The 144,179-nt window shown below is 39.4% G+C and overlaps 3 protein-coding genes and 1 pseudogene across 3 annotated transcripts; 1 reads left to right on the forward strand and 3 right to left on the reverse strand.

The window, feature by feature from the left end:
• Positions 1–8,389: 8,389 nt before the first annotated feature.
• On the reverse strand, positions 8,390–32,705 carry C3H5orf15 (chromosome 3 C5orf15 homolog). The gene is made up of 3 exons (XM_036751113.1): positions 32,487–32,705; positions 17,750–18,273; positions 8,390–10,876 (listed from the first exon to the last, which is right to left on the reverse strand). Exons 1-3 carry the CDS (start codon positions 32,641–32,643, stop codon positions 10,745–10,747), a joined length of 813 nt encoding a protein of 270 aa, XP_036607008.1. The 5' UTR covers positions 32,644–32,705; the 3' UTR covers positions 8,390–10,744.
• Positions 32,706–43,636: 10,931 nt separating this feature from the next.
• Positions 43,637–76,217, reverse strand: VDAC1 (voltage dependent anion channel 1). Its single transcript, XM_036750420.1, has 9 exons — positions 76,027–76,217; positions 61,018–61,087; positions 59,856–59,905; positions 57,545–57,697; positions 57,395–57,447; positions 51,308–51,535; positions 47,678–47,828; positions 46,605–46,662; positions 43,637–44,666 (listed from the first exon to the last, which is right to left on the reverse strand). Exons 2-9 carry the CDS (start codon positions 61,082–61,084, stop codon positions 44,575–44,577), a joined length of 852 nt encoding a protein of 283 aa, XP_036606315.1. The 5' UTR covers positions 61,085–61,087; positions 76,027–76,217; the 3' UTR covers positions 43,637–44,574.
• Positions 76,218–80,677: 4,460 nt separating this feature from the next.
• LOC118841974 lies at positions 80,678–118,271 on the forward strand (annotated as a pseudogene).
• Positions 118,272–123,947: 5,676 nt separating this feature from the next.
• Positions 123,948–124,935, reverse strand: LOC118844962 (WD repeat and SOCS box-containing protein 2-like). Its single transcript, XM_036752985.1, has 2 exons — positions 124,729–124,935; positions 123,948–124,292 (listed from the first exon to the last, which is right to left on the reverse strand). Exons 1-2 carry the CDS (start codon positions 124,933–124,935, stop codon positions 123,948–123,950), a joined length of 552 nt encoding a protein of 183 aa, XP_036608880.1.
• Positions 124,936–144,179: the final 19,244 nt, after the last annotated feature.

Here is a 144,179-nt window from a genome sequence, read left to right on the forward strand (position 1 = left end):
ATATGCATATGTAGGATACAATCTTGGGGTTGTTGCAAAGCTTGGGAGTGGACCCTGCAAGGAAAAAAAAGCAAGCACTCTTTTTTTTTTCTTTGAACATTCCATGTCTGACACTGAAACACTGGCTTTGTTTCTCCTCTTTAGGGAAGAAGAAGGACCCTTTCTCCCTACTTCCCTACCTCAAAAAGCCCTGCTTCCTCAACCACTCTGAAGCCCCAACTTCATTTTGGAAGAAAGTAGCACAGTTGCTTACTACCAACAACTCTTCTAGCCTCTCATAGTGAAGAGGTTTAAGTAAAAATGAATATGGTAAGGGAACTATAGGTTTCTAGGGGTGCTCGAGACCCCAAAATACCTACACGCCGGGTCCTGCCGAAAGAATTCGACTCAAGCCTTCTCAGCCAAGGGAAAGGAGAAAGTTTATTCGGGATTCACCATAATGGGTTGTCTTAAGAAATCCCACCCTTTGTGACGCCTGTTTTCACAAGCGGGCCAGGTACTGAGCTAGATTGAATCTGAGCTGAGCTAGATTGAACCTGAGCGCCTTCATGGAGGCAAGATGGAGATTATATACACAAAGACTGTAGGAGGGATTGAGGGGTGGTCTGGGGTGACTAGAGGAGGGCTTTAGGGAGGGTCTTGAGGAGATGTCTAAGGAGGAGTCTAAAGAGGACCAGATGAGGTCAGAGTCCAGGAACCAAGAGAATGGGATTAAGGATGGGAAGTAGCTGAAGGCATGGATATCTATAGTAACAATAGAGGGCAAGGTTTAGGTAGACATTTGGGCCTAATGATAATGTGAGGCTATAGTCTCTGGGGAAGGCCAGATCTAGTTGGAAGATTCAAGAACAGTTCAAGGGGGTTCCCAGAGACTGTGCCCTCATCAATAGGTGCTCCCTACTCCCAGAACCATCTTCCTACCCTGTTTCAGGTCTTCCTGATACATTTTAGAGATTTTAAATTTACTTTTCCATAGTTATAGCACAGTATACAGGAATGTTGTATTGCAAAATATAACAGACTCTCCATATAGAAGGTGGCCTTGCCACCAACACTCACTGACAGCACAGCACACGTCTGCTCTCTCTCAGCATTGCCTGTGACACCCTTTCCTTTTCCTCTCAGCAAGCTCCTCTCACCACATGTGACTTAGGCTTTCTGCGACATAAGCATGTCACATGGCCTATTAATGGGTGGAAAAGATCTTCAAATTTTTATTGGAAAATTTAACAATTGGATCTCTGGTTAGCTAACTCCAACACAACCCTGAACTGAGCTAACCTAAAAGCAAATTGAGGTGAGTGAGTGAATGAGTCAATGAGTGAGTGGCCACCTAACCCAATTGTCCACTGAATCAACAGGGCCTACCTAACACAGGCATCTTGCCACCTATCCTGCCACTGAAAACTTACCTTTCTCCCATATTCCTCCTAATTCCTACAACCTCTAATCAATGTTAAGCGTTGCTACCAGAAAAGGTTTGTTCACAATCCCTGTTGATACCTCAGACCAAAACTCCCTGGCTTGGTCCCCTTTTCCCAATATGTATTATATCCCCCTGGTAGAGCTTCTTGAAGGCATGGACAGTTTCGTTTTTGTACCGTATCCCCAGCACCTACCACCGTGACTAGTACACAGACATTTAATGTTTTTTCACCCACAGAGCTGGAAACATACTAGAGCAGAATGTTATATACATTATTAGAAGGGAGTCACTGTATCAGGTGTTTTGTTTAATTGCTTTTCTTTATTACAAGGCGAAGGTACAATGGGGGAGGGCAGGTTCGTTCCCCAGAAATAATTGTACCATGAAGACAAAAGGCCAGCAACAAGAAAGGAGGGAGAAAGGCAAGAAGGAAATGGGAGAGGGAGGGAAGAAAAGAGGAAGGAAAGAAAAGTGGAAGAATGAAGAGAGGAAGGGAAGCAGAGAAGGGAGAAAGAGATGGAGGAAGGAAGTAAAAGGGGATGGAAGGAGTCAAGGATTGAGAGAGGAAGGAAAGAAGGAAGGAAGGAAGGGGAAGGAAGGAAAGGAGGAAGAAAGGAAGAAGGAAGGAAGGAAAGAGGAAGGAAGGGCAGAGGGAAATGAAGAAAGGGCAGGAGAGAGAGGAAGGAAGGAAGAAGGAAGGAAGGAAGGGAGGGAGGAAGGGAGGAAGGAAGAAGGAAGGAAGAGCAGAGGGAAAAGAAGAAAGGGAAGGAGAGAGAGGAAGGAAGAAAGGAAGAAGGAAGGAAGTAAGGAAGGAAAAAGGGAGGGAGGAAGGGAGGGAGGGAGGAAGGAAGCAAGGAAAAAGATAAACAAATGAGGGAAACTGGGATTTCTGAATTAGTTTACACGTTGCACAGAACTGGTCAATAAGGTGACAGAGTAATAATAGAACTTGAGCTTTAGTGGTCCATATGTTCAGTCATTTACTTCATTTAATAAGTATACCTTTTGAATGTTGGACAAAGATCGGTAAGGTTTGGTGCCTGCTCTTTCAGAGCTTATGACCTAGTACTAGGCTTAAAAAAAAAAAATTTCCTAGATGAACCAACTACACCAGAGTCTATTCCTTCCCCCTTTCCTCCACAACAGAATCTTAAGAATGTGACATAGAATTACAGGAAAAACAAGGCTCCTACCAGAATTTATTGAGCTTGTGGCATATCCTATGGGGGTAGGAGATACTAAGCCATAAAAGACACCATTTGGACCTATGTTCAAATCCCAGCCCTGCTGCTTATAATCTGTATGGTCATGGGAGTCATTTCATCGGGCCTCAGTTTCCCCATTTGTCAAATGGGACTGAATTACATAAAATCTGAGCTCACTTCCAGCTCTGACACTGAGATCCTTGCCTAACACGTTGCTACAGATAGAATACATCACACATTCTTTTTGTATCTCCCTAATTGACTCACCATCTACACTCACCACAGTGGCTTTTTTTTTCCAAATCTTTTCACCCCTCCTCAAATCTCCCACAGCTCTTCCTCCCAGCTGAAAACCTTGCCTCATATGTCACTGAAAAATATTGAGGCCATTTGCCTAGAGCTCCGTCTTCTTCCCTCCTCCTCATCTCACATCACTAAGATGCCTTCTCCTGCTTTCTTTCACTCTGTCTCACGTAAAGGGGTTCTTTTTGCCAAGACTAACCCCTCTATATGTACAAGTGATCCTATTCCATCCTGTCTTGTCCAGCCTTTCATTGCATCCATTATCCCTACTCTCTGTTATCTTTAATCTTTCCCTGTCCACTAGCTTCTTCACAATTGCCTACAAATATACCATATCTTTACCATCGTTAGAAACCCCTCACTTGATCCATCCTTCCCTGCTAGCCATCATCCTACATCCCTCCTCTCTTTTGTGGTCAAACTCCTTGAGGAAGTTGTCTGTGATTGTTGAATCCACTTCCTTCCTCTCCTTCTCTTTTTAGCTCTTTGTAGTCTGGCTTCCAACGTCACCATTTAATTGAAACTGCTCTCTCTCAATGATCCCTTAATTGCCAAATCTAATGGACTCTTCGACCTTCTTGACCTTTCTGAAGGCTTTGACAGTTGATTACCCTCTTCTCCTTCACTCTAAGTTTTTGCGACACTGCTCTCTCCTAGTTCCCTCCTTACTTATATGATTGTTCCTTCTTAGTCTGCTTTGCTGGATCTTCATTCAGGTCATCTCTGACTGTAAATGCCCCCGGGCTCTGTCCCAGGCCGATTTCTCTTCTCTCTCTTTTTTTTCCCTCCCTCCAGTGATCTTCACCCGTATGTTCTACATCCGATAGGCTTTAGCCTCCTTCTGGTTCCTTAAAATTGCTCAGATTCACCACATTGATGCTGTCTTCATTGTCATGCTCTCCCTTTACCCCATATATCCAATCAGTTTCCAAGTCTTATCATTTATGCCCCCCTCTCACATATGTCCCCCTCTCTCCACTAAGAGCCACCACTTTAGTTCAAGCCCTTATCATCTTTTTCCTGAACCATCACAATAAGTTACTGGTTGATCTCGTCTCTCATATCTCCTCTCTCCAAGTTACCAAAGTGATTTTCCTACAGCACAGGTTACTTCCCTTCCCAAACTCCAGTGGCTCCCTATTAGACCTAGGATCAAATATAATTTCATTTTTATCTCATTCTTTTTAGATTTCTATTTTTTGTTTGTATATGTTGTAATATATAGTTATTAATACAATAGGCATATGTAATATAATTTATATACTACTTTAATGGTATCTAGATGGGAAGATTATGTTTGAGGATGCTTCCTTTTCAAGTTAAAGCCTTTTTATTAGGTTTTTTAAGCCTCCTAGAAAATACTTTTTAAAAAATCAGCTGCTCTTCAGGAGCCTTTCCATCCCTGGCCAAGAATCCATCATTTCCACATATCGAGTGGTGGTCCAGAAAGGGAATAAGCATTTATTAAGCACCTACTATGTGCCAGGCACTGTACTAAGCACTTTATAAATATCCCATCCTGACAATCTTAGGAGATAAGGGAGATATCAGTCTTAGGAAATATCCCCATTTTATAGTTCAGGAAACTCAGGCAGAAATTATGTGTCTTGAAAGGGTCACACGGCAAGTTTCTGAGTCTGGATTTGAACTCAGGACATCTTGACTCCAGGCCCAGTGTTCTATCTACCTAGTTGTCTCAATCCAAAATTTTCTTTTCAATGTCTTAACCAATTTACTTCTCAAAACTGCTTCACTCTTTCGAAGCCCTTTTCTTTAATCAGTAGCAGTGATGGAAAGAGATTCTATGCCCATAAGGTCATTAGTTTCTTACTCAAAATGTCATTCACGTTCCTTGGCAATTATGTCTAAGTTTTCTGGCTATATCGCTCATACCCATATAATTTACCAGCAACGGGCAGTAGTCATCAGGCTTGACAAGGTTTAAGGGGTTTTCTGTCACACCCTGGATATATGTCCCTGGAAGACAGCAGATCTATTATTATTATCATCAGGTCCATTGGATCCCTTACAATCCAGTTTCTGATTCTATGATTCTATTGAGTTTGCTCTCAAAGGTTGCCAATGGTCTTATAGTTATTAAATCTGTATTCTTTTTGACTTTTCCACAACTTTCTATACTATTAAATACATACTCTACCACTTATGTTCTCCTTCTTTCACTTCCATTACAGTGCTCTTCTTGTGTGAATACTCCTTTTAAATCTTTGCCGGGTCAATATCCACCTCCTACTGTTCTAAACATGAATATCCCCAAGACTGTGCAACCCTTTTGTTTTCCTTCCTTCTTTATATTCTCTCCCTTGGTGATCTCATCTGTTCCCTTGGGTTAAATTATCACCTGTAAGCAGATGACTCCCAGATTTATATACCCATTCTCAATCTTTAATTCACCCTGTACCAATGCTCCATTGAACTCAACTTGTGTCTCCAAGTGTCTGCTGAATCCACCTGGATGTCCCAAACTGATTCATCTCCCCTAAACCCCTACCTCAGTTTCCCAATTTTTCCCAGTTTCCTATTTTTTTTATGCCACCATTCCCCTTGGTTGCTAAGGTTCCTATCACAGTTATCCTTTGGCTCTACTTTCTCCTTCACCCCATGGATATAATCAATTGCCTAGGCCTGTCAATTCTATTTCCATTAATCTCCTCCTTTCTACTCACATTAACACTACCTTAATTTGACCAGCTCGGTGACACAGTGGATAGTGTGTCTGGCCTATTGAACTCTTCCTGAGTTCAATTCTGGCCTCAGATACTTACTATGTGACCCTAAACAAATCACTTAACACTGTTTGCCTCAGTTTCCTCATCTGTAAAATGAGCCAGAGAAGGAAATGGCAAACCACTCTAGTACCTTTGTCAAGAAAACTCCAGATGGGGTCACCAAAAGTTGGACATGACTGAAATGACTAGATGACAACGAAAAGCTCCTGCTCTACCTCTTGACTGAATTAATAACCTCCTAACTCAGTTCTCTGCCTCCAGTGCCTTCCACCCCCTACTCCAATCTATCCATTACACAGCTATCAAGATCATGCTCTTATGTCACTTCCTCACTCAAAAATAGTCAAGCTCCATATTGCCTCCAGAATAAGATATATGATGGGCTTTTAAGGCCCACCACAACTCTACCTGGCTTGAACCTTCCTTCAGCTTTATTCCACATTACTCCCTTTCATATTAGCTTTCCCCTTAGTCACAATACTCTCTCCCACCTCTCTGAAATCCCTCCCTGTGGCTGGGAATGCACTCACCTCCTCTCAACCTTTCTGAATCCCTCTCTTCCTTTATGGCATGATGCTCTTCATTTAGCCCACCCTAATGTCCACTCCACAGATGCACACACTTTTACACTCCTCAAATCCTTTTGTGCCCAGTCATTCCCTGACTTGCATTACCCTGTATTATGCTATATTGTGTTATCAGTAAGGTAAAAGATATTTTTAGCAGTAAAATTTATCTTCCCAGCTTGAAACTGAAGAGGCAGAATTTCCATCCTCCTCTAACCATTTGCATACTCCTCCCCTTAATATAGGTACCCCATGTCCTCCTAGCCAGGGACTTCCTTCACTGGGCCTCTGGACCTGGAACCAGGATTGAGCTGAGCTGAGAATCATCTGCATCTTTTCCTAAAGAGATTTCAATATCCTTCAGTAAGATAATAGCTGCTTGCTTTTAAATCTGCTGTCTGAACAAAGACTGCATCTCATGTCTGAGCTAGGGACCCACCGTTCAACCGCTTGAATAAATCCACATCAAAATTTATATCTGGGTCTTGCTCGCTTTTTTCGGCACAACACCACCTTGATTTTTAGGGGTGGCTTCTTTTCTATTCCTGCCCTAGCAGGAAACCAGGACAGCCTGAGCCAAGAAACAAAAGCGGGGGAGAGACTGGGAATAGGAGGGGCCTGGAGTAAAGATGAGGACATTGAGGTCAAGAAATAGATTAGTAAGGCAGAAGGGATATTTTAGGGTCTTTGGGAGTCTGAAGTCAGGGGAAAGGGGGCAATTGGGGGAGTTAGAAGCCAAGAGGGAGTACTCTGGGGCTGGTTAGGCTCTGAGGCAAGAGGCAAGAGGCAAGAGGCAAGTGTGAGGTAAGGATTGGAATTGTGAGAAAAGAGCCATGGAGTCAACTACTTAAGTTGCTTCCAAAAGGGGTTCATTAAGCAGAATACCTGCACCTGTGCAGGAATGCCTTTTCTGCTTTTGTCCAAAGTCCATCTTCATATAACATGCAAAGATAGTAACCCTTTGCCACCACAAAAAGAGCTGCCATATTTTTGTACATATGAGTCCTTTTCCTTTTTTTTTTTTCTCTTTGGGATACAGATCTAGAAGTGGTATTCCTGGATCAAAGGGTATGCAGTTTTATAGCCCTTTGGGGATAGTTCCAAATTTCTCTCCAAATTTAGAATGGTTGGATCAGTTCACAACTCCACCAACGATGTATTAGTGTTCCAATTTTCCCACATCTTCTGCAATATTTATCATTTTCTTGTTTTGTCATATTAGCCAATCTGATAGGCGTGACGTGGTACCTCAGAGTTGTTTTAATTTGCATTTCTCTAATCAATATGATTTAGAGCATTTCTTCATATGACTACAGATAGCTTTAATTCCTTCCTCTGAAAACTGCCTGTTCATATCCTTTGACCATTTATCAATTGGGGAATGACTATTCTTATAAATTTGGCTCAGTTCCCATCAATTGGGGAATGGCTGAACAAGTTGCGGCATATGAATATAATGGAATACGACTGTGCTATCTATATGAAATGATAAGCAGGCAGATTTATGAAAAACCTGGAAACACTTGCATGAACTGATGCTGAGTGAAGTGAGCAGAACCAGGAGAACATTGTACACAGTAACAGCAACACTGTACAATGACTAACTTTGACAGACATAGCTCTTAGCTATGCAAAGACCTAAGACAATTCCAAAAGACTCATGATGGAAAATGCTATCCACATCCAGAGAAAGAACTATGGAGTCTGCATGCTGACGAAGCATATTGTTTTCTCTTTTTGTTGTTTTTTTATTTCTTGTGGTTTTTCTCTTTTGCTCTGATTCTTCTTTCACAATGACTAATGTGGAAATATGTTTAATATGATTGTACATGTATAGCCTATATCAGATTGCATGCTGTCCTGAGGGGAGGAAGGAGAAAAATTTAGAACTCAAAATCTTATAAAAGTGAATGCTGAGAACTAAAAATAAATAAATAATTTTTAATGGAAAAAAAAAAAAAAGATACCTTGCCTGGACAGAAAGTTTAAAACAAACACTATTGTCTCACTAAGGAATTTTGAGGTTCAACACAGTTGAACTTTGAGGAAACACCACAGACAGTCCTCAACTTGTAACTAACTACCTTCTTTTGACCTATGACTGCCTTTCCACAAAAAAAGGGAAAAAATCCAAAATACAAAGTTATAACAAAACTAGAATTTTATTTGCACTGCTGATACACCAGGCCTCTCAGCACCACTGCCCAATGATTTTCAGCACTTCCTCTGATATCTGCTTCACTTTCTGCTGGACAGCTGTTTTTTCTGTAGGTCTTCTTTGTAAGCCTTCTCAAGCAGGCACCTGATCTGGGCCTGCAAATGAGGACAGAGGAGGAACTGGAAAGGGGAGGAATAATAACTTACATGGTCAAGAGAAATTTGAGTGCTCATTTCTAACTTAAGAACTGCCATTAATTTAGATAACATATGGTTCAGACTGCCACAATACAGAGTACAGGTTTTGCTCCATGTAATGGCCTAGTAGAAATGCACCAATTTTGACTGCCTCAATTCAATAAAGATTAATTGAGTAGCTGCAGAGTCTTCCTCTCGTGTCAGTCTGCTCTTCCTTTCTTCCCACCTCACTCCACTTCAGGGTTGCTTATTGACTATCTGGCCTTCTTCATCTAGTGAAACTTGTAGACCCTGCTTATAACTTTTTGCTTTCCCTTAACTCATATTTGGCTCAGTTATCATGTGTGCTCCTGGGCTGAAAGAAAGGAACCTGAGAAGTCAAGCAGGAATAGTCCCCCGCTTTGTGCCGAAGAAACTATGAAGTTGTGAAGCAGAAATTCCTACACTGACTTACAGACACTTCTCCACAAGTGTCTGAAGCAATAACAACAAACTCATTCAGCAGGCCAAATACCTGCTATTATTAGAAAGAATAAAATATTCTGTAATAAATTCAGTCTAAAGCCAAGTCACCGAGCTGTTGTTCTTCTCCAGATTATCTGAGACACTATGACTAATATTATTTAGGAGTTTAACTTACTTGTTAGCACACTTTACAAAGTTTGGTTAACAGTAAAGTGTTTTAAAAAGTTATCTGACCTGGTTATGTATAACTAAATTATTGCTTCCTAACAGCAACATAAGTATATGCTGAAATGCTACACATGATACAAGTTATTGTGACATCATAGATTTATATTCTTACTATTTATTTTAAAAAATTCAAAATATTAAATGATGCAAGTTCAAATATGATAAAAATTACTGCAAGAAAATAGTTCTGATATATGACATTTGTGCTTCACTTTCTCAGTACTAGGAGAGTAAAGTGTTCAACTGAAGGAAGTAAGCTGAATTGCTTCATCTGAGTAGATAGAGAGCCCACCTACTAATTATTCCCATGCTTAATAAATTTAAACTATATTTGAGGACATCCTCCCACCCAAAAAAATCATACAATGATTCTTATGAGTCACCTTCAGTTCAAATCACTTCTCTTTACATAGTGATCAATTTTGATCATCGCTAAAAGGTGTGCAAAAAGAAAATCAATCATTTTCTTAATCTGTGAACAAGATAACACACTAAAAAAAAAAGGTCAGTGTACCCACAAAAATCTATGTGACTTAATTCAGGTATAAACTGAATATGACAGACAGGAGTAGATGCAGTCTAATACAATATGCCTTAAGATTTACCCCAACTACCTCCCACTTCATTCTTATCATAAAATAACTACCTAATAGGTACAACATTTTTCATGGCAAGCCATTCCTTGCCTCTGAACTACCAACCTTGGAACCCTGGAAGACAAGGACTTCCAATCATTTGGTAACTCATATATTTTACATTTGACCCAAAACTTCTAATTTTAGGTTTAATTCAATAACACAAAGGATAAATTACATTTCCTTAACACTTAAATGAAGAAGTTGCAATCATAAAGTCTGTCATGCCAGAAATTTCAATATATTTGATGCATCATTAACTTGAAATTTTGGACCATAAGAGCACTCCCAATTGTCTAAGAGTACTGTGGAAGTCCTCTAAGATATATCTAAAGTACTTTTCCTGAAGAAAAGTTCTATTTAAATGCAAGGCATTATATCTATGCTCATTTATATTAGTTGGATAGCACAAAGAAATTTGTGCTTTAAAAAAAGCTCAATATTTGGCTACAAGACTGCTGCAGTGATGCTAGACTATTTAAAATTTACATAAATATTTTGAGGGACTTAAAAACTAGCTTCACTGACACTTTCAGAGGGTACACGATAAATAAACCTAAAAAAACAGGGTACACAAGATAATATATTTAGCTCCACATTTTCAACATCAGATTTAAATTCAGCTGAAAAAATAATAAAGATTATAATAAAGATAAAAAATTATACACATCCCTTATCTCCAAACTACCATGACAAAATGAGAGGTCAACCTCTCATTTACGTACCAACTGTTTATGGCAAATATCTGCATAATATGATATAAAAAGTCAGACAAAGAAAATGGCTAAATAAGTAACCTCAGATCACAGTACTTTCAAAATATATAATCATTAGTAATCTTCAGAGAAGGCATTGCCTCATTAACATTCTGATCTAGTCGATGATATTCCACAGTTTTGGAGCAAAGACCATCACGCCATTTTCTGCTCTGAACCATTAGGAAGATCTGAAATAAAACAAAATTATTAAATGAGCAGATGAAATAGAAGCAGAAAGTAGAGCTTTGAATAATTAACAAAACCTCTGTTCCTCCAATAATAAAATAGTATTTTCTATTTTTTTTTAAAGATTAGAGTATAATATTTTAATGTGACCTGCCTAAAAATTTTTTTATAAATGAATACATACTGAATAGTAGTAAATAGCCAGAAACAAAACTTGAAATCTTTCTGCTCTACAGCTAAGAAAATTATGTTTTTCTATAACTGTATTTTAAACTTAAAAGACAGTTCTTATTGCACTAATCAACTAAAATACTAGTTATATGAAACGCTTAGAAAAAAACACATTTGCCTTTCTTCAGTGCTTTTTTTATTAACTAGTACTCTGGAAGATGGGGAATTTTTTCTGCCCTTTATTCCTCCCACCTCACCCCCTAAACAGATACAGTATTTGTATGGGAATGAAAGAGAAGGAAGGGAAAACAGAAAGAATTTAACTTTATTAAAGACAAAACAAATTAGTGTTTGAATTTTCTATATTGTATTTTGAAAATCTTAAAAGTTCACCCTCATGGAACTGCAAGGAGTCCAGATGTTCTAAACATACTGATCACCACATACTGTGTACAACACCTTTGCCCTCATATATATACCCCAATATGTCATTTAACATATGGGAGAGTTCAGCTCAACACGTGGTAAATTTAAAGGCAAAAACTTGGGAAGGTATCTCAGAGAAATTTCCCAGGGAAAGTTTCCCCCCTTCATATCAAATAATAAAAGTAAAAAGTCTCCAAATTCAGAGAGTTTAGAAGGTAAGAAGAGAAGTACATACATCAAGTGTAAAAGACTCTCTTAAGGAGTTTAGCCACGAAGGGCAGGAAAGATATGAGACATTGGCTAGAAAAGATAGCTAAATCAAGTGAGGGTTTCTTAAGGATGAGAGACATATGGGAGTATTTGTAGGTAGAAAGGAAGCAACAGAATGGGGATGGTAGAAGAGGAAATTTGCTTGGATAAGACAGAACGGATTGGGATCATTTAAGTATATTTGCCTTGACATGAAGAAGGGCTACTTCTTCATGTGAGACTGGGTTGAAGGAGGAGACAGTTAAGGGAAGGCAACTGATTCAATGGCTGGGGGTGGGGAGGAGGATCTGGGTGCTTTCATCAGAGGGCTTAGTTTCAACTCACACTCTGAGGGAGAGTAGTTGGTTAGCCAGGAAGCATGGAGAGAGTTCAAAGCAAGAGTGAAATGACACTAAAGAGATAAGTGATAAGGAAATAGACAAAAAATAGGATTGGACCCCATGGACTAGGGCTATGGAACAATTTCTCCTCTACCCTATTCCTCCATCAAAAAATAACTAATTCTACATAATTCAAGAGATAAAATGTAAGAGAGAAGTAGAAGGAAAACAACACTTCTTAGAAAAGGCCACTGCAAGTAATAACACTGACATGGAAGGTAACAACAGATTTATCTGAGCTAGGAAAGGGAAAGATTAAATTAACAAAAGAGAGGGTAAACAATAATAATAAAAGTATATCCAAGGAGTTTGGAATTAGTTAGGATAATGGGAGACAGGGAAGTTGAGGGAAGGATACCCAATTCCAATTATTATAAACAAAACAAATGCAAGAGACTAATTGCTAACCTAAAAGGGAAGGCAAATTTCTAGTATGTATGTATGTATGTATATATGTATGTATGTATGTATATATGTGTATGTGTATATTTATGAAAATAGTTTATTTTAAAAATTCACACACTTAGTAATTATAACCCTAAATGTCAAATTATCATTTAATTCCACAATGAGAAGAAAAAGACACAAAAAATGGATAAAAAAATCAAAATCCACTATGTGCTGAAAATATATATGTGTGTGTATGTATGTGTGTGTGTGTGTGTCTGTATATACACATATATACAGTACACATTTTGTGTATACATTTTAATCACTTGTCTGTGTATATATTTTTAGACATTTGAAGCACTTTGTAAATATCTACATTTGTATGTATACACATAACCCTAAATTTCATGTATACACACATAAACGTAGATATTTACAGTGCTTCATATAACTTAAAAAAAGCAAGAATTGCAATCATGATTTCAAATAAAGCATTAATAAAAATTAATAAAGTCAAGAGAGAAAAACAAGAAAATTATACTTAAAAATACCATAGACAATGAAAAAAGTAACAACATTAATTTACATGCACCCAAAGCATAGACTCAATTTTTAAAAGAAAAGCTGGGCACATTGCAAAAAAACACTGATAGAAGACTTTAACATTCCTCTCTTACAGTTAGACAAAACTAAAGGATAAACAAGAACGTAACTAGAGAGCTCAGTGACTTAAATGGCACATGATAACTTTAAACAGGAATATTAAATTATAGACATATTTGGAGCATCCCAAAAATCTTAGTGCACTTTTAAGCTATTAAAATGTATTAAGCTGGGGGTGGAGCCAAGATGGTGGCTGGAAAGCAGGGACTTGCATGAGCTCCCTGTCAGGTCCCTCCAAAACCCTATAAAAAATGGCTCTGAACCAATTCTAGAACTGCAGAACCCACAAAACAGCAGAGGGAAGCAGGGCTCCAGCCCAGGACAGCCTGAATGGTCTCTGGGCAAGGTCTATCCCACACGGAGCTGGAAGTGGAGCAGAGTGGAGCAGAGCCTAGCACGAGCGGCACGGACCAACCAGACCAGGAGTCAGGTGGAGCGGGCCCTAGCTCCCTGAATCAATGAGCTGTAGCAGTTACCAGACTTCTCAACCCACAAACACCAAAGACAGTGGAGAAGGTTAGTGGGAAAAGCTGCAGTGACAGAAGGAAGGAGTTCACTGTTCAGCCACCACCCCAGGGGCAGAGGAGGTGGGGCAGCTACAGAGCTACAGCTGCAGTTACTTCTGGCCCCAGGTCCACCTGGTGGGAGGAATTAAGTGGCAGATGAGAGCAGGAGTGCAGAGACTGCTTAAGATTTGTGTCAGGTCCAGGCTGGCGGTTCTTGGGGAAGGAGGAGTGCTGGTGTGGCAGAGCTGGCTGTATAGAAATAGCTCTGAAATCAACAGCGCATCCCCTCAAGCTTGGAATAAAGTACTCTTTGCTCTACAAGCAGTCATACCCTGACGAAAAACTCAAGGGTCAAGTAAGTTGGCTGGGAACATGGCCAGGCAGCGAAAATGCACTCAGATTCAGGCTCAGACTTTGGAATCTTTCTTTGGTGACAAGGAAGACCAAAACATACAGCCAGAAGAAGTCAACAAAGTCAAAGAGCCTACACCAAAAGCCTCCAAGAAAAACATGAACTGGTCTCAGGCTATGGAAGAGCTCAAAAAGGAGTTGGAAAAGCAAGTTAGAGAAGTAGAGGAAAAATTGGGAAGAGAAATGAGAGTGATACAAGAAAACCATGAAAAACAAGTCAAGGACTTGCTAAAGGAGACCCAAAAAAATACTGAAAAAAATACTGAAGAAAATAACACCTTAAAAAATAGACTAACTCAAATGGCAAAAGAGCTCCAAAAAGCCAATGAGGAGAAGAATGCCTTGAAAGGCAGAATTACCCAAATGGAAAAGGAGGTCCAAAAGATCACTGAAGAAAATACTACCTTAAAAATTAGATTGGAGCAAGTAGAAGCTAGTGACTTGATGAGAAATCAAGATATTATAAAACAGAACCAAAGGAATGAAACAATGGAAGACAATGTGAAATATCTCATTGGAAAAACCACTGACCTGGAAAATAGATCCAGGAGAGATAATTTAAAAATGATTGGACTACCTGAAAGCCATGATCAAAAAAAGAGCCTAGATATCATCTTTCAAGAAATTATCAAGGAGAACTGCCCTGATAGTCTAGAGCCACAGGGCAAAATAGAAATTGAAAGAATCCACAGATCGCCTCCTCAAAAAAATCCCAAAAAGAAAACTCCTAGGAATATTGTCGCCAAATTCCAGAGCCCCCAGGTCAAGGAGAAAATACTGCAAGCAGCCAGAAAGAAACAATTTGAGTATTGTGGAAAAACAATCAGGATAACACAGGATCTAGCAGCTTCCACATTAAGGGACTGAAGGGCTTGGAATACGATATTCCAGAGGTCAATGGAGCTAGGATTAAAACCAAGAATCACCTACCCAGCAAAACTGAGTATCATGCTCCAAGGCAAAATATGGATTTTCAATAAAATAGAGGACTTTCAAGCTTTCTCAGTGAAAAGACCAGAACCAAATAGAAAATTTGACTTTCAAACACAAGAATCAAGAGACGCATGAAAAGATAAACAAGAAAGAGAAATCATAAGGGACTTACTAAAGTTGAACTGTTTTGTTTACATTCCTACATGGAAAGATGATGTGTGTGATTCATGAGACCTCAGTATCATAGTAGCTGAAGGGAATATGCATATATATATGTGTGTATGTATATATATATATATATATATATATATATATATATATATATACATACATATGTGTGTTTATGCATGTATATATGTAGGTGTATGGATATATATGTATATACATATATATAGACAGAGGGCACAGGGTGAGTTGAATATGAAGGGATGATATCTAAAAAAATAAAATAAAATTAAGGGATAAGAGAGGAGTATATTGAGAGAGGGAGAAAGGGAGAGATAGAATGGGGTAAATTGTCTCGTATAAAAGTGGCAAGAAAGGGCGGTTCTGTGGGAAGGGAAGAGGGGGCAGGTGAGGAGGAATGAGTGGGTCTTGCTCTCCTCAGATTTGACCTGAGTGGGGAGTGCCATGCACACTCAACTGGGTGTCTTGCCCCACAGCAAAGAAGGAGGAAGAAGATAAAAGGAGGGGGATGATAGAAGGGAGGGCAGACAGGGGGAGGAGGCAATCAAAAACAAACACTTCCGAAAAGGGACAGGGTCAAGGGAGAAAATTCAATGGAGGGGGATAGGTTGGGAAGGAGCAAAACATAGTTAATCTTTCACAACATGAGTACTGTGGAGGAGTTTTACATGGTGACGCGCATGTGGTCTATGCTGAATTGCTTGCCTTCTTAGGGAGGGTGGGTGGGGAGGGAAGAGGGGAGAGAATTTGGAGCTCAGGGTTTTAAAAACAGACATTCAAAAACAAACAAAAAAAAGTTTTTGCATGCAACTAGGAAATAAGATACACAGGCAAGGGGGCGTAGAAATTATCTTGCCCTACAAGAGAAGAAGGGAAAGGGGGATGGGAGGGGAGTGGGGTGACAGATGGGAGGACTGAATGGGGAACGGGGCAACCAGAATATATGCCATCTTGGAGTGGGTGGGATGGTAGAAATGGGGGGAAAATTTGTAATTCAAACTCTTGTGAAAATCAATGCTGAAAACTAAATATATTAAATAAATTTTTTTAAAAAATTTTAAAAAAAAAGAATAAAGTGAAAAAAGTATGCTTTGAAAAAAAAATGTATTAAGCTTTAATAGCTTAAAACTGCATTAAGAATTTCTGGGACACCCAGCTTATGAGCATCCCAAAGATCTTCACAGTATGCTAAAGCAAAAAGAAATCATACACAAAAATAAAAAAGAAGACATAGTAAATGATCTTTTACAGGCAAAAAGACAGCATAGCATAGTGAATAAAGAGCTGGTCTCAAAGCCAGGAAGACCAGGGTTCAAGTTTTACTTCTGACACATTCTGGCTGTGTAACTCTGGGCAAATTACTTAACCTCTCCGTGCTCTAAACAACTCTAATAGAAGGAGTTTCCTCATCTGGGAATTCCTTATACCAACGAAATCATAGATCCAGTTCCTAGTCTCCTTACAAGCATAACCCAATTAAATAAGCAATGAAAAGTAAATATAAAAAAAAGTTCTAGGGCACAGTTAAGTCTTCAAAGGAAATTTTGTAATTCTGAAAACTTACATTAACATAACAGAAAAATTATAGTGAATCAATGCACTTAAAAATACCAGAATAAACAAATTAGCAATCTTAAAACAAGAACGAAAGAAGAAATCTTAAAAAGAAGAGAAAATAAGAGTAAAGAACTGATAAGCAAAACTAAAAGCTCTTACTTTAGACTATCAAAAATCAATAAGCCACTTGACAACTTGATAAAAAAAAAGAGAAAGCAAAGTGATTACTAAAATAGAAAGGAATAAGAATTCACAATAGAAATTTCAAAAAATTATCAGAAACTACTGACACAATTATATGCCAGTAATATTGGAAATTTGAAGGAAATTAATGAGAGCTGCAAAAATATAAGATACAAAAACAAAACAAGAAATAGATATTTTAAACAACCCATTCTTCAAAAAAGAAATCAAACAATCCATGAAGTGCCAAAGTAAATTTAAAGGCAAAAAATGTTAAATACTTTTTAAGAAAATAAATTCTAAAGCACAAGACGTACTCAGTTTATAAAGACAATATTATTTAAAAATCTACTTAATTTGCTCTTTAAGGATCCAATTTAACCCTCAATCAGAAGTACACATTTGTTACCATTGGCCTATGAGGGTTTAATACACACACATACAAGACTGCAATCCAGATATGTAGATTGCTGATTAGATACCCTCAAATTTCACCTTGAAATTAACCTGGTTCTCACTTGCAAAATGTTACCATGGAGAGTAGTCATGTTTCCTGGCGTTACTATTTCATTTTCTGACTAAAATTAGTTTAGTCAGAAAATAGTTATAATTTCAAATCCTCTTTTGTGGAGATATACCAAAGTATTAATCATATGAACTATAAGTCTGTTCAGAAAAAAAACTTTATATAGGCCACAAGGGCCAAAACACAAGTAACTAACTCGATATTCAACAGTATTTGGAAAAAAATTTGATTCTGACATACAGTGCTAGAGATGAAGAAAATTCTCATACTCACCTTTCTTTTGTTATGATATGTGATATAAACAATAGCAATCAAGAGAGCAAAAATAATGAGATGAAAAAAGAAATGGCTGTCTTCCTCTTCTATATTTGACGATGGAGACTTAAAGGATTTTGTCTCATGAAAATTGTTCAGATTAACAGTCTGTTCAAATCCTGCATAACCTGTATTTTCTTGCATTTGCTCATCAGTATCATCTCTGGTATTGGGAGTCCAGTCATAGTCTTGTTCTCCATAATCCCCATTGTCCAAAGCATCCTTGGCTACAGATGGAGAACTGTTCAGCGTAAGAAGCTCCTCTTCCTCTATTCTAGTATCTTCAGTAACATCGACTTCCATTTGGGGCATGGTAGTAGGTGACGGAGACACTACAGATGTGGTCACTTCATTTTTTTCTGAACTGGACACGAGGGCTGGGGCACTGGTGGTGAAAACATTGAGTCTGGTGTGGTTAGACCTAGGTTCCACAGTACTTGAGGATTGTTTCACAGTCACTGGTGGTGTTGGATTCTCTTGAGCTGAAACAAATGAAAAATAAGGAACATTAAACTGTACAATCTACTTTCGTATGCACAAGACTGAAAGCATTACTTATTTATATTTCTCATAGACTTCTTGTTACATTATTCATTTTACTAAATTGCTATAGTTTTAACTGTCCAGCCTCCACTACAGTCCTATTCTGATACCTCTTACTTGCCTGGAGGAGAGAAATTAAAATCATTAAATCACATATCCTTGAAGTTGTAAAGTTAATTGACCAGAACTAGTTAATAAGGCTCTAAAGATTCTCTGAACAGCCAACAGGAAGCTAACTTTTTTTAGTGTTATGCTGCTGCTTTTTTTACATCACTGCTATTTTCCAGTAGTCTACCTCCTCCTCCACAATAAAACTCTTCTAACAAGGAAGTAAAGCAAAACAAGTTGACATACTAGACATGCCTTGACAAGACTTACTCTACTGCTATAATCTACCATCTCTCCTATCAAGATAGAGGCATGTTTTTTTTTTTATTTTATTGCCAGTCCTTTGTAGTCAGGATTGGTCAATGTACTGGCATGAGTCTTTTACTATTATTTTCCTTTACATTACTGTTACATTCCTTTAAATTACATTATTTCCTTTACATTGCGCATACGAGTTTCTCTGAAATCTTCATATTCAACTTTTCTTACAGTGCAGTATTCCATTACATTCACATACCCAGTTTGTTCAGCTTTCCCCCAATCAAGAGGTACCCAAACTTGTTTCCAATTTCTTGCTACCACAAAAAGTTTAGGTAGTTATTAGAAACCATTATCCAAAGTATAATAATTGCTTTGTCAGATACCAATGCACGTATCAGTGGCTTCTAAGAGAGAAAAACTAAATCTCCAAAGATGTAGGACAGGATGACCCCAACCTGCCCTGACATCTATAAACATAGCAAAAGACATGTTCATTCTGCCAAAATGGGAGGGAGGGAAGAGGGCTCAAATAAACCCTGACACAACTTTCAAAAGGAGACTAATACCTGTCCGAAAGCAAGGTAATCAACCGTTTCCATTAAGAGAACCCCTTTTGAACAAAATTTCGTAGACCCACAGAACAGTTGTGCAATTATCTCTTCTTAACTGAGCAAACAATAAGCCACTGTGAATTTGGTTAGTTGTAAATGAGTTTGTGGTTTATTAATCACAAAAAAATTATAATATATGTTAAGATATTTGGGCTACAGAAGATATGCTTGCTTAGATACTCCACTGAGTCATTTTAATGAGCTGTCTGGTGTTATTTTGCAGTTTTTATAGATGAGACATTTTATTAAAGCAATGAACATTTTAAATTTATATCTGGTTCTACATATGCATTTATGGATCCTCTTGAAAGCTCTTAAGTCCCAAAGTTGGGGCACACTAATCTAAAGGTTTACTCTGTTTATGGAAGCAAGACCTAAGGATACATGACAGATATTAAAAGTGGCATCACTAACAAGTGAGAGAAGCAAGGAAAAAAATATCTTTTATATCTATAGAAAGAGTACATGACTAAACAGGGGGTAGAAAAAAGGATCACAGAAGATAAAATGGACCATTTTGATTATGCAAAATTAAAAAAGTTTTTATTTTGGAGAGGCTTAGGGGAAAATAGGCATACTATTGATGTTGGTGGAGCTGTGAGCTAGTCCAGCCATTCTGGAAAGCAGTTTGGAATTATGCCCAGAAAGCTGCTAAACTGTGTAATAACCTTTGACCCAGTGATACCACTACTAGGCCTATAGCCCCAAAAAGATCAAAGAAAGAGGAAAAGCAAATATATATATTAAAATATTTATAGTAGCTTTTTTGTGGTGGCAGAGAACTGGAAACTAAGAAGGTACCCTTCAACTGGGGAATGGCTGAACAAATTACGCTGTATGAATATAATGCAATATTATTGTACAGTAAGAAATGATGAAAGGGATGATTTCAAAGAAACCTGAGAATACCTGTATAAACTGATGCAGAATAAAGTGAGAAAGACTTTTATAAACTTACGCATGGTGAAGTGAGTAGAAGCTGAACAATTCACATAATAGCATTGTAAAGAAAAACTCTGTAACACTTAAGAACTCTGATCAAGGCAATGACCAACCACGATTCAAAGGATCAATATGACATATCACCCATCTCCTGCTACAGAGGTGATAGACTCATAGTATGATATAGATATATAAATATATATATACATATACACGTATCTACATATTTATACATATACACTCACATGTGTGCATATATATATACACATACATGTGTGCATATGCATGTACAATTACATAGTCAATGCGGGGATTTGTTTTTGTATATACATCTCTCTCTGAGAAGGAGGCAGGGGTGTACTGGAATAAGCTCGGACTGGTTTACTGATTGCTAAATTTTCAGTGTAAGCATTTATAACTCAGAAAGGCAATCTCTACAAATCAAGGTATGATTATTTTGTAGACTGTTTAAACTTAAGTGTTAATGTAGATTAAATTTAAAAGTGCGTGTACCTGTACATTCCCTCCCCCACAAAGAAAAACAATTACCAACCCACTCCAGGAAAGAGAAGACTGCCAAAGCAAAGGAGCAAGGTCCCATAAACAAAACATATCCTCCAAATGAAAGATAGGTCCTATCAAAGTATAATAGTAAAGTAAATATAGTAAATAATAGTAAATAGAATAAAAAAAATAGTAAAGTACTACATTTTTATCCAATAAATCATAAACCTCAGAATTTTTCACCATAAGTAAAATGGGGTACTTGCCCCACTGTACTTCACAGAAAATTTACTATTAACCATGCCACACTTGGAAATCATAAACCTGAAGTCTGGCAACATAAAGTGAAGCAATCAAAAGTTATATCACTTAAGGTTTACTCAAGTACAGTGCTAATGAGGCTAAGATTTTAAGTTGTATTACAGATCATTAGAGCTAAAAGGGACCTTAACAATCATCTAATGCAAACCTTTTGTCCCCCATATTTTATTCCACATTCTGGGTAAGGAGATATGAGAATGACAGAACAGCAATCCAACTTTGCCACTAAGAAATTAAAACCTACGTCTAAGTGACAGTAGTTCAGTAATATTATCCTAAGCCAAAAAGTATTACCTGACCACTTAGACTTGGCATTGCACTTTGTTTTTAAACAGATGCACCTTCCAAGTAATGTATATCTTTGCTACTAGATGGTGATCCCTGTGAGAAGTTAAACTTTATGTCTCCTCTAACACCTACAAGAGTGTGCTACAAGAGTAGGCATTTAATATGGCAGATGAATGTTGTTGGGGAAAGGGGAAAAAAAGTCACGCAATCTCCTCTAGAACTTCCCCAGAAGAGACCAAAGTGACAAAAGGACAATTACGATGCAATCAAGCACAATTACATTCCAAGGCAATTACTATCAAAGGGACTACACATAAATATTACAATTCTTTTAGGTTTTTTCCTCTATTTGTAGATACTGTAGTTATAAGACAAAAACCACAGCACATGCTATATTTACACATACTACCCTTTTCCTTCACCAAAGTACCATCTTGAACGGGCATATACTGATGCACAGCTATATTGGGGCTGGGAGTTTTGAAAATAAGGGGGACTCAAAGCTGAACAGCTCTGATACCACTTTATAGCATGGAGGTTACCCAGTGAAGTTAACCAGTGAAGCATGAGCTCTGGCAGGTCACACCACACTAGAAAGTCTTTGAGTATGGTCAAAGGACAAACTTTATGTATACTGTCTAATGAATAGTCTAACAAAGTGGGTTCACTACTAAAGGGTTGTCTGCCAAGTAATGGTAGTCATAAAACCACAGCAAGGAGCTACAATCTGCATTGTGGTAGGAGCTGCTGGAAAATCACAGGTATTTAGAATTCATGTTATATCTTTATTATCTTTCAAGGTAGGCACATTTAAAATGTTGCCCTGTCATTTTTTATCATATGGTATTGGGTATAAGTATTTAAGTCTACCATCACTTTTTAGCAGCCCTGAAAAAAGTAAGCGGCATATGTTTAGGTACCCATTCTCATCTAAGCTACAAAAAGTCCAACTCAGGGTTCAGAATATGGTTATGATTTTCATTAGAATTTCTGTTCCCTGGGACAGCTAGATGGTGCAGTGAGTAGAGCACCAGCCCTGGAGTCAGCAGGACCTGAGTTCAAATCCAGCCTCAGACACTTGACACACTTACTAGCTGTGTGACCTTGGGCACGTCACTTAACCCCAATTGCCCTGCCTTCCCCCCTCAAAAAATAAAATAAGTTTTAAAAAAAATTTAAGTTCCCTGAGGACAAAGACTGCTCCTTTTTCTTTCTTTTTGTCTTTGCATACCCAAATCCTAGCACTATGCCATGTACACAGGAAGTGCTTAGTGAGTTTTTTCTTTGAATTCACTGGCAATGTTAGCCCCTGTCCTAGCCTGCCCTCCATGATACTGATGACACAAATTAAGCCAAAACTATTGTTAGTTCCCTGTAGTGTTACGAGCATGCAAAATACCTGTCATCTTCTTCTCCCAATACCTCACCCCAAGACTCAGGGGGAACATTTTCAATATGAAAGCTGTCGGACTGTTTGTCTTGCAGCAAAAAGATTAGGTTTGTTCTATTTGGCCCCAGAAGACAGAACCAGAAACAATGAGTCGAAGTTGCAGAGCCAAATACAGGCCAGATGTCAGGGAATACTTTCTAACAATTATAGTTAACCAGTAGGTAGAATGGGAGGTAGTAGGTTCCCCTTCTCTTTCAAAAAAAAAAAAAGCTAAAATTCTATTTATTAGTTTAGGACACAATCATGTACCTACATAAAATTTGTGGTCAAATTTTCAACAGTTATCAATTTATAGTTTACTGTGGGAATCACTGGAATTCTATACGTTCAAAGTTATGAACTCTACAACTCAAAATCTGGAAATTAAACAACCAACTAAATATCTATACTAAATTGCTTTATGCTTCAAGGATATATAATTTCATTGGTGTGACAATCAACTGCCCCAACCAATGCAGATCTGAAACCCTCTATGACTTGGGTAAACAGTCCATAAAAGTTGCTGAAGCTGGAAAGTCCAAACTAATGATGTGCCTCTCTGAACTTAGCTAGTCTGGTCTGGCAAAACAAACATGTAGCCTATTACCAGACCCATATTCAAAGCCTGTTCAACTCAGTAAGACTTGCCAGGATTTACTAAATAACTGTAAAGTAATATATCAAATATCATATTGAATCAAGTCATTCATAGCCTTTCACAAAGAATACTAATAGTCTAATTGATAGGTCTTTGTTTATGTAAACATTCAAGTTTGTGTGTCAGTTGGTTAAAAGTCTGCTTCAGATAGTAAAAACAAAGCTCAGATCTCAATTGGATTCAACAGTATGGAATTGTTGAGTAAAGTTATTTATATTAAAATTGTTAAAATCATCACTGCTGGGAGGAGCCAAGATGGCAGAGAAAAAGTAGGTTCTCACTTGAGCTCTCCCCAAAACCCTCCAAAAGCTTTTAAAATAATGCCTCAAAACAAATTCAAGAGTGGCAGAACCCACAAAAGGGCAGGGAGAAAGAAGAGCTCAGTCTGGCACAGGCCACACCCCCAGCAAACCAGCAGTAGCATTGGAGGTGACTGAATCAGTGACAGCAGTTGAGTTTCCAGATCTCTCAGTCCACAAGTGTAAAAGGGGTCAAACAACTAGTCAAAAGATTAGAGGGCTCCCTTTGCTAGCAACAGGGGCATGATTCTGTTGCTTTGCCCATACTTGGATCTGGGTTATAGTCCTGGGTCTCAGTCCCAGGGCAAGAAGGAGCACTAGCACAACAGAACTTGTGTACAACAGGCAAGCCGGGACCCTGGTCTCAGTTCCAGGGTAGAAAGAGTACCTGTAGTCAACCACAGACCACAGCACAGGCCAGGAGAGTGGTAAACACAGCTCTCCATAGATCATACCATCTTAGAAGAACTGAAAACTTACAGGTCCCCAGAATTATTGCTGAAAAAAGCTGCACAAAAAATCTAAAACTTGGGACAGTGCCCCCTCCACTCCAGACGCAGAGCCTCACTTTAGCATAGAGTTATAGGCTGAAAAATAGGCTGGAAATGATACTAATAAGAGTAAGGGTGTATTTAATCCTCAGGTGACTTGAAACAATGTTATGCACTTGTACCCCCGCCTTCAGAATTTTGTATCATTGATCACAGCAGAATGTAAGCTCCTTGGAGACAATGACTATCTCCCTTTGGTATTTGTATCCCCAACACCTAGCACATGCCTGGCACATAGTATATGCTTAATAAATGCTTGCTGATTGACTGACAAAAAAAAAAAAGAAATAGGCTGGGAAAATGAGCAAACAGCAAAAAAAGATCCTGACTATAGAAAGTTACTATGGTAACAGGGAAGAATAAAACACAAACTCAGAAGAAGACAACAAAGTCAAAATTGACACATCTAAAACCTCAAAGAGAAATATGAATTGGTCTCAGACCATAGCAGAGCTCAAAAAGGATTTTTAAAATGAAATAAGAGAGGCAGAGGAAAAATTAGGAAAAGAAATGAGAGTGAAGCAAAAAAATCATGAAAAAAAGTCAGTATCTTGGTAAAGGAGGCACAAAAAAAAATACTGAAGAAAATACCTTAAAAAACAGGATACACCAAATGGTAAAAAGAAGCACAAAAATCCAATGAAATGCCTTGAAAAGCAGAATTGGCCAAATGGAAAAATAGGTATAAATATTCACTGAAGAACTCCTCAAAAAGCCAAATTAGCCAAATAGAAAAGGTACACAAGCTCATTGGAGAAAATAATTGCTTAAAAATTAGAATTGGGCAAGTAGAAGCTAATGACTTCATGAGACATCAAGAAACAATAAAATAAAATCAAAGGAATGAAAAAATAGAAGAAACTGAGAAATATTTCACTGGAAAAACAAGTGACCTGGAAAATACATCCAAAAGAGATAATTAAAGAATTATTGGACTACCTGAAAGCCATGATCAAAAAAAAGAGCCTAGACATCATCTTTCAAGAAATTATCAATGAAAATGGCTCTGATATCTTGGATTCTGAGGGTAACACAGAAATTGAAAGGATCCACCAATCACCTGCTGAAAGAGATCCCCAAATGACAACTCCCAAGAATATTATAGCCAAATTCCGGAGCTCCCAGGTCAAGAAGAAAATCTGCAAGCATCTAAAAAGAAAAATTCAAATATCATGGAGCAACAGTCAGGATAACAAAAGATTTAGCAGTTTCTACATTAATGGATTGGAGGACATTCCAAAAGGCAAAGGAGCTAAGGATTACAACCAAGAATCACCTACCCAGCAAAACTTCAGGGGGGAAAAATGGGATATTCAATTAAATGGAGGACTTTCAAACATTCCTTATGAAAAAACCAGAGCTGATAGAAAATCTGCCTTTCAAATATAAGACTCAACAGAAACATAAAAAGGTAAACAGAAAAGAGAAATCATAAATTACTCAATAAGGTTAAACTGTTTACACTCCTACATGGGAAGATGATACTTGTAACTCCTAAAACCCTTCTCATTATTAGGGCAGTTAGGAATATACACAGGTAGAGGACACAGATATGAGTTGAATATGATGAGATGATTATCTTAAAAAAAATTAAAGGGTAAGAAAGAGGAATACACTGGGAGAAGAGGAAAGGCAGAGGCAAAATGAGATAAATTATCTTACATTAAAGAGCCACAAAAGAGATTTTCTAGCGGAAGCAAAGACGGGGGAGATAGGAGAATGAGTGAACCTTACTATCACTGGAGTTGGCTCAAAGAGGGAATAACATACACTACTCACTTAGGTATAGAAATCTATCTTACCCTACAAGAAAGTAGGAGGGGAAGGGGATGAGATGAGAAGGCCAGAGCTGTGGCGGGGCAGGTGTGTTGGCAATCAAAATGGGCTCTTAGCACTTAGTTCAACCAAGTGCCCTTGAAGAGTTTCCTTGATTAAATTAGGAGTCCTTAACAATCTCCTTGCCTCAAAGGAAAGCCTAGTTTACATGGGTTTGAGTGACATTTTTGTGGTATCAGAGGCTTTTAGACCATGTGGATTTAAGTTGCTTCTTTGTGAAGATTTTAATCACGTGGGTTGAGTTGCATGTGTGACTCACCCTTGATCCTGAAAAAGATATAAACCAGGGGTTGGCTTTCCTTTTTCGGAGCTCTGACCCACAGCTGTGGTGGCTCGAGTGACTCTGGGCAAGCCCTTGTTATGAGCTCCCAGGCTGAACTTAGATGTTGGTAACTATAAATTGTATTTGGCCTGTCTGTGGTTGTTTGTAATTTGTTTGTATTTTCTGAAGTTCAGGGTGCTGGCTTTTTCCCCTGAACTAAGTGGATGGTATTTGTATGCTGAATTAAAGTAAGCTTGTTAACCCCTTAATGTTGCTTTCCTTAGTAAAGCAGATCAATAGAACTTGGGCTTTTGCAGCATTCTGTGAGCTGGTTGTTGTTGATTTTACACCCCCCATGGCAGCTGCTAGCTGGATTGTTGAAACAGCAGGGCGGGGAGGGGATAGATGGAGAATGAAAAAAGGAGGGGACAGGTTCAGGGAGGTAAAAGTCAGAAGCAAAACACTTTTGAGAATGGATAAGGAAAGGGGAGAGCAGGATAAACAAGAAGAAAATAGAATGGAAGGAAAAAAATTTACATCAAGTTTCTAATAAAGACCTCAATTCTCAAATACATAGAGAACTGAGTCAAATTTGTAGAAATGAACCATTCCTCAATTGATAAATGGCCAAAAGATATGAACAGGCAGTTTTTAGATTAAACAGTCAAAGCTATCTATAGTCATTATGAAAAAATGCTCTAAATCACTATTGATTAGAGAAAGGCAAATTAAAACAATTCTGAGGTACTAACTCACACCTATTAGATTGGCTAATAGGACAGAAAAGGAAGATCACAAATGTTGGAGGGGATGTGGATGGGGGGGGATGAGACACTAATGCATTGTTGGTGAAGTTATATATTGATTCAACCATTCTATAGAGCAATTTGTAATTATGCCCAAAGGGCTATAAAACCATGCACACCCTATAATCAAGCAATAACCACTACCAGGCCTGTATCCTAAAAAAATAAAAAATGAAAACGAAAAGGAACCATATGTACAAAAATATTTACAGCAGCTCTTTCAGTGGTGGCAAAGAATTGGAAATCGAGAAGATGTTCCCCTAGGGAACAGGGAAATTTATTGTGTATGATTATGATGAAATACCATTGTGCTATAAGGAAAGATGAGCAAGATGCTCTCAGTAAAACCTAGACTTACATGAACTGATGCAAAATAAAATTAGCAGAACCAGAATATTGTATACAGTACCAGCAATACTGTAAGATGATCAACTGTGAATGACTTACCTATTCTCAGCAATACAATGATTCAAGCTAATTCTGAAGGATTTATAATGAAAAATGCTATCCACCTTCAGAGAAAACTGGTAAGAGTTTGAATGCAGATTGAAGCATACTTTCTTTTTCTTGTTTATTTTGTCTGTATTTTCTTTCACAATACGACTAACATGGAAAAATGTCTTGCATGGCTGTACCTATATAACCTATATCAAATTGCTTGCCTTCTCAATGAGTGGGGCAGGAAAAGAAGGGAGAGAATTTGGAACCCAAAATTTTTTAAAAAACAAATGCTAAAAAAGGTTTTCATATGTTAATTGGGGAAAAAATAAAATAGCATTTTTTTAAAATCCTCACTGCTGCATTTCAAAGCCTTAATTTCCTTCCAAGTTCAGCTCAAATGTCACTTCCTGCTCCCCCTAGAGGTTAGGACTTCTCCCACAAAATTGCCTTGGATTTATTTTGAATATAATTTTATGTGGACTTGTCCTCTGGTTAGAATACTTGAGGGTGGGACAAGTTAATGTTTGTCTTTGTGCGCAATGTCAGGCACTAAATAGAAATTTTAAAATGCTTGTTCATTGTCTCATTATCCAAACAGAAAATACTAAACTCAATCTGTACAGAGAAGTCAGGGCACTTAGTGCTGGCTCTCCTACTGACTAGCAGTACATGTTCAAAAGTCATTTTCCCACTCTGGACTTCAGGTTCCCCATTTGTAAAATGAGAGATATGCCCTAGATATTGTTTAAAAGTTCCTTGTAGCTCTAATATTTTTAAATTGCATAAATCTACCTGAAGTATTATCCAATTGAAACTACAGCTACCAACTCAGACCATGATGGTACAAATCAGAGAAATGGCTCCAATATAGATGGCTAGCATAGCATGATGAACAGAAACCAAGCTTCAAAAGCTGGGAAGACCTGGGTTCAAATCTTCCTCTCTGAGACATACTTCCTGAGCTTTGGAAAGTTAAAGAATCAGTGCTCTACAAAACGCTCTAAGAGTCTAAGTTGAAGAGAAGGTGCTGATCTGCATTGGCAGAATTTCTTCACATAGGATTTTTCTGTACCACTGACTGTACCATAGGTCCAATTAATTTCCTTATTCCTCAAGGCAGGGAGCTGGGTGACACAGGACAGAGTGCCTACTGTAGAGTCAGGAAGACTCAAGTTCAAATCTTGCCTCAGGTACTTACTAGCTGTGTGACCCTGGGCAAATCACTTAACCTTGTTTGCTTCCTTCATCTGTAAAATGAGCTGGAGAAGGAAATGGCAAATTGCTCCAGTATCTTTGTCAAAAAAACCCCAAATGTGGCCACAAAGAAGGTTGGGCATAACTGAAATGACTCAACAAATTTCTCAAGTCATCTTTCTTACCTTTCCTCATTTTCAATTCTAATGTTCTAGATACCTATGATATGGTACAATTTTCTATATTTACTTAATGACTCAATCTTTACATCAAATTGCCTTTCTTCATAAAATTTATATGACAACATGTGGGGCTTCTTTCTTTCTTTTTTATTCCTTTTTTTTTTTTGCAGGGGAGAAGGCAGGGCAATTGGGGTTAAGTGACTTGCCCAAGGTTACACAGCTAGTAAGTGTGTCAAATGTCTGAGACTGGATTTGAACTCAGGTCCTCCTGACTCCAGGGCTGGTGCTCTACTTACTCCATCACCTAGCTGCCCCTGGGGCTTCTTTCTAAATGAATATGGCAGTTTTATTATACGGTTTCTCCAAACCAAAATATGAGATGAAAAGGGGAACTTAAGACCAAATCAAACCCAGGAAAATTTCCACTAATCATCTGGAAGAACTGAGTTTCTCTTAAGAGAAACCTGACCATTCCTCTTAAGACTTTCCACAAAAAATACACTTTTAAAAACAGCTTTCCCCAGACAATTTAATAACCCCAAAGGATAATCTGACTAGCATCACTTGAGAAACAGGGATAAAGAGCTTCAATCTGAGACACAACGCAGTGTCCAAGTGAGGCATAGAAACCTGAAAACTCTGCCCATTGTCTCTAATCTTAGGTGAGATCCGTTCCTTGCATATCTTGCCTTGTATGTGGTAGGTGCTTAAACAGATGCCTGTTAAACTGAACTGAGATTCTAGTTTCAGGGTCAGGGACACTCCATCCAGGTCTCAGCCCTGTCAGAGCTTCAGAGTAGGTAGGTGACTGTCTCCTGACATTAGTGAGCAGGTATAGCTCTTCTGACCCCTTTGTTGTTCCTAACTGATTACCCAAAAAGGCTCAGGAAGTACAAGTAGATCCCTCTTCGGAAACCCCCTCCTGTCATCGAAGGAAAAGTTTTGTTCAATTTCCCAAATGAGTAATCAGTTGGCTGATTTATTTTCTCCCCCAAAGTCTCATGTCACGATTTGCAGATTTTCCAGGGTTTTTTTCCATATACTATTTACATTCATATCTTATGTTCCATCTAAAAAGTTTTATTTTCATTGGTATTTATGCAAAGAATGGTCCTTGAGAAATCAAGTTTGACAGTAGGGTAAAGCAAAGTTTAGGGAGAAACAACTGTCCCTGCAAAAGCAGAGGGTCATGTATGCAGCACTTCAACATTAGACCCTTTCTTTACCTTCTTAACTTCAGTCACCAAAACATCACATCTTTGAACTTTTGTGAAGTAACTTCTCCTATGCATAGCAAGTTGCTCATATCTAAACCATCCTCCCAATATTCTGAGGTGCTCTCTACCACAAAGACATTTCTCAGTTTCTCTCCCATCATCTAAAATAGCCCCCGCTCTTTAGCAAGACTCTTCATATGGGTTACTAAGGTCTCCATCTCTTCAGTGTCCTCTAAACAATCAGTCCTGAATCTCCTCTACTCCCTGCCAACAGTCCCTCCCAAAGAATGATTCCTAATATTCAATCCCAGACCTCCAACTCTTCAATTCTCCAACTATCATACTCATCCTCTCCCAAGTGAACCCCAACCATTCCTTAGGCCCCTCTGTCAGTCCTTCAGTTCCCACCCAGGACCAACGTATATTCATTTCTGAGCTCCACAGTTTAGAAAGGACAACAGAGCTTAGAGATAAGGTGGTTGCTATTATAATTGTCTGCTATTTGGCCTCAGGGTAGAGCTAGGAGTCATGGGTAAAAGCTACAAAGAAGCAAATTTATTTGGGCTTAATGGAAGGAAAAGAACTGTCCAAAAGTGACACTTCTCTATCCCTATTTAAATCTCAGGTCCCTTTAGTGATATAATTTCCCTTCAATTCCTCCCATCACACCATTTCTTAGTCCCCTCTTTTTCTGCTGCACCCAAGCCTCAATTCAACCATCCCAACTTTTCAATTCCCTGGACAACCCTGAGTCTCCCTGATCTTCAGTACACCCAACAGATGCTCTTCAGTTTTATTTCCTAATCTTTCCAGTGACTTTTCAGTACCACCACACAGTTCTCCCCAACCTCACCCCATTCCTCTGTCCTTCCAAAGACACTATTCATTTCCACACCTAGAAAGAAAGCAACTCCCCAGTTAAAATCCCAAGAAGGACCTCTATACTCACCTAGACATAGAAGCTACCCCCTCAGAATCCCTCAGCCTCCAGCTGTTTGCCCCACCGCAGACCTGCCACACATCCCAAGCCTCACAGACCCTTCATCTAATGCAGCACTATTCTTGATTCTATTGGTCCCTGCAAAACTACACAACAGTTATCTAGTCCAACCCACACCCAAAGAGGAAAACCTACTACTATAATATGCCTGGCAAGTTGTCTTCGTGACTCTGCTGGAAGGCATCTAAAAAGGTCATCCCCTCATCGAAGGGCAGTACATTTCCCTTTCGGACAGCTCTTTTAACCTAAATAAATTCGTTTTTTTGCAACTTCCACTCAGGGCTCCCAGTTCTTCCCTGAGGCTAAAAACAATAGACAGTTACAATAACCACTCTTAAATTCCAGTTTATCAATGTCCTTCCTCAACTGTGGAGCACAGAAATGAACACACTATTCCAAGTAAGGTCTGACCAGGATACAGTTACCTCCTCATTCCCGGAAGCTGTGGCTCAAGATCCCACTATCTGTTTTCACTATTTTATCAACCTAACTTACTCCAAGCTTTTGTGGAATTGGGGAGGAGGGGGCGCGCGGGAGGGGGGGGGAGGGAGGAGTACCTCCTCCTCCCAGAACACCCACTACCACCAAAGTCCTCGTCCCTCTTTCCAAACCTCACAGTGCCCCAAGTTTCCATTACTTAGCCTGACTTCTCATCCTGAACCCCTTTCCCAGAAAAAACTTCACAGGCGCCCTAGCCCTGCTTCCCCTGGCCCTTCTCTACATACACACAAAGCCTCAGTTATTCCACACCCTGACTCCGACTTGCACCCTGGCTTCACAGTCCAAGGTCCAGACTCTCCCTCCCAGCCTGCCTTAGTCACTCTTGGACTTGCTCCCCCCCCCAAGTTTCTTCTCCCCCACACAGCCTCAGCTAGTCCTGAGACCCTCCCTCAGGCACATCTGCCCCCCCCCCCAGTTATTCCTGGTCCCTTCCTCACAGAGGCCCCTCCCAGTCACTGCTAGCCCCCTCGCCACAGAGCCCCTCTTCAATTACTCCTGGCCCCCTCCTCACGGGGACTCCCCCTCCCCCGTTACTCTTGGCCCGCTCCTCAGGTCTCCCCTCCCAGTCACTACTGGCCCCCTCCTCACAGATCCCTCCCCCAGTCCCCCGGCTCCTCCCCCCGGATCGATGACCCCTGACCCCTCCAGGCCCCGGCGCCGCAAGCCCCGACGCCCTCCCGGCCAAGCCGGCCGCAGGCCTCGGTTCCCCAGCCCACTGCCTTGAGCTCAACCGGCCCTCACCGCTGAGCAGCTCCGGGAAGACGAGCAGCAGCAGCAGGAGCAGAGGCGAGGCCCGGGCAGGGAGGTAGGGGCGGCGGCGCCAAGGCTCGCGGAGCCGGGGCGCCGGCCTTTCCTGCAGGGCCACCTCCATGGTCCTGCGGGCGGGAACAGTAGCCATGGCCGGGACGGGCGGAGCCGACCTGCGCGCCGGTTGCTAAGGGTTGCGTCGTGTGCGTGGTGACGTCATCCCAGAAGGGCGGGGCCCCTCCTAGCCTTGAGGCCCAAGGGCGAGGCTGGGAGCCCCTCATTGTACTAACGGGGAACCTGAGCACCACAGGAGGAGGAAAGACTTGGCCAAAGTCGAGCAGGGAGTTAGGAAGCAGGAAGGCGCGGGCATTGCCCCCGTGACTTCACCGGTATTCCCAAGTGAGGAAACTTCCACCAGTGCAGACGCTCACCTCCTTTGCAAACTTCAGTCTTAGGTGTGGCCTAGAGTAGCGGGGTCAAACTCCAGTGAAACGGGGGGAGGGGAGGGAGGTGCCACTAATCCGTAGGTAAAGATGCCCCCGGCTCCCTGTTGATTTAACTTTAAAATGCTGTTACATCACCCATGTTTTATTGTATTGTCGTTTAGTTAAATATTTCCCAGTTACGCTTTAACCTGGTTCCTTCCGTTGGTTTGACACCTGTGGTCTGGAGCAATAAAAGATTAAAGGGACTTTGCCCAGGGGCTCAGAGCCGGGAAGTGTCCAAAGCTTCGCTGGAACAAGGTCTTTCTGACTCGGGCGAAAGCTTCCTATACCCTGCCTGCCTTAGCCTGACGTCCAGGGCATCTCGATGGCCACCTGAAAAGGAGGCTCTGCGGAAGAACGTGCCTTGTTCCGCTCGATGCCAAGGTCTCCGAGGTTCCTCCCCACTCTGATATCCCGTGGTATCCTTGGTGAGAGTGTGGAGAGGGAGATTGAGTCGGGGGGGAAAGCCACTATGCAGCAGCTTCAGGAGTGCTCCGTTTTTAAAAGAGGGGGGTAGTGATCAGGAGGGGCTTTTATCAATTTGATAAGTTCCCCGTTTTACTGGATATAAGTGCAGAGTGTGGGTCTTTAGAGGCTTCCTCCCATGGTGGGATACCACATGCGCTAGGACCTTGCTAGGAGGACACAGCGAATTCATTCCTCCGATTGGTTTTCAGTGAGTAGTGCTGCTTCCAAAATGAATTGTGATTGAGAATCTGAGACACTAGATTCCTTTGAGAGGAGGGACCCCTCCCTTCCTAGATTGTATAAATCAAGATATGAGACCAGTTCAGGGAAGCCCTTTACTTTCAGAACTTCCTCTTTTCCTTTTTCCTTTTCATCTTCTTTTAGAGTTTAGCAGGCAGGGGAAACAAAATTTCTCTTTGCCTAGATAAGTAGCTTATAATAGCTAGCATTTATAGAATGTTTTATGGTTAGCAAAGCGCTTTAAAAATATTGTCTCACAACAGTGGACAGTAGGTGCTGTTACCAACCCCCATTTTACAGATGAGGAAGGTGAGACAGACAGGTTAAGTCACTTGCCCAGCACCACACATTCAAATAGCTATTAAGTGTCCCAAGAGTAGGTTAGAACTCAGATCCTACTTGACTTCAGGTCCAGTGTTCTATTCATTGTGCCACCTAGTTGCCAACTACCTGTAGCAAAACCTGGCAGAGGTAGACGTGTATATGTCTGCCTAGTCCCAATGGACAATTGGGTTCAATGTCAACCCCAAATTCCTCTGTAGAGGAGGGGGAATATTTAATACCCTAGCAGCATGGTACCACAACCTAGCCTTCTAGTACCAGCTTTGGAAATTGCCTCATGGATAACTGACTCCAGGTTTGTGTTCCTAAGTTTGAGCATTTGGCCACTAGCCTCCTAAGGGAGACTTCCCTAGCAGTGTGCTTCTTAAAGAAAGCAGATCACAAACATAAACTCACCTTGCTATTAAAATCATGGGGGAGTATGCCACAAGGAGGGTTAAAGATCTGTACCTTACAAACTCCACTACTAGTGCTTCTGTAACTCATAAAGTACACTGTTCAGAAGCCCCACCCCACAAAGTTTATTTTCTTTCTGGGTGGGATATTTGAATGTTTCCTGTGTTTCTGCATCTGTTCATGAGCTTCTGTTAGTCCTTTGAGTCTTATGCAATTTCTGTGGTGGTAAAATAAAGTCTGTCCCACACCCAGTGTCAGAGTTGTACACTGAGCTCCTCCTGTATGGAAGTTAGGGAACTTTAACTCACATTTGGGGAAACCTAGACACAAGGTATACTTAAGCTTTATCTTGGAAATTTCTCTGAAATAAAACTCTCAGACAGAGGCATAATGAGCCTAAGAGAGAAACTGACCCTCTTTGGGTTAAGCTTCCAAGACTAGACCTAGTCTATATTATGTGATCAAAGAGTCCATAAGGAGTCCTAGGCTACAGGTTACCAAAAAAAAAAAGTTGTGTAGAGAGAGAGAAATGCCAAACTTAGAAAACTGTTTGGGTGGTAGGGTTGAAGGCAATGATTTGTATTAAAAAATAAGATACTTTCCATTCCTTGTGTATATTCAAGAGAGGATACAATTTTCAATACCTGCTTACATACGCAATTTCTTTTTCAGTCTACACACTGCATAAAGTATGACTGTGCATACACATTTATTGCTGTGCAAGTTTTGAACTTCATGGTCCATTTGGAGAAAAACTAGAAACCAGAGCTGAGCTCTAAACGGACCTTTACAGGGAGAAGGTTCAATGTTCTATCTCTACATCTAATTACATGAGCTTTTTCTGGCTGCCGTGAGTTACCAGGAATATATAGATCCAGTGATGTCAATGACTTAAGCCTTATTCATCTCTTAACCCACAGACTGCCAGAAAAGGATGAATGCCCTCCTTATTGCAAGGTTTCTTGGCTATCCAATATATGAAACCTCACACAGAATGTCTTTCCTGTATCATTTGTCTCATATGTACAGAGAAACCACTGTGCCCCAGTCAGAACCAGTAGCCAGGTTTCATTCATATCACATGTTTTCTCAAAGATTCCACAGGGTTTGGTATAGAACAAGACATACTTGTTTCAAACATACCTTCCAGAGCCCCACTTCACAGACTGCACAGTCAATTCCATCCTTATCCCCAGACCACCCTTCATGTGGTATAGTAAAAAGAGAACTAAACATAGAGACATGAAAGCCTGCATTCAAGGCCGAGTCCTGTTACTGAATAGCTGTGCAATATTCATTCATTTATTCTACATGAATTTATTATGTGCCTAATATGTATCAGGTACTGTGAAATGGAGGAACATGTTCTGATGGGGGTTCTAACATGTACACAGATAGACAAATTCAAAGAACATACAGAGTAACATAGCATGAGAATTAGGATAGGCTTCATATAGGAGGTGGCATGAAAAGACCCTTAAAAAAAACACTAGAGATTCAAAGGGGCAGAGGAGAAAGGCCATTCTAGGTGTATAGCGAAGCTTATGCAAGGACACAGAGATGGAAGGTGGAACAAGTTCAGGGCCAGTTTAGTTGGAATGTAGCATTCATGAAGGAAAAAGACATGTAATAATATAGGAAAGTTGGGCTGGAACTAGACCGTGAAAAGCTTTACATACCACAGGAGGTTTTGGAGCAGAGGAGTTAAGTAATCAATCCTATGCTTTGACAGCTATGTGATTGTCTGAAGGGAGTGGCTTGAGGTCTTGAGGCAGGAGACCAATTTAGCGATAGTGAGAGGTACTGAGGGCCTTAATTAGGGTGGTGGCAAGAAAGGGATGGAGTTGAGGGTGAGAAAAAGTCGGAGAATTTCAAGTTTGCAATCTGGGTGACAACACTAGAAAAAGAGTGTCAGGATACAGGATGGGTTTGGGAAGAAGAGGAAAGTGGAGAGGAGATGAGTTCCACTTGGGGACATGCTGAGTTTGAGATGGCTATGGGACGTATAGTAAGGCATGTTCAAACAGCAGTTGGTGATTTAAGACTGGAGCTCATGAGACTGGGGCTGAAGACATAGATTGAGCAATCAAAAATGCATTCATTAAGCATCTTTTTTGTGCCCAATACAGGTGCTGGAATACAAATGTAAAAGTTAGTCCCTTTCCCCCTCCCCTAGGAGAGTATTGATGATCTGGGAAGGGAGTGATAAAATGAGAAGTGGGTAGTACTTTATGTGAATGTGTGGTATTGGGTTGATGGCAAGATGTCTGCATTGGGTGGGCTTTGGTATACTAATAGATGACTAGTTATATGAGGTAAAGCATTGTCTGGAGTTCTGAGTCAACCAGATATAAAGGTCGAATTTGACTACTGATATTCTCCTCTCCAGGCAGCTCCACCCCAGGACTGGTCTCTAAGATGAGTGTATTAACTCCTCTGGAATGTGGAATAGGATCTGTAGGGGGTCTGATTCAGAGGGTTGCTAGTGTGAAGCAGGGCAGACAGGGAGATGCCCACATTGACTAGGGCATAGTGATGATAAGATGAGCTGAAGCCTGCTCCAGGAGATACTGAACCCATAAAAGAGGTCCCAGGTCAAGAAAGCACACATGGATGATAATCTTAGCAAGAGATGGAGGAGCAGATAGGTAAAAGAACCTCAAGGGAACTCTGTCAGAAATCCAAGGAGGAAAAAGTATTGGGGAGAGGGAGTAGTCAACCAATTCTCTCAAGGTGATGGCAGTGGTTGACTGCCCCCTCCTCCAAAATACTTTCTTCTCTCTCCAAGAAAATCTAGGCTGGAGAAAGTATTCAAGAGAAAGGAGTAGTCAACTATCAAATTCTGAAGAAATGTAAAGAAAGATGAGGATTGAGAAAAGGCCAAGATTTAGCAATGTTTTGATTGCTAAATAACCAGAAAGAGATCCGGTTTCTGTTAAGTAAGTTTGAAACCAGATTGCAAGGTATTGAAATGTTAATGAAGGACTGGCAGGATTTTGGGAGGGAAGTAGAAGCAATGAGGGTGGGCTGTTTATGAACGAGAGCATAAATATAGGATGATAACTTTGAGTAAGGTAATGTCAAGTAAAGGGTTGGGGGGGGTTGTTTTTTTGGTATGGATGGATTAGACCTAAACATGTTTGTAGGAAGCAAGGAAAGAGCAAGTAAAAAGTTTGAATATTAGAAGGGAAGGATTGTAAGGGCAGACACAGGAGGGGCTGGGATCAAGAGCACAAGTAAAGGGGATGGCCTTAGTAAAAAAAACTAATTCTACATTAGATGCTGGGGCAGGAGTGACCTTAAGTGAATCATTCTCTTTCTGAGCTTCAGTGTACTTTAAATGTTAAATGAGGTTGTTAGAGGTTGAAGGGACCTTAGAAATGGTCTAAGTCCTATGAACAGCAATAACTTCAGTTGTCCATTATCTAGAGTTCATTCGTCCTAGAGTTAGTTATCATCATCATTATTATTATTATTATTCAGTGACAGTGAGAATATAGATGTCCACAAGTAACATTTAAGTAGGCAGCAGTGGATAGACTGCTGAGCCTGAAGTCAAAAGACTCAATTTTCCAAGTTCAAATCTGACCTCAGACTCTCACTAATTCTGTTATCTTGTGCAACTCACTTAACCTTGTTTGCCTGTTTCCTTGTCTTTAAAATGAACTGGAGAAGGAAAAGTCAAACCACTTCAAAACCTTTGCCAAGAAAACCCCAAATAAGGTCACAAAGAGTCAGACACAACTGAAATGACTCACTGAAAATTACTGAAAGGAGGCAATGTGGTACAATGGAAAGTGTGGGAACTAGAATAAAGAGAACCAAGATTGAAATCCTGACTTCCACTTCCTAGCTCTCACCTGGGATAAGTCACTTCACTTTAAAAAACACCAGCCATATTTGGAAGGAAGGTAGTGGCTCTACAAGGGAAATGTAAAGTGGGAGTGAGTGCATTCCAAGCATGGAAGACCACTTGTGCAAAGCACTGAGAAAGATGGGGAATGTTTTGGACAAGAATACAGAATTTATAAAAGAAAGTAATAGGAAGTAGGCTGGAGAGGTAGGAAGGAGCCAGATTGTGGGGGCCTTTAAATGCCAGGCAGAGGATCTATCCTAGAGGCAATGGGAACCACTGAAGAATTTCCATGATCAGATCTGTTAAGGATAATGGTTCCTACATAATATTAGTAGCTTATATTTATATAGCACTTTCAAGTTTGCAAAATGTTTTTGCATATATTATCTCATTTGATCTTCATAATAACACTAGAAGATATAAATTACAAGTATTATACCAATATTACAGTCAAAGAAACTGAGGCTAATTGGTATAAAGTGCCCACATGATTAATAAATGGCATAACTGAGATATGAGCCTGTATCTCACATCTCCGAGTTTAGTAATGTTGCATCTGATGCAATAGGCAGACACCAGGACATCCTGGCACAACACACAGACTCACTGATTGACCAATCTGGGAAGGTTTGAGGATGTGTGGATGCTACTAAGCATTAACACCCAGCGCAGTGTGATCTGAGCAAAGCAGAAACACTGTAGCACAACGGAAACATGAAATGCGCAAAACTAGAGACATCTCCATCCCAAATGTGTAAACAGACTGTTTGTGCCTGGCCTGTGATAGAGCCTGTATTGGACTGATCATCCAGCTGAACACACTGTACCTTGACCCCAACATTGTGATGTTATTGGTCCTCTTCAAGTACAAAGGAGGAACAAGAACAATTTACCAAACCGGTCTATGCTATTCAGTTCCATGTCTGGTCAGCCACAAACTCAGCAATAGCTCAAGTCTGGCTGAATAGCCTAGACTCAATCCTGGGTGGTTTAGAACAGGGAGCAAAGAATTATCTTTTTTTTTGCATTTTTGAATATGGTTAAAGTATTCTAAAATGCAAAAACCATTCTTGGCTTGCAGGCATACAAAAATAGGCAGCTGACCCCTAGACTGGAATATCCTCCAGAATAGATTGATGGCTACACATAGTCATGGAAGGTTCTCAAGTTCCATTAATATATTCTAGCAACTAAGCACTCCATATTCTTCCCCACTGGATACTCAGCTTACTAAATCAACAGTGTATCCTGGAGTTGGGACAAAGAAGCCATTCTACTTTCCCTGAGAAAAAATAGCTTAAGAGGAGGAAACCAAACCTTAGGCTTCGTCTTACCCCTGGGTAACTGGATTGGGGTAGGGGATTGTTCCCATAGGCTCACTGACATCAGGGTTTGGAAAAAACCCTAGGAGAACCCAAAGTATCTTTCCACAGTCCTGAAGCCAAGATGGGAATGAATACAGAAATGGTCTCTCCTTCCTCCAATCAAGTATATACTTATCTATTTCTCATCTATATCCTTACAATTGAATGTAAGCTCCTTGGGGAGGATTCTGGGAAGATGGCAGAAGTAGGTCAGAAAATTCCAAGCTCTCCGGATTTCCCCCACAAACAAGATAAAATAGGACCTCAGGGCAAACACAGAGCAGGTAAAAATAAAGAACAGTGGCCCTCCAAGGACAACCTGAGAAGATCCAAAGAAACCCCGGTGAAGTGTAAACACCTCCAGGCTAGTTTCTCTGAAACAGCAAGCAGGGAGTGCTGGGAGCTGGGAGCTAGACACAGCCCCAGCCACAGGAATTTTTACCTCCCAATGTGGGGAAGATTGAGGGAACTTCTGCTGATAAGGAACACCATCTGTGCTGCTGGGCAAGAAGGAACCAGCGCACAAGAAGTGGGTGCAGAAGAAGTGGGACAGGGACACAGCTGGCTTGCAAGAGGGCAGAATTCTTGGTTTTGGTTTCAGGCCAGAGGCACCATCCCCCATACCCCAGGACTGGAGCTGATTGCAACAATAAGTTGCTACAGTTATTTTTTTTGGAAATGAGCGGGCAAAGAAGAACCCAACTATAGAAAGTTACTATGAGAATAGAGAAGACTGAGGTTCATCTTCAGAGGACACTGAAGCAAAAAAAGCCTTTCCTACCCCAAAGAGAAATGTCAAATGTTCACCTGCTCAAAAAGAATTCATAGAATTTTTAAAAGACTCTAAAAATCAGATGAGAGATATTGAAGAAAAGGAAGAAAATGACTCCTTGAAAATTAGAATTGGGTAAGGGGAAGTTAGCGAAGTTATGAGACCAAGAAATAATGAAACAGAATATAAAGAATGAAAAAATAGAAGAGAATGTGAAACATCTCATAAGAAAAACAGCTGATCTGGAGAACAGATCAGGAAGAAAGATGGCAGAGCCACAATTAGAATCACACAAGACCTAACAGCTATGACACTAAAAGACCACCGGTCTTGGAGCAATATATATTGAAGAGCAAAAGAACTGGGGTTGTGACCGAAAATATTACACCCAACAAAGTTAAGCATAATCCTGAATGAAAAAAAAAAAAGACGTTCAATGAATTGCCAGACTTTCAAGATTTTGTTGCAAAAAAACCTAAACAATAAAAAAATTTGACATATCTCCAAGAGAAATATAAGGTACACATCAAAGAACAATTACAAGGGACTCAATAAGGATGGACAGTTCAATTTTTACATGAGGAAACATAAAACATGCCTAAGATGATTAGTAATTGGGTAGTTCTAAAGAAAGATTGCAGTATTATGTGATTCTAAAAAGTAAAACCTTTTAGGATAAGGTAGAGTATTATACAAATGAGGTGCTAGAGGAACAACTGACATAGAGGAATTAGATGGAGGAGGAGGGCTGGTAGTTCTGGAACCCTACTCTCATGGGAAATAAAGAGGTAACTGTGTGTGTGTGTGTCTATAAAAGTCTTCTATATTCAGAAATAAATAAAAGGTTAAGGGGAAGAGGATAAGGGAGGGATTTTTGAGGGAATTCTACTCACATCAGATCTGGGCTAAAGGGAGAACAGTAAGTACATTTAAAAGAAAATTTATAAATAAGTAAGAGGGTGAGGGAGTAGGATAAGGTGGAGGGAAAGAAGAGTGTCTAGATTAACAGGAATGGGATAGAGGCAATAACACACATACATACATATATACGCATATATATATATGTATACACATTTGGAAGGCTTCTAAATTGAGACAGAAACAAGAGGGTAAGGGGAAAGGGATGGGGGGAGAGGAAAAGGGAGGTAGGTTAAGTAGTTGGAGGGCAAGGCAGCAGGTAGAAGCAAAGTAGAGGAGTCAGGAGGAATAGGAAATAAGAAATATACATAAAATAAAGATCAGGAGTAGAATTAATTGGGGGGAGAAAGCAGGAGTAGTAATCATGATCTCAGATGAAATTAAAGCTAAAATAGATTTAATCAAAAGAGAAAAATAGGTAAACTACACGTCAGCCACATTAATCAATATTGTTTTAGAACAGGGCTGTCCAAAATACAGCCCGCAGGTGGGTTTTAATTTTCATGAGCAAAATAATAAATTTGCATGGAATGTGTATTAGATTTTCTAATTCTATCACTAATAAATAATCTCATTGATGTTAATTTTCTTTGATGTTTTTAATGCAGTATTACAGACGGAACATATCGCACAGAATTTTCAGTCAATCTGTGGGATGCGTTCTGCCTGTACAGTGCAAACTAGTCAGTATGCACCTACCTTTATACTGTTCTGTTGTCACTTTGTTGTTTTGCTTTCACGCTTCGAGCCTTCACCTGTCATATTGATGGCACGCATCCTCCACTTTCTATTAGTGTACTGTATTTTTTATTCTTGGTGTGGCTCTCAAATAATTATTTTATTTTAATGCAGCCCTAAGGTAACCTAAGGTTGGACAGCCCTGTTTTAGAATATTCAAAATAACTAGACAGTATAAGGTTGGAATATTGCTGTCTAGGAAATGATGAGTTGGTGGACTTAGAAAGACTTGGACTTAAGAAGGAAGATGTTATCCACCCTCAGAAAAACAGAGGACAAACAAGTATAGTACAGTTTTATATAGATGCATATGAATTTATGTCTATATGAGTATAATTACAGATATCGAAGTATATATATGTGTACATATATGTGTGTATACGTACACATATATATGTACACACATATATAAATATATCCTTGCTTAACTGTAGCCTTGGAGGAGGGAGAAAGAAAGGGAAAAAAAGAACAAAGTAAAAAGTGTACAGCAGGGAACAGAAGAAAATTTACAAGGAAGCAAAGACAACAGCTCTGAATACAACGTGTAGTATTTATGACATAGGCTTTCTTGAAATGGAAATTTATTGCTGTATATTTTGAATCCTTTCTTACATTTTGCTGTGCACATGCAGTGCTTTTTTTTCTTTTATTTTGTATTTGTTTTAGTATTTAAGTCTATAATGTTTCCTTTTCTTACACATATTTAAGTTAAAAAAAAAAAAGATTATAAGCTCCTTGAAGGCAGGGAGCATTTTATCATCTTACATTTAGCACAGTGCCTTCGACACAGAAGGCATTTACATGTTTGTTTGAATTAGCTCACTTAGGCCCAGACATATAAAGCTAGAGAGGATTCTAGAGATAATTTACATGAAATCACCTCATTTTCCAGATGAGAAAACACACCCAGAAATGTAAAATAACTTGCCCAAACTCGTATAGGTAATAATTGGAATCCAAGTCTATTCATTCTGCTGCCAGTCATCTTTCAAAGGCACCAAGCTTTATCCAAGAATACACTCAACTCAATTAAAAAATGTTAATTAAACATCTATTATGTCTAAGGTGCTATATTAACACCCAGGGAGACAAAGCTAAAAACAGAATAGTTTTAATGAACAAATCAATGACATTCCTTTCAAAGACTTTTCATGTTTATTATCTCATTTCATCTTACCAACACTCAGCATGGTGAAAATCCCCTAAATGCAGCCATGGTATAAAGAAGGGGAAAGAAAAATGCAGCTTTGTAACCACATTCATGGAAAAACAAATTGAGACAAAAACAAATCACAGCAAATACTGACACATGTGCTTTTTGTGATACTTGGGGCAGGAAATACATGAGAACTAAAGGAAGAGCAGTACTCTTTTGGCCTGAAACCCATTCCAAAAATGGGTTCATGCTCTTTCTTCTTATTTTTCATTTGTCTAAATAAGGTATACTTATGGAAAAGGGTCAGAAGTATTCAACAACATGTTTCTAAGCCCATGTGCATTTTTATTTCTATTAACAGCTGTTATGATGTATAAAATAAATTAATAAAAACAAGGGGGAAAAGGCAGAGGTTTCAATATTTTATTCAAGTTGTATTTTTAAGTGGTGGTAAGTACAGCATTTGGAGGGGAAGGCATCTAATTCCACACAATATGGAAGATTCTAAAATGTATCCATTAATTGCAAAAAAAAAAAAAAATTAGTGTGAGAATACAACAGAAGTCCAATTTTGATTCCAAGTGATGTCACTATGTGAGCACAGTTACACAGACTCTTCCCTGTTTATGGTTCTGTGTCCTAGCAGCCTCTTTATATGTAACTCAGCCAAAGTGAATGGAACCACAATGAGACTGGGAATTAAGTACTACATTATTGGCTTAATCACATCAAACTGGCTCCACAACAGAATGGTACAAAGTGGACACCTAAAGGACTCTGGAGACAACTTTTGGCAGAAGTAACTAATCAAAGCTGGAACAATTCATGAGGATTTGACTTAAAAAAAAAGAAAAGAGTCCCCTTTTCAGACAAGTTTTCACTCCATCAAGGAATGAGCCTCTTTCTACCCACTTAGGATAGATATATGTAGCCAAGTTGACTGCAATGGACCATGAATTCTCAGGAAGTCAAAATTTCATTCATTTAATCAGTCCACATTTATCAAGTGCCTACATATCATTGCCTTCCACTAGCAGCTATCTCTAGATAAAAAGGTGGCTCAATGCACCCTTTCAATCCTTAGAGACTTCTGAAAGCTGTTGTGGGAATCATCACATATCCCCTCAAAAGCCTGGAGCTGAAAGGACCTTTTTTTCTGAGTCAGGTTTCTTCTGTATCTCTGAAAGGATAACACTTTAAAGCTGCATCATCTTTAACCTGGAGGTCTAACATGATTGATACATAGCAATACTTGCGTCCCAGACATACAACATGAAAAGGTACACTAATTTCTGAAGGTAGCTATCCTGCAAAATATTTTAAAATTAAGTGATTGTACAACTTCTTTTATGCTTGAAATTCCAGTCCTAGACCAAGCTTGTGGCCACCAGCATTAACATTCTTGCCATCCAGCAAAGCTGATAATGTCAGTTTGATACCTACAGTGCAAACAATTGGGATAAGAAGAAAGATTTCATCAATGAAAGATTAAAGTACTTTACACAAACCATAAAAAAGTTCAGAAACTCCCATTAGAACTGTGGGTTCCTTGAGGGCATAAACATTATCTTTATCTTTTAGGAAAAACTCCAAGCACTTCCCCTACCAAGTTTACACAAATATATTCTTGTTGACTGGCCACATGTGTGGACTGTTAAATAATGAAGTTGGTAAGAAAAAAAGTCAGAATTTATCGAAAACACTTAGGAGATAGGGACTAGACATGTAATTTTATTAGCACAGGGCAGCAGTTCTAAGTGTGGTCCATGGACTTACCCATGTAAACAAAAACTCTTCAGGGTTCTTAATAATTTTTGAGTGTGAAAAAGAGATGCCAAGAACGAAAATTTTGAAAAATTCCTACTATAGGAAACTCTTGAGGTGAGAAAATTCCCTCCTCTACCAATGCTGGTCAGTACCCTCTCTGTAACTTAAAGTCTTAGACAGTTGTCTACAACACTGAAAGGTTAATTAACTTGCCTGTGGTTCACACAGTCAGTGTATATCAGAGATAAGACTTGAACCCAGGTCTTCCTGTGGTTTCAAGTCCAGATCAGCATCTGTTAAATTAGTGGTGTCAAACAAAAAGAAACTACTTGCTGGATATTGACTCAGAAGACTACAAATTAATATTATCTATGTTGTACTATATTTTTATTTATTTTGTCAAACATTTCTCAATTACATTTTAATTTAGTTTGACTTGCATTCCGGAGTTTTGCCGGCCAAAGCAGCCCACCAGCTCCGAGTCTAACACCTCTGTGCTACAATGCAGCCTAATGATGACAATATTCAAATGAACAGTGATATCACTGATGTGGATGACCCTAAACAATACAAATCACACCTATTTGAAGTCTGCATGCCTTCCATTACCCTCCCCCTATCATTTATGTCCCAGAAACACATCTTATGCAATGAGTAGTTGTAACAACTAATGTCATGTTTTCTCCCACATTTTTCCCCCAATATATCTAGTATACTAGAACCCATTACCAAGCCTTAGAATTTGATTTGACTGGATGTGTGGAGTCAAGAACACTGAGTTTAGCCTCAGCCAATGTTAACTCTAGTCTAGCTGACATTTATTTGTTGTGACTTTGAGCCCTCAGTATTTCTGAGCCTAAACTTCCCCATATTCAAAAGTGGAAGGATTGGACTAAATGATCTCTAAGGTCCTTTCCAACTCTTAAGTCTATTCAATGAATTTAGGAAAAGAAGCAGAAATCTATCACATGTCTAACACTGATCTGTTCCTTGGAAGAACCTGAAATACTCCCTAAACCCAAATGGCTCAGCAGATCACTCCAAGCATAGTCAGAAGAGCTGTACATAGGTCAAAGGAATAGAATAAAAATGCTTTTCCATTTCTGGTCTTTAATAAAGGGGATTACTTTTAGGCTGCTGGTGAGAATCAGAATTTGAAGGCTAGAGACTATAACATAGAAGAAAGCTGGAAGGGACCTTGGAGGTCACACAATCCAGCCTGATTTTACAGATGAGGAAATTGAAGCCTTGGGGGTGAAGTGATTTACACAGGGTCACACAGGTAGAGCCAATTCTTGGCTTCCAAATTCAATGCTTTTTCAATTGCTCTACTCTGCCTTTCAATAACATCAAATAATCTCATTATACCAATGGTCAAACTGAGAACTAAAATTGGTAAACAATTTGGCTTTAAATTTAAGTCACCATGAGTTAAGGGCAGAGCCAAAACTAGAGCCTAGTTCTCTTGACACTGAGCCTAAGGGTCTTTCAAACCAAACCCTAATAAAAAACATTCAGAAAAATCCCACAACCAACAATATATAACACAAAATATTCTATCATCTTACTGTTGAGATAAAAAGTGGATTTCATCTACAAGTAGCCCTTACCTGGTTTTAGAGTCTGGGTGTAACCTAAGCCTATCAGGCTAGAATTGTTCACTTTAGCCTATTTAGAGAGAAGAGAAAAGAGTTAAGTGTTATAAAACGAACTAGAAAGCTTTAATCATCTACCAACTCTGGTTTCAGCACAGAAGGACTTTTTTCCCATGTTTATGGAACACATAAAATACAGGATTCACAAAAACTTGAAATTAGCTCTTAAAGGGTGAATGTAATATAAGTGTTCATATGTCATGTTTAAATCAATATATGTAGCAAGCCTTGAAAACCTAAATTCCAAGGGAAAAGTCATACATTTCTTCATTGTTCCTAGAAAGATAACTTTTGACAGTCACCCCATGAAGGATTAACTATGTTTAAATTACTAAGGCCATTTTAAAAGGTGCAATTCCTTGTTTAAAATTTCTAAGTAGATATGACTTCAGATGGCCCAGGCAGGTGATAGTGACTATCCATTCATTCCAAACCCAGACATTTGGCAAAGTATAAAGAACTGATTGGAGGGCATAGGTAGGAGGCTGAATGAAGGTGGAAGAGGTATAGAAAGCACAATGACATTTGCTTTCCTTCTCATTCCCCCCCACTTCCTGCCACCCTAAGGGTACATGGCTGGGGTCATCTTTACCCACTCCAGGGAACACAGTTGCAAGACAGGAACTGTTAACACAGCATATGTGGCAATATGAGACATTTCACTAATGGTGATAAGGATAGCCACCAGAGAGGGCTTTTTAAATACTTAATGAGTGCTGGCTACTCTATTGGTTGATTTTGCTTAATTTTTTTTCTCCTTTGTTACTGGGGAAAGCTCATGGCACATAAGGGAGGAGGTAAATCAAAGAATGACTTACCTAACACCAAAAGTAATTAATAAAACTTCTTATTAAAATAAAAAGCATGTGGAATACACCTTAATGCATGCTGCAAGCTCATTAGGAGATAGATAAAGAACAAGTGACTGAAACCAAAGCCCAGTGTTCCTGGAGCCCACAACAGCTGAATTTAAAAATGGCAAATAGTTTTACATTTCCTTTCAAGCTTGTGAAGACACGTGTACTCACAGAGAAAGAGGCATCAGGGTCAATCTGATACTTGGCTGCTATTCCAAAACGAGTGTTGCTATTTCCAGCTGTCCAGGCTAGGTTGACAGCAGTTTCCAACTTCTTGTTCACCTTCTGATAAATAGAGCCCCCAAACTCTGTGCCATCATTCCTGTAACCAAACAGAGGAAAGAAATGGCAAAATGCCATTGGAAGACAAACCTGGAAAATGTAGCAGGCACTTTATAAATACATATGGAATTGTACTGAGTTTAAGTAGCTTATCATAGAGAATTCTTTAATAGGCTAAACTGGTCATAGGAATTTTGAATGGCATAGTCTTTATCAAACTTCACTAAGAAGGTACGTAATGACATCCTGCTCAAAAATTGGACATAAATGTGAGTCAGGGAGGATCAGAGGTGAAAGGAATACTATTTCAGCCACATGGGGGCTACTAGAGGACAGCCTAGGTTTCTATAATGAAGTCAAACAGCCAAATGAACCAAAGTTAGCATCTAAAATGGTAAAAAGTGTGGATCGTGCAGATGGTGGGACAAAAGAGATACACGAATCCTGTCTTGGCTATAGTTGACATTCTGAACTATTACTCTCAGCTGTAGCTGAGACTTCTGAGCAGTTTTTAATATTAGCTACGTGTCATGACCTCCAGAATGGACAGCTGCAATGTGCTCTGAAGGGTGGCAATGAAATTTATCCGGGGCTGCCACTGCTGTAGTAGCAGTGATGGAAGAAACTAATTCTCACTCTAAACTGTCACCACTTAGGCACATTGAAAATCCAATCAGGATTTCCCACTGAAATATGCTCCCAGTTTTGAGACTCCTGTATTTGAGGAATTTTTTGTATTGTACTATTTTTCTGCTCGGTAAAAGCCAAATGAAACAGACTACTGATTTTAAAAGCCCTCCATAGCCTACTGCTTCCAGGACATCCCTCAAACTGTTTCCTCATTGTCCTAACACATCAGGTTTAGATCTACATTTGTTTCTTTATTCACGTTGCTAAAAACCCACTTGCAAGACCTGCCCTACTCCCCTTCACTGATCTGATTTCTAAACATGCTTCTATAAATCTCCAAAATTTCAAAAAGTTCTAATTTCCAAACCCCTACTGAATTTCTAATTTGTTCAACTTTCTGTCTTGTATGATTCTCATTAGTGTGGCGCTTCCCACAAAACTGTAGCCTCCATGAGGGAACTCATCTTCCATACTCCAAAGCATCCTTAGCACAGGACTAGGCTTACACCACAGGACCACGGACTTGGAACTGGAAGGGATCTTACAGTCACCCAACACTCACATTTTAAAGAAAAGGAAACTAAGAGGCTAAGTGACTTGCCCAAAGTCACACAGTAGTAAAGTGTGGCACAAGAATCCAACCCAGGTCCCCTGACTCCAAGTCATTCTTTCCATCGCTACCAACTGGGGATTACAAGAGCCAATTACCTGCCTGAAGGATTGTTCAGGTTTAAACCTGTCCACATCTTTCAGCCTGAGAAATTTGGGTTACCTCTTATTACCTAATTGATTTTGTCTTTGATGAAAGTAGGAGGGATTTCAGGGGGAAGTGGAAAGCTCCCTGCTTTGAAAACCACAGTGAATATTTCATCTCTCTAGGATACCCAAGAGATAAGAAAGGAAAAAAAAAACCTTCAGAGATAAAGAGAAAACCTCAAAATCCTCGCTACCAAACTCTCATGAGTTTATCATTGTGGATCTTCTCTTTAACTTTTTTATTCTTAATGTCAAGGGCCAAGCTAGTCACTTCACAGGCACCTGTGAGCTCTAATAGCTCCATCAGTGTACTCTTTATAGTCAGAGTGGTCCATTCTGGAAGACAGAGAGGCATCATTCATGATACTGTCAAAGGTCAGAGCTAGAAGGGGCCTCAAAATTCATATAGTCTGGTGACTTGACCTCATTTTGTAAAAATGGAAATAGAGGCCCCTCTACTAATGCTCAATCAATGCCTTATTTCTGAGGAAGATCAACCAAGCCTAGAAAAGAATGATTTGCTTCCTCTCTCTTTCTCTAACAAAATATGAACAATTCCCCAAACTAGCCCTTAAACACTTGCATAAATTTAACTGGAAAGAAACACTCTGCTGTTGTAGTTCATCATTCTGACAGTTTCCAAAAAAGATTGGATCTGGTTACAAGTTTGAGCTTATTGCTGTCCAACCCCATTTGGTAGATAAAGCAGCATATTTTTAATCAGGAAGACCTAGGTTCAAATCCCTCTTCCAAAACTATGTGACCCTCGGCAAATCACAACCTCCATGAATTTCAGTCTCATCAGCTGTAATATGGTGTTCATAATATCTGTAGTGTCAAAGTACTTTAGGGAACTGTGATAATCAAATGAGATAATTTTAGAGGACTTTGCAAACATTAAAATGCAAATATAAATCATTATTATTGTTACTTAGGTTATACTTTTATTACAAAATCCTGGTTGTAATCTCAAAAATTAACAGCCCTCAGTCACTAATGCCCGATCACCAATATGGCTGAAACTCCATTGAGAATTCTAAAATAGTCTATGAAATTTGGTAAAACTATTCTATTCTGGCACAGAGTCAAACTGGGTTCACTGAATTAGGAGCTAACTTACAGCTTCCAAGCATTTACATGTTCCCAGGCATTTATTATTTGAAAATTACTGAGAGATCAACCCAGAGCTGCTTAAGATAATTTGGGCAAGAGCAAAGAGAAGCTGGAGTGACCACCAACCAATGCACCTTTTTGAAGTCTAACAGGAGATGGGGTTTCTACAGCACAGGGTGAGTCTCATATATCACTGGAGTGCTAAAACATTTCTCAAGGTCTGTCTACAAATTTTTATTTTTGGTTTAAAAGAAAACCTCAGAAGGAAATGGAAAAACCTTCAAAAAGGGGTGGGTTTTTTTTGACACAATATGAAGGGAGGAGCCTATTTAGAATCAGAAGCATAAGCAAATGGGCCCCAACTATAATAAGAAGCCTAACTTCTAGTGACCTCTACTGGAACAGAAAAATCCTGACTTAATCTTAGCACAAAGCAATTTGTGCTTACCTCACTATATCTTATCACTATGACTACCTTTAGTCAGTTGAACATCTGTAACTCTTAAGTTTCTCTGCCACTTCATTCTTCACTATCCCAACTTCTTTCTCAAGGATAATTTCTAACTATTACTTAGGTCCTCTTTCCAGTTTAAAATCTGTCTGGTGATGGGGCAGCTCGGTGGTACAGTGGAGTCAGGAGGACCTGAGTTCAAATCCAGCCTCAGACATCTGATACACTTACTAGCTGTGTGACCTTGGGTAAGTCACTTAACCCCAATTACCCTGCCTTCCCCCCTCCAAAAAAAAATCTGTCTGGTGCTTTTGCAACCAATCTGTTATTTTGTGTTTACAAAGTAATATATTTGTTGTTTGTAGTTCACAAAGAAAATTCCCTCTAGAAGTTTTATCTCCACAAAAAAATAACATGGACTAATCCTGAGACAAAAATGCAAATATTTTGCCAATAAGTGCTAAATGTGCCCTTCAGCCTTCATCATTTCCAACAATCAGTTCCCTTCACTGGGATAGGAAAGAAAGGGGAAAGGACAGGAGCAAAGCTTTTTGTCCCTTCTGACTCACACATTGGTGTGCAGCTGGAATTCATCGGTCTTATAGCCAACAGCAAAGTTGCTCTGGGTCACCCGAGATTTGGAAGTTTCAAAATTCATCTGGTAGCCTGCCAACCAGCCCTCATATCCAAGTACCACAGCTCCTCGTATTGAAGGTCCAGAAATATCGAAATCCATGTCACAGCCAAGATTGATATGTTCCCGCTTATATCCTGACTTAATCTTAGCACTTTTTTTCCTAAAAGAAAAGAAAACAAGGTCATCATCTTCACAATCAGTACTTACATAGCATAACAGTAGTTACACCCAATATGCAGATTTCAGTGGATATATTACTATGTGACAAACAGGTATGCCTAGAAATCCAGTAATATCTAGCCTTTAGCATTAGAGGAAAAAGTAACAGTACTGTAATATATATTAATAAGAACTACTGCCCAAGGTTATTGGAAGGATATTTGTTAGCTAGAGAGAAAAAGTAACAGTACTGTAATATATATTAATAAGAACTACTGCCCAAGGTTATTGGAAGGATATTTGTTAGCTAGACAGGCAGCTAGGCAGCTCAGTGTATGGAGTGCTGGACCTGGAGTCATCAAGACCTGGGTTCAAATGCAGCTTTAGACAATTACTACCTGTGCAACACTGGGTAACTCACTTAACCTCTGTTTGCCTTGAACCACAGGAAAAAGAAATGGTAAATTACTCCAGTATCCTTGCTAAAAGAGAAAAAATTAATTTTAATACTGTACCATTTGATTAATAATAATAATTTGTAATATTCCCTTCTCTGTCAAAAGGCTAGCTTAAAAAGAAGCCCCTCTCAGACTAAAGAAAGTCCTAAGCTTTTCAGCTCTTTCCAAGGCACCTGGGCTGGGCCCCACCCAACTGGGAACCTGATTTCTGTCTTCAGCATAAATGGGATCCAGTTTGAGTTAGGTTCTTCCCTGAGGGGAAAGAGCTCCTGTCCTGGTTCCCCCTCACTGGGGTTCAGGGTGACCCAGCTCATGAAGCAGAAACCAAACTAGAGAGAACCTGATCAGGGTGCCCAGATTGCTGAAGGGGGATCATACTCATGACCAGGCCACATTCTCAGCTGACCTCTACAAAGAAGTGATTGGGAGGGGCCAAGGGCTCTTGGCCCACTTCCTCATTAAATATCCACTAATCAGGGCCGAGTTTTACTTGTCAGGGGATTTCCCTGTTGGAAGGAATATACCTGATTTAAGGTGTTTCAGAGTCTCACTTAGAATCTTTGACTGATTACCAAATCACTGACCATTGATTTATTGATCGGCCAGCCTATTTAATAAATTTATTTTTATAACTGGGAACTTCATGTCTCAGAATTTTTACTTGCAATACAAGAAAACCCTATGAACAGCACTGGCATGTCAAAAAGAGTTGGTCATGACTGAAAAACAACTATAAGCCTTAAAGTGCTATGTAAATGCTAGCTATTAATATTATTTTTATTTACCAGCTCTGTGAGCACAAAATCCCTTAACTTTTCTGAACCTCAGTTTCCTCTTATTTCTAAAATAGGGTTAATGTCACCTTGTAATAACAACCTCATGGGACTGGGGTTCAAATGAGATGACATATGGAAAATACACCAAAGCACAATAAAAATGTCAGCTGTGATTTAGAAAGAAGATATGCCAAGATAGTTCTTATGATGACGAAGTCAATTTAGAAGTCATATTTCGATAACCCAGGGCTGCTGAAATCTGCCAATGGCTCAATCTCACTGACGAGGACCATTCTCCTAACTTGTGAAAATGAACACATGCTAGTGATGTAAACAGAGTATCTAATAACCAGAATGAAACCAAAATAGACAAAAGTGTTGATGCTATAGCGTAACTGCAACACTGTCTCTGACAATAATGTAACACTACAATTCCCTGAACCCTGTAGGAATTTTCTAACATTGTTCATACTCTACCTACTATTTAACCTATTGCTAAATAGTAACTTGGGCACTTAGCCACTTTGTTTACTTTGCTTGTCCAATGAGGACTGGGAAACAATATCTTTATTACTATTACTTTAAAGCAAGTGCCACTGAGACCCATGAAACATCAGTTATGGAGCACACATGTTGTCTATAGGCCCTCTGGAAAGTTCAAGAGCTCAGAGTCCTGTGGACTCCCTGAAATGGGTACGCTGCTTTCAATGGACCGCAAAGGGGAAGTGGGGGGTGGGGGAGATTTCAATTAAATAAACATTCTGAAGTCCATCTTCAATTAAGCTTCATATTGTGAGAATACCACTGAAGCACATCTTGACACAAGACCAAATAATCCTTTTTTTCCCTGTGCATACCTGTCTTTTTACATTCTTTGTTCATTCATTTATTTTCCGATTGATGGCAATAATCTTAGTTTTCTAAACAAAATCTCCCTGGGTTCATGAAACTCTCTTCGGATCTTGGGTACCTATTCTGTTCAACTCAACAATTTTTCTATTTTTTAATCAATAAGCAATTTCGATAATTGTTGCTATATAAAAAGTCTGAGGTCTGGTACTGATATGGCCCTTTCTTTCCTACTTTTTTTTTTCATTTTTCCTTTGGGACTACTGACATTCTGTTCCTTTAGATGGATTTTATTATTTTTTTAGCTTTATAAAATAAGTCTTTGATAGTTTCATGAGTATGGCATCTTATAAATTAATTTAGGTAATATTGCCATTTTTATTATATTAGCACTGTCCAACCATGAACAATTAACAGCTCTCCAATTATGCAGGTCAGTCTTTATTTTGTAGAGTGTTTTATGGTTGCACTTACATAATTTCTTTGTATGCTTTTGTATGTAGACTCCCAAATATTATACACATTCTGTAGTAATTCTGAATGAAATTTCACTTTGTAACTCTTTCTGCGAGACTACATGGATAAAAACCAGAAAACCTGAAGGTCGGGTTGGGGAAGGTAACAATGGAAAGTTGACAATGGCATTTTTAAAAGAGTATCAATTTAGAAAGAAAGAACAGTAGAGGTTCAGTTATTCACAGGACATAAAATCCAAGAAGGAAGCCAGCAATAAATCACAGGGCTGAATAAACTGCCATATATAACTGTAATAGGATATAATTTTGCAGTAAAAAAATGAAGCAGGGCAATATTTGAATGAAGTGATGTAGACTTAAGTAAAATGAACCAGAAGAGCATATGCAATTATTAAAATTAATGTAAATGAAAATCTCACTAAAAGGAAGCTAAACTCTGAATAACTGAAAAACCAATGAGGGTCCTGGGGAATGGAAAATGGCACACATCTCCCTCTTCTTGACAGTCAGGGGACCATGAGGATAGGAAGCTACATGTTGTCAGATGTGGTCACTATTTTGATTGGTTCTTGTTCAGCTGTTTTTGTAAAGGGAGCATACAACTTTTAGAGTGGGAAATAGGTGTTAATATCCAGAAATAACTATGATAACAAAAGAAATAGCATTGGATGCTGGAGTCAGGGCCAAAATGGCAGAGTAGGAAGAAGTACAATGAATTTCCCCTCCCACCAAAAAAAGAAAGAAAAAGACAGCCCTCCTCCAAAGATCTAGAAAATGTACCAGATCATACCCTACCTACTATTTAACCTATTGCTCAATAGTAACTCAGGCACTTAGCCACTTTGTTTATTTTGCTTGTCCTAATGTGGGACTGGGAAACAATATCTTTATTACAATTACTTTAAAGCAAGTCCCACTGAGCCCTATGAAACATCACACATACTGATTGGGAAATTTAAAAAAATTAGACTGAGTCACATTTCCAGCCTAGGAAGGTGTAAGGAGTCAAAATTGAGGTCTGCAGAGACAGGGGATGGGGTCTGGCCAGGAGTTGGCTGAGCATTCCAGTGCAGAGAGAGGCTATACACTACAGTAAGATGTTCCAAATCCAGCAAAGAAAGACCTAACCTTATGTAGGTGCAGGAACAAGTCAACTGGCGGCTCTGTGTCACTCACTACTCAGTTCTAGGGGAGAATGAGAAGAGGATGTTCAATGACGGGTGGCATTTCAAGGTGAGAGCAGCCATGGACCCTAAGCTGTGTTACCTAACAAGGAAACTACATTTGTATGAATCAGACCTGGAGAGTAGAGTCCAATCTCAGTTCTAGCTTCTAGGTCAATCTTAAGCCTACAGAATAATAAAAATGGAAGGAATCCCAGAATAAAGAAAAACCTATGGTTCTGCTGCTCTGAATCAGCAGAACATTCCAGTTCACTGATAGAGGCTAAGTCCAACAACAGTCTATTGAAACTCCAGAGGGGGCAAGCCCACAGCTCTATCACTCAGACCCAAACCCAGTCCAGCAACTTGCAAAGCTCTGACCAGGAGGGGAATGATCAGATGTTGCCTGGGATCAGATCACTTTGGTAGTACTGAAAGCTTGCAGGTCCCCAGTCTAAGCTGTCCCTGAGATCCTGGAATAGTACAACCCCAGAAAACAGCAGCAAGACCAGCTTAGACATTCTCTCCAGAAGTAATGGTCCCTGGCTATAACATTAAATTCAACTAGAATTCCCGGAAGAGATAGAGAGGGTTTTTAAAGAGTTTAAAAATGTTAAGTGATAAATGAGGGCACTAGAGAAAAAACAGGAACAGGAACGAGAGCTATGGGAGAACTGAAAAGGAACAAGATGTGTGCCATTGCTCAAGGAACAAACTCTCTGAAAAGGGGTTGTTCCCAAGCAAAATAAACTCTAACTAAAGAGGTACAAAAATATTTGTAGTTCTTTTTGTAATGGCAAAAAAACCGAAACCTTAAAGGGTACCCATCAATTAGGGAATAACTGAACAAGTTATGGCATATGGATGTGATGGTATACTATCATGCTACAAGAAATATTTAAGGGGATAGTTTCAGTGAACCCTGGGAAGACTTGTATGAACTGATGCAGAGTGAAATGAGAACCATTACAAAAAAATATACAAGGACAACAATACTGTAAAGACAAAGAACTTTGAAAGACTTAAAAATTCCAGAGGACTAATGATGAAATATGCTATTTACTCCTTGAGAAAAAGGTAAAAGATTATGAGTACAGAACAAGATATTAGATCATTTTTTTAAAGATATGGCTGAGGTAGACATTTATTTTGCTTGACTACACACATCTGTAACAGGAGTTTTATTTTTCTTCCATTGTCAATTGGGCAGTGGGTGGGAGGTGAGAAGTTGTGTTTTTTGTATAATGAAAAAATATGTTAATTTAAAAAGAAATAATATCAATAGTTTTTAAAGACCTAAACTGAGAGGGAAACTACTATCTCCCATTCAAGCTATTTCATATAGACAGCCTTACTCATTGCAACATCCATGAGTCTTTCTAGTTCTACCCTCCAGAACTAAACAGAACACATGTAATCCCTTTTCCACATGAGAGTACTTCAAATATCTGGAGACAACTTATCATTGTCTCCAACTCTCTTGCCTAATTATTCCTAATTATTCTCTTCCCAGACTAAATATGCTCATTTTTTTCAGCTGAAGAAATGGAGGTTCAGAGAGATATGACATGATTAGCTCACCGTAATGCAGATATCTGCAGTACTGACTTAAACTGAACTTGAGCCTAAACTGCCTCTTCCTTATTCCATCATTAATTTACAGATGAAGAAACTGAGACTCTACTCTTTCCACTGCACCACAATGCCCAACATAGTCTACTTCCACATTAGTCTAGTTGGTTTATCTTCCGAAGGAATTGCTGAGCCACTTAAGTCTGTGGAATTAACAAATACGGTCCTAGCATGTATCTTCACTTAATACTCAGATTTCTGGATGTCAAGGTCATATTACACAGTAGATTTGGCTTACACAGAGATCAGACATTATTTAGTGACAAAATTAGTAGCCTTCACAGATTGCACTCAGATCTAAAAGATATTTTTAATGTTCATACATGTACATAGAACTATAACATAAGAACATACTCTTTATCACAATGTTTTATATTGCACAAGAGCAGAACTGAATACAAACAGACCCATATGGTGAAAGCCATTCAGAACATAGAATCCTATACCCATCTTCTTCCCCTAGTAAATGCTATGCTTCAGACATTATGAACTAATTTAATTCTTACCCTGTGTTAGGTGAGAAGGACGAATCGAAGGTCAGCTTCAGTCCACGTACAAGCTGAACAGAAAAGAAATTTACAAGTTGCATTTGTAGTTGCAAGGAAGGCTATGATACACAAAATAATAAAATGGTGCCTCTTTAGGGACATGGTTACCTGATCCTCAACAGTAATTTCAGTGCCCAATGTATTGTCTGTGTTCCATTTTTCTATGAATGTCAAGCCATATTCAGACCACTTGTATTTTGTTTCCAAACTGCCCGAAACTTTGCTGGTCTCAGTGTTTGCTGAACCTGAACTTGTAAATTCCTTTAAAAAAAAAAAGAAAAAAAGAAATTAAGTTGGGGGGAGGCACAAAATGATATAATTACAGACTTAAAATGGGGAAGAATGACTATTGGTTACCCGAAACGGCCCATACCTAGTGTTACACAATTAAGTATCTGAAAGACTTCATGGCATTGTAGAAAGAATACCAGATTCTAAGTCAAGAGAATGAAGTCAAGTCTTGGATCTATCTGGCAATGTCCATGTGACTTCTAGCAAGTTACTCAACTTCTCTAAATCTTGGTCTTCTCATCTGTAAAATGGGGATAATACTAGCACTGTTGCGATGAAAATGCTTTGTAAACCAAAACATGAGCAGCTGCTGTTATTAGCTGTAAAACTGTCATCAGCTATGTTCCAAATCATGTTTTCCTAAGATGAATCTACACACTTAACCTCGCCAGGGGCACTCACAATTGTAAGGAATTACACAAAGGATTACTGTGCAAGGCAAGGAATCACCTCACTCCAATTTATTTGTTCTGTAATTTCCAATTTTCATAAGGGGGAGGGGAACGAATATTTATTAAGCACCCAATATTTGCCAGGCCCCGTGCTTAACAAGTGCTCCATACTGACTTAAACTGAACTCGAGCCTAAACTACCTCTTCCTTATTTTAATCAGACATGGCATGAAACAGGGACCATAGAGACCATCTAGACCAATGCCTTCATTTCACAGATGAGGAAATTGATGCCCAGAAAGGTTAAGTAGCTTCCTAAGGCAACACAGGTATTAAGTCACAGAAGCGGGTTTTCTACCTTACCACGCTGCCTCCCACATTCCAAAAGCTAATAGTTTCTGTCAATAGATCATTAAGAGATACAAGACAAATTTAATTACCACACATTGAATTTCTTAAAATATTTACATCCCTTGGTAGAATGTGGATAGACCTGTTATCTCATCAATGATACAGTTAACCCATCTATGCCCTCCCAACTTCAGGATTCTTTTCCACATCCTTCCATAAATCCTGCACAGGAAGTTCTGCCCATCATGACAGCAACCTTCCTCCTGATCTCCTGACTCTGCATGAATACCAATGAAGCAAGCAGGCTATGTACTGGGTATCTCTTACATTTCTTGGAAAGAAATGAGAAGAAAACATCAAGCCTTTTGCAAACCATATACTAGAGCAGCATAGACATTTATAATCTCACAACTGACAAAAAGACTCGGTTGTTGTTTTTGGCTACATGTCAAAAATCATACGAGACTGCTTGAGAGACATGAAAGGAGTAATTTTGGTTAATAACCCCCTGGTTTTCAAAATCACACAAGTCATATGCCTGACAAAGGTGACTGTCAGCAACAACCAATCAATAAACATTGATTAAGCTGTTACTATGTGCCAGAAACAAAAATACTGCCTCTGCCCTCAAAGAGTCCACCAGGCCAGAGTACAGATCAAAGACAAGGTCCCATGTTAGAATATGTGAAGAAATTCAGTCTTAAATTATGATCTTTATGACCTTGGGCAAGTCACTTAACCCTTATGGGTCTCAGCTTCCTCATCTGCCCAACAGAGGTAGATTAAATAGTCTCTTGAGGTTCCTCCCAAGTCAGATCAAAGATTCTATGTTCTTATGATTATTAGGAATTTGTTCTGTTTTGCACATGATTTTCAGAGAAAGAAGGGCCTGAGGCCCAGACCCCAGAGTCAGACCTCCCCAAAAGTTTAGCATAGAGAATTTAAACAATGGAAAATCTGCTAGAACTTGAAAATGTCCATTATTCCCCCCTACCAAAGTTGTCTTCTAAATGCTACAGCTGTCCCTCTTCATTATTCACAGAGGCAGAACTCCTCAGTATTTGGCACTTGACAATATTCTCTCAGCTCTAAAGAATAAATGAACCATGGTTCTATGGCCCAATCATTCAAAAGTCCTGCCCGCCCTCTCCCTAGTTCTACATTGCCACCCCCACCTCATTAGCTGTTCAAAATGAAGAGCCTAACATGATCTCAAAATGGTAACTTTGCAGATGATTCAGTAAGTATTTGGGGGAGGTGAGACAGATAACAACTGAAATTACCATCTAGAATTATAGACCATCTCCAAAGTGCCACTTTTGATAACAGGGGACTATGTTAGGAAAGATTTTCAGGATGAAATTTCTAGGGACTGAAAGACTTACCAGTCCATTCTCAGATTTTGTCTTCAGATCCAGTTTTATTAAGCCAAATCCTAAAGAAAAGAGAAAGATATTAATAGGGAAGAATTACCTAGAAAGAATAATTCTTTCAGTGACATTCTAAGTGTTCCTTTGAAAATAAGGACAATAAAACCTGGCTTTTTCAACAGTGCATGCACTAAGCTTCTACTGTACAATAATCATTCAGGCTATCACTGCTAATGGGCTGTCAGTAGAGAATACCAGCCTAGAGAGGTCCCTTGTCCCACCTCTGTTTTCCCAGGTTGGCCCAGGTAGAAGCTGGCACTGCTGTGTAGCAGTCATTGGGCCCAGTGCTCATATAGGTCTAATGATGAGCTAAATTTAGAAGAAAAAAAACTACCTCCCTCTGGCCCTGTTCATGTAACTGTCTTCAAGGCAAAGACAGATCTTGCTTTTTTCCTCCAACTGAGTTCTGGCTGCCAGCTTCAAAAGCCTGGCTACAGGTTAGGCAGAGCTGCGTGAATGAAGAAAAGATGAATATGCCAGGGACTTCCTATTTAAATACTTAGGAGGAATGCTTCTCACAGGTAGATGGGAACCATTGAGTGAATCTCTTAACATCCATCTAATTCAGTTTTTATTTTAACAGTTTATATTAATCATTACCAATACACCTAATATTCTGGGTGTTTAGACACATTATTTTCAGAACAAAGTGGTGCAGGAAATACAGAGGACATGAAGAACTAGGAAAAAAGGAAACATCAGTCATGTAGCAAGAATGAGATGTTACATAGAAAACCAAGTGCTATCCTCTTATGGATGAATTTCTAAAAACAGTGGAAATCTGCCAATGTATTAGTGGAGTCTCTGTTGAGGCAATTATGGAAAGACAATGGCCAAGAAATGCTTAGGAAGACATGGAAAGGTTGCAGTTAGTACTAGCACAAGAAGTTCCTACATCAATGAAAACATGGATCCAAAGTAGTACATTATTTTGGGCAACCCTAGAAGCCTTTATACTTTCACTCAGAAAAAAAAGTGGATTAGAAAAATAATCTCCAATTCTCTGAGCAGTTGATATATGTCTTATATGCTAAGGTAAGTAAAAATTTACATAGAAAACAGTCCAAGCCTCAGATACCCAATGACAGAAATGGCAAAGCTTCCAGAGACAACTCACCATAGCCCTTAGTAAACACATCCCTGGCAGATTTTCCAAGGTCAGCATAAGTAGGTGGTACAGCCATTTTCTGCAGGAACAAAAACAATCATCAGAATGGGAATGTTTTCTAGCTGTAGAAATCTATTTTGTTAATGGAAAATAAAATTAATAAAATGTAGTATTCTACTAAATGCTTCATACACATCTTATCCAGTTCTGCCATTACCTAACTACACCAGCAAATCATTTCTCTCTGTGCTTCCTATGATGGGAATCTCATAGACTTAAAACTGGAAGGGATTTCAGGAGGCCATTGAGGCCAGTTCCTTCATATGAGGCTTCAGGAGAAAAAATAGGGAGTAAGAAAGGATTTTCTTGCTGCAGTGAGGGCCCCCCAGTTAAGCTGAATAACATGAACTTCTATTTTTCCCAGACAGCACAGCTCTGTGACTTCCAACAGCTCTCTTATTCTCAAACAGAAGCAGAGGAGGCAGATGGTAGGAGTAATCCAGGGATGAGTGATGAAAGGATAAGGAGGGAAAGGATCCGAGAGCAACCAACAATGCACCAAGACCCTTCACAAAACTATCATGGGTTTCTTCCTCTTGCTATGGCCTGAAAAACCTGCTCCCTGAAGTTCCCTAATATTAGATAACTAGAAATATTAACTAGGCATAATAGATATAGATAACTAGATATTCCTAGTTGTAACTTTTTCCTGCCCTTCCAAGAAGCAGATGTTGGCACAGAGGACACAGAGCACCAGTCAAGAGTTAGGAAGTCCTGACTCAAATCTGGCCTCAGACATTTACTAGCTGTGTGGCCCTGGGCAAGTCACTTAACCTCTGCTTGCCTCAGTTTCCTTTACTCAAAAATGAGGACAATAATAACATCTACCTTGCAGAGTTGTTGTGAGTCTCAAATTAAATATTTAGAAAAGCACTTTGCATAGTGCCGGGCACATAGTAGGCACTATATAAACACTTATTCCCTCCCTCCAAGTCCCACTTTTGTGGTGCCAGCTCTGATCCTAGTGCGGTATGTGGAAAGGAAGAGACGGGATGGGTGGACAACACTAATTCCCTTCCTTTGCTGCCCTTGCCTCCCTCTTGGTACTCTCTTGGGTGTCTAGTTAAGCAATACGATGTGGCCATCCCTTAAATGCTCTCATCTTACTGGCTCTGGCCATCTTCCAACGTCCCATTAGTCCCAGCAACAAACCCAAACACTTTCTAAGAATGCTGCTTGGGACAATAGACTTCTCCAATGAAAATTCCACTTTATGGTTTACATAAGGCTTTCCTCACAACAAGCCTCTCAAGTCAACAAACATCTATTAAAGTGCCTGCTATGTGTCAGGTACTATGCTAACCGCTAAGGATATGACAAAAGGACAAAGATAGTCCCTGCTCTCAAAGAGCTCACAGTCTAACAGGGGAGACAACATGTGAACAAATACAAACGAGATGGGAACACGATGAATTAGACATAATCGACAGAAGGAAGGCACTAGCATTAAGGGGGACCAGGAAAGTCCTCTTGCAGCAGGCTGGATTTTAGATAGGACTTGAAAAGAAGCCAGGGTAGCAGAGATGAGGAAGGTAATACAAGTATTATTTATACTCACTTTACAACTGAAGAAACTGGGGTTCCTAGAGTTTAAGTGACTTGCCCAGACAGCTGTATAAGGGCTTCACTGCTGGAAGTCTGAGTGAAATTCTGTCTTCTGAACTTTTTCCTCCCCCTTTTCCCCACCAAATCCCCCCCAAAAAACAGCTGTCTTTCCCCAAACATTGAGGGCATATAACCCCCAACTCCAGCAAAAAGCAAAGGCCAAGCTGATGCTTAAGAAGATGAACATCCAAGGTTCCAGGAACAAGAATGAGAAATAGACAATACCAGGCCAGACCCCAGCTCAACTACTAGGTATACTTGGGGATCCTCAGCTTTGGTTTCCCTAGCTATTAAAAAAAACCCATTTTTCAGGAAATAAATAATAAAATACAGTGATAACAGACATCTCAGGAAATGAGATCTTCATTTCCCATTTGGCTGCAGCCCTCTGGACTTCTCCATCATGATCCCACACTGGGTACTCTTCCCTCCTCCCCTCCTTTTATATGCTGTTTTCTCCAATTAGATTGTAAGCTCCTCAAGAGCAAAGACTATCTTTCTTTATTTGTATCTGCAGCACTTAGCACAGTGCCTGACAAATAGTAACTATTTAGTAAATGTTTACCGACATACAGACCTAACAAAAATTTTAGCCACCAAAATGATTTTAAGTCCCAGAATGGAAATCTTGTTAAAATGTATATCACTCCCCTACATTTTAAAATGACGTCTACTGAACGTCCACAAACTTCTTCCTGACTCAGAATAAGTGTTAATATCTCTTTTTTGGTCTTATGCTGCAGCTCTGGGGTGCACTGCATTACAAGGGTGTTGGGGGGTGAGGTTATGTTCCTTTACTAAATGGCTCCAGACTGTTGTGCTTCTGTCACTCATTGTCTGCTTTGGTGCCTTTCTAGTCCCTTACTCAAAAACCTCCAGAACAATGTCTACAGAATAAAATATATGTATCTTAGCCTGGTATTAAGACCAGTCACAAACTGGCTTCCTCATAGCTTTTAAAAAATTAATTTATTTTTTACAAGTATGTATTATCTCTCCCTTCTACTGCCCTCTCCAACTAAACAAGGAAAAAAGAAAAAATGCTTATCATATTCTGTATTTCAAGTCCATTGGAAGAAATGAAGCAAGTTTCATCTTAGTCTTCTGGACTCATGCTTTATCATTGCAATGATAAACAGCTCTAAAATCTTTCAAAGTTATTTTTCTCTATAATGTCGTTACTGTATAAATTGTTCTACTTTTGCTCATTTCGTATTACATCACTTTATCTAAAATGCTACATTTTATTCCTATGGCAAAATAGTATTCCATTAGATTTATGTGCCATAATTTGTTTAGCCATTCTCCAATAAGATATTCCCTTCTCCTTAGTTTATAGATTTTGCCTACTAAGAAAAGAGCTGCTATAAATATTTGTGTACCTTTTTGTACAATGTACAATTTTTTGCACATTTTTATTGATTTCTTAGAGCTATACCAAGAAGTAGTATGGTTGGATGAAAGTTTAATTACTTTGGAGGCATAGTTCCAGATTGCTTTCCTTAACAGCTGCACAAATTCAAAGCTCCACCAACAGTGGATTATTGTAACCTGTTCTCCCACACCCCCTCCAACATTTGTCATCTTCCTTTTTTGTTAATAAAAATTAACAATCTGATGGGTGTGAGATGGAAACAGCAGCTTTAATTTGTATATATTTGTATGTAATAAATTAATTATTTAGAACACCTCTTCATATGGGGGGGAGGGTCAATAGTTAGGATTTCTTCCATAGAAAACTACCTGTTTCTAAGGGGGAATGGCTTACTTAGTCTTATAAATTTGAATTAATTCCTTATACATATTGGAAATAAGAACTTTATCAGAAAAAAACTTGCTGGAAAGATGTAGTCCCATTTACCTTTTTTCCCTTCTAATTTTAACCATATTAGATGTTCATGCAAAAACTTTTTCATAATCCAAATTATCCATTTAATCTTCTTATCCTCTCCATCACTTGTTTAGTCACAAACTCTTCTCCTATGTATAGCTCTAAAAGGTAGTTTCTCCTTTGTTCCTTTAATTTATTTATGATATTTATTTATGATAATTTAATTTATTTATGATATTTATTTAATTTATTTATGATGCTACCTTTTATGTCTCAGTCACCCATCAACTTGGAGTTTATCTTGATATATGATCTATACCCAATTTCTACCAGACTGCTATGCACTTTTCATCAAGTACTGAGGCCTTCCCCCAGTAACTAGGGTCTTTGGGGGTATCAAAACTATGCTACTGTGTTTGCTTCTGTTATATATTCAAGGTGTTCAAATGATCAACTTCTCTATTTTGTAGTATAATTTAAGATCTGGGACTACTAGGCCTTCTTCCTGCTTAATGTTTTTCAATAATATCCCTGACATTCTTAATTCTTTGATCTCCCATATGAATTTCATTTAGCTCTAAAAAATAATCTATTGGTACTTTGATTAGTATAGCCTGAATAAGTTATTTCTGGTAGTACTGTCATTTTTATTATACTGACTCAGCCTACCCATAAGCAATTAATGTTTCTTCAATTTTTTAGGTCTATCTTTAACTCTGCAAATACTGATTAATAGTAGGATTCATATACTTCCTGGCCAAATCTTAGTAGAAACACCCCCAAATTTATTGTGTTTTCTGTAGATATTTTAAATGAAATTTCTCTTTCTAGTTTTTCCTGCTGGGTTTTGTTGGTAATATATAGAAATACTAACATTTTAAGGGTTTAGTTTATATGCTACAACTTTGCTGAAGTTATTTCAATTAATTTTTTGGTTGATTCTTTATGATCTTCTACGCAAATCATATCATTGGCAAAAAAGGTGAATTTTGTTTCCTCTTTGCCTATGAATATTCCCTTGACAAAACTGTAATCCCAAAGAACCTCCAGTTTTATTTCAGACTACACACCTACATACTGTATTTTCCAGTCAAATTAGACCACTAACTCTTCTTTTTGTCCTATCTCTTACCTGTATGCATTCATAAAAGAATGGAACGATTCCCTTTCAATTATCAGCTTGAACACCAGCATGTACATAAGACTTTTCCTAATGCCCCCTCCCAATTGCTAGTGTCTTCCCCCTCAGCATCACCTTGTACAATTCCTATATATCTTGTTGTTGTTTTACTCACGTGACTGAAATCTTTGTGACTTCATTTGGGTTTTCTTGGCAAAGATACTGGAGTGGTTTGCCATTTCCTTCTTTAGCTCATTTTACTCGTGAAGAAGCTGAGGCAAAAAGGGTGAAGTGACTCGCCCAGGGTCATGCAGCTACTAAGTGCCCGAGGCCACATTTGAACTCAGGTTTTCCTGACTCCGGGCTCAATGCTCTATCTACTGAACTACCTAGTATGTACCTATAAATGTTTATGTTGTTTCCCACTTTGGAATGTAACCTCCTATAGTGCAAGGGTCATTTCACTTTTGCCTTTGTATCCCCAGAACTTAATAGAGTGCCTGAGACATTGTAAGCATTATAGGTATTTGTGTCGATTAATAGGTCACCTCTGTGCCTGTGATACAAGTACTCTATATTTCTGTCTCTTCGACTGCCCACTGTGAAGAGAGTATTGTGCTAGACACAGACTATACAAAAATAAAATGAAACAGCCTCAAGGAATTCACATTCTCCTGAGGGAGACACAATACCTATCCCCAATGAAGAAACAGAAAGTATGTCAGTGTGTGTGTGCGTTCAATGATTTCAAGGAGAAAGCACTAACAACTGGGAGGATTTGGCCTTTGACTGTGTTTTGAAGGAAATAAAGACTGTGATGAGGAAGAAGCATTTTCTAGACTTGTGGGGACCACCTGTGAATGCATGAAGGCAGGAGATGAACTGTCATGTACAGAAAAACAGCTAGCAGGGCAGTATGCCTAGAATAAGAGTGGGGGAGGGGAAATAATAGGAAAGAAGACTGGAAAGCTATGTGGGAATCAGATTGTGAAGGGCTTTAAATGTCAGGCTGAGGATGTTGTACTTTATCCCAGAAGTAATAAGGGGTCCTTGGAGATCTGTGAGCAACAAAGTTACATAGTTGGATCTGTTTTTAAGAAATATCAATCTGACAGCTGGGTGAAAAATAGATTCAAACGGAGACCAATTAGATAACAAATGAAATAGCCCAATGAAGAAATAAGGACCTGAACTAGAACATAAAGTAGGCAGAGGAAGAATACCTAGCAATGTATTGGAGGGGTGGTGGAATGTGAGGAGTAGGGGAAGGGAGAGTGGAATCCTTTGAGGACTAACTCACAGGTTACTCCTTCATGAAGTTTCTTGGATCCATACCCTGACCCACAACTGACAGTATTCTCTCCTTCTACCTTATATCATACTGACTCAGATAGGTCATTTTCCCCTATAAGATTATAAACTTCTTAAAGGCAGTGGCTCATCTTTCGCTGTTATATACGTAGTGATGAGCACCGTGCTTTGCACAGAGTAGGGGTTTAACAAATGCTTGTTCGACTGAATAATCTAGTTGTAGAATCATAGGGTATAGACTGGAAAAGGGGCTTCCTTAGAAATCATCTAGTTCAGTGTCTTTCATTTTATAGATGGGGAAACTGAGACCCAGAGGGAGGAAGCCCACATTCCAACAAATATAACAAACCGCAGAGCCAAGGATTCATTGTCTGACTCTAAATCCTATTTGCTTTCTACTGCATTATGCTGCATTTCTGTGTAAATGTCTTGTATTAGAACAGCACACTCCTGGAACATTAGAGCTGCCAGGGAGCTTGGAGGTCATCTGGTTCAATCATCTTATTTTACAGAGAAATAAACTGAGATGCAGAGAGCACCAAGTAACTTGCCTAAAGTCACACCCAAGTCTCTTCATTCCTACTGGATGGCTCTTCCCACTGAACCACTAATCTGCTCTTTGTACAGTTCCCATAGTAGCACAAGAATGCCCGCACTAAAGGGGTATCTATATTCCATCAGTTTGTTTTGTTTAAAAAAAAAAAGTCTTTAGAGGTTTAGCTTGATGCAAGGCAAGATAAGATAGATTTTTAAAAATCAGACTAAGTCTACAGGAAATCAGGCAATGGTCCGAATGGGAAGTACAGATCTCTTCTCTCTGCCTTCTTCGTATGTGACTTTTATTGGTTTCCCAGGGAAAGGGATGAAGTCTGAGTGAACTTGGTGCAGGAAGACAATGGCATCATATGAGTGCAAAGGGAAGGACAAGGACAGCATCAGTCAGTGGATAAGGCCAACATTATTTTCTGTTTCAAGGCATTCCCTGCACAGCAGCATGTTGCTAGTGACCCAAAATAAGTCACATAATCGCCATCTGCTGGCTCAAAAGTGGTATATAAAATGGCCTCACCACATTCCAATCTAAGCTTAAAGAAGGGAGACACAGCAGTACCTGGCCTGCTGTGTCTAAACTTACATAACCTAAAAATTAAACCATCTCTGCAAATCTTACTGTGATACAGTATATCCTCCAATAAATGGGGAGCTCATAACCACCTATATTATATCAATAACACTCCCTGAGTTCTTCACAGCAAGCCAGAGTCAGAGAATCTATCCCAAAAATGTTTCTACAAGTCGTTCCTGCTTCTACCACTGAGGCCTCAATGACATAGGATTTAAATACAAAAATTCTTCTCTGTAAGCATCAGGTTCTGACATTCACTGAACAAATTGTTCTCATAGTCTGCTACCTCTCTCCCACTGCACTTCGCCCCATAATGACCGAAAAGCTTCCTGCAACTCTGAATGAGATACTAATAAAAGAAAACTCAAAAGTACAGGTGCCTCTCACTTTACAAAACAGATATGTTCCTCCAAACAGTTAGGCATATTACTAGGTACTTAACATTTTCTTTCAGTTGTTTTTCAGTCACGTTTGACTCTTCATGACCCCATGTGAGGTTTCCTGGCAAAGATACTAGAGTGGTTTGCAATTTTCTTCTCCAGCTCATTTTACAGGTGATGAAACTGAGGCAAACAGGGTTAAGTGACTTGCCCAGGGTCATACACTAGTGTCTGAAGCTGGATTTTAACTTAGGAGATTCCAGACCCAGTGCTCTATCTACTGCACCACCTAGCTATGTGCAGAACTGAATTAATTTAATTTTTTTGCAAACTGAATCCAATATTAAATCTCATGATTTATAGGAACCCTGCAACAATGCCATTTGTAAAGCAAATGATGATTTTTGTAATGATAAATTATTCCCCCTAATTGATGGAGATGCTGTGTGCTCTACTGGTGCCCAAATAACACCAAGATGTCTAGACCAGAGGCATCAAATATGCTGCTGGCAACATGTTTGGATTTGGAGTCGAAAGAACTGAGTTCAAATGTTGCCTCAGATACTTACTAGCTCTAGGCAAGTCACTTGAATTCTCTGGATCAGAGTTCGCTCATCTTAAAATGAAGATAGTGACTGGATCAAATGAGATAATGTACGTTAAGTGCTTTGCAAACCTTAACATGCTATACAGATGCTATCATCATCATCATTAGGAACTGAAAGTGATTGTTTTATCGATATATAGATCCTTCTAAGTAAGATATTAAGGAGGTAAAAAGGAACCTCTTCAGAGATGAGAATGCTAAGTCTTCTTCTTGCATCAATATTTCAAAATACCTGATTTTATAAACATCCATCTTCCCTCCATCACAAATATTGCTAATATTAGGGATCATGACAGTCATCTCACAGGTGACTATGCTCTCTGTCTCTTACTTGTCTAAGAAGGTACACTCTGGGGAACAAGGATAAATAAAGGTCAGCTCCAGAGATCATCTAGTTCTGCTCCTTCAATTTGACAAGAGGAAACAGAGGGCTGGGACTGTCCCCAAAAGGTCTTTTTCAATTTTGGATTTCATTACCCTCGGTTCTCTTGAAGTAGAGTCTTCCACGATCTCAAGGGGCCTCAGCAAGGCATAAAAAAAAGCCAGCATCTCACCTACACAGATGTCGAGGCAGCTGAGGTCTCCTGGAAAAAACACTAGGTTCAGAGTCAGAGGATATGAGTTCAAGTCAAAAGTTCAGACTCTCTCGTTACAGATATATGACCATGGTGCTTACTCCAGGATGCTATGGCTGCAATTCAAGTAGATGCAAATAAGTTAACTCTAGGGATTGAAGTGGTTTCTACACTAAAAAAGCACTGTCTGACCTTGAGCTAAGAAAATAAATTGCTCAAAGGACTTTAAAAAAATACCACTACAGTGTGCTTGATACCTACCATAATGGAAACAGCACTGGCTTTAGAATGCAAAGAATTAGTTTGAGCTAGAGGAACAAGATTTAATCTTCTGAAATGATTCTGCTATTTACTACCTGTGTGACTTTGGACAAGTTAATTATCCTTAGGGGTTCTCAGTTTCCCCATCTGTAAAATAAAGGGGTCTGATTCAATGATTTCTAAGGTACCTTTTGCAGCTCTGAATACTATGTTATTAAGCACCTGCCAACCCATACTAACTTGCTGTCTGTACTTTTGACAAGTCTTAAAATTAATCTGTTTTCCCCTCTAATTGAGCACCATTCAGAATCTATGAACCTTGCCTTCTACCCATTTCTTCTGTGATGCTGCAGAGGACAAATTATCTTTTAGATTACCCATGGAACTCCTGGGCATATGGGAGGAAACCACGCCTAATGAATCATCTCTAATGAGGGCTCTACTTTCAGGCCAGTGGAGAGATGGCTCTAAAGCTCTTGTCCAGACACAGTCCTACGTACGTACGTATACACACACACACACACACACACACACACACACACACCCCTGAATGCTAGATGAACACCCAGTTGGATTTACAATCATCCAAACAACCTCAGCTGCTCAAATCTATGGGGGTGTGTGGGTGTGTGTGGGTGTGTGTCTCCCCGAATCAACTTATTTTAAAAGGAAGCCTGAGCAGGCTGGTTGGTAACCACTAGCATGTTCCAACAGAGGCAGCTGGGATCCACCTCACCATAAAAGGCTTCCTCACATGCAAGCTGGGGTACAGGCCTGCAGGGAACAGCATCTTCCCTTTGCAGATATCCACATAAGCCACTGAAGAAACCCAATCTGGCAGCATAGGTCTTCTGTCAGTAAATTCAGCACAGCTAATACCACCTTTACAGAAACTCTATGACCTAATCACTCAAGCAGGTCAAGCCTGGGAAAGCCAGGGAGGAAAAGGCAAGACACACTAATGGCTATAAATTTATAACGCCACAAGCAAATCTCCAGAACATGCCCACAAGTGGCCTCACGGTTCCAGGACTAAATGAAGCTGCCAAGTGACCATCTCTTCCACGGGAGCAACAAATAATTTTGGATAAGTTGTTTCTATCATAAAACAACTTTGAAACAAAGAATTAGCCAATACACAGTTTTGAAAGGTTCTAGAGAAAGTCTAATTTATACCGGCTGGGCAGGTATCCATAAAGCTGTATGAAGAAACAGGGCTTAAAACCTGAAAAGGACTACATCTTAGTTGAATATCCAAACCACTCTGCAACACCAAATATTTGTACAAATCTTAATCCTTCTAGTGTCTTAGTCTAAAGAAAAAGTAGTCTGCCTACCTAATCATGCCATCTTTCATCTATAAAGATATACCCCTAAATTAATCTGGCACCTTAAGCCCTCTGCATATACACCCTCTCCTAACTCTCTGCTCTCACTTATATTACTCCCTTAACCCACTCTCTTCCTGTCAAACTGGTCTGTTAGCTAACTGTTCCCTGCAAATGATATTCCATCTCTGGCCTCATTCCCTTTACACAGGTGTTTCCCCGCCCTCCCCCACCCCTACCATATCTGGAACGCACACTTCTCTCCTGGAGGAATCCCTAACTTCTTTCAAAATATAGCTCATGTGTCCTTTCTTAAAATGGCCCTTTCCTGCTGGATTCTCCCAGTTGTTAGTTTTCTCTCTCTCCTTATGTTACATTGTGTGTGTATCTATGTGTGAGAATACATGCTGTATTCTCCTCAGTAGAATGCAAACTTTGAGGGCAAAGATTTTTGTCTTTGAATCTATGGGACCTGGAATATGGTATGCAGGAGGCACTATATTTGTTGAACAAAGTTAATCTGTCTGAAGAGGTTTTGGGGGTGCTAGGGCCCCAAGAATGCCAAGGCAGAGTTGCCTGGAATGAATTCACACACTCAAGCCTTCCCAAAACTTCTTCAGGTCCATAGGACATAACACTGAGAATGCAAAAGAAATCTGTAAAAAGTAACGATAAATAATAAGTCACTATTTAAAACCACTATTAACCCATCTGATCCTCACAAAAACCTTGTGAGGCAGACAGCAAAGAGATTATTTTCCCATAGGAGGAAACCAAGGCACAGAAAAGGGAAATAATTTATAAGCAATTCAATTGTGAAATGTCTCTGGTAACAGGGACTATGTCTCATTTCTTTCTTTGATCTCTCCAGTACCTAACTGAGGGCCTCCTCAAAGGCCCAAGGTCACAGTTTGCATCATCCCTGAGACGCAAACCCAGGTTTCCCCAATTCCTGATCTAGAGCTCTTTGTCCTTTGCCAGCAGTGTGACATCCATGCTCCCACCCAAACCCTTTTGTGAATAAGAGCACATTTTCATGAAAGCTGAATGGAATCAGGAAACAGTCTGAGGACTAAAGTCGAACTGCCTAACCAACAAAGTGGTGGACCTTTCCTCACAGGCTCATAGATTATTACAGCTAGGCAAGCATCTAGTCCAAGGCTCGCCAAACTACAGCTCAAGGGCCAAATGCACCTGCAGGATTACCCATTTTTGTACAGCCAGAAAACGAAGAATTGTTTTTACATTTTTAAATACAATAAAACTTTACAATGTGAAAACTATTCTTAGCCCACAGCTGCACAAAAACAAGCAGGAGCCATAGTTTTCAGGACTAGTCTGTGGATTTTAAAGCTGGGATCCATTAAAAAAATTGTTTTAATACACCTGGATAACTGTATTTCAGTATAACTGGTTTCTTTTGTAATCCTATGTATTCTATTTCATGCATTTAAAAACGTTATTCTGAAAAGGGACCCCTAGACTTCACCAAACTGCCTGGGGGTCCACAACACAAAAAAAGTTAAGAATCCGTGGTCTCCAGTTCAACTCCAGTATTTTACAAAGAAGGAAACTAAAGCTCAGAGATGGCAATGATCTGGCCAAATTCACACTGTGAGTTACTGACAGTATTAAGTATAAAGCTCTAACTAGCTCCAGCCTCATTTGTTCACCTACAAAATATGGACAACCAAGCACTTTGGACAAAATGTGGACCAAGTCATTGCTGAATTCACATTTTTAATGAAACCCCACAATTCAGGCTGGCCAATCATTCAAACGTCTGATTTTCATTCATTTTTTTACTCACACATTTATAAGCCTACAGTGGACTACATGGGAAGAAACTCTTATGAAGATATGCCTTTCCTGCCTACAAGCAGAATTGCCTACAAAGAGGTGGTCAAGAGGAATTGCAAATTTGATATTCCCCTTTCTGATTTGTCACCTGGATGTGGAACTGCTGGAAGAATACAGAAGGCGAGGCTGATGATGAAGCATCTTCCCCAGCAGTCACCAAAGAGTAAAATGAGGCTTTGTACAGGTTTTACAAGGTTCTATCAAAATTACAGGACTAAAACATTCCCGTCCAGTTCTGATTAGACACTGAGAGCATTCTTAGAAAAGATTTAAGTTAGTAACATAGTAAAGCAAAAAATGTATTAAACTGTCACTCAGGAGACCCGGGTCCTAGTCCTGGCTCTGTTGCAAACTTGCTGTGAGATGTTGGGCAAATCACTTACCCTCTATGTGCAAAGAGACAATAATACTATGCTATGTAACAGAACTAAGGAAAGGATAAGGTGAAAAAAGGAAATACAGACAAAGGAACTTTGAAAATCAGTATACTTGGTCTTAGGATGATTCAGTTGAAAGATGCTAGGCCATCGGGGTGGTCGAAAGGTTTCCAGGTGTACAAGAAGATACAAATACAAAACCCAAACTCACTAGCCTCTTCCAAGTATCAGTTCCCCAAGTTCCCCCAATCTTGGCTGGAGCCTGGAAAAGTCAGGGGAATTGGTGTTTCACTTTGTTAAAAGAGACAATGTCACGATGGGGAAAAAATATGTAGCCCATTCTTGAACAGAATTTTGGTTCTTGGCATCTTATTCAGGAGTACACACTTAATCTCGGTTGACTACAGGATTATCCTCTCAGAGCTAAACAAAATTCCTCCACCTCAATAGGTTAGGAACTGACCCACTCACAACCAAAGGCTCACCTGAGAGAAACTGATGCATCATGGATCCTGCCAAGTCCTCAAAAACTGTGAAGATGGGTGTGTATCACTAGATCATTAACACTAAAATATGAGGCGGTATTCATAGAATCATGGGGTGTCAGAGCAGAGAAGGACCTTAAATATCACGAAGCCTAATGCTCTGGCTGAAGTCCAGAGAGGGGACTTACTCAAGGTCATAAAATGAGCTAGTGACAGAGCCCAGGCTAATTTAAGGAAGGGAGATTTTTTTTTGTTTCTGACCACACCCACCAATACGTAAATGACTTTGACCAAGCGGTAATTCATTTTCAATTTCCCATAGAAAGTATATTTGGGATAAAGAGGAGACCAAAAGTATTTTTCTAAGTGCAAAAGACACCCATACACACAACCTTCTTCTTTGGAATTAATCTTTTTCTTTTTTGCATTAGTTATTTGCATAAACCTCTTTTACCCCTCAGAATGAAGACACACAGAGAGAAGAGAAGAGAAGAGAAGAGAAGAGAAGAGAAGAGAAGAGAAGAGAAGAGAAGAGAAGAGAAGAGAAGAGAAGAGAAGAGAAGGCAGCGACCACGGTTAACACTTCCTCAGGGAAACAGCAAATGAGTTTTTTTTAAATGTCTTTCAAAGGACTCTTTTTGGACTTTTAGCAATTCTAATAGCTGCTGTCGGAGGGCCGGAACTATTCCAGCCACCCAGCAGTTATCACTCTAATAGGCTATCTTCATTAAGCTGGGTTGGGGGGGCGGCGGGGAGCGCGGAGAGAATGTGGCTTTGAGTAGTCATTTCCCCCTCCTCCAATTATTTACTTCAGTAAATCCGCAGAGGCACTAGAAACTATGTAACTAATTCACAAATCTAGAAAATGCTAGAATATTTAGATGGCAAATCTTCCCTGATAATTCTAGGGACTTGTCTCACATAAGAAAAAATCATATTAGGCATAAGGAAAACAAGATTTCGATAATGCAAAGAGCCCTGTACAGGGAGCCAGGAGACTCCAGCTGGAGATTTGGTCTTGCTCGGAACAGTGTGACCTTGGGCCAATCTTTTTTCCTTCTTGGGCCTCAGTTTCATCATCTGGAACCAAAATGGGGGTTAAAACTGATTATCTCTAGGATCGCTTCTCTCCCTAACACAGGATAATTTGCGAGCTAAGCTTTTCTTATTTCCACAAAGGTAGAAGCGCACCGGGTCTCTCTGTAGGCCATGTGGCCTGCTGTCGGTGAGGTGGTTATGGCTGGGCCGCTGTCAAGTGCCGCTGCCACCCAGAGACAGCCTTAGAGAAAGCAACGCCAACCAAACCCCGATTAACCCTATGGGCATATTTTAATCGAAGATGGGCCAAAGAGTGCGCAATAGTGTGAAGACAAGGTGGGGAGAGTAAGGGTCTCTACCCACGGGGCGCTCTGGGTAACTGAATGTTAGCACCAGAGGCCCGGGTAGAAGAGAAGCGCAGGTGGGGTGTGGGTGCATGCGGCTGGGGATGTGCGGCAGGCAGAGGAAGCAAGGCTGTGAGAGCGCGGTGGTCCGCGGCGGCCTCCGACCCGACCAGCAACGCGGTCCGCACACGCGGCCCGGGAGCTCCAGGCAGGGAAGGTCACGTCCCCAGCAGCGCTGCGTGGCGCCGCGCCCGGGCCTGCCAGCCTCACTCCCCGCTGCAGGCCCCTACCCCGGGCCCCCCCCGGCAGGGTCTCTAGGGGCACGCGCACGAGGCTGACCGGGCCAAAAAACGGGGCGCCTGCAAGGGCCCCTCCCTACCCCGGGCCGGGGCTCCCAGGAGGGCAGCGGTGACAGTGCAGCACGGTCAGTCCGGTTCGGGCACCGCAGCCCCACTCATTCCCCGCGCCCCCATACCCCGGCCGGCTAGGGCTGGGTGGTGCCGAGCTGTGCCTGCGGCCCCCCGCCCCAGACCTCAGTCTCAAGCTCTAGGCCAGTTCGCCCGGGGCAGTGGCCCGGGGTAGCCGCGGCCGAAGCTCTGCACGAAATCAAGCAGCCTTCGCGGGTCCGTGCCCCAGCCCTCACGCCTCCGGGGCACAGGAGAAGGGTAGCTGGTGGGGATGGAGGGAATTTGGGGGGGGGGGTCCCCTACCTTAGTCTCCCAGCGGACACAGCGGGAGCAGCAGCGGGCGGCGGACACAGAGGCAAAGGGGCGGCAGCGGCTGCGGGGGAGCGGGGCGGGGCGGGGCGCGGACCACGGCGGCGGCGCGGGCCCGCCCCCGGGTGCGGGCTCCTCCGGGCTCTGGCTCAGTCTCCTCCCCCTCTTCCATTTTTCCTTTCCCGCCTCCCTCCGCTGCTCTCGTCCCCACGCTTTGCTTCCCTTCCCCCTCTCGCTTTCCTTCCCCTCTCCCAGCTTCTTTTCTCCATCTGTCCCCTGACTCTTGTGGCCTGGTAGAATGGCTGCTTTTCGATACGTGTGCACTTACGTGTCTGCCATTGATTACGTGTGCTCTTCTGCTCTGCTCCCATTTCCACAGCACTTTGCGTTTCACAGAGGACTTTCCTCACAGCCCCATGTGATAGATGCGAAAGGATTATTATCCTCCATTTTATGGATTAAGCTCAGAAAAGTTAGATGTCTTGCCCAAGGTTTCAAATCTAGTGAATGGCAGAGTCTTTTTTTCCAATCCAATTTTCCGATCAAGTATCCTTCAGTCCAAAAGTTCTTTCTACCAAACTGCCTCTATTATTAAACAATGAACTTTATCCTAGGCCCGCAAATTTAGATCTAAAAGAAATCAATCACTCTGAATGAACGCAAAAGCAGCAGTGGGTTGAAAATCACTGTTCAACTCCAGACTCTGTTTTTTGCTTACCTGTATGACCTTGGACAAATCACCAAACCTCACTGGGCCTCAGTTTCAACTGGGATAAAAATGGAGATTCAGCCTAGATGACACCTAAGGTTCTTTCTAGCTCTGAATCTGCGAGGAAGGAGCTCAGCTTTTTCCAGGAAGCTCTCAAGATTCCGAGCCATAAGCCTAATTCTTGATCTCTCCTGTGTGTTTTGTGCTTTTGACAACTTCACCTGCTCCTGTTCCACCTTTGAAAACCAAATTAAGTTGTGCTAGTGTTGGTGCATCTGACGTTAGACAAAGTAATCATAAAATCATAAATAAAATCACTATTATGTCCTCTTGCACCATATACTTCTGCCCTGTGCTTCACCAGGTTCTAACTTCACATACCCTGGGACTAAGGGGCTATTTGGGTTCCTTATCCCATAGACCTTCCAAGAACTAGACTCTTCAAAGCTCTGATGGGTTGGAGTCATTGAATTATCACTGAGAGTGAGCCAGAAATCATTGCTCTGCCTTTGGACTCCAATTTGAGAAATGGTCAACAAATCCTTCTTTGCCTAGTAAAGACCTTTTTAGGGCTGCAGGTTCTGAACATCAGTAATCATGTCCCAGGACTTAAGATATGTATGTAGAAAATGGGGGGGGGGGGGGGTTACAACAATAATAATAACTGACATTTTATATTTCCTTATAGTACTGGTAGTCCAGAGGAGTGGGGGGGGGAGGGTGGAGAACAACCCAAGACTCTGAGAAAACATACAATAAACAGGTTTCCTAAAAGATGCATCTAAATACCCCATTTTATCTTACAGAATTAGATAGAGAATATCTCTACAATGTATCTTCTACCTCCCCTGCAAGAGGTAGAAATAGTATCTCTTCTTTGCTATCACAAAGAATAAATTATAATGTTTCTTGTTTCTATCCTAGCTCCCTATTACTCAATCACATCTACAGAATACCAGGGCAGGAAGAAGCATTAGAGATTACTTAGTTCACCCTTCCCATTTGATGATGGGGAAACTAAGGCATTGAGGAGAGTGATGTCCAAAGGCAGAGAGAGAATTAGTTGGAACTAGAACCCAGGTCTCTTGCTTCTTGGTCACTTTTTTTTTTTTGGTAAATAGTATTTTATTTTTTCCAATTACATGTAAAGATAGTTTTCAACATTCGTTTTTATAAGATTTTGAGTTGCAATTTTTTCTCCTCCCTCTCTCCCTTCCCCCTGCCCCTAAACAGCAAGCAATCTAATATAGGTTATACATGTGCAATCATGTTAAACATATTTCCACATTAGTCAGGTTTTGAAAGAAGGAACAAAACAGAAGGGAAAAACCACAACAAGAAAAAAAAACACAAAAAATTGAAAATAGTATGCTTCAATCTACATTCAGACTCCTTAGTTCTTTCTCTAAAGGTAGATGGCATTTTCCATTATGGGTCTTTTGGAACTGTCTTAGGTCATTATATGGATGAGAAGAGCTAATTCTATCAAAGTTAATCATCGTACAATGTTGCTGTTAATGTGTACAGTGTTCTCCTGATTCTGCTCTCTTCCCTCAGCATTAGTTTAAAGTCTTTCCAGGTTTTCTGAAATCCACCTGCTCATCATTTCTTATAGCACAATTTTGCATTCACATACCACAGCCATTCCCCAATTGATGGGCATCCCCACAATTTCCATCTCTTTGCCACCTGGTCACTCTTAAAGTTCAACAGGACAATCTTCATTCTTTAGCCTCTAGGCACTGCCTAAAACTGAAGTCAAATTTCTGTCTCTTAAAGTGTCATGTAAAATACAGCATGCTATAGTGGAATAGCAGTGGGCTTGGTGTGAGAAGACTTGGATTTGGTGCTTACTAGCTATGTAACCCTGGACAAATCATTTCCCCAGCCTGGGCTTCAGGTTTCTCCTCTGTAAAATAGTAATAATTATATTTGCGATGCCTGCCTCATGCCTTACGGAGTTATTTGAAAAATGCTTTGTAAATGTTAATGTACCTGTAATGGAGGTAGACTGGCCTAGCCCCTCCTAAACACACCATGGACAAGGAGGGCTTAAAAAAAATGTCATGGACTCCTTATCCATGGCTTCTTTCATTACCCAGACTGACTCCAACCCAAATCAGTGACCTTGGGCAAGACCCTTCCTCTCTGGGTAATTTTCATTGTTTTAGGATTTGAGAGATTAGGCTGAGCTAATAAGCATATAACTGAACCTCGGTTGGTTTAGACACTCAACTTTAGTGCAAGCACTGGATTTGGAGTCAGAAGACCTAAATTCTAATCCTTGGCTTAATACTCTCTCTCTCTCTCAAGGCTAGTTTCCTCCATTATCTATAAAAGGATCAGAATAGATTAACTCTATGGTCATTTCCATCTCCATATCCTACCAGCGGAGAAATAAATGACCCTGCACTTTCACCAAATTTTACTACTTTCTGCCCAGACATTGTGGCCTTCCCTCAAAGCACTGTACTTTTGCTTATGCTATTGCCTATCTCTGGAATACCCTACCTCGTAATATTTATCTATTGAATCCCTACTTTTTTTCAAGACAAAACTCAGAGTCAGAGACTTTCAATTGAAAGAAACTTCAAAGACCATCCTGACTAAGAATTCTCTCTACAGCATCCCTGACAAGTAATAAACCAATTCCTACTTAAATATTTCTAGTAAAGAAAAGTCTACCATCCCTGGACCTAACTTCAATAGATCTGCAGTCCTCTTATTCTAGTTTTAAATTGCTCTAATTCTTAGAAATTTAGTGATTTTGTTACTGCTTTTTTGAACTTAATATACTCAAAATACTCAAATGGATTTGTGGAGGCCCCCTTGTATGATACAACTAGAAATTCATCCATGCCTGTCAGACTCATCCATGGTCTCCCAAAAGTTCAAAGGAGGGGGTCCACCTAGACTTTGGCTTACTTAATAAATGTAGAGACATGGCTGATAAAGACAACACCAGGCTAGAACATAAGCACATCTGTAAAATCATAAGAAAAAGTATGATGGAAGTTTATGAGCTATATCATCTCATAAAGCAGAGAGAAACAGTGGAGGATAAAACCAGTTTAAAGAAGGTGTAGCAAGATATAAATAAAATACTCCCAATGGCATTCAAGGATTAAAATGAAAAGAGAACTACAAGCAGAAGAAAAATTTTAAATGAACTTTTAAATAATAGGTCATCATTTTTCAATGAAATCCTAATTCTTGACCTTATTTATAGGTTGAAACGTTTGTGTTTGTTGATGCTTGTTAAATTCATATTTAAAAGAAAACATTATTTTTAAAAGAAACCTATCTTCTCTGTTATTTCCACCCAAGTTCTGCCCTGTGGACCCAAGTAGAGCAAGTCTAATGCTTCTTCCCCAAGATGCCTCTTCAAATGCTTGAAGAGAGTAGTTTTTTCCCCTAAATTTTCTCTTCTGCAGACTAAACATTCCCAATTCCTTTGACTAATCTTTGTATGCTATGATGTTAAAGCACTCGAATTTAATTTCTGTCATCCTATTAATCCTATCACTTTCTTCAGGAATTGCTTCTACTCATGAACAATGATCTCCCCCCCATACCTCACATAAACATTTTGCTTTATAACTCTCTAATGTGCTTATTATGCAGTATTATAAATTAAAGTCATCTGTATTACTAGCTAATCACCCTCCTAAACTGTAAATTCCATTTAGTACCATGACCATGACCATGTCTGGTCAAAGACCTTACTTCAGGGTTGTATGAATAGTACATGCTTAATAAATATTCCATACCAATGGGGATTGGTAATCTTAAATGTCTTTGACATGCTAAGTAAATTTAAGAGATAACAATACTTCATCAGAAAATTGCTAGATAAGCTGGAAAGACCTGAGACCTAGATGTCCCAAACATACATATTCAAAGATAAATATCTGGGTTGGGGGAAAAAAGGCCACCATGACTGGTCCTGGAAGATTCATTTTAACTCTGGGAGACCAGTGTTTAGACATCAAGGAGGAGTTAAAAGACACCCTAGACTCTCGTAAGAAGTTGACTCCTAACAGGTATCTTCAGAGTAATAACTGAATTCAATGACATTCAGATATCTTTGAGGGCATCTGATCTGTCCTCTGAGCATGTCAGAGGCCATACGACTACACCCCCATTCAGAGAATTTGGAGGGGAGGTTACCTCCTTAGATGCCATTCATGTAAGATATGTTTTGCTTGCATTTGTGACTATGTCTCTGTGAGTATAGGTGCAAATTAAAAAGTAATTTAATTACTGTGAGAATGGGGACTGTTTTTTTTTCTTTCTATCCTCAGAAGCAGAACAAATGCTGCCGCCCTCTTTCCCTAACTGCCTTTCCACAATGAATCATCTAGTTTTTTTTTTAATTTGCATTGACATGTTTTCTTTTCACATCATCTTAATTTCATCCTGTTTTAAAATGAGAACTTTTTGCCCAGTAACATTGTTCCACTCCTTTCCCCTATCTCTATTTATAATGAACCATTGGATCGACATTTCTGCCCAGATAAATTATTTTATGAAACTTTTTCATTTCACAGGTGGGGAAACTGAAGCTTATAAAGGCAAGCCAGTGTCACATGTATGCTTAGCAGAAGAGCTAGCCATAGAACCCAGGTGTCCTGACTCAAGTCTAGGAATTTCTTATACCAGCATTTCTCAAATATTTTGGTCTCAGAACTCTGTTACACTCTTAAAAATTTATTGAGGATATTCAAAGGGCTTTGGTTTATTTAGGAAATAACTATCAATAGTTACTGTATTAAAAATTGTATTATCTTAGTATCATTATAAAAATAATTTTTTACCTCATGGACCTCCTTGAAAGGGTCTTGGAGACCCCCAAGAGTCCTCAGACCACCCTTTGAGAACTACTGTGTGACATTACTCTGCCTTGTTGAATGAGGGTTAGTTAAAATTGGGTTTAAATGAACATTAAAGACTTTCAAGGACAAAAATTACAGAACACTTATGGGCTGATTGTATGTGTATAAGACTCAGATTAACTTTTTAGGGCCTCACACACTGGCTGTCTCCTTGACCCAGTACCTAGGGAGTCGAACAAAGTTCCATTGGCCCTACTTAGTTCAGTAGCTCGTCAGATTGAGATAGAACCAGCCTACGAGCAATTAATGACTCAGCCCTACCTAGATCTCAGTTATCTCTAAGAGTCAGATCCCCATCCATTCCACTGTTGGGCAAACAAAGGGAACTAAACCCACTATAGCTGGAGGTGGAGATGGGGAAAGGAGGAAAAGATAGCCAAGGCTGTTAATCGTTATAGTCGTTGTAATTAAGGATCAGGCAGTCTCTGGGAGAGACCTGTAGTATAGATTTAGAGCTGGAAGAGTCCTTACAGGGCATCTAGTGTGGAACATGAAACGAAACTTATTACCAGTCAGCTGACATCCATTCAGCCAAATGCATTTCCAAATTATCCTATATAAAAATCATTAATCTTATTACTTTTGGTATTTTGTACTAGTCACATCTAAAATCCATTTTAGAGTTATCAGGTATGGAGTAATTACATTCAATTAAAGAAATAATAATAATTACAACAGTCAACATTAACATAATGCCTGCCATATGCCAGTTACTGTGCTAAACACTTCACAATCACTGTATCATTTTGTTCCTCACAACAACCCTGGGAGGTGAATATCATTATTATTTTGCTCTTTATAGACCAGGAAACTGAGGCAAACAGAGATAAGAAAACTTAAGATTACACAGCTAATAAATTTCTGCAGTTGGAATGTAACTGATTTCCCAGAGTATTTCCAGCATTTTTCTTCCAGCACCTTTCTTTGAGAACCTGATCTGAGATAAGAAGAGTTAATAGTATCCAAAAGTGAGGGTTCTTTGAGCTGGGGGAGTCACAGAGGGTCTCTGAGCTGGGGTGGGTGGAACTCAGGTGGTTTCTGATTTAAACAATCTTTTCTCTTTTCATGGTCAAGGAAGTGTTAACAAGAGGTGGCTATAAAGTACAAACTGTATACCTATTTATTTTTCTTCATTCTGGGGTTACTTTTAAACTAGTTGCCTTCCTTCATAACACTAAAACAATAGGTCTATCGATCTTCAGAAAAAAACAGTATCTAAGTGCTATTTACTCCTAAAATTTTCACAAAATTTAATTCTTATGTTTTTTTCCTAAAACAAACTCTACAGAGTGGTACCCCAAAACTCACTAAGATATTTCAGCATATGCTGCTAAGTGAAGATGATTAATTTTCATTAGGTTGATCTCCAATTTCTTTAATCTCCAAAATCTACTAAGATATCTTTAACAGTTCTCCAAACTTTTAATTATCTGACTTTATTTCTGTAATTCTAACATGGCCAAGGTTGAAATGACAGAAAAAAAAATGTGTATTACAGGGTATTTTCTGCCTCTTTTCTTATAACTCAATCTCCTACTGAAAACCTGAAGTGGGAGTTAGTCCTGCTTACAGGAACAACTGCTTTGAGTATGAAACTTCATTAAACTTTCCCAGCATTCAAAACCTTTTGGCTGCAGCTTTTTAGCAGTTTTTCTGACTGGTTACATTTTCCCTTTAAAAATCCTACATTTTACAAAGACACAAAGACACAGACAATATGATAAAACAGACACATAGACTGGATACAAGGAAGAAACCCCTTTTAGGGGGAGGAGGGAAGAAAACACTTAAAGCTGCCAAGCAAAACCAAAAATTCATCTGATCAGAATAAGATATTTTAATAACTAGTTTTATTTCCTTTGATTTTCAATAATAATAAAAACCAAATTAGCTAAAACAAATTATCAGCTGAATCTATTACAGATTTATGTGAGATGTCACATATCTCAATTGCTTGTTGTTTATTCATTCCTGTAACTATTGGGAATGTCCCATGGTTCCATGCTATCAAAACTCTATCTAAGAACAAACCCACAGATATCTTACTACTGCTGGAACCCGTTCTGCCATGACTTCTGAAAACCCCAAAACTTAACTCTAGACTACTCCACTCCAATTTTTACAAATTGAATGCTGAACTTCCCCAATCCTTGGGGCAACCTAAAACTTCCTGGGGGAAAAAAACTGAGCCTAAATTCCCCTCTCTTGGTGGGAGGTCCTCTCCCGGCAGGGGAGAGGGCTATAAAAATCCAAACCTAAACTTTCCCAACAACTGGTGCAACCACCTCACTCCTTGGGTCAAACCTAAAAGTGACTCGAACCCTAAAAAAAAGTTTCCAATCCTTGGGATAGGCCCCAACATAACCAAACCCTAAACCTCTGCAATCTCTGGGGCAACTGCCAAGCCTTAAAGTAAAAAAATCAAAACAATATCCTAAACCTTACCCAAGCTTAGAAGAAAAAGAGTTTGAAAGCAGGAGTCTGACCTCTGGAGAAAGTCTTCTGGGGGGAAAAAAAGTCCTTCAGTGAAAAATTAACTAGAGATCTTTAGGGAGTTTTTCTGGAAGGCTCTCAGCCAGGGTCCAAGTCCTGACTCAACCTAGCATGGTTCACCAAAAACTATGCTGGGTGAAAGATGAAATGACTGAGGAAAACAAAGGTTCCATTTGAGCATCAGTCTATTAAGCAATGCATACCCATTGCCCAAGAAACCAGAAATGTTGAGGGTTAAGGGAAATGAGGTCCAGGAACCCCAAGACTGGAGTTCCCAAATGGGGTCATTGAGAGGGAGTGCCCTTCAAAGACCCAAGTACTGGAGAGGGTTGGGGACATCTGGAATGAATTCACGATCTCAAGCATTCTTTAAGTCAAGGTGGCAAAGATTTATTATGCTTTTGAGCGTGCAAGAGTTCTCAGGGAACCTGCAACCTTACAGGGGTGCAGAGAAAGTTTAAATACAAGATTTGGGGGTGAAACCTGTCAATTAGGTGTTTTGGGGTGGGATTAAAGAGTGGTTAAGGGGTGGTCAGTTCTTAAAGGAACATGCACTTTTTTATCTATTGTGCAGGTATCTTACCCAGAGTTCACTGGAAAATAGCCCAAGTGGCGGGGGGCTACATGGGGGTGTGGTTTTGACTGTGAAATGTCACTAAGTCAACCAACGGTTAAGGCTGACTGGAAATATCTAGGTTGCTTCCATCCAAAGTCTTGTTAGTCAAAATTAACATAAGGGAGCATACATTTGACTATGTCTAGGATACATATCAGTAAGGTCAGTAAGTAGTAAATATTGTTATGTCCCAGTGCACAGCCAATTAGCATGTACATAAGGAGTCCAAACTAATAAATTCTATAGGTACAGCTGGCCACAGTATCAGGAGGAGAGATAAGTGTTTTACTAAGGCATGCTTCCCTTGAACTGGAGAGAAACTGCTAGGGCCAATGCTTTGAAGCTAGTGAGAGATATGATTTTAGAGCTGGATGTGATTTTGTAACTAGCATCCAGGCACAGGCACCCAAGCAGAGACTAAGGAGAAATGTTAGAATTGGGGTCCAAGCACAAGCACCCCATCAGAACCATGCCTCCTTAGCTTAGTCCTAGACCCCAAATACAGAAGGAGACAGACTTTTTTGGAGGGGAGAGAGGCAAGGCAATCAGGGTTAATTGATTTGCCCAAGGTCACACAGATACTAAGTGTAAAGTGTCTGAGGGTGGATTTGAAATTCAGATCCTCTTGACTCCAAGGCCAGTGCTATATTCACTGTGCCACCTAGCTGCCCAAGACAGAATTTTATACACCAAAAACAATTAATCGAATAAGGCCAATTAATTAAAAGACAACAATACCATGATGGGTAGTTTCTAATTGGATGGTAATCTTAGGTAATTTCTACACACCTTTCCTTAGATCATACCATCTTGGAAGAACTGAAAAGCCCTGAAGCCTAGGACAGTGTGCCCTCCACCCAGGAAACAGAGTCCCACTTTCTAGCAAAAAGTTAAAAGTCAAGAAATAGACTGGAGAAATAAGCAAACAACAAAAAAAGATCTTGACCATAGAAAGCTATTATGGTGATAAGGAAGATCAAAACACAAACTCAGAAGACAACAAAGTCAAAAAATCTACATCCAAAGCCCCAAAATATATATACTATATATATATGTATATACACACATATATGAATTGGTCTCAGAACATGGAGGAGCTCAAAAGGGATTTTAAAAATCAAGTAAGGGTGGTAGAGAAAAATTGGGAAGAGAAATGAGAGTGATGCAAGAAAATCAAGAAAAAAAGAGTCAATAACTTGGTAAAAGAGGCACAAAAAAAATACTGAAGAAAATAGCACCTTAAAAAACAGAATAATCCAAATGGTTAAAAAAAAAAGGTAGAAAAATCCAATAAAGAGAAGAATGCCTTGAAAAGCATAATTGGGCAGATGGAAAAAGAGGAACAAAAATTTACTGAAGGAAAGAACTCCTTAAAAAGTAGAAATGGCAAGATGGAGGCTGGTAAGCAGGAACTAGTATGAGCTCCGTACCGAGTCCCTCCAAAAACCTATAAAAAATGGCTCTGAACCAATTCTAGAATGGCAGAACCCACAAAACAGCAGAGGGAAGCAGGGCTCCAGCCCAGGACAGCCTGGATGGTCTCTGGGTGAGGTCTATCCCACACGGAGCTGGGAGCTGGGAGCTGGGAGCTGGGAACGGAGTGGAGCAGAGTCCAGCGTGGGTGGCGTGGACCATCCAGACCAGAAGCCGGGCGGAGGGGGCCCTAGCGCCCTGAATCAGTGAGCTGCAGCAGTTACCAGACTCCTTAACCCACAAACACCAAAGACTGCGGAGAAGGTTAGTGGGAAAAGCTGTGGGAGTAGAAAGAGTTCACGGTTGGGCTTCTAGCCCCGGGGGCAGCAGAGGTGGGGCAGCTACAGCTGTTGTTACTTCCGCTCCAGGCCCACCTGGTGGGAGGAATTAAGTGGCGGATCAAAGCAGGAGTGCACGGCCTGCTGAAGATCTAAGCCCAGTCCGGGTTGGGGGTTGGGTAAGGAGCAGTGCTGGTGTGGCAGAGCTGGCACCTCCCCCCCAAACGTGGAACATAGAACTCTCTAGTCTACAAGCAGTCATACCCCACTGAAAAACTCAAAGGTCAAGTTAGTTGGCTGGGAATATGGCCAGGCAGTGAAAACGCACTGAGATTCAGTCTCAGACTTTGCATTCTTTCTTTGCTGACAAAGAAGACCAAAACATACAGCCTAAAGAAGTCAATAAAGTGCAAGAGCCTACACCAACAGCCTCCAAGAAAAACATGAACTGGTCCCAGGCCATGGAAGAGCTCAAAAAGGATTTGGAAAAGCAAGTTAGAGAAGTAGAGGAAAAATTGGGAAGAGAAATGAGAAGGATGCAAGAAAACCATGAAAAACAAGTCAATGACTTGCTAAAGGAGACCCAAAAAAATACTGAAAAATACACTGAAGAAAACAACACCTTAAAAAATAGACTAACTCAAATGGCAAAAGAGCTCCAAAAAGCCAATGAGGAGAATGCCTTGAAAGGCAGAATTAGCCAAATGGAAAAGGAGGTCCAAAAGACCACTGAAGAAAATACTACCTTAAAAATTAGATTGGAGCAAGTGGAAGCTAGTGACTTTATGAGAAATCAAGATATTATAAAACAGAACCAAAGAAATGAAAAAATGGAAGATAACGTGAAATATCTCATTGGAAAAACCACTGACCTGGAAAATAGATCCAGGAGAGATAATTTAAAAATTTTTGGACTACCTGAAAGCCATGATCAAAAAAAGAGCCTAGATATCGTCTTTCAAGAAATTATCAAGGAGAACTGCCCTGATATTCTAGAGCCACAGGGCAAAATAGAAATTGAAAGAATCCATCGATCACCTCCTCAAGTAGATCCCAAAAAGAAATCTCCCAGGAATATTGTCGCCAAATTCCAGAGCTCCCAGATCAAGGAGAAAATACTGCAAGCAGCCAGAAAGAAACAATTTGAGTATTGTGGAAACCCAATCAGAATAACCCAAGATCTGGCAGCCTCTACATTAAGAGATCGAAGGGCTTGGAATACGATATTCCGGAGGTCAATGGAGCTAGGATTAAAACCTAGAATTACCTACCCAGCAAAACTGAGTATCATGCTCCAAGGCAAAATATGGACTTTCAATAAAATAGAGGACTTTCAAGCTTTCTCAGTGAAAAGACCAGAACTGAATAGAAAATTTGACTTTCAAACACAAGAATCAAGAGAAGCATGAAAAGGTAATCAAGAAAAAGAACAAGAAAAAGAAATTGCTAGGGACTTACTAAAGGTGAACTGTTTTGTTGACATTCCTACATGGAAAGATGATGTGTATGATTCATGAGACCTCAGTATTAGGGTAGCTGAAGGGAATATGCATACATATATGTTTATGTATATATATGGGTGAATGTGTATGTATGTATATATCTATGTGTGTATGTATGTGTGTATATATATATATATATATATATATATATAGAGAGAGAGAGAGAGAGAGAGAGAGAGAGAGAGAGAGAAAGAGAGAGAGAGAGAGAGAGGGAGAGAGGGAGAGAGTAGACACAGGGTGAGTTGAAGATGAAGGGAAGATATCTAAAAGAAATAAAATGAAATTAAGGGATGAGAGAGGAACATACTAAGAGAGGGAGATAAGGAGAGATAGAATGGGATGGATTATCTCCCATAAAGGTGGCAAGAGGAAGCAGTTCTGTGGGAGGAGGGGAGAGGGCAGATGAGGGGGGAATGAGTGAACATTGCTCTCATCAGATTTGGCCTAAGGAGGGAATACCATACATACCCAATTGGGAATCTTACCCCACAGGAAAGAAGAAGGAAGAAGATAAAAAAAAATGGGAGGGATGATGGAGGGGAGGGCAGATGGGGGTGGAGGTAGTCAAAAACAAACACTTTCAAAAGGGGACAGGGTCAAGGGAGAAAATTCAATAAAGGGGGATGGATTGGGAAGGGGCAAAACATAGTTAGTCTTTCACAACATGAGTATTGTGGAAGGGTTATACATAATGATACACATGTGGCCTATGTTGAATTGCTTGACTTCTTAGGGAGGGTGGGTGGGAAGGGAAGAGGGGAGAGAATTTGGAACTCAAAGTTTTAAAAACAGATGTTCAAAAACAAACAAAAATGTTTTTGCATGCAACAAGAAAATAAGATACACAGGCAATGGGGCGTAGAAATTTATCTTGCCCTACAAGAAAGGAAGGGAAAAGGGAATGGGAGGGGAGTGGGGTGACAGAGGGGAGCGCTGACTGGGGAACAGGGCAACCAGAATATATGCCATCTTGGAGTGGGGGGGAGGGTAGAAATGGGGAGAAAATTTGTAATCCAAACTCTTGTGAAAATCAATGCTGAAAACTAAATATGTTAAATAAATTAAAAATAAATAAATAAAAATCAAATTAGTATAGTGAAAAAAAAAGTAGAAATGGCCACATGGAAAAGGACATACAAACCTCACTGAAGAAAATAATTCCTTAAATATTAGAATTGGACAAGTGGAAGCTAATGACTTTATGGGACATCAAGAAACAATAAAACAAAACCAAAAGAATGAAAAAAATAGAAGACAATGTAAAATATCTCATTAGAAAAACAACTGACCTAGAAAATAGATCTAGGAGAGATAACTTAAAAATTATTGGACTACCTGAAAGTCATGATTGAAAAACAAAAAACAAAACAAAACCTGGATAATAGCTTTCAAGAAATTATAAAGGAAAACTACTCTGATGTCCTAGAGGGCAAAACAGAATTGAAAGAATTCACCAATCACCACCTGAAAGAGATCACAAAATGAAAACTCCCAGGAACATCATTAGCCAAATCCCAGAGCTCCCAGGTCAAGAAGAAAATACTGCAAGCACTCAAAAAGATACAATTCAAACATCAGGGAGGTACCATCAGGATAACACAAGATTTAGCAGCTTCTACATGAAAGAACTGGAGAGCTTGAAATAGGATATTCTAGAGGGCAAAGGAGCTAGGATTGCAACCAAGAATCACCTACCCAAAAAACCGAGTATAATACTTCAGGGGGAAAGTGCATGAAATAGAGGACTTTCAAGCATTTCTGATGAAAAGACCAGAATTGAATAGAAATTTGACTTTGAATAACAAGACTCAAGAGAAGGAAATGGAAATCATAAGGGACTTGATAAGGTTAAACTGTTTATGTCTCTACATGGGAAGATGATACTTATAACTCATAAGAACTTTCTCATTATTAGGGCAGTTAGAAGGAGTATTATAGATAGAGGGCATGGATGTGAGTTAAATATGATAGAATGATATCTAAAAAAATAAAATTTAGGGATGAGAAAGAGAGAAATAGGGTGAGAAAGGGAAACCAAGAGATAAAATGAGGTAAATTATTTCATGTAAAAGAGGCACAAAAGAGCTTTTACAATTGAGGGGAAGATGGGGGAGGTGGCGGGGAATTCTTAAACGTTACTCTCATTGGAATTGGTTCAAAGAGAGGAATAACGTACACACTCAATTGGGTATAGAAATCTATCTTACCCTACAGGAAAGTAGGAGGGGAAGGGGATAAAAGAAGGGAGGACAGATTCGGGGACATGGTAGTCCAAAGCAAAACACTTTTGAGGAGGGACAGAGTCAAAGGAGAGAGAATAGAATAAATGGAGGAAATAGGATGGAAGGAAGTAGTTAGCAATCATAACTGTGAAAAAATTTCTGAAGTAAATTTCTCTGATAAAGGCCTCATTTGTGAAATATATATAGAACTGAGTGAAATTTATAAAAATAAGAGCCATTCCCCAAATTGATAAATGGTCAAAAGTTATAAATAGTCAGTTTTCAGATGAAATAATCAAAGCTATCTATAGCCATATTAAAAAAATGCTCTAAATCACTATTGACTAGAGAAATGCAAATTAAAACAATTCTAAGGTACCACCTCATACTTATTAGATTGGCTAATAGGATGAAAATGACAAATGTTGGAGGGAATGTGGGAAAATTAAGACACTAATGCATTGTTGGTGGAGTTGTGAACTGATTCAATCATTATGCAGGGCAATTTGGAACTATGCCCAAAGGACTGATAAAACCATGAAAACCCTTTGGCCTAGCAATACCAGTATTATGTTTGTATCCCCAAAGAGATAAAAAACAAAAAGGAAAAGGACCTCTTTGTACAAAAATATTTATAGCAGTTCTTTTTGTGGTGACAAAGAATTGGAAACTGAGGGGATATCCATAAATTGAGAAATGGCTGAAGAAGTGATGGTATATAATTGTGATGGAATACAATTGTGCTGTAAGAAATGATAAACAGGATATTCTCAGAAAAGCCTGAAAAGACTTATATGAACTGATGTAAAATGAAATGAGTAGAACCAGAACACTGTACACAGTGATAGCAATATTGTAAAATGACTAACTGTGAATGACTTAACTATTCTCAGAAATACAATGACCCAAGACAACTCTGAAGGACTTATGATAAAAAATGCTATCCATCTCCAGAGAAAGAACTGATGGAGTCTGAATACAGATCAAAGCATTGTTTTTTAAAACTTTATTTTTCTTGGGTTGGTTTTTCTTTTGGTCTATATTTTCTTTTACAACATGACTACTATGCAAATATTTTTTGCATGACTAGATGTGTGAAAACCATTGAATAAATAAATAAAACTAGAAGTTGGTTTTATGAAAAAAAGTAGATAAATCATTAGTTAATGATTTTTAAAAAGGAAAAGAAAACTAAATTACTAGAATCAAAAATGAAAAGAGTGAATGTATCACTAATGAAGATGAAATCAAAGTAATTATTTTGCCAAATTATATGCCAATAAATTTAACAATTTAAGTGACATGAAAAACTATTTACAAAAATGCAAGCTGCCTAGATTAAAAGAAGAGGAAATAGACTATCTTAAATAAACCTATTTTAGAAAAAGAAATTGAACAGGCCATAAATGGGCTTTCTAAGAAAAAAGCATCAGGCCCAGATGGATTTCCAAGTGAATTCTACCAACTACTTAAAGATCAATTAATTCCAATATTAAATAAATTATTTGGAATAATAGGCAAAGAAAGAGTCCTACCAAACTCCTTTTATGAAACTAACATGGTGTTGATACCTAAACCAGAAAGAACCGAAAGAGAGAAAGAAAATTATAGACCAATTTCATTAATGAATATGGATGCAAAAATTCTAGATATAGTACTAGCCAGGAGACTATAACAATATATCACAAAGATTGTACATGGTAACCACGTGAGATTTATACCAAGAATGCAGAGATAGTTTAACATTAAAAAACTATTAACATAATTGATTATATCAATAGCAAAAGTAACAAAAATCATATGATTATATCAATAGATTCAGAAAAAGCTTTTGACAAAATACAATACTTATTTGCATTTTTTAAAAAAACATTTGAAAGTATAGGTATAAATGGATTTTTCCTTAAAATGATAAGAAGTGTCTACCTAAAACCATCAGCAAGAATTATTTGTAATGGGGATAAGCTAGAAGCCTTCCCAATAGGATCAGGAGTGAGACAAGGATGTCCTTTATCACAAATATGATTCAATATTGCATTAGAAATGGTAGCAATGACAATAAGAGAAGAAGAGAAGTCCTACCAAGAAAAAAGAAATTTAGTCTTTGGGGAGAAGAATACACTATTTGATTAAAAAAAAAGTTGTTGGGAAAAGTGCAAAGTAGTCCAGCAGAAATTGAGTATAGATCAATATCTTACACCATTTACCAAGATAAGGTCGATATGGATACATGACCTAGATATAAAGGAAGATATCATAAGAAAACTGGAAGAACATGGAATATATTGCATATTAGACTTGTGGATAGGAGAAGAATTTAGGAGTAAACAAGAGATAGAGAGCATTATGAGATGCAAAATGGATAATTTTTGATTATATTAAATTAGAAGGTTTTTGTACAAATAATATAATAATATAAAATAATATAATGTAGCCAATATTAGAAGGAAAGTTGAAAATTGGGAAGGAAATTTTATAGACAGTTTCTCAGATAAAGGTTTCATATTTCAAATATATAGAAAACTTTATCAAATTCATAAGAATATGAGTCATTTCCCAATTGGTAAGTGGTCAAAGAATATGAGCAGGCAGTTTTTTGATGAAGAAATCAAAAGTATATATAATCATATGAAAAAATGCTCTAAATCATTATTGATTAGAGAAATGCAAATTAAAACAACTTTGAGATATCTCATACCTATCAGATTGGCTAAAATGTCAGAAGGGGGAAATCACAAATTTTGGAGGGGATGTGGAAAAAATTGGGACATTAATACTCTGTGGAATTGTGAACTGATCCAACAGTTTTGGAGAGTAATCTGGACTTAAGCTCCAAAAGTTATAAGCCATGTATACTCTTTCACACAGCAATACCACTATTATGTCTGTTTCCCAAGGTAATCAGGTTAAAAGGAAAAGAGCTTATATATTCTAAAATGTCTATAGCAGCAATCTTTGTGATGACAAAGAACTAGAAATTTAGGGGGTGCCCATCAATTGGGGAATGTGGTATATGATTGTGATGGAATACTGCTGTGCTATAAGAAATGATGAGCTGGTGGATTTTAGAAAAACGTGGAAAGACTTGCAAGAAATAATGAAAAGTGAAGTGAGCAGAACCAAGATAACATTGTATACAGTAATAGCAATATTGTTTGAAGAATAATCATGAACAACCAAGTTATTCTGAGTAGTATATATACTCAAATCAACTCTAAAGGGCCTATGAAGGAAGATGCTATTTACTTCCAGAGAAAGAACTGATAAATAGAAGTATGCATACAATGGTTTTACGTATATTTACAAATCAGCATCAAATGATGGCCCTCTCTAGTGCTGAGAGGGGATAGAAGGAGAGAGGGTGATAATTTGGAACTTAAAATGTAACCAAAAAAATTAAATTTAAAAAATAAAAATAAGATACTTGATTTTTTAAAAATTCAATTCCTATTTCTGTTAAAATTTCTAAAACACCATGGCAATAGAGGGACCTTTCCTTAATATATTAAATAACATCTATCTAAATCCAGGAGCAAACCTTATATGTACTGGAGAAAAGTTAGAAGCCTTTGCAAGAAGATCAGGTGTAAAGTAAGGATGCCACTAGTATTTAACTTGGTGTTATAACTGCTAAGTATAGCAATAAGATAAGCCAGAAAAATCAAGGGAATAAACACAGACAAAGAAGAAATAAAATTATTGCCTTTTGTGGATAATATAATTTACTTAGAAAACCTTAAGGAGTAAAGAAAAAAACAATAAAATCAGTAAAGTTGCAGAATATAAAATAAATCCACATAAATCATCAGTATTATTGTGTAGCTAACAAAATCCAGCAGGCAGTACAAGAAAGAGAAATCCTTTTAAAATGATTGTAGAAGCTATTAAATATTTGGGAGTATATCTACCAAGTTTTACACAGGAACTATAAAACACTCATTGCAGAAATAGATAGACCTAAATAGATGAAGAAACATTAATTGCTCATGCCTAAAGTATTTACAGTGCTGTGCCAATCAAACTACCAAAGAAATATTTTAATAGAGCAAGAAAAAAATGATGAAACTCATATTCAGAAACAAAAAGTCAAAAACTCAATGGTAATAATGAAAAATGGAAGGAAGGAAGCAAGGAAGGAAGGAAGCTTAATAATACTATCCCCAAATAAATCATTAAAATTATTTACCACTGATTGAAAAACAGAGATCCATTAGTGGAATAAATTAGATATACATATAAAGAAGCAAATGAACACAGCTGTATAATGTTAGATAAAATCCCAAGCACCAGTTAATGAAGGAAGATCTCACTAAATGACAAAACTTTTAAACCATTTTTTTCTGCCCAGCTGACAAGATTGGTAGTCCTCATCACAGCCTGTAGCTTGTTGTTGCTGCTGCTGTTCAGTCATTTCATCATGTCCAGCTCTTTGTGATCCCATTTGAGATTTTCTTGGCAAGAAAATAATGGAAATATTTTGTCATTTCCTTCTCCAGCTCATTTTACAGATGGGGAAACTGAGGCAAACAGGGTTAAATAACTTGCCCAGGGTCACATAGCTAGTAAGTCTCTGAAGGTGAATTTGATCTCAGGTCTTCCTGACTCTAGGCCTGGCATTTTAGTCGTCGAACCACCTAGCTGCCCCATAAACCTGTAGTTTAACCTCTGGCAAAGGTGGGTCTTGGTTAGTTTATTATTATGTCTGGGAGAACCCAAATTAAAAATTGCCCTTTATACAAATGCATTACTAGACACTTTATAGTTTACTAGTGAACTAGTGAATTATTAAATATGCTGCTTACCTAATTGTACATAATGAAATTACACACAAGAATGCCTTGGCAGACTAGGCAGCCAAGACTGCAACCTCTCCACCCCCTCAGTCTACACAATTATTACTTTCCCTTATCCCTTACCAACCTCAACTAATTAGTCTAGAAGATTGTTCCTTTTTATAAGATCAGGCCTCAGAAGTTGAGAGAGAGGCGTAAAGAGTGTCAAAATGCCTTTACAACCAGATCAAGTATAGCCCTACCCAGACTACTGCATGATTGTGCCTAGTGAGAGAAATTATTATTTTACTATTATATTAATAACCAATTATTAAATTCAGATCTAGGCTTTTCTCCTCAATTTCCTCCTTAAGGCTAACTCCTGCAAAAAGTCCATTTCTGAAGGACATGACTGATTGAGGCAATCACACCAACCCTCAAAGAACATGCTCTTCAATCTTGGACAAGACCCCACCTAACCATACCTAACTTCTGTTTAGGGTATAAACAGAATCCATTCTGGGTGAGTTCTTACCCTGGAGAAAGGAGTCCCTGTCCTTGTACCCCTTAATTAGACTTTAGGGTGGCCCAGATCATGAAGGAGAAAACCAACCAGAAGGGCCTGGATAGAGATGGATTGCCCTGTTCAGATTGCTGGAGGAGCTAAGTCTCATGATCAAGCCACATTCTCAGCAGATGAAGACTTCTAGCCCACTTCCTCATTAAATGTCCATCAATCAGGGTTGATTTTCACTTGTCAGGGGCATTTCCTTTAAAAAAAAAAGCTTTCAAGCTCTCCAATGGGTTGTCTTTGGTTAGAGAGAAACCACTGATCATTAATTTATTGATTATTAGCTAGCCTAATTAACAAATTGATTGTTTATCACCCAGAAACTGTCTCTTGGGATTTTTGATTTGTTAATACTGGCCCATCAATTTGCTCACGTACTGCTCTATGTGGCATAAATGAGTGAAGGGCAATATAGTTGAAGCTGCTGAAGCTGATTGCCATGCTTTAAATCTTCCTTCAACAGTATTGCCATGCTTGTCCCATCAGCCAGCCATATAATTTTGGGAAGTCAATCCAAACAAGGAGAATAGCACCTCTTCCCCTTGAGAAACTTTTGTTAATATTTAAATTGATTGTATTCAAATAGCTGAATGTTGTATAATGGATGAGTTCTTGTTATTGTATATGTGTTTTCTGGACAGGTTGAACATTATCCTGTCAGTAAAGCAGACTCTGACTATTACAAAAAGATTATTGAAATATTTTATGCCTTGATTTGGGAAGTCGTTGTTGCTCAATAGTGATCTAGGAATGCGTTTTGTGCACTAAGTAAGAAAAGAAATTTATAAAGCTCTCCAAATTCAATAGCATTTATATTTCCTTATTTCCCTCATTCAGCAAGAACTGTATAAAAATACAATGCTATCTTGAAAAATGAGCTACCTAAGATATTCACTAAAACTAGGTTGAAATGGTAAGATCCTTTATGAGTATGAGCTCTACCCCAAGCATGAAAATTGACCTAAACCCAAATGAGGTACCTATATACCCTATGAGAATCCCAGTATCCTCACCTTTTATATTTTCTTACACAAATCTCCGTTTGACTAATATGTTAAATTATTGTCCAATACTGATAAAGTGTGTGAAAGCCCTCCACTTGCATATCCTAGGAGCTTTGCCAAAAGCCCCTGATGGACTATGCCAATCCCTGCACCAAATAATTTGATCCATGCCAAAGTCCATTGAACAAAGACTGAAGAAACCACATTGGCAAGAACTGCATGACTGGGAACCTAGATGGCAGATTAGGGGCAGCCACCCAGCTGAATTCTCCCGACATTCCAAATAACTTTAAAATAATGCCTCAAATCAAAGTTTGGAGTGGCAAAGTCAACAAAAAGTCAGTGTGAGATATTTTTCCAGCCTAAAAAATCTTAAGAGGTAGGAAGGAGAAGTCTGTAAAATGGGGGACTAGGTCTGGTGGATGTCTGTCTGGAGCTCATATATGCAATAGTGGCTGTAGAAACAGCAGCAGCTTTGGGAGTTCTCAACCCAGAGATGGTAAAGGTATCAAAGGACTGATCAGAAAAAGTTTATAGGATACCCTTTACTGACACTGGGTATGGCTGATGCTGATTAGCAACTCTATTGCCTTTATGCAGTTCTGGGTCACAGTTTCAGGGCGGAGAGAAGCACTTGTGGTCAGTCACAAGGAAACAGGGGCCCTGGTCACAGCACCAAAGCAGAGAGGAGTGCTAGCATATGCAGCTGCAGGGGACCAGGGTCCCTTCCTTGATAAAGACCAAAGTGCAGAGCAGGAGAGCAGTGACCAAACCTTTCTCAGGATCACACCATATTGGAAGTACTAAAAACTCACAGACCTTCAGAATGAGCTGTGAAAGCAGCAGCACAAAAAAGCCTGAAGCAAGCTTCAAGGAGGCACAATGCCTCCCCACCCCAAGGAGAACAGAGCCCAACTTTAACATAAAGTTCAAAGTCAAGAAATAGGCTGGAAAAATCAGCAAACAACCAGAAAAGGAATTTGACCATAAAAAACTACTATTGGCAGGGAAGACCAAGATATAAACTCAGAAGAAGACAACAATGTGAAAACAGCTACCAAAAATCTCAAAGAAAAATGCTAATTGGACTCAAGCCCAATAAAAATTCCTGGAAGAGTTAAGGAAAGAGACGAGTGGTAAAGGAAAAATTGGGAAAAGAAATCAAAGTAATGAGAGAAAATTATGAAAAGAGGAATAACAGCCTGGTGAAAGAGACACACAAAAAAATACTGAACAAAATAACACCTAAAAAAAACAGAATTGGCCTAATAGTAAAAATTCATTGAAGAAAAGAACTCCTTAAAAAGCACAATGGATCAAATGGAAAAGGAGGTACAAAAATTCACTGAAGAAAAGAACTCCTTAAAAATTAAAATTAGACAGGTGAAAGCTAATGATTCTATGAGACATCAAGAAGCAATAAAACAAAGTCAAAAGAATGAAAAAAATAGAAGAAAATGTGAAATGTCTCATTAGAAAAACAACTGACCTGGAAAATAGATCGAGGAGAGATAATTTAAGAATTATCTTTTCTTAATAGTATTTTATTTTTTTCCAATTACATGTAAAGATAATTTTCAACATTCATTTTTGTAAGATTTTGAGCTCCAAATTTTTCTCCCTCCCTCCATTCCCTCTCTCCTCCCCAAGACAGCAAGCAATCTAATAATCTGATATAGGTTATACATGTACAGTCATGTCAAACACACCTCCACCTTAGTCATGTTGTAGCACTCTTTATAAAAAACTAATTGTACTCTCATTCCTAAATTTTGTAAAGACTGTATCTGAGATTAGATTCTCCCAGCCTTCAATAATCTCTTTCCCTTTTATCCATCCCCAGCTTCATCCATCTCTATCCCCATGCAAGTCAGAAGAGGAAAAATGGAACACCAGCATATGCCACAACTGAGACTGTATAAAACTGGTCTTGGTGGAGGTTTATTGTGCAGTGACAGAGTGGGACTTGTGGAGAGATTAGCTAGGAATGTAGGATTAATTATTGGTTGGTTTCTGTTTTGGAACTGCTCTCCTCAACTGCCATACATTGCCTGAATGACTGTGTAATGAACAGTACAAAAGGATCCTGAAGGATGCTGATAAAAGCCCTTCTCTTCTCCCTCCTCCAGCAGTTACTTCTTCTCCTAGTGTGGAGATTATTGAGAGCTCAGAGCAGAATTGGCCCAGGCCATAGCACCTCACTAATTTCACTGAGTATTGTGTTTAAAATGTGTTCCTTAAAAAAGTATTTGTTACATGTATGTTCATATATGACTAGGAGTCCTTGAGATTGAAGTCTGTTAACTACCCCATTCCCTATCCAAGTGGGTAATGCATTTCCTTGGTAATTGGATATGGCTGCATTCTTAGTACTTGTGAACTGGGTAGGGTGGGACCATTTTGTTACCTCATTACTGAATATAAAAATGTGAAAGAAATGGCTTCTAGGAAACTTTCTGCCACTTGTACTCTCCTATAATGTACTCAATTCCATGCTGTTAATGTAATAACCTAACAGCTTTGGTGCATAGTGTCCACCAGGAGAGAAAGAGGGGGAAGAAGATGGATGGAGGTAAATGCTATGCTAGAATTATTAAACTTGTTCTTTCCTTGGTAGACTATCAGGTTGCCTTCCACTACTGTAATTGTTCCAAAGGAGCCACTATTTGATTAGAACATTATGGGGCTATGGCTAGGTCTTGGGGGCCTATGTTCCCTAAGATGACTAAATGAAATTTAACTGAGCATCTTTGATATAGGGACAAGACTGCAGTTTCAGCCCAGAAATATGGAAAAAGACTTAGAAAGAGGTTAGCGTTTGTTACAATCTCAAACCTGAGGTACCAGACTAGTGTTAAACCTGAAAATTTGGTTGAAGGAAACAACAGAGCTGGGTGATAGAAAAATCCATGTTGTTTATTATTTTCCCTTAAAGCATAGCAGAGCTAGCTTACTTGTACGTACAAGGAGTCAGAGTATAAACTCTGGCTGCCTGAACAAAGCAATGAGAAAACTTATATATGTTATTTTAGCAGACCTAGCAAGCCCGTATTACCTCATTTTTTATGACCCCCATGTATGTTTAACCATGATACAAGAAGAGGATTTTCCTTAATGGAATAGAGTTGTAAAGGATGTTGACAAAAGTCAGTTGAAACTACAGCCCAGCGTCTCTGCGTCTCATTACATTCCATAACATAGTATATACCTGTAGAATATTAAGCAAGGTAATCTCTCTTGGGGTTAGGGTAATGTCCTTAATGATCTGGCCTTGTTGACAGAGGTAAGGGCAAACTTTTTAGAGAGAACAAAGAAGCCCAAGTCCTGGATCTTCATCCAGTTACTCATTAATTCAGGCTCTGGGTCTGGTTGAGATTTAGAAATGATATAAAATAGTATAATATTTTCCACACTAGCTTGGGTGAGGCCTGGCTTATGCCACCTTTATTGGATTCTCTCTCTCTCTCTCTCTCTCTCTCTCTTCCTCCCTGCCTCTCTCCTTTCTTCCTTTCCTTCTATCCCCCTCACACATACACACACACACACACACACACACACACACACACACTGCCCTCATATTTTATCAACGTTTTTTATAAAACATGGAACACTAGCTTGGATAACTCCTCCCAAGACTATGGAGCCTGTAGAATCTTGAGAGACAAGCAGTTCGGCTATAATTCTGGGGTATTTACTATGATGGCTGGAGAGAGAACAACATTTCAGAGAGAAAGAACAAAGAGGACTTCTTTCTTTAAAAAAAATTTTTTTTTCAATTAGCAAATATTTCTTTTCTCTCTCTTCTACATTCCCCAATTGGGAAGAGAAAAAAAAACAACTTTGTAACAATGAATCAGCTCCAAGTGAGTTTGGGAATGCTCCATATCCTTTCTTCACTAGCCAAACAAATGAGAGATTGGCCTATCAGCCAGGGGTGAGGAACCAGCTGCCTTGAGGCCACATGTGGCCCTCTGGGTCCTCAAGTGTGGCCCTTAGAATGAATCCAAACTTCCTGCAGCCTCCAGGCCATATGTGACAGGTTCCTCATCCCTCTCCCTCTCCCTCTCCTTCTTCTGCCCAAAGGAAGATACATTTTGATCCCTGAAGGCTTCTTTCTTAAATCTGGGTTTACTTGTCTCCATTTCTTTCCTAAAGATCAAGCCTTAAAACACAACTCACTCTGGAGCTCACAGATTAGACAATAGGTTCCTGCCCTCCTTGCAATGAATGAATGTAAATACTATAGTAACTGTTTCTCTTTTGGCCAGGAGCCCTGAGGGTCTTCCCCTCCCAGTTTGATTTTTTTTTCAATTTTGTTTAAAGGGGCCATCCTTTGATTAACTTCTTAAAGAGGCCTATTCACTGAATGGGCATTACCTCACTCAAAGTGAGAACCTGAAAAGACCTTAGCCTGAAAGGGCCAGGGTCTCCCAGTGCATCCTGGGTTATCTCCAGTCATCCTAGTGAATATCAGGCCACTGGATCCAGATGACTGTGGAGGAGAAAGTGAGGGTGGTGACTGCACAGCCCTGCCTCACTCAAATCAAAGTCAACTGCAAGTCATGTCATCATTTCTATGATGTCATGGTCCTCTTCAAGAACAAAGGACAAACACAATTCATTAGCAGTGGTCTAACAGTTGGAAGGGCTCAAGTTGGGAATGCAACCACTCAAGATGCACCTTTATGATGTTAGAAACCTACTCACATTATCTAGGAGGAAGCAAGACTCGTTGGGAAGTCAGGAACGTTTTAATTATAATTTACATTTATTCCCCCTGAATAGATCGGTACCTCCCCTGAACAGAGTACAGAAGAAAGTACAAAGGACTCAGATGGATGCCAGTCCTTTAATAGACCCTCATCTTGAATCTCCCACCAGGCTCTTCATTGGCCAGATACAATCCCCTGACTGCCTATGTCATGCCCTCCTCAAATGGCTTGTTTAAGCATGCATACAAGCCTCTGACCTTTCACCTGACTGACCTGAGGCCTGGTTTCTGCTAAAGCTGGGGTGGGGGAGGGGGAGAAGTACACCTTCAATTCTGTGGAAGCAAAACAACTCCTCCCATTTCTTACAATTTCCCCCCTCTTCTTTTATTCAAATTTTTGTTTTCACATTTTTAATACTCCCTTACTCTCTTTCTCATTTGAATTTTTCCCCTTAACCATCACCCCTTTAAGTAAATATGGGAAGGATTGATCAACGCATTGACAAATCAAAGGGGGCAGTCCCCTTTGTAAATACAGATACAGAGACCCAAAAGAAAACGATAATGCAATTGTCCCTTTAAGATTCAAAAGTCTCTTCCCATAAGGCTGTTTGTCAGGGAACAAGATCAGTGAAGTCTTCTGGTCCTTGGTATTTGTTCCAGCCATCTCCAGCATCTTCTTCAGGCCTTCTTGTAGGAACCAGCTTTCTTTCCATTCTCCTAAAAAAGTTACCTTAGCACAATTTTAAGTTACCATTTCTAATCCTTATACCCTGATCATTTTTACAAATTCAAAATTGGAACCTTAGCCAATTGTTATGTTTAAGGAATTCACATCAGAATCCAGTTTCTTATACTTTACATTAACTCATTATTAATTTCCTCACCAGGAGGATGATATTTCACTAAGGAATTAACAGGCTCCAGTACATACATAAACACATTAGATAACCAATTCTTAACACAATATGTATAACATCATAAACTTTTAGTCATGCCATGTTTCTTTGATGGCATTTACAAAATAAACCATAAGCCATTCTTCTTTTAACATTACTAATTGTAACAAAGCTTTAGACAAGCATGATAATAACCAAATAACATTCTCACAAGCCCTTGACCTAATTGTCTCCATACCATTAACAAGAAAAAACCTAACTTATACAAGGACTTATACAAGAACACTAGTCCCAGTCCTATAGTAATCTAAGATGTTCCATAATCAATTATTTTAATAGATTTGTTACTGTACTTACAAAACCTTCTGATTATAGAAATTTGCCACTAAGAGATTAGGAACTTAACAGTAAGGGGACCATATTTTCCCCAGCTTCCTATCAACACCAGGAAGAAGTTGTGTCAAACTGCAAGCTGCACTGAGCCAGGCCTAGTCTGCCAGGTTTCAGTTAAGGGGATCGAGTCAAGAGTGTCCCACTTCAGCACATGCTGAACAGTTGCCCTCTCAACTTTGCCATGAAATCATACCTGCAGTTCATGCTTGCCCTTCCACATGGCTGCTGGCATCTTGGGTCAGCCTTCCTTGATACTCACACCTGGAGTTAGACTCAGAAAAACAGTCGGTTAACAGTCCCATTAAGTCTTTGAATAGCAAGTTCCAATAATCGGTGTAGGATATGACTATGATCTCACATTGCTTAAGGAACATCTTTAAAGCTAGCTCTAAATAGCTTGCATGCATTTCTTCCCTTGTTCATAAGATCTTCCCATTAAGATCATAAGTTATTGCTCTAACACATTTGCATCAGTTTCTCCTCTATTTTTCTATTCTTCCCTAATTATGCCTGATCTGAAAGAATTGAACCATATAACTTTATCTTTATGTTTTAGATGATGGAATGACTTCAAATACACATTTAACTTTTCCCATCAATACAAAAATATTCTGCAACTTGTCTTAAGGAGACTTATATTGAAATTCTTTTCCCTAAACTGAAGATGTCTCTGATTTAGTTCCAGTAATTAATTACACTATTTGTATTAATACCTAATTGCTCTTATGTCACTTTAAAACATCTAAGGACTCTATCTCACATAGATACAATATAACTTTAAATCCCAGCCTTAGTCTATGGGATAATGATTCAACCTTACATTTGCACCTTCACTTCACAAACCTCTCTTCCCCTGTCCAAACTACTCCCACCAATATCCAGAAACAACACTATCTTTCATTTGACTACACAAGAGCACCAATGTAACCAGTCATTTGATTAAAAACAACAAGTTTTCACATATTTGCAGTTATCCATTTTTCCATTTCCCCCCATGAAACCAACTTCTACATCTGTAGGTATATACCTTTCCTTTTATCACCACTTATTTATTTTTGATTACAGGGAGGTGCCATTATCATCTCCCCCTGAGGGTGGGTTCTTTTCCATCAGATGGCAAGTTGCACTAATAAAAACTGTATCCTTAAGACCCACATCCTCAAAACCTAATCTTTTCCTAAAAGCCCATCACTTTTTGCTGACTTTAAAAAGCCAGGTTTGGAGGCTTCTGACCCCTACTGTTCTCTTTCTTTCAGTAAAAACTCAAATCCCAGTACTGCTGCCCCTCCCCCTTCCTTCCCTTCTGACAGCTGGGCAAAGGTAAAACTCTTTCTTCTTATCTAAACTAAGGCACGGGGGAGGAGTAAGGAATGCACAGACTGCAGTTTCAAAACTCCTTACTCAAAAATCTAGAATAAGACATTGAATGGGCCTTTCTTAGGGTACTTAAAACACGTGCTTTAACCACCCTCCCCCAAGGCTTCTATAGGTAAGCATTAATTCCCCAAGTATAAGGTTCTCACCCAGAAACTCAGAAAATTCACAGTAAGTTTGGACTGTAACAATTAGCTTTCAAATGGAAATTCAGCAAGCATTCTGAAAATTATACAAAAAGATTTTACAGAACATTTTTCAAAAGTATTTTCCCTTCTTTAGAACAGTTTAAAATTGATACTGATGTATAAAGGGATTGTCACTAAACTTTTATGAAGAAAAATTATTTGGACAGTTCTAAAATGAGATGTATCTCTCTCCTTAAAGCAAAATAACCTTTAAACATTGGGATTCATTCACAAATTCCCATAGTGCCATCACAAATTAGTCCATAAACCTCCAGATTAACATACATAAATATATCTTTGGATGATACAGGCTTGAAAATCACACCCCTATATTTTTCAAAGTATTATAACAGCTCAATTCTTTGTTATTACAAAATTTCTAGATATCACAAAGTTTCCAAATTTTCTATTCACAAAACCTCTTGTACATAACAATTACAACAGGAGATTCTCACAAAGTCTTAATTAATAATCTCACAAATGCTATTAAGTGATAGCAAAGCAATTTTAACTGAACAATAACAGCTTTTTAACCCATTCAGCATTTTTCTCTGATAGTACAATTTTAACAACATTTAAACCATATAAATATATGTTTGAATCATATAAATTTAATGCCTTAAACATTTTCATGTATTTAAAAATTTGCATAACCAAATATAACAGTTTCAAACTATCATATTTTTATCATACCCTTTTTTTAAAAAAGATCAATCCATATATAACAAAATTCAGACCTCACAAGGGTCTCTCAAATTTTACAGCCTAAGAGAACTCTAAAAATACAATTTAAAAATAAGATGACTCCAGTTACATTTTCAGACTGTCACATATAGAAATTATTGATCCTATTACTTCTGATATATATATATATATATATGTGTGTGTGTGTGTGTGTGTGTGTGTGTGTGTGTGTGTGTATACATATATATATATATATATTACTACATTAATACCTTAAACACATTTTATTTAGTTAGCTGTATATTCTACAGCACTGAACAGCTCGTCGGAGCTACCCATTACCTCTGGCCCAAGAATTAGGAATATTTGCCTGGCCATGAATGAACTTAGAGAAAAAAAGAAAACTTTACAAAAAGGTTTGAATTAACAAAAGGCCTAAGGAATTTGAAAAAAAGTGGGCCACTTCCCTTTCAAGCAAAATGACCAAGCTAAAACATTTTTAGTTTCCCTTCCCTTTGTCTGCCTCAGCATGACAGGGGGATCCCTTTCACTTTCTGAGGAGGATTGACAAAAGCGAGTTGAAGAGGAACACAGGATTACCCATAATAAAGATCTCAGCCATAGGTAAATTACTTTGGGCCTGGCAGTCCCTTGGAGAACAAAGAAGACCGACTTTTAGATATGCTAATTTTGAGGTGGCCAGCTTCCTCAACCACTTTGGAATGCAGTTTAATTTCCTACCACTAGCCAACAGTAAGACTTCATATTTTTATATAATCTCTGTGGAAACAAAATTCAGTCATACCTTACGTGGGCAAAGCTTATGATTGTACAAATCAAAATCTTTCTCATAGTCAATACCCAGATTCAATAAAACCTTTCATCACTAACTAATCAGCCCTATTTTCCAATCAGGTTACAAGTTTCTTTAAGCTTCAGCTCCTGATTGACATACCCAGTCTTCTAAGGTGGAGTGGCAGGGGCTGGGGGGGAGGTGGCCAAGAGCATGTGGCAGCTAAGAGAAGCCAGGAGGTCTCAAGCCACCATTCTACAACCCCCACCTAAATCCCTTATTTCCAGCTTCTATCTCCCTTTCTTTCCCAATCTTTAGTGAAATTTTTTACTCTGCATATCTCCAATTTCAATCTTTCTTTCCCTAATCTTGACCCAAACCACCTCAAACATTTCAATTAAATGAAAAATATATTATATTCACCAGGCTTTTCCTTTTGCCAGCCACCTTCTTTTTACCTTAAAACTTAAGAGGTTAAAATGACCAACAATTTTTAATCACATTGTAAGCAGACCACTGAATCCCCAAAGCTACCATCCGATCATACAGAAAATCCCCTTTACTTCTACAGTTTTTAAAACACTTTGCTTGATGTTAGAGTTAATGCAAACACACAGATTTTTTTTTTAAACTTTTAGGACCTCATCAAATCTTAATTCAGAGCTCCCAGCTTTCTTCTCTTTCCAATTCAGTCATAACTTCTAAGAGCTCTCTTCCTTTATGTTTTCTTGTCCTCCCTCAAACCCACAAACTCAACAGAGCCAACTTCCCCCACCCCCCCCAAGGACTCCCTGTTTCTTGTTCGGGATTTCTTGAGAGCTTGATCCAGGGTGTAGAGCAGCATTTTCCCTGGGTCAACCCGCCAGTGCTTTTCTTCAAAGCACTAGGAGAAATCCATTCTCCCCACCTAGGTCAAATATTTTAAGATCCCTTTTCTCTATTCCAAGCAAATCTTATTTCTCAACTTGGAGCAAATCCAGACATGACAAAGCAGGTCTCCCCCACCTTGCTCAGGCACCTGACTTGCAATGTCTATGTCCATTTTCCTTCCCTTTTCCCCCTTTACTCATGTTCCTGGGTTCCCAAGGATTCCAGAAAAATACTCCTTCCCAGGATTAGCAGTCTGAAGAAGGAAATTTTCACCTGCAGATACTAGGGCCCACTGCAAAAGAGTGGGGGTGCCACCCATTCTCTACATGAAATACCTCTTTCTTCTGATGCTATATTGATCCCGCGACAAGCACCCAACTGTTAGAAACATACTCATATTGTCTAGGAATAAGCAAAACTCGTTGGGAAGTCAGGAACGTTTTAATTATAATTTACATTTATTCCCCCTGAATAGATGGGTACCTCCCCTGAACAGAGTACAGAAGAAAGTACAAAGGACTCAGATGGATGCCAGTCCTTTAATAGACCCTCACCTTGAATCTCCCACCAGGCTCTTCATTGGCCAGATACAACCCCCTGACTGCCTATGTCATTCCCTCCTCATATGACTTGTTTAAGCATGCATACAAGCCTCTGACCTTTCTCCTGACTGACCTGAGGCCTGGTTTCTGCTAAAGTTGGGGTGGGGGAGGGTGGAAGTACACCTTCAATTCTGTGGAAACAAAACTCCTCCTCCCATTTCTTACAATGTCAACACTTATGTCCATATTCAGGGGACCTGGGACTCAATTTATATAGCCTTGTCAGGTCCCTGGGGAAGATATATGTGAGATTGGGTAATCCATTGTGACTTGCCAGTTTATAATAAATGCTCCTGAATTAACATCAGTTATTTGGTGTCAAATTGGAATTCAGTGGACTTTCTGGCCTTTACAACCACACCAGTTACAGTATGCACAAAAATTGGAAGTAGGATTCACAATTATAGTATATGGTACAAATCTGTTTGGCCGCCAAAGAATAGAAAGTACCATAACTGGTTGAAAATTATTATAGAACAGTGATAACTGTAGTGAGGAAACCAGTGTTAGTACCCTTAGACTTCCATTTTATTGTAAACAATAATTCATATAGCCAATTGCACTATCTACTGGCCAGCAAAATTATATCACTCTGAATTTTTAGATATTTTTAACTGGACTGTAAGAAATGGGAGGAGGAGTTTTTGTTTCCACAGAATTGAAGGTGTACTTCCACCCTCCCCCACCCCAACTTTAGCAGAAACCAGGCCTCAGGTTGGTCAGGTGAAAGGTCAGAGGCTTGTATGCATGCTTAAACAAGCCATTTGAGGAGGGCATGACATAGGCAGTCAGGGGGTTGTATCTGGCCAATGAAGAGCCTGGCAGGAGATTCAAGGTGAGGGTCTATTAAAGGACTGGCATCCATCTGAGTCCTTTGTACTTTCTTCTGTACTCTGTTCAGGGGAGGCACCCATTTATTCAGGGGGAATAAATGTAAGTTATAATTAAAACGTTCCTGACTTCCCAACGAGTCTTGCTTATTCCTAGACAATGTGAGTATGTTTCTAACAGGACTAACCTGATCCCAAACTAATTTGCAAATTGAATAACCTTTTGATTGATGTCTAAGAAATGAAAGGATTAGAAAGTCAAACTCATACAGAATGTGTATGAGGTCCAACAGCAAGTCTTTATTAACTCTCTCTGCTCAGTCTCCTTCAGTACTCCCAATGACATGGAATACATGTAAAGCAATACCCTAACCCTATCATGTGATACATTATGCTGTTATAGCATGTTCATAGCACATTACAGCAGCAGAATAGTCCTCTTTATCTTACCATTTTGCTGCAAGATGCAGGGAAATCTTTATTTATGATGAGCCAATTATAGTAATATATTTTGAAAAGTAGTGGGGAAAGATGGATAAGGAAATGTTAGGATTAATTAATGTAGAATGTTAAGGGAAAAGAGAAGAAAAAAGAGAGGGGGGAAAAACAGAATCAATTTATGTAACAATACAGTTCTATGTTAACAATCATAAGCTGTAGAACCAAATTCATATTTCATTCCTCCTGGACTACTCTCTGTCAAAAGAATAAATGGAGATCTAAATTGAATAGGAAGCAGTGAAGGTGGGATAGTAGGTCAATATTCCTATTATTTCAAGGGTTGAGAAGGCAGCCACTTACCTAGATGAGAGGTTCTTGCTTGCTTCCTTCTTTTCTTCCTTCCTTCCTTTCTTTCCTACCTTCTTTCTTTCTCTATCTTTGACTGGGTCACCAATTCTATCTCACCTAAGCTGTGTCTACTCATGGGCCCAATCCAATTGAGTCTTGACTTGTTCCATTTCTGACATGGGCTAGGTTCACACATCTTTAGGCAGCTATGGTGGCCTGCCTCTCTTCCCTCCACCCCAGAGGCCCACCATATTAGTACCAGACAGTATGGATACCAGTTTGGCTTTAGTCCTACTGCTACTGAGAACTCAAGTAATCCACTAGCTGCAGCCTCTCCTAGTAGCAGAGATTATAGGTATGTCCCACAATGCCCAGCTCTGATTTTGTTTCTTAGAATTATTATAATAGAGAAGGCTGCCAATTCAACCATCATCTTGGAATATTAACTATGGTGGCTGGAGAGAGAGTGAGAGGACAGAGAGAAAAGACTACGAGAAATCCTTCTTTTTAAACTTTTTCTTCAATTAGTAAGCATTTCTTTACTCTCCTTCCCGCCAGGGAAACAACTTTGTAACACATATGTAGTCCAAAAAGCCCAAAACAAAACAATCTCATTGATCATGTTGAAAAGCATGCATCTTCTTCTATGCTATGTGTCTACTACTTATCTCCTGGGTAGCATGCTTCCTCCTCTCTGGAATCATGGTTGGTAATTGCTTTGATCATAGTTCCTAAGTCTTTCAAAATTGTTTGTCTTTGCAATGTTGTTACCGTATAAATTATTTTCCTCGTCCTGCTCAATTAAATTTGCATCATTTCATATGTCTTCTCAAGTTTCTCTCAAACCATCCTTTTCTTAATTTTTTTAATGGCACAACAGTGTTTCATGGTATTTGCATACTGATATTTTAAATTTTATTATTTAAAAAATAATAGGCATTTGTTTTCTCTCTTCCCCACCCACTCCAATTAAACAAAAGAAAAAGAAAAACCTTTATTACAAATATACACAGTCAGAAAAACAAATTCTCATGTTGTCTATGTTCAAAAGTTTATTTCTCATTTTGTATTTTGGGCGCATTGTCTTTCTGCTGGTAGGTGAACAACATGCTTCATTTTTATCACTCTGGAATTGTTTTTTGTTATTTCATTGATTAGAAGTTTTGAGTCTTTCAAATTTGTTTTTCCTTATAATTGTATAGATTGTTTTCTTGATTCTGCTCACTCTGCATCAATTCAAACATATATTCCCAGATTTCTTTAAAACTATCCTCTTCTTCATTTCTTATGATGGAAAAATATTGTATTATGTTTGTATGCCAAAATTTGTTTAGTCATTCCCTGATAGATAGCACCCCCTTAGTTTCCAGTTTTTTGCTGTTTCAAAAAGAGATGCTATAAAATTTTTTTCATATATGTTTTTTTTTCTCTTCTACTAGTGGTATTGCTGGGTCAAATGGTATTCACAATTTAGTGAATTTTTTCACATAGTTCCAAATTATTTTCCAAAATAGCTGGACTAATTTACAATTCCAACAACAGTACATTAATGTACCTGTTTTCATTCAGCCCTTTCTATATTTATCACTTGCTGTTATCATCATCTTTGCCAATAGGGCAGGTGTGAAGTATAACTTCAGAGTTACTTTAGTTTGCATTTCTCAAATTATTAGTAATTTGGAGAATTTTTACATGATTTTTGTTGACAGTCTTGATTTTTTTCCTTTGAAATGGTCTTCTCATATCCTTTGACCATTTATCTATTAGAAAATTAAACTTATTCTCATAAATTTGCATCAGTTCTTTATATGTCTTGTACAATGAGACTTTTATCAGAGAAACTTGCTACAAAGATTTCTTCCCACTTACCTGCTTTCCTTCAAAATTTAATTTTGTGCAATTTTAATTTTGTGCAAATTTAAATGTGTGCGAAAACTTCCATATTATTAAAACTATTCATTTTATTTTGTATGAATTTCTCTTATTTCTTGTTGAGTCATGAACGCTTTTCCAACCATAGATCAGACAAGTCATTTCTTCTTTGCTTCTCTAATTTGCTTATGATCTCATCTTTTATGTATGTCATGTATTTATTTGGAACTTATTTTTGAATATCTCGTAATTTGTTTACTTATTCCCCAACTGATGAGCACCCTCTTAATTCCACTTCTTTGTCATTACAAAAGGGCTACTATAAATATTTTTGCACATATGAGTCCTTTTCCTCTTTATTTGATTTTGTTGGGGCATGGGCATAGTAGTGATATCTCTGAATCAAAGGCTATGTGCAATTTAGCGACACATAGAGAATTTCTTTCCTGAAAGAGTTGAGTCTGTTATCTTGTAAAGAAACATCATTAAGAAAATACTTGAGAAACTGTGGCTATCATCCTGAGCGAACTAAAAGTTGGAACTGTATTTCCAGAATTGAGAAGTTATTAATAGCAGCAATAGAGATGACTCTGTACACATTGTAAATAATTATTTACCTTTTTTTGTTTTACACTGTTGCACACTGTTATACTCTTAGTATATTGTGACACTGTTAATAAATTGTATAACCAGTAAACTTGATGTTTATTTAAGCCTGGGATATTGATAGAGAGAGATGAGCAAAAGCTTATGCGGTTTCTCCATTTTTGTCAAACAAATAACATTTCATAACCTGAAGTGGGAGCTCAGAGCTAACTGATTAATTAATGAGAAAGATGTTCCAATTTTAGTAAATATTTTAAGAAATATCAAAATGTGCCCCTTGATTACCTTAGTGTTCAGAATAAAAATAAATAAGAAAATGATCCATTAGCAACTGAAAGACAGACACTTTTGATGTTGATGATGATGTTGATGATGCCATTGTTCACCTTACCTAGGATGTCATCCCTAATCCCTACTATATGCGTCACACATATTTCCAGTCTCCATACACTTTCTACCTTTGTACCACAGAAGCTTCCCTTTTCACAAAGAAAAACCGGTTAGAAAAACCAACTGGCACAGAAAAAATATTTGACAGCATGTATGATATTTGACACCCATAAGGTCTCAATTATTTAATGAGAAAAGGAAATGTGTTTCATTCTATGTTCTCTGGTACCAATGTTAGTGACTTTTTCATGCAAGCTTAGATGCTTTTGTTTGTGTCGTTGTAGTTAATGTGTGTTTGGTTCTTTTGTCTCTCATTTCTTCTATCTGCATCAGTTCATACAGATCCTATGTTTATCTGAATTACTTATATTTGTCATTTCTTATGATATAATATTATTTCATTGTATTTAAATACCACAATTGGTTCAACCATTCCCCAATTGATGAGTACCTACTTTCTTTCAATTTTTTGCCACAGATACAAAGTGCTACTATGGATATTTTGGCATAAATAAGGCCTTTCCTTCTGCATTTCACCTCCTGAAATTATCTCCTGTAATGGGATCATTGGACCAAAGGGGATGAACAGTTTCATAGCTTTTCTTGAATAATTTAAAATCATTTACCAGAATGGTTGGCTTTCCCAACAATGCTTGAATGTGCTTCTTTTTCCCCTTACAGATCCTTCCTAGTCTAGTCATTGTCCACTAGCATTTAGAAAGTTCCAGCTATGACCTAATTGGTGCACATGATGAATCCCCTGAGTTAGTCATGCGTGTTCAAAGTTACAATTTTGTAAAAATGTGGTAATTTATTCCAGTCCAAGGGGAATATGCAACTTGAATTTAAATAATGCAACTACTTCAGGAAAATTTATAATTTGCACTAATCTAGACCTAGCTGTACTATGTACATAGCATTGTTCTAAGCCTTGGGGATAAAAAGGCAAGGAGCTCTCAAGGAGCTCAAAGTTTAAGTGGGGAAGACAACATGCAAACAACTATGCACAAACTAGATAGATTATGATATAATATGATATGATATGATATGATGTATGATAAAATAGGCACCAGTAGATATAGATATTGATCAATTGAGATTAGTGTCAGAGGAAAGGTACTAAGATTAAGGAGAAGTGGAAAAGGCTTCTTGTAGAAGGTGCCAATTTAGTTGCAATCTGAAAAGAGCCAGGAAAGCTAGGAAGTAAAAATGAAATGGGAGAGGATTCCAGGCATGAAAGGTGACCAGTAAAGATGTCCAGAGTCCAGAAATGAATTGTTATTTGTAAGGAATAACAAGGATCATGCTGTCACTGGATCACAGCATTTATGGAAAGGAGTAAGATGTAAGAAGGCTGGAAAGGTAGGAAGGAGTCAGGTTTATGAAGGGCTTTAAAAGTCAGAGAGTTTTATATTTTATCCTAGAAGTAATAGGGAACCACTAGAGTTTACTGAATGGTAGGGAGGTGGGGGAGTAATATAGTCAGACCTGCACCTTAGGAAATCAGTTTGACAGCTGAAAAGAAAATGGAGTGTGCAGAGACTCGAGGCAGGGAGACTCAACATTGACTATCATCTTTGCCAATTTGCTGAATACGAGGGAAAAGCATGGAAGCATTTAAATTTGCATTGTTTTATTGTTAATTTTTAAAAATAATTATCCCTCTCTTTCTGGCTCCAGATCAGCATCCTTATTCTACACAGAAGCTGCTTCCTCTTCAGACTATCTTGTTCTACTCATTACATCGTAAATCAGTATACCTATTACTCACATAGCCAGTATTCTGGAGTTGACCACAGCCACTCGTAGGTCATCCCAAAACTGCCACTTGACTTGTCTCATATGTAATTTTATCATTCCAAATGCTAGTCTAAACTAATACAGGATTATGTTTGGGTTTTTTTTGTAATTAAGAAAATTCCAAATTTTTTCTCATTTATCAGTTTAAATTCCCACACTAGTTTATTAAATGTTATTTATTAAATAAATTGTAGAAAAATTTTTCAATGTTACATCTCTCTGTTTCTTAATTCCCTAATTTCTTATGATAAAATAAATATTAAAATTGATAAATTTGTAATTTAACACGACATTAATAATAAAACAAAGGCATAAATAATTATTTATGGTTCTTTGACTTGGAGAAAGATCAGTCAGTGTCACCTCAAATATCCATTATAACAGCAGATGACTTTCGTTCACTTCTGGAAACGTAATCCCACCATTTACTTCTTTTAAGACAGTGATTAAAGTCTCTCAGGAATCCTTTTCATATTTCTCCTCCAGATAAGATTTAAATTCAGCCTCTGGTGAGATAGCCTATGTCAGTCGTTTTTCTTTACAATGCTGTTTCAGGAGGAGCACCAATTACTGCTTCCCTTCATTCTCAGCTGGACTCTCTGGACTTTTACTTTTTAACATCCATCTTTCCACCCTGGAGAAACTTCTGCTCTGAGGGCCTGCTCTTATGAATAGTGAATGTCACTTAATTTCTGATTCAACTCTCTGGATTTCTTCTTTATGTCCTCTCACCAGCCACCTTGTCCCAGCATAGGTACAGCTCCACCACCACCTCCGCCCAGCTTTCTAGTTTCCCTTTATGTGTTGTCTTCACCAATTAGATTGTAAAATCTTTGAGAATAAGACCCATCTGATTTGCGTACCTAGTGCTTGGCACAATGCTTGTGCTTAATAAATGCTCTGCCTGTCTGTCTTAGCTATCAGAGGTAACAGCGTCTCCAGAATACGCTAGTAACTGCCAATTCTTCAAGACCTTCAAACAATTATCTTTATGATGTTTCTTCACAAAATATCAGTTGTGTTCTAACCAGAAGGAATTTTCTATCACATATTCATTGATCAAAGATAAAAAGACATACACTCTCCCTGAAACTGTAAAAAGAGCTGTCAATCATCAAGTGACAGTTGCAACTGTTACTCTAAACTGCAAGATTTCATTTGACTCTTAAAGAGAAACAGTATCTGTAGTCTGTGTGATTCAGCAGTACTTTTCCCTTAATTCTCTGAATCACATTCCCATACCCTTCCATTTCTTAACATAGCTTAGGACTCATATGCTTTTTCTTCTTTGTTTCCTCTTTGGGAGCATTTCTTCCATTCTTTCAAGAAACACTTTATTTTTCCAATAACCCGGGCAGTGACGTCATCAAACCAGAGCCCTTGTCTGCAGGCTGCAAAACTCTAACGTAGTTGGAATCAAATTAAAATGTAATTGGGAAATTTTTAACAAAAAAATGCAATGTAACATAGATAATGTTAATTTTTAATTTTCTAAGTTAATATACAGCCCATTTCTATTTGAGTTTGATGTACTGACCTCAAGGATAGCTTCAACACTTTCCACTTTTTCACACTTGTTCCTGGAAAGAGGTTACATAATCACTACAGGAGAGATTTGTTCAAACCTCTGTAAATCTATAGGGCTAGCTCAGAACAAAAAGAGGGGGGGGATATTAGAACTATAAATCACTAAATACTTACTGAGCACCTTCTGTGTATACTATATATACTCTATATACTATATATATACTATATGTATACTATATATACTCTATACTAGATGGTGAGAGATATAGAGGGATTAGCTAAATCACCATCTGCTTTTTCATGAAGCTTATAGTCCTGTAGATGGATAATGGAGCCATGATCTCATTCCTGCGAGTGTCTCTTCCAATAGTCCAGACTGTATTCTATACTTTCATACTTTCTAATCCTGTTTTGTTGTCCATGTGTTCCCATATGCTCACCATAGAGGAGTTACCTTTCTTTAGATTTTTAACCACCCTATGGGAAACGCACAGGACTCAGATGGAACATCTGCTATGCCTAGCTTTTACCATATGTCTAGCCCACAATCTTCTTCATTAACAAATGTCCTGGATGATACTTTTTTTCTTTTAAAAAAATTTATTATTAACATTCATTTTTTTAAAAATTTTAAGTTCCAAATTTTCTCCATCTTTATTGCCCTTCTCCCACTCACTGAGAAGGTAAGCAATATGATATCAATTATGCATGTGAAGTCAGGCAAAACATATTTCCATATTAGCCATGTGGCCAAAAGAAAAAACAAGAAAAATTAAGTGAAAAAAGTATGCTTCAATCTGCAGCGAGATAATCAGTTTCTACATGAAGCTGGATAGTATTTTTCATCATGGGTCCTTTGGAATTATCTTAGATCACTGTCTTGATCAGAGTAGCTAAGTCATTCACAGTTGATCATCATTACAATATTGCTATTACTGGCACAATAGTCTCCTTGTTCTGCTCACTCCACTTTGGATCAGTACATATGTCTTTCCAGGGCTTTTTGAAAGCATCCTGCTTGTCATTTCATATAGCATAACAGTATTCCATCATAATCATATGCTACAACTTGTTCAGCCATTCCCTAATTGGTGGGTATCACCTTAATTTCCAATTTTTTGTCACTATAAAAAGAGCTTCTATAAATATTTTTGTACATATAGGTCTTTTTTTCCTTTTCTTTGGTCTCTTTGGGATACAGATAGTAGTGATAATAGTGGCATTGCTGGGGTCAAAGGGTATGCAGAGGTTTACAGCCCTTTGAGCATAGTTCCAAATTTTTCTCCAGAACAGTTGAACCAGTACACAACTCCACCAACAGTGCATTAGTATACTTATTTTTCCACATCTCCTCTAGCATTTATCCATTCTGGGAGATATTTTTGTACTACTTCTTGTACACAAAGCATCACAGATAATATGCAACAGCCCTTTTAACCACCACCACCCCCCTTCCCCAAGTGTCTCTTCATTCTCTTTTGAGTCATTAACAATTTTGATTCTTTGGAGATTGCAAGGTCCTATTGTATAATGCCTGGGGCACATCTCCATTCCCACGACTCTTTTGATCTACATTTATTAAAATCAGAGCTCATGAGCCTTAACCGAGGTATGAACCTTTAATAGTCAGTCAGAGGACACAATTAATTCAAATTTTTTTTCGGGGGGGCAGGGCAATTGGGGTTAAGTGACTTGCCCAAGGTCACACAGCTAGTACATGTGTCAAGTTTCTGAGGCTGGATTTGAACTCAGGTCCTCCTGACTCCAGGGCCAGTGCTCTACTCACTGTGCCACCTAGCTGCTCCTCAATTTTTTTTTAATGTAAGGAAATGACATTTTTAAAGCCATCAGTACATTCCCCATAGTCTCTCCTACAAATATATATTAATAAGAAGAATGGGCACACATTCATGGAAGTACAATTCATGCCTTCAGGGCTGCAAGGTCATTGATGTCTTCTAGTTTTGTCATCGTATTGCTCCTATGGATGTTGGTGGCCCTGCTGGATGCTGCTTGATTAATATCCTCCATTATTATTCTACTGGATGTGTAGTCTCCACTTCATGTGCTTTGCAGGACACTGACGCCTCTAGCTTTTGATCCAAGTGAAACGTTTGATCATATCCTCTGCAAGGGAAGAGCAGGTGCTGGCATCACTCCTTTTTTCAGATTAAAGACCATAGGCTTTTTTTTAAACTGCTATAGCTCTTTTTAGAAAAGAAACAAACAAACAAGAAATATGGAGGTCTAGGAGATGCAGAGCTCCATGGCTAGGGCCAAAGGTCACTGAAAGGGAAAATGGGTGGGTAGGTTCATTATACAGGGTCAGAATTACAGCACAGACAGAGGCTGAGAATTTGTGAAAGTTTCTACAAGGTAGAAACAAAAAAAAAGTTTAAAGGTGAAATGGTAAATTTAGCCACCATCCAGCACACTAACACAGTGTAAGTACCCAGCCCATAAAAAGGATACATGTAACATTGTGCCGTGACTAACTGTGATAGACTTGGCTCTTCTCAGCGACGCAAGGATCTAAGACAACTCCAAAAGACTCATGATGGAAAATGCTATCTACATCCAGAGAAAGAATCACAGAGTCTGAATGCAGATGGAAACATACTATTTGTTCTCCTTTCCTTTCGTTGTTTTGTTTTGTTTCTTCTTACTCATGGTTCCTCTCATTAGTTCTAACTCTTCTTTACAACATGACTAATGTGAAAATATGTTTAATATGAATGTATATGTAGAGTCTATAACAGATTGCATGCTGTCTTGAGGAGGGGGGAGAAGGGAGAGGGGTAGAAAATTTAGGACTCTAAATCTTATGGAAGTGAGTGCTAAAAACTAAAAATAAATTAATAGTTTTTTTTTTTAAAAAAAAGGATAGGTGTGCCAGACGGTGGGAGCATATTAGTGACAGACATAAGACATTTAAACTGTTATGCTGAAAGTTTGGATCACAGTTAGTTACCCATTACCTTCATAATAAGAAGCTTGCTAAGACTTTCAGGAAAGAGAGCATTATGGGAAAAGAGGAGGGCAGGCAGAGCTTTAGTTTATGAGACAGTTTGGGTTTGCTGTTGTAACCTGCTGAAGGATACCTGCATTAGGTAAATGACTGGGAGAAGGACTAGTAACTTTGTATGCTAACATCACATTCAGCACCAAATGGAGACAATGGAGGAGTCCAAGGATAAAGAAGCAGGAGAGCTTTGGTGCTAACTGCAGTTGAGAATATATGACATTGTTCTATGGTCTAGAAATTGGACTTGCCCTGTTCCGTGGAGACCTCTGGGGAGGTAGTGTTTCACAGGAAGTGGCTGGGCCAATTATCTTTGATCTGGCTTCCTTTTGCGGACATTTATACAGTGGATAGACTGCTGGGCTTGAAGTGAGAAAGACCTGAGTTCAAATTTGATCTTAGATACTTAGTAGGTGTGTGATCCCGGGCAAGTCAACTAAACCTGTGCTATAAAATGAGCATAATAGTAGGACCTACCTCCTACCATAACAAATGAGTTGATATTTGTAATGTGCCTAGCACAGTGCCTGGCAAATAGTAGGTGCTATATAAATGCTAGCTATTATTATTTATTATTACTTGGAGTATGAGCTTACTATAGCTAGAATATCTGGGGCTCTGGAAGCTCTTTTTATTCTGCCCATCACAGGAAAATCCTTAAAGTCTCAGGGTTTGAGAAGGGACTCCATATACCCCAATTCTTTCACTACTTGAACCATTGGAATAATTCTGGATCTTGGCATTGAAGATCTTCTGTGAAAGAGATGAAAGACGTATAAAATTAGTCTTCTCTTCTGGTGTTCTGGTCACTTGATCCATCTGAGTGATTCAAACAATATTATTTATTTAAGGATGGATGTCACATTCATAGTTAAATAGCTGGAGTCCATGATTTCTTTTATTGCGGTCCTCTTTCCCTGATTAGGTTTTTGTTTTTTTCCCTATAATAGCCTGGTGTGTTATATAGAGAGATGTCCACAGAGCCAGGAAGACCCAGATTTGTGTCCCACCTCTGACACATACTAGGTAAGTCATTTAACTCTCAGTGCACTAAAATGCCCTTTTAAAACTACCTAAATTGGAAAGAAGGTTATGACCTACATTAATAAAAGGAGATTCCTCATCTGGAAGTTCTTCATACAGATGAAATCATCAATTCAGTTTCTGTTCCTTCCTGTAACTAGAATAGCAGGTGTTCCTTAATCCAAAACACAAGCAACACTTTATTTACAAGCTCTGTAAAATACTTCACAGCTTTAGATAAAGGTTTATTTTAAAGTTGACTACTTTGCTATGAGGTAGGTAAAGGAAGCAGTGATTGGGCTATGAAGTGACAGATGGCCACATTTAGCTATCACTGCACCAAAACAGACAAATAAAAGATAGTAAGTTATTTTATTTGAGTGTGAATTTTGTTTGAAAATAAAGATGTCCTTGTTTGCATCTTGATTACCCAGGTATATTCCCTTCAGCTTCTGTCCCCATTCAGCTCCCTCATGTAGATTAGCATTCAAGAAGATGGGTAGCTTTAACATCTTCCCAGCCAAATGCAACTCGGTATTATTCCACTTATCCTCTGGCTTTCTTGACCAGATATCTTCCAAATGAAAGGAGTGTTTTCTTTGGGGAGTTAAAATCCAAGGTCAGATTTGAATTACTTGCTATGTGACCCTAGGCAAGTCACTTAACTTCACATTCCTCATCCATAAAATGGGAATGGACATGTACCTTCCTCAAAAGGCTATTGTGATGACCAAATGAGATAACACACACACACACACACATATGTATATAAACATGCATACATATGTATATGGGCATCCTATCTATGAAATTTTACAAACCTTAAAGCGCTATGTGATGGAGGGAGTGGGCAATGAGAGCCCAGTCCTTAGAGCTTGCGAAATATCAATCCACGTGAAGGCTCGGTGAGTCTTTCCACAAATGTGTGATCGAGGGCTTCTTTCTCTACCTAGCTAAGCATCATCTAGTTTTTGTTGGCTTGCTGTGTGGTGACAAAAAGCCTTTAAATTGGATACTAAGCCTTAACTGAGTGTGCCCAGGACCCTGAATCCAAAATCCTTAGGGAGACCACTAGACATGCTTCCAGGTAGCCACCGTTGAGGGCAGAAATCGTTGTGGAGAAGGGGATCACTTTACTCAGTACTATCAACAATTATTGACCAATTGCCACCAACAAGCAGAAGGGCATGGAAGTCCTGGGAGTGACAGCATCTTCTCCATACCACCAGTCCTGCTTCCATCCCAGGTCTCACAGTTATCATCTGGGGAGGCAACTCCTGTGGAGAAGGGACTAGACATCCCTACTAACTGTTAATCAACTGACACCCACAGAGCAGGCAAGCTAGCCTAGCTGACAGTGAGACACTTTGATGGAGAGACTGGAGTTAGCTAGTGCCAGGCAGGTCAAACCACCAATATCACTTTGACTATCGTGTCCCCTCAGATGCTAAAGGAGACAGCCTAAGACCATGAACCCAAGAACCTTTGGAATAGTAATGCTTCCAGCCAAATATCTGCAGCTCTTCATTCTGTGAAGTAACCCCTGTGGAGCTACATCTTAGCTTAGTACTACTGCAGGTACTTCAACCTCATCCTTTTTTTTTTTTAGTAGCTGTTGACTTGGGTCCTTAATATAAGGGTCTTACAACTTGGTGAATTTTGGTAGCATAAACTGTTTTGATAGATAGAAGATGGAATCAATTTCTTGGCATCCAAAAGAAGTTCTGTGATTCTTCATCATAAGCCACAGGGGAGGGGGAAGTGTCAGTTCCACTTTGTGCTCCCCAGTAAAGATTGTAAAGCCTCTCATGACAGTCTGAAATGAGGGCTCCCCGTTTTAGTGAGACTACTCAGGAAGTGGCCCCCACTAACTTCCTCTTATGCCTTGTCACAGTAGGAAAGTGACTAGAGCAGGGCAGAAGCCCCACTCCCCAGCCAGAAAGCACTAAGGACAGACATCCTTCTCAGCCCCTCTCTGAGGCTGAAGAAGGGTCAATGCAGCTCCATGAAATACTGAAGCCTCTTGGAAGGTGATGGATATATTTGGGTCCTTGGATGGCAGGATACAAACATCACTGCTGTGGAAGATAAGCTTTTTTCCCATGATTCCCCACACAGTAAAGCTGTGACTTCACTTCCCTCTCTCAGCAGTCACATTTTCCATATCACAAATCTGGAGGAGAAAGGTTCTCAGAGTCCTTCTCCTTTGGTAGAGGAGGAAACCAAGACCCAAGGAGGTGAAATAAGCCCCGGGCCACATGGACCACACAGCATCAGAGGCAGAATTTGATCCCAGGTCTCTTGACTTGAGTATGTTCTTCCCTCCAAACTAGGCATTAATGGTCCATCCCTCTGAAGAAAGGGGTCTAAAGAGTCTAATGTAGTAGTATACCAGCATTCTACCAAAATAATAAACATGGGTAAAATAGTGGGTCTAAAGAAAAGAATGTGTCATTTCCTTAAAAAGAAATGCAAATAATACATGTTAAAAGGTCTTGGAGAATTCTGAACCTAGGATTATATTAGATTGTAAATTCCTTGAGGGCAGGAATTGCTTTTTCCTCTTTCTGTACCCACAGCACTTAGCAAAGTGCCTAGCACGTAGCAGGCCCTTAATAAATGTTTATTGATTGATTTAAGGAAAAACCTGAACCTTAAAAAGTTATTTTCATTTGGGAGGCAGGATTGGAAATGGAGTTAAGCAGCAAAGACTGTTATCATACATATGTTATAAAAATACCAGTTGAAACAATGAAAAACTGGGTGCCTCCATACAGCTATGAAGTTCCATGTACAGCTGGCTGTTCTGGTTATGTTATGGTTTTCATCTACTATTGAGAAAAACAAAATTGTACCTTAAACAACTTATGCTCAGAAAGCACAAATAAATATGTTGTTAATGGTAAACCACTGAAAAGTCAGTAGCAAGGACAAGAGTCATGCAATTAGAAATGTACCCTTACTTGATCTTACACTGTTTCCTCCTTTACATGCACACCATTATTTTAAAAGCCGCCATCAGTCCACACCACACCCTCTGATTTAAATAGCCCGATGATCCTCACACTCAAGGACCAAGCCCCACCCCACCCCCATCAAAGCTCTGTCTTGTTTGTCGAAGTTTAAAGCAGAGGAAACAATGACAAACTTGACTTTATAAATTAAAAGTATTTGGACTTAGCTACACAAAGGCATGGTCCCAGATATACTGAACCAAGAGCAAGAGAACAATTTAAATGTTTAGCTACCACTGCTTTTAAGGACTAAACTGAGACAAGTGTCCTGCAGAAGTAGGATTTCCCTGTGAGGGAGATTATGCTTCTTTCCTTTATCACTAAAGAGAGCTCAAGGCCCAGTTACTTTTATAAGCAAAACAACATTATTAACTGCACTTTGAATCAAGACACTAAGAGAATTAAACTGTGCTGTTAATAAGAAGACAATTTAAAATAAAGCTCTGTAGCCACAGCATGGAACTGCCTCCTCTATTACTGAATTTTGAACATTATAGATAAAAAGGTCAATGACAGGTCCACCGGGAGTCTATTAACTACATGTTTACAATCCAAAACAATCCTGCTTCTCATGACCGAACAAGAGATAGAGAGCATTACAAAATGCAAAATGGATAATTTTGATTATGTTAAATTGAAATGTTTTTCTATAAAAAAAGCCTATGCAAACAAAAATTAGGAGGGAAGCAGAAAATTGGGAGAAAATCTTCGCAACTAGTATCTCTGATAAAGGCCTCATTTCTAAAATATACAGGAAACTGAGCCAAATATATAGGAATACAAGCCATTCCCCAATTGAGAAATGGTCAAAGGATATGAACAGGCAGTTTTCAGAGGAAGAAATTAAAGTTATCTATAGGCATATGAAAAAATGCTCTGGATCACTACTGATTAGAGAAATGCAAATCAAAACAACTCTTAGATACCACATCTCTCCTGTAAGATTGGCTAAAATAACAAAGCAGGAGGATGATAAATGCTGGACAGGATGTGGGAAAATTGGAACATTGTTACATTGCTGGTGGAGTTGTGAAATGATCCAGCCATTTTGGAGAGTGATTTGGAACTACGCCCAAAGAACCATAGGAATGTTCATACCCTTTGACCCAGCAATACCATTTCTAGGGTTGTATCCCAAAGAAATTACACAAGAGGGGAAGGGACCCATATGTACAAAGATATTTATAGCGGCTCTTTTTGTGGTAGCCAAGAATTGGAAATCAAAGGGATGCCCATCAATTGGGGAATGGCTGAACAAGCTGTGGTATATGAAGGTAATGGAATACTATTGTGCCATAAGAAATGGGGATGATATGGACTTCATAACAACCTGGAAAAACCTACACGACATAATGCTGAGTGAGCGGAGCAGAGCCAGGAGAACTTTGTACACAACCACAGATATATGGATTCCGTGAGGACCAACCCTGACAAACTTCGCTCTTCTCAGCAACACAAGGTGCAGGCACAACTCCAAGGGACTCACGATGGAGAATACTATCTACACCCAGAGAAAGAACTGTGAAGTTTGAATGCAGATTGAGGCACACTACGTGCTCACCTTTTTTCTTCTCTTTTGTTTTTGTTTTTGGGGATTTTTTTTTTTGGTTCTGTTTCTTCTTTCTCATGATTCATTACATTGGTCATAATTCTTCTCCACAACTTGACTAGTGTATAAATTAATTCAATGCGAAGTTATACATGGTAGTTGTATGAGATTCCATGCCTTCTGGGGGAGGGAGGGGGGAGGGAGGGGAGAAAATCTGGAAAATCTGTGTTGTAAACTAAAAATAAAAAAAAATAAAAATAAAAAATAAAAAAAAAACAATCCTGCTTCAAAGAGGAATCATAGCTTATAAGCCCATCTTGTTTTCATCTCCACCTTTGCCAGAAAGGTTAATTAGGAGAGAAGAGGACTCAGGTTCTCTTTTTGTCTTTTGAGCAAAACCCTGGGCATGGCTCAGAAGCTCCTGTATGTGAGAAACTCTTTCATTTACTTGATTGGCAGGGCTAAGATTTGGTAAGTTGTAAGGAAACTCTGAAGGGCTTTCCAACCTAAGTGCTTCAGTGATGAAAGGACCCTGAGTGCTGTCCAGAAATGGACATGGCCATCTCTTATCCCTGTGGCAACAATTCCACCATGTGGAAAAAACGTGCAGCAAAGACCATTGGTCTTAGGAGCAAATGCAACTGGAGTTCTCAGTTCCAAAGCCCAGATTCTGAGCAGTCTGTCATCAGCCACTGTAGCAAGGTATAAGCCTTCTGGAGAGAAGGGCACTGATCTCAGCAAGCTGGCATGGACACCAAGGGTATAATCCAACTGAGAGTAGAACATATGCTTGAGTGGAATGGTGAAGCCCTTTCATGGAATCTGGAGGGGTGGGGACTTTTCAGCATGGCTCAGGGCTTTTGATTGTCAGCTAGGCCTAAGTTTCAAATCACCTGACCCAGAGGAATCCGAAACTTAGAGCAGCCTAAACCTCCCCAGCACAAATCTTGCCAAATAAGGATAAAAGTGTTTTTAAGAGTTTGGCATTGGCTAAATTGTACCTGGGGTAGTAGATTTCCACATTTAGATTGTAAGCCTGAACTCCACCAATGAGGGTAAAAGGTGGGGTGGGGGTTGTTTGCATTAGGGTATAAAGCTAAAGTTCTGCCCTCTGGACTCCACCTTTGGAGACTGCCCTGTCCCCTTGGATCATAATAAAATTCATTTCTACTTTCTACTTGAGAAGCCTCTGAATTTAATTTTGGGTGAAGTTGCTGTCCCACACATGCTGAAGGGTCCTCAGTTTCTCTCCAGTACAGGGATCCCACATGATGACACTGGTATTATAAGAAACTGTGACAAGCAGCGCAGAGTCAGGGTAGAAGTCACAGGAAACCACATTGCTCTGATGCCCTTCCAGCTTCCTAATTAACGTGTAGGACCACATGCTGCAGAGGAGAAAGGACTTCTCTCCTGCTGCAGAATACAGCATGCTGTAGTCTGGGGAGATGGAATAGCAGCAAACCCACTGCAGATGGCCAGATAGCACCTGGATCTGTTTGCCATCTTTATTTAGGTCCCAAATTCGAAGAATTTTATCCCTTGATGCAGAAACCAAAATCAAATTTCCACTGGGCATGAAGCTCAGATCTCTCACCACATCCCGGTGGCCAGACAGATTCAAAAGCAGTCGCCTGTCTGCACCTCCCAAATTTTGATCCGCCCATCATTGAGTCCTGTAGAAAGAATAAGGCAAGAGAAATCCAGTGCTTGCGGGCCCAGAGCTTCCTACTGGGTGGTGAGGGCCACCTGGCAGAAGGCCAAACCCCAGACAATCTGACCACAGTCCAGCATCTTTTCCTTTGGGCTGCCTCGCCCCTAGGCATCTGCTTTGTTGCTTCGCCTTTTAGGCTCAAACCCTCTGGGGATGAACTGTTCCTCAAGGGGCCACAGAATCAGCTTGACAATACAATGCCCTTGAGACCAGACAAACCAGGAACCATCAGGAGAAAAGGCGACACTCCAGGTCTCACAACTGGCTTTCCAATCAAATTGGTGCAGGTGCCCTGGCTTCAGCTCAGCCAGCAGCAGAGGAACCTCTCCAGCCTCCGTGCCCCCCCTGCCAGGCCTGGCCTCCAGGAGGCCGTGGGGCTGGCGCTGGGTCTGGGGCCGCCTCCTGCTGCTCCTTCTCCGAGTTCCCCTGAATGCAGGGTGGCCCCTCATGGCCCAACAACCCCTGCAGGGCCCTCTGGCCCCACCGCTCTGCACCCACCTCCACAGGAGCTGCTAACCTCGTCTTTTGAAGACCCAAAAAGGTAAAGTCATTGGTGCTGTCAAATAGTTCAACATAAAAAACTGATATGGTTTTTAATTCCACCTGGCCACCCTGAGTCTATGAAAACCACTGTTTCTTGTGTGAGAAACGCAGTTTTGGGGATCACTGGACTTCCCCAAATTGTGAGAAACACAGTTTTGGGGATCACGGGACTTCCTAGGCAGGGCCAAAGTCCTGAGGAAGAACCCTGTGATAATCGCAAAGGAAAGCTGTGCAGACCACAGGACTCCCAGAGGAAAGCCAATCCTCCTAGGGGTCAGACCCTAAGAGGACCCAAGTGATGGCCCCTTAGGACGGCAGTAAGATCACAAGGCTCCTGAGACAGGGTCGGAAGACCCAAGTGATGTCCCCTTAAGAAGGCTGTGCAGACCACAGCGTTCCCCAGGGAAATCCCGAGTGGTAGCCCTCTTAACACCGCAGTGGGGATCACAGGACTCCCCAAGGCAAGGTCAGGAAATTAGTCCAAGATGTGCTTCTGCTGCTCATTGCTTTTCTGGTGGCATGACCTTGGGAAGATCCATGTGACTTGCTCATTCTCACCCAAAGAACAGAGTGGGCAGAGGAAAGCTTTTATTATGCTCCTCAAGAGAGTGGGTATAGTGCTCACTGGAAACACTCACACTGATACAGCTGCAGGGGGTGGGGAGGGGTAACCATTCCTTCCACTCCTGCTAGAGTTATGGCTAGTTTACATTCTTTACTTTTTACATAGTTTTCCTAGGTTATACAGTTTATATAGGTAGGATAATAAGGATACAGAAGCAAAAGTGAAGTTAATTAGAGTTAATTAGATTTTCCTTGTCTGAGTTTAAGATTAATCTACATTATTTATTTCTCCTACCTTCCCTCTTTAACATATGCAAATTATACAAATCAGTAGGCCTAGACTCTTGAGCAAGACCAGGCTCTTGATAAGCTTGGTTTGGCCTCTCTAGTTCCCCTGACTGCCTACATCATGCTCTCCTCAAATGGCTCATTTAAGCATGCATACAAGCCTCTGACCTTTCACCTGACTGACCTGAGGCCTGGTTTCTGCTAAAGCTGGGGTGGGGGAGTGGGGGAAGTACACCTTCAGTTCTGTGGAAACAAAACTCCTCATCCCATTTCTTACACTTGTGTTTATTCTTTCCTGACATTAAGTGAGTGGGTGTTGGAAATTGAAAATGGTTACCACTTTGTAAACATCCAAAGGTCAGAAGAGATTCCCTTAACAATGGGAGTTGGTAGCAATCATAGTCAACTCCAGTGAGGATGCAACCTAAGAAGCAACTTTCTTCACCCAGCCTAGCTGTGAATCAGGCCAGCAACCAAGACACCATGTCCTCAAACAAAAGAATAACTTCATCTATAGGCTATGCCACACCTGTAAGCGAACTTAGTGGAGATTCCAAGAAGGGAAGAAAGTAATAACCATTTAGAGTTTGAGCCCATTCTCCCCAGGAACTGAGGGGAGAATGCGCTTTAAGATTGAGATGTTTTTGTGTTTTGGTATTTGCCATACCTTCTAAGTAAACATTCCTTTGTAAAAAGTCAATTTATATTAATTGGTTAATTGATATGTCCACCAGTCAATTGACCATATGAAGACTCATAAGCAATGTTATCAGAGAAAGTTCTAACCCCTCAGAACTCATAGAACCACAAGGGAAGAAGTAGCCAAGCTCTGGGAACTCAACCTTTCAGACCTAGCTGGCATTGGGAGAGGTCAGGGAGATCTTGAGCCTAGGCAATAGTTCTATAATCTAGAAACTCATTATTCATTCCCTACAACAACTATTTACAAGAATGGCCTACTCTAATGATTACAGGTATAGCACCCTTTTGTGTTTCCTAAGAGTTTTGTGGATTTTTCCCCCCAGAGGTATCTAGAAATTCTTCAGTGGTCCAAAGACTATTTTTCAAATATTAGAGATCAAATATTTGTTTTAATGACAGTAATATAGTACCATAAACCAAAGAATATAAACAGTTAGGGAGTTGGAACTATATTTCTTTGGATAACTGCTGGTCTGATTTTCTTTCAGAGTACGCTGAAAGAATGGTTTAGTTGTTCTCTGTTGCCCCAAGATTTGTGGATCAGAAATTTCATATTCAAATTACTGACTGATGTCTATATTTTGCCTGAGTTAAATGCAAAACCTTCCAGATTAACTAGATAAATTCTTTTTTTTTCTTCCCCTTTCAGTTTTTTTTTTCTTATGTGGACTCCTACTGTCATGTGAAATGGGCTTTTATGTGAAGATTCAGAGAGATGATTAGGTGTGACATCTTTAGCGTATTACTAGCTAAGTAGAGTCATTTACTCCCTCTTTTTATTTGGCCTCCATTTTTCCTAGGCCTAGTCATCCTCCTTTTGAAGTACTGAAGTAATGTGTATGCTTACTTCCCTCAGTGTTGCAGTTATATTGTAAATATTTAATGAATGGTATTTATATTAATCCCTCTTTTATCATGAGAATATGAATGCTATTTCAGATGTTTCAGTGATATGTGACCATGTATTTCATTTTGCTATATGTCTTACCAAGCAACAAAGTAGTATTCTTTTATAAGAATAAATATGCAACTCTGATGTTTCTGAAGAAAAATAAAAGCAGAAATCCCTTTCTTGGGACCAGGAAAAAATCCTTTCCTCAGGTTCTTCTGTCTTTTTTCTTAAAGACTTACCTACTCAAGTCCCTTATCAATGTAATAAGAAAATTTTAGTCATGGGTCCCAGCTTTTTGCCAAATATCAGTGTCCTCCCAGTCTGCTTGTGCCCTTGTTTTAACAATCAGGCTTCCAGCTTCTGTGGGAGTGTAAGATCCACCCACAGCCAGCACCCAGAAAGCTGCCAACAGCACAGGCTCTTTTGATCTGCTTAACTAAGGAAAGCAAGGTTAAAGGGGTTGACAAGCTTACTTTAATCCAGCATACAGACAGTATTCAGTTAGTTCAGGGGAAAAAGCCAGCACCCTGAACTTCAGAACAAATACAAACAAATTACAAGCATCAACAGACAGACCAAATACAGATTCATTCACTTACTTCAGGGGAAGAGACCAGCAGCCTGAACTTCAGAACATTCCTTTAGTTCAGGGGAAAAAGCCAGCACCCTGAACTTCAGAACAAAATACAAACAAATTACAAACATCAACAGACAGACCCAATACAATTCATAGTTACCAACATCTAGGTTCAGCCCGGGAGCTTGGAACAAGTGCTGGCCCAGAGTCACACTCGCCACCACTGCTGCTCCAGCCAAAAAAGGGGTCTTCAAGCTGTCTTCTCTCCTCTCATAGAGTTTTTGACATCATCAAGCATCGTTTGAATGACCAGAGCCCAGGCTCTGGTGATTGGTTCTTGAGTTGGCCCCTCCCCTTAGGACCCTAGGAGGTTCATATCCACATAGATTAGGTTAACACCCAATAGGGCGTGCCTCTGGAGTTAACACCTCCGCTTAGCCAGCCCCATGAATGTCACAAAGAGGTGGACTTAAACCCACGTGGTCTAAAAGCCTCTGCTGTCCCAGACATGTAAACTAGACCCTCTTTGGAGTTAGCTCTACTTTGGGCCCCACCTCAGTCACCAATCTGCACCCACATAGGTTCAACACCTAATAGGGCTCTGGGCCTGGGGCCCAGCACCCAGCAAGGCTCAATGAAATACACCAAGTCACTCAAAGAAAACAAAGGCCATTTTGCTTGCCAACACAGCCCTCAAACTTTGATGTTTTCCCTAGAAGAGGACTTGGTTTCCTCTGTCAAAGAACTCACCTCACTTATGTTGATTATTATTTATACCTCCCAATTCTAATATCTGAAGACTATGGCTAAGCCAGGTGTTAGGGAAAGGCCTGACACTGGCAACCTGTCATTTCAGATTTGATGTTAAGATGAAATGAAGCATTCATAAATCATTAAGTAAGTTAGTAAAAAGAATTTACCTTAGCCCTACCATAACAAGAATATGCAACAGTGATATACAGTCATCCCTTCCACACTGAGGGGGTTAGGGGCATGGTGCCCCCTTGATCTGGAAAATCCACATAAATTTTTTGGCCCTCCTTTCATACCAGAGAAATCGGAATTTTTTCTTTTTCTTCTATGGGATGTTTATAGTTCTTTGCTGTAAAATTTGGGTTGCTATTATACAATATTATACATATATTTTGTGCATTTCTGACTTTCTGAATTTTTTCTATGTTGTCTGTTAGCATGCCTGTGTCACTTGTGACTTCCACAAAACTCCCCAAAATTCCCCTTTAATTTCTTATACTGACCCATGAAATAGCAAAACCTCAATGGGGAAAGTCTGAGATGTGGAAGGGATAACTATAGTGGCACTAGCTTCTATAGATGCATGGGGTGGGGTGGGGAAGGTGTCAACCTCCTGAGTTCAGTCTAAGAAAGACAAACAAAATTAGGTTGTATGGGTGTTTATTTCTCTCAAAGTAGGTGGAGCATGCCTAGGGAACTGCAGTCAAAACTGAGATCCCTTTGGGGTTAGGCTACACTGTTGATATACCCTTCCTACAGGAGCTGCTGTCACTCCATCATTTCACCCCTAGACTGAGAAAATATCCCTATACCAGACCACTCCCAGCCTTGGGCTACCCAGACAAAAAAATCTGTCTCCAACCAAGCTTGAATAAGACACAATGGGCTTTGCCACTTTAGATTAAATTATTCCTAAGCTTGGGTGGGATCTGAGGATGAAGAGAGTCAATGTAATCTCGCTATCAATAATGTCCTTCTGAAGAGAAACTGAACTTAAAGACTTTGGAAGGGGGTGGGGGGCAGGGCTCTGAACCTCCCCAAGATATTGGTTATTAATAATCAGTTTGCTACAGTACTTTGGAGAGATTTCTGGGTTGCAAATTTGCAAGGATCTCAGGTATATCAAGCTTGAGGGATGCTCAGTTTGCCTCCTGATTGGCTGATTCTGATTGTCAGGTCAGTTCAGCCTCCTCTGGATAATAAGGAAGCTCAAGCAGAACAAGGCGATTAGTAAAGTCATTAACCATTCTGTTTATGATGGAATCCTAATTAAGCTGCCCCCAGCCCCAGTATTCTAATTTCCTTTATGGGCCCCACTGGACAACAGGCATATCCTGACTTCCTCCCAATTACCTAATCCCTTAACAACCCCTGCCCCCGTTTTTTTTAAATTAATCATTTCTGTTGTGTAATCAGCATCATTACATTATAAATTTACCTGTGTTATCTTACTAAGTTGCTGGTTCCTCTTGGAACCTAGCCTGCCACTGAGGGGTGTCAATCCTCAATAAATGCCAGACTGACTCTGAATTCTTTGATATCATGCTGCCACAATACATTATGAAATCCCAACAGTTTTTGGCATCCCTGGGTGGGCAGAGTTTCTGACTCTAAACCCCCCAACCCCCCACATGGGGCAGAGTTTCTGATTCGGAACCCCTCTAACCCAAAAGTAAGCCTATCTTTTCCCTTTCTTTTAACTGGGAGGTCCTCTAAGCACCTAGGAAAACTTGCCTGGATCATTTGGGCTCTGGGACCCATGGCCCTTGTAGCCTGGCAAATTCCCTCTAGACAGGATACCCTGGGAATTTCTTGGGAGTTCTTTCTGAACTCATGTTTTTTTTTTTTCCTTCATCCTTCCAGTGGGACACCACTGAAGAGATGAATATGGCTATAGCGGGTATTTCCTTAGGCTTACTGGCATTCAGTCCCAGTTGATGGGACTACTAAACTGTAAAGAGCCTGGTCTCAATATAATCTAGAGGATCAAGAAAAGTTATCACTATTTGTGCTTTCTGTTTGTATTTGTCTACTCTGTGTCTGTGTGGAAATCTCTGAGTCTGCCACTTTGTGAGATTTAAAATGCAGCTAGCCAGAAAAGAAAAACTTCTGACAACTGGACTAGACTAGAAAGATTGATGAGCATCTCTTAAAGGAAAAAGTTGTTTGTGTTAAAACTTTCTCTCTCTCTCTCTCTCTCTCTCTCTCTCTCTCTCTCTCTCTCTCTCTCTCTCTCTCTCTCTCTCTCTCTCTCCATTCTTGGACTCTGGCCAAGTTCTAGATACAGAGGGACAGACGGAAGAAAAGAGGAAGTGGGAAACTCCTTCTTTCAGCTCAATCTAAGGGAAAAAGGGTCACTTCACTGATCAAAGACAGGGAGTTTTCAAGACTGTACTTTGGAACAGGCCTAGTACTTAACCCTTTCCCTGGGTCACAAAAAAAGAAAAGGTTTGTGTGAATTGGGACACAACCAAGGGTAACTAAATATAACAATTGGGGTACTTTTGTGTACACATTAAAATTGTAACCCCAGATTCTGTGTAATATCATTTGGAACATAGATCCAGGTAATTGAATTCATTCTGGTTGCATTTTAAGTGAAATGTTGTCTCTCCTAATTTGATGTTTAAGATAAGCTAAAATTTATTATACTATTTGGCACTAAGATAAATTGGAAAAATATGTAGATCTGAAAAAGAGATACCTCAGAGACAAAGCTTTGAGCTCTCTAATATGGGGGAGAAAGGACTAGGTGCCACTTGATCTTTTCCGGAGTCCCACTCACCTTGACTGGCAAACTCAAAGCTCCCACTCTTGAAGAAGTTTTTTAAGGGGTGGACATAGAAGTGAAGGTTACTTGAGTAACAGCTTAAAATATTCTTAAGATCCTTTCCCCTATCATCCCAGCTCTGACAGGCTAAGGCTACAGTGAAAAGTTAGAACAGCTAAAAACATCTTAGCAGATTCTGTTAACTCCTCTCACCTCAGATCAGATTAAGAAAACAGAGTGCTGAAGGAAATTTGAGTCACCCTCACCACCTGGTGAAAGGAAGGAGAAGGGAGGCAAGGCAGCTACAGAGGGGACTCCACTGGCAATGGCACTGGGCCCCTGGGCACCCTGAAGCCCACCCCCCTAGGCAAGCAGCCTCATCCTCAGCAATTTCTGCAACTGTGGGGAGAGGGGATAAGGGAGTGGGCCAGGGCAATACAAGGTTAAGAGGCCAGCCAACCTCTGCACTTGTTAAGCCCAAACTTCTGTCAATAATGTGATGATTTGTAAATGCAATTAATGTCATTTGAAGTTTATTGTTTGTGTTATTATTGTATTTATAAATTGTATTATAAAACACTCTTATATTACAAAATATGAGTGACCATTGTGAGCTAGAAATGGTGTTAGACAAAACAATTTTTGATCTGAATTTGTTGAAACTAAAAGGCAGTGGGAAAAATTGTTTAAAACTAATCATGTTATCTTATTAAGCCCTGCTAACCTTGTTTTACGTTTTGTAACTGCCATTTAGGAAACTGGATATTTTCACCTTTTCCTATAGTTAAGAGGATATTACAGCTAAACAATTTGGTTCTCACTTATGAAAATTGTAAGATTGTTAACTAAGTTATTTGGGGTTATTGTTATAATGTTAATACTTAAAATTGGTCCCACAGCGGCTCTAAGGGCAGATGGAGTGGATACCCTCTACTCCCTTACCTTAGGAAGATGGCCAAGGTCGCCTCCAATGTAGGGCTATGAGGGATGACCAGAGGCTCCATGTGCCAGCTACCATATACTGGGATCCGAAAAATAAAATATGAGGACCCTGAAAGACATCCTGGCCAGAGAAAGAGGAAAAATAAGTCAGGGCAAACCAAATTAAGTTAAGATTGAAAATAGGGGACTTAGCATGCAGAAAGTATGTAGTTTTCATCAATCCAGATGGGGTGAACAGGCAGCCCCTTCTCTGGAATCCTTACTGATTCCCCTTATTATGTAAACTTGCCAGATCCCTGGAACCATCTGCATAGGTAAGGTCATCAGCCCCAGGAAAAAGAGCTTGTTTGGGTTATGAAGTATCTAAACAATGAACTTGGCTTATTGAGAATTTGCAAGTTCAAATACAACATAGAAATGATTTCTAATGATTTGTCTTTACACCAGTATAAATTTAAACTTGAAGAAGAAAAAACAAATGAAAGATATTAAATGAACATTTTTATGTATGTAAGCCATGGTAATTTTTTTTTTTTTTTGCTTATTGCAAAAACAATTGTATCTAGCGCTAAGCCATGATTGGTGAGATTTGTCTTTTGAGGTAAAAGTCCTTGAGACTGCAATTAATTTTATTTTCAGTTTGAAATTTAGATATAGTTGTTTATATTATATCAGTATTTGAGAGAAATGCCACAAGCTACTCAGAGGGAACATGATCCTGTTACAGATGGAGGTTTCCTTCTAGGAAAAGTTGAGGGGACAATCTTGGCATCAGTCCAAGATGGGACCCTCCTGACTCAGTTTCCCCCTTCTGATCCTTTGAAAAGGAATGTTTCCCACCTGGCTATTCCTGAGTCTAGCTATAAGGTGGAATTGATACTGCAGGGTCAATGGTGACTCTTATCTAAATTCAAACAGAGCTAAGGATGTTTTATCCTGTCATATTTGGTATAATCATTTCCCTGCTTTTTCCTTTTATAGAAAATTTCTATAATCAGAGCAAGTGAAAGATATGACCACAGTGTAAGTATGTGAGATCTTGCTGTTTTCAGTCTGAATTCGTAGTCATTCCATATCCCAAATAACTGGGTAAATTGGTATTAAGGCTTGTCATACACCTACCTGCATAGTCAAGTGAAAGATTAAATCCCTGGAATAGAACGTTCTTTCTCAAATGATATGGGGATAATTAGACAAAGGGAAAAGAAGTTTGTGAAACAAAGGTACACAAACAATGTTAATTATCATCACATAGACTAAGGCTGGGATACATCTGAGCTACTGTAATAAAATGCATGTTTAAGATCTGAGCTATTCAGCTTAAAATTATATGCCTTTCTATATCCTAAACAACTTAGTAAATGGGTGTTAGGCCTAGTCATCTGCCTGTTACTATATATATGAAATAAGGTCCTTAAAGGTTTCAAAACTATGTAAAAATAATTGGGGATATTAGTACAACCAATTGAGGGACCTAGCTCTTATTCTATTAATTACTGAAACTAAATCAGAAACATCCTTGGTTTGGGAAAAAGAATTTCAGTGCAATCAATTTTCTTAAAGGAAGTAATTTATGGAATAAAAGAACAAACATTTTATTATAAACAACTTATCCATATGCACTGTTTTGGAATTAATTACTTAAAGTGTCTTCCCAAGTCCTTTATTATAATTGAAGTAAAATTAACCTCATAAGCAAATTCATTTGTATAATTATTAAACCCAGAGTGGAAAGCCTCAACCTGCAAAAGTGTTGTTACTTATATATCCTCAAGGGCATCTGATCCTCCTAAAGAACAGAGCAGAAACTTTTGGAAAGTAACAAAATCAGATAATCCTGTGTGTCAAAAGTAAATAATAGCATCATGGAGCTCTTGGTTTCTTTCTCCTTAACTCTGGGGCACTGCATATTAAACTTACCTGTCAGATTTCTGTCTTCCAGACTACAAGCCATTTACTTACAGTTGGTAGCAAACAGTGGATCCCATACCACCCCATCATCCCTTGCATGTGGCCTATGCTTGGTTCCAGTCAACCTCCTCCCCAGGACCCATCAAGACAGGGACAGCTCTATGCCCCTTTTCAGCCTGAAGAGGCTACAGAAGCAGAGTCCTTCATTCCTTTTCCCAAATGAATTTGGGCCCCAGCAGAGAGGGGAATGATGGAATCCTAATAAAGCTGTCCCCAGCCCCAATATTCTAATTTCCTTATGGGCCCCACTGAATGATAGGCATATCCTGACTTAACCACACAATCTAGTTTTAACCACATCACAGGCTCCCAGGCTCAATATAGCCATTGCCCCTATCTAGCCACTGCCCCCAGATCCAATTCACATATTTGAACAGGTGTGTCCTTGTACTCAACTGCAATCACATCATCCATTTAGCCCAAGACAGGATCACGATACCTAACTATCCATCTTGACCAGACAGGACCACAATAGCTAGCCAATCAGAAAGCAGTATGACTAGAATGTTTGATCACTGAGCCATAGAAGACACCCACCCCTATTACCTAATCCCTTAACAAACCTCTCCTGCCTTTTTAATATTCATAAATTATATTGTTTTCATTTCAGTATCATTACCCTATAAATTTGCCTGTGTTGTCTTACTAAGTTACTGGTTCTTCTTGGAACCTAGCCCACTTCTGAGGGGTGTCAATCCTCAACAAATGCCTATACTTGGATTAGAGGTGGTCTTGTTGAGGTTGGGATGAAGTCCAGGAACCCCCAGACTGGAGTTCCCAGACAGGGTCTTTGAGGGGGGGGTGGTATCCCTCAAGGACCAGAGTACTGGAGAGGGTTGAGGCCATCTGGAATGAATTCGAGGACTCAAGCATTCTTTAGGTCAAGGTGGCAAAGATTTATTACACTTTTCAGTGGGCAAGAGTTCTTAGGGAACCTGCAACCTTAGAGGGCTACAGGTAAAGTTTATACAGGTTATTCTATAGTAAAACATGTGCCAAATATGCTAATTGAGTGATTCAGGGTAGGATTAGGGAGTGGTTAAGGAGTGGTCAGTTCTTAAAGGAACATGTACTTTTTGTATCTATTGCACAGATATTTTACCCACAGTTCACTGGGAAATAGCCCAAAGGGGGGCTACATGTAGATGTGGTTTTAGTCCTGAAATATCACTAAGTCAACATAAGGGAATACACGTGTATCTAAGTCTAAGATGTATGTGATAGGTCAATGAGTCGTAAATATCTTTACGATCCAGTACACAGCTAGTTCAGCCAGTACACAGCTAGTTCAAACTAATAAATTCTATGGGTACAGCTGGCCACTGTATCAGGAAGAGAGATAAATGTTTTGCTAGAGCATGTTGTCCTGCTTTGCTAAAGAGAAACTGCTAGGGACAGTGTTTTAAGGCTAGGGAGAGATGTGATTTGGGAACTTTGGAATTGGGGTCCAAGCACAGGCACCCAAGCACCCCGTCAGTCTGACTCTGAATTCTTTGAGACAGTGCTGCCACAACCCACCATGAAACCACAATAATTTTCACAGAGGTTCCCTTCATCTCCACAGGGAAATCCATCTGGTCATATAATATAATAATATAATAATCACACATGTGATTATTTTCAAGGTCTTGGAAGGGTCCAGGCTCTGATCTCAAGTGTGTAGGACTTTAATCTACTTAGTGACCAGGAAGCAACTTCTACACAGCCAGAGACCACTAGAAAGCTCTGTCAATGGAAGCAGAGTGTAAGTCTTGTCCTGTGCATTGGGGGTGAGGGGGGGGGGGGCGCGGGGCACATCAAGTCCTGATCCCTGATCCTAGTCCATGTTGAGGGGGAAGGGTGAGGTAAGATCCTAGCAAATACTGTCACTATCAGAGGAGGCAATGGTCATTTGCATAATTACTACAAAATGGCTCTGTGGATTCTGGTTCTCCAGTTTTCAAACCCTAAGTCTCTTTCATTCTACACACACCAGTAGGTGGAGAAAAGACAAAACTAGTCATTGCCTCCTCCACCTGCTCAACTGCAAGCCTGAACCTTTCATATGCAGATGAAGTTCATAAAGGCCTGAAAAAGGCTTTGCAGTAGGCCCTTACCCAGGAATAATAGCAATACAGGATTAGTGACAAAGAGAGGTGCAAAGCCTGTGGCAACAGCCTTCTCATTGGTCTCCCTGCCTGTTTCTTCCCACCAGTCCATCCTCCACTAATCAGCCAAAGTGGTGTTTATAAAAGCACAGGTTTGACCTTGTCACACTTTTCTGCTCCATCAACTTTAGTGGTTCCCAATTACCTCCAGCATAAAATATAACAATTCTTTGTTTGGCTCTTAAAGACTTTCCAATCATCTCCCCTCCCCATTCTTTGACCCAGTGACTTACCTTCTTTCTGATTTTGGCACTGGACACTCCATCTCTGGACTCCATAACTACTCCATTCCAACGACTGTCCTCCCTTCCTCATCTCCTGATTTCTCTGGATTCCTCCACAATCCCACCTTCTGCAAGAGGTCTTCTCCCAGTTCCCTCTATGCATGCCCCCTATTAGTGATTTCCCCTCTTTGAGACTGCCTTCCATCAGCAGATGGAAGTTTCTTGTGTGTATGTAGTTACTTGTATATTGTCTCCTCCTTTAGAATATAAGCCCTTTGAGGGGAGTGACCGCATTTTTGCACAGCACCTGCCACTTAGCACTTAATAAATGTACATCTTTTTGACTATGTGAGATTTGAAGGGCGTCACTACTATTATGGTCATTGCCATTCAGATCACTAGGCATCTCAAACTCAGTATCCCAAATAGAACTTATACATTTTCCCCTCAAAATTCACCTCCCTTCTCTGTGAGAAATAATCATCTTACCAAGAATTCCACCAGGCCATGAGTGAATTTAGAAAAAAAAATTTATTTCACATTATTTCAGACAGGTGACCTGGCCTTTAACTCCTTGTGAAAAAAAAAGGGGGGGCTCATAGTAGGTACAGACAAAAGCCCTTTTATAACCCATCCTCATTCGAATTTCCCACTCTGCATCCCATTGGTCAGGTCAGGGTTCACAGAGAACATCTAAACCCCACCCCTGTGTGGGTCCACACCGCTATTTACATCTCTCATTTCCACATTTTAATCCCCCCCATTCATTTGCATTTTTCTCAATTGCTAAGAGAATTAACAAAAGCTATGAGTTGAATATTCAGCTCAGGATTTCCAGGAGAAAGAGTCCCATTATCTAAGAGAGGCCTGGGTTAATGAACCTCATCCTCCGTGAACCACATCTGTTTTTTTGATATACAGGAAAAAGGCCTCAGAACAAAAGAGGAGGAATCTGCTTTTAGGTATGCTGATTATCAGATGGACAACATCTCCCCACAGATTTCTATTACAATTAGTTTTATCTCTTACATTAGCCATCATTATGACTTCAAATTATGTTTAATATAATTTTCTGCGGAAACAAAATTCAATCATTCCTTACACTTCCTAAGTCCACATTTCTATTGAGGGCATCATCATCCTTCTAATCAGCCCCTCACAACCTGGAAATTATTTTCAACTCTCCCTCACCCTCAAATCCAATTTAAAGTTCCCAATTCTTGTTTCGACTTCCACAACATCTCTTGCTCCCCTTTTTCTCTTTATTCACACAGTTATCACCCTATTCAAGCTCTCATGACCTCTTGCCTAAACTACTACAATCTACAACAGCCTCGCAATTGATCTGCCTGCCTCACATTTCTCTCCTCTTCTAATCAGTCTTCCTTGCTGCTACCAAAGTGACACTCTGAAACACAGCCTAACCACAACACTTCCCTGCTTTAAAAAGCCACTGTGTGCTCCCTGATGCCTCTAGGATAATCTTTTTTTTTTTGAAGGGGGGAAGGTAGGGCAATTGGGGTTAAGTGACTTGCCCAAGGTCACACAGCTAGTAAGTGTGTCAAGCGTCTGAGGTCAAATTTGAACTCAGGTCCTCCTGACTCCAGGGCCAGCGTTCTACTCACTGCGCCACCTAGCTGTCCCTAGGATAATCTATAGAGCCTTTCATTGCCAATTAAATTTCTTCAAAAATTGGCTCCAATCCATCTTTCAGTTTTGGTATTACTCTGCCTCATGTACTCATGTTCTAGGCAAACTGGCTTGTTTGGTGTTCCTTATCTAGAACATTACTTATATAGTCTTTCCCTCGGACCTGGAATGCTTTCTCCCTTCATTTTTGCCTCTTCCTTCAAGGCTCAGCTCAAAGCCAACTCTTCCGACAAGGGACCTTTCCTGAGGTTCTAAATGTTTGTGTTCCCCACTGATTTTACATTTACTTTATAAATATTTGTTTTTCCCTCTGCATTAATTTACTTCCTGAAGAATATAAACTTCTTGAAGGCAAGGACTTATTTTGTTATTGCCTTTTTACCTTCAGCACCTAACGCAGTGACTGGCATACAGTAGGCACTTAATAAATGCTTGCTGAGTAGAACCAAAATCTAATTAAATTACTAACTGGGGGACATCAAGGAAAGCTATTGGAAGGTGTAGCACTTAACTTACACTTTAAAGCATGGATAGGAATTAAAAAATCAGAAGGGGATAGTGAGGACATTGCATTCAAGAGAATAGCAACCAATATGGGCTAGACACTGCTGTTTTGCCATGTTGTTTAATTTGGTCCTCACAATGACCTTCTGAGGTGGGTGCCACTATTAACTTCATTTTACAGCTGAGAGATCTGAGACAGACAAAGATTAAATGACTTGCCCAGTGTCTCACAGCTAGTAAGTATCTGAGGCCAGATTTGAACTCAACTCTTCCTGACCTAGCCCTCTATCCTTTGTATTACTTAGAGGCTTTGGAGAGGATCCTTGAGTAGTCCCTCAGATAACAGTTACAGGTTTTTAGCCACTGAATGAAAAGAGTTGCCAGGGGCCGTGTTAACAACAAGGTAAACCAGAGAGGTTGGATCTAATAGACATGGTTGGACAAAGATGTAGCCAGAGAAGTGTACATAGGGAAAGGACAGTGACTCTGGAAAAAATAACTCCCCACCTGGGAGTAGGTACTTCCTTATTAAGGTGCCTATGACTCATTCCTTTTGTCTCCACTGGATGACACAGCAAAACATTAGCCACCTTCCACGACCAACTCCAGATTGTTAAACCTGAAAGTTTGGTTGAAGGAAACAATAGGCTAGGTGATAGAAAAATTCGTATTACTTATACCTTTATTTATTCATTCCCTTTAAACTTAGCGGCTACATGCATGCATGGGGGCCAGACTAAGTCTGACTCTCCGAACAAAGAAATGAGTAAGCTTAAATACATTTTTTTGGTTCCAACACAGTAGCCTGAATTACACCACTTTTATGACCCCCATGTATGTTAATTATGATACAAGACAAGGATTTTCCTTAATGGAACAGATTGTAAATAAGTAAGATAGTTGACAAAGTGTCAATTGAAATCACAAATCTCTGTGTTTAGTTTGCCATTAACATTCCATAACATAGTATATGCCCACAAAATATTAAGATAAGGAAAAGTCACATAATTCAAGATAGTGTCAAGGTTTTCACCCTTAATGGCCATGGACAGAGCAAGGAATGCTCTGAGTGTGTTGACATAAGAAGAGGCATCTCTGAGCTTACTCAGAGAACAAAGAAGCTGTTAGGTCCAGACTTTTCTTCTGGTTAATTAGTTCAGGCTCTGCGTCCTATTGAAATTACAAAAACGATATAAAATGGTATAAAATGTTCCACAAGATAAATTCACAAAATTACCAACTGCACTGAACAAGACAGTGATTCAGTGCCATCACCAGTCCAGTGCAATGGCTAGCTCCTTTGTATTCCTCTACAGAAGAAGTGATGGGAAAGCACTGGAAGGAGAACTCAAGATGGTAGATTTTCTCAGTCCTCAGTTCCCCGGAAAATTGGCAATTTTTGAAAAATTTGGTGTGCTTGGGGAAGAAAGTCCAAAAGTGCCTACAAAGCCCTAATTTCCCAATAGGGTTTGAAAGGAAAACACTGAGGGGGTAAACCAGAGGATCGGGACAGTTGAACCCCCAACATTCTGTCATAAAGGTACCTCTGGATGCCTGGATAGAACGGGCACCAAGGGAAGGAAACACCACAGGCAGCTGTGTCAGACAGCCCTTGAAGTTCAAACGTTTCAGGTTCTCTTCTAAACTTAGCAGCCTTCTGTAAGCATGTGCTCTAAAGTTACAAAACAAGTTCTTCCCCGGCCATTATATAAGAAGATTAAGAGATTCAGTCTACCCTCTCCCCTCCTTGGAATCAGAAAATGCCCCTGGGCAAATAACTGCTTTTGATTCTGCACCATTGGAATTCCTGAGAACTAGCCCACTCCTTTCTCTTCTTTATCTTATCTGAGGAGTCTCAAACATAAATCAGGCCTGATCCTAGAATTAATTCCAGACCTTGGAATAGGTGCTTCCTTATCAGGGTTCCTATCTGTCACTCCTCCTTCTCTGTACTGGTTGATATAGTAAGACTTCAGCATAACCTATTACAGATTTATTCACAAAGCTTCCTCTTAAGTACACACACACACACACACACACACACACACACACACACACACACACACACACACGAAATTTGGAGCGGTTAAAAAAAAGGAAAACAAAGAAAAAATAAGAACCTAGGTAATATCTCCTTCCATGGGATGGTTTGGGTGTGACCCTGACTTTCTGAATCATCCTGGAACTTCCCTCATGCCTTAGGGCCTCTTTGCCCTGACATTCCTCTGCATGCTTAACCCCTATGTCCCATGATTGAGTTCTTTCCTGAGCCTCCATTTTGCGAGGTGTCCACGTTGACCTGCCTTCATTACCCTCTGAGCCACATTCCTGATCATCTGACTTCAAAATCAAACCTCCAACTTCCTCCATATTCTGCTTTCCTCCTTTTTGTGTGGTGTCTTCTTTCATTGCATTGTAAGCCCTTGATGGCAGACACCATCTTTTCTTTTTTCTGCCAGCACATAATAAGCACCTAACAAATGGTTGTATAAAGTGTGTGTGTGTGTGTGTGTGTGTGTGTGTGTGTGTGTGTGCTATTTTATTGTGTCCATATAGGTTGTGTGTGCCCCCACATGTGTTTGTTTAGATGTGGCTCACAGGGAAGAAAAAACAAGGTATTCCACCCCTTTCTCCAAGGAAGACTTTGATTCTAGGCAAGAAGGCAAGCAGGAAGTTGGAGCCAGAGGCTGGCTACTCTGCTTTCCTTTGGGGGTTAACTGGGTTAGGATGAAATCTTCTCCCCTAAATACCATTCATATGGGGAAATAATTTTTAGGTTCAAGCTACATTCTTGATTGTTATTATAATACCACCATCACACACACACACACACACACACACATACCCCAAGGTCATATTGAAGAGGGTTTGGGGTGAGGGGTACTCGACACCCCAATATGCCGACATACCAGGTCCTGCTGAAAGAATTCGACTCAAGCTTTCTCAGCCAAGGGAAAAGACAGTTTATTAAGAGTTAGCCAAATAGGCCTGCCCCAAGAGATCCCACCACTTGTAACACCTGTAAGGAAAGAGGGCCAGATCAATCTGAGCTAGATTGGATCTGACCACCTTCATGGAGGCAAGATGGAGATTATATACACAAAGATTATGGGAGGGATTGAGGGGTGGTCTGGGGTGATCAGAGGAGGGGTTTAGGGAGGACTTGAGGAAGAGTCTAAGGAGGAGCTTGATGGGACCAAGATGAGGTCAGACTCCAGGGAGGGAAATAGCATGACAGACAATAGAGGGCTAGGGTAACAGAGCTAGGGTATAGATATTTTGATCAGGATTAAGGATGGGAGACAGGATTAAGGGTGCGAAACAGCTGGACAATAGAGGACTGGGCAAGGTAGGCATTTGGGCCTAATGGTTTGTATTAGGAGGGCAGAGTTTATAATCTCAAAGAGGATCATAAACATGTCTGAAACGTTCGGAACCGCCGGATATAAGAAACTCTCAAAGTAGAAGGCAGAAGAATCAAAACATTTATTTAGGCTCCACAGTAACCAACCCATGAACCAGCAACCCCATTTTGATATATTGATCAAAAGCTTCCAGGCCCAATAAGTACGCCTTGAAAGAGTAACCAGGAGGCTACAGAGAAGCATGATTGCGTAAAGCAAAATCATGTTTCCCCCTCTATGGTAATAAGATTACCCACTGGCCTGAAGTCTTTGTTCAGCTTTCTCCCGTAGGTCAGCTCTGCTACTGGCAGCTCCTGCTTCAGCTGTGGCTGTGGCTGTGACTGCAACTGTAACTGTCGCTGTAACTGTCGCTGTAACTGTCGCTGTAACTGTCGCTGTAACTGTCGTTGTAACTGTCTCTGGCTCCAACCGGAAAAGGAAAAGAGAATCTTCAAGCTGTCCTCTCCCCTCTTATAGAGTTTTTGACATCATCAAGCACCACCTGAACGACCAGGGCCGATTGGTTCTTGACTTGGCCCCTCCCCCTAGCGTAGCCGTTAACACCTCCCCTCAGCCAGCCCCATGACTCATCACACAGGAAGTTGTCTGCTTCCTGGAATGCTCTTTGGGCTTCCTGCCCCGGAAGAGCAAGCCACAGTGTCCAGAGGCTCAATGAGGTAAGCTGAGTCATTCAAAGAAAACAAAGGCCATTCTGGCTACACTCCACCCCTTGTTATAGGATACATAATCTAATCAGCCATGTATCCTAGAACATACATTGTGATCCAATTACAAAGGAAACTAAAACATATCATTCATTATAAAGCAAAACATATCATTTGGTGACATTCCTAAATATTGGTTTACGATTCAAATGTGATCCACCCCTAGGTCCCAGCAAGATAATCTCTTCAATCAATCATCCCCAAAATAATTATTAATAATTCAAATGTCCACCCCTAAATCCTTGTATCCATTACATAGGATCAATAATATCATAACAATAAAACAACACAGCAAGGATAACACAA

Source organism: Trichosurus vulpecula, chromosome 3, assembly GCF_011100635.1.
Source record: "Trichosurus vulpecula isolate mTriVul1 chromosome 3, mTriVul1.pri, whole genome shotgun sequence".
NCBI classification, from domain to species: Eukaryota; Metazoa; Chordata; class Mammalia; order Diprotodontia; family Phalangeridae; genus Trichosurus; species Trichosurus vulpecula.

Coding starts and splice junctions, on each gene's coding strand:
- C3H5orf15 (XM_036751113.1), bottom strand. CDS start 32,643: ATGGCTACTGTTCCCGCCCGCAGGACCATGGAGGTGGCCCTGCAGGAA. Junction 18,274..32,486: donor CTTCCCGGAGCTGCTCAGCG/GTGAGGGCCGGT, acceptor CATTTGTTTCAG/CTCAAGAGAATCCAACACCA. Junction 10,877..17,749: donor CATATCATAACAAAAGAAAG/GTGAGTATGAGA, acceptor GTTTTATTTCAG/ATCTTCCTAATGGTTCAGAG.
- VDAC1 (XM_036750420.1), bottom strand. CDS start 61,084: ATGGCTGTACCACCTACTTATGCTGACCTTGGAAAATCTGCCAGGGAT. Junction 51,536..57,394: donor TCCTTCTCACCTAACACAGG/GTAAGAATTAAA, acceptor CTTTTCTTTTAG/GAAAAAAAGTGCTAAGATTA. Junction 46,663..47,677: donor ACCCTGATGCCTCTTTCTCT/GTGAGTACACGT, acceptor CTCTCTAAATAG/GCTAAAGTGAACAATTCTAG.
- LOC118844962 (XM_036752985.1), bottom strand. CDS start 124,935: ATGCTGTATTCTGCAGCAGGAGAGAAGTCCTTTCTCCTCTGCAGCATG. Junction 124,293..124,728: donor AACTGAGGACCCTTCAGCAT/GTGTGGGACAGC, acceptor ATTCCACTCAAG/CATATGTTCTACTCTCAGTT.